Source organism: Lacerta agilis, chromosome 7 (assembly GCF_009819535.1).
Source record: "Lacerta agilis isolate rLacAgi1 chromosome 7, rLacAgi1.pri, whole genome shotgun sequence".
In the NCBI taxonomy this organism is placed as follows: Eukaryota; Metazoa; Chordata; class Lepidosauria; order Squamata; family Lacertidae; genus Lacerta; species Lacerta agilis.
Window position 1 is genome coordinate 26,041,231 of NC_046318.1, and position 144,179 is coordinate 26,185,409.

General features: G+C 42.5%; 2 protein-coding genes across 10 annotated transcripts; both read left to right on the plus strand.

Annotated features, from left to right (window-relative positions):
• Positions 1-30,689: 30,689 nt before the first annotated feature.
• HIVEP1 (HIVEP zinc finger 1) lies at positions 30,690-120,835 on the plus strand. Of its 9 annotated transcripts, XM_033154568.1 has the most exons (11): positions 30,690-30,877; positions 33,598-33,787; positions 38,165-38,257; positions 39,118-39,247; positions 91,881-91,934; positions 95,280-101,182; positions 106,536-106,666; positions 108,264-108,439; positions 109,748-109,849; positions 116,827-117,335; positions 119,052-120,245. In XM_033154568.1, exons 4-11 carry the CDS (start codon positions 39,202-39,204, stop codon positions 120,243-120,245), a joined length of 8,115 nt encoding a protein of 2,704 aa, XP_033010459.1. In that variant the 5' UTR covers positions 30,690-30,877; positions 33,598-33,787; positions 38,165-38,257; positions 39,118-39,201. The 9 variants fall into 9 exon arrangements, with proteins under 9 accessions (XP_033010459.1, XP_033010462.1, XP_033010467.1 ...); XM_033154571.1 differs by lacking the exon at positions 33,598-33,787 and having other exon boundaries at positions 30,691-30,877; positions 119,052-120,835; XM_033154567.1 differs by lacking the exon at positions 30,690-30,877 and having other exon boundaries at positions 33,449-33,787.
• A 14,706-nt stretch (positions 120,836-135,541) lies between these two features.
• Positions 135,542-142,886, plus strand: EDN1 (endothelin 1). The gene is made up of 5 exons (XM_033154577.1): positions 135,542-136,030; positions 137,859-138,021; positions 139,704-139,850; positions 140,505-140,618; positions 141,786-142,886. The coding sequence occupies exons 1-5, from the start codon at positions 135,979-135,981 to the stop codon at positions 141,925-141,927; spliced, it is 618 nt and encodes a 205-aa protein (XP_033010468.1). The 5' UTR covers positions 135,542-135,978; the 3' UTR covers positions 141,928-142,886.
• Positions 142,887-144,179: the final 1,293 nt, after the last annotated feature.

Here is a 144,179-nt window from a genome sequence, read left to right on the forward strand (position 1 = left end):
GTGCAGAGTGACACTCTCAATATTCCATGTGGGCACCTGGTGCCTTGTTTGCTTAGCTTTCTCCTTGAACTCCATCCATGCTGGCATGTTATATTAACACATTTTCAGAATGTGCCAAGCAGGTGTAAACCTTAAAGAGCAGGCTGAAGGAACAAAGGTCATGGGTAATGGAGCTTAGGTGTTCCTCTTAACGGAGCTGCTGCTTATACGCTTGTTTGTCTAATCACATTAAATTCCAGACACTGCAGCCAGAGAAGAATATAGTTGTAGTGGGGGAGGTGGAGAGAAGTAGCCCACGGCTAACAGGAGTGCTCCAGATAATATCAGTTGCACATTGTACTGATACAAAGATTTTCTAAAGCAGGCCATCTCTACTATGCCCATTCTATGCTAGGAGCATTTATTCACTGCTTTGTGACTTTTTCAGAGGACTAACAGAGCATGCAGCCTATCAGAGCTACCTCCCCCCCCCCAATGTTAGCCTTTGCGTTCAGTGTTCAAAACTAGAAGGTGCCAGTCACATTTTGCACTTGTGACCAAGTGAAGATGGCCAGGATCCTGGATGGCACCTGAGATCTCCACCATGTGGAGGTGCATGCCTGGGGATCATTGGATCTTGACACACTAATACCCCATCCTGTAGAATTCTATCAGATATATTTTATCTGCATGGTCAGAATGAATTTCAGGAACCAAAATGCTTTTCTGTGCAGCCTGAGCAGGAGCAGTGAACAACACTTTAGTTAATTGTTGTATCTTGTCTTCACTCACGCCACTCCATTGCCCCACTCACATTTATGAAGAATATTCTTATGTTATGAATGGTCTGTATCGCTATTAAGAAAAAGGGGTAGGAATAGGCCAATATATATGTGGACTGTCCTTGGATCAAGTGACTTTTCTTTAAGTTCTCAAAGTTCTTAACCTAGCCCAAGGTTGTCATCTGAACTAGCCAGATGTTTAACTGAGAATCAATCACAGTCAGTACGTCGTTTGAAAAATAAGACTTTACAACTAGACATTCTGTTTTGGCGACTGTAACCGTGGCTTAAGGAGGCATTTGCGCCTAGCTTATATATCTGAATTTCTAACACTGTTTGCATTGTATACCCCGTAAGTCCTTACACACCTAATAATGGAGACTGTGGTTTTGATGGTGTATTACAGCAGGGGTCAGCAACCTTTTTCAGCCATTGGCCAGTCCACCGTCCCTCAGACCATGTGTTGGGCTGGACTATATTTTGAAGGGAAAAAATGAATGAATTCCTATGCCCCACAAATAACCCAGAGATGCATTTTAAATAAAAGCACACATTCTACTCATGTAAAAACACCAGACAGGCCCCACAAATAACCCAGAGATGCATTTTAAATAAATGGGCACATTCTACTCATGTAAAAACACGCTGATTCCCGGACTGTCCGTGGGCCGGATTGAGAAGGCGATTGGGCCACATCCGGCCCCCGGGCCTTAGGTTGCCTACCCTTGATCTACAGCGTGAGATTTGAGTTTTAGTTATACAACTGCCCAGCTTCAGGGATTTTCTAGTGCTGAGCTATGAACGTAACAAGTGTCAGTTTTTCATCTCATGTGGAAGTGCTGTGAGAAGCATGATAATTTCCTGGATGAATCAATGAGGGTCAAGCATCCTTTTTATCCATAACTTGTAGATATAGCTCCCACGTCCTTAACATAAGCTAAGGCTGTGTATGTTCATACTGTAGATATCACTGTGGAAGTATTGGATTGGTTGCTTAAATATGGCAAAGGAAGCCTCCTACACACCATTGTGTTTATTTATTATTTTTATTTCGTAGATTTATATACCACCCTTTTGCGGGGATTCTTCGCTGGAGCTTCCCGTGTGCAGGACAAGGTCAACTGCACACGGGATACCAGTTGCTAGGGGATCTGCGGCCAGCGTCTCACGTGCGTCCTTGCACGGGCGCCGGCCAAGCCTGCGGACGGGATGGCCGGTAATTCCGGAGCTTAACTCACACCGCGCCGTGAAGAACGTTGTCCGCCAGGCTGAATCTGAAGGGTGCGTGAGTAGTTCGGATGAAAAGGTGCCTCGTAGATGTACCTGCAAGCACTTGCGACCTCCTAAGTTGTTCCCTTAAGCAAAGTGCCCAAATAAAAGGTGGCCAAAAAACTGCAAAAAATTAAACTAAGATGAAATGAAGACAGACAACCATGGTTTCTTTTGATGGCTTTGGCTAACCCGCGTGGGCTATTACTTCTCTCTATACCTTGTCCGTTCTAAGACTATCTAAGCTAGCTAACCCTATACCGCCAAGTCTTCCGCGATCTATCCCTCTCTTAAGCTAACTAAGCCTTTACCGCCAATTCTTCCGCAATCTAACCTCTCTACCTCCTGCGCGTTCTTCCAACCCAACCAACCCGTTCCCAAACCCCGACTACCTGAACGACTGACTGAACCTGACTATCTGCATACCCAGCACGGGGAGCCGCAGCCTTTTATTGACAACGAACAGGCAACGTCATGATTAATACTTTTACCAATCAGAACACTGTTGCTGCCCTTGAAAAGGGCGGGAAGCAGATTAACTGACCATTAACAAGTTTAAACCTTTGGAGCCAAAAAGTCTAAGCGGAGGGATCTCAGTGGCAAGACGCCTACTGAGTTCTGCTTTCACTTTCGCTTTTACTCGGAAGTATACGTTAAATAGTGCACATAATTGACATTTAAACAGGTACAAATGATCGCAGGTGCAAGGGCACCCACGGAGTGTATTCCCACACCCTTTATCATAAGATCTCAGGGTGGTTCACAGTATAAGTGTTGCATGTGGAGCTTGTGCATTTTCTTTTAATTTCCCAGCAAAGGATTCCAAGTTCTGTGCAGCATTCAAAGATTCCTAGATTTCTTTGTCACATGCTTCAGATTTCTTCCTACCAGCAAATTCTGGCTGTTCTTATCGATTTTTAGTCACTGAATTAATCATCAAAGGAGAAAGCTTGTTCAGGGCTAGCAAATCAATATTTTGCTCAGCCATTCTGAATTCTCCCATGTTCTTTCTGATTAAAACAGCCTGACTCTTCATTTGTTCAAGCGCTCCACTTAAGCATCCTGTTCTATCAGCTGACCTCAGTAAGCAGCAAGCCTGAGCTTAGCAAACTTCTCCAACTCCTCAACAGATTCCATCAATAGTATCTCCAAAAAATTTTACACATCACATGGGAAGACAGGCAAACTAATGTCAGTGTACTGGAAGAAGCAAAGATCGCCAGTCTTGAAACAATGATTCTTCAACAGCAACTTCGTTGGACTGGTCATGTTCAGATGCCTGATTATTGTCTTCCAAAGCGACTACTCTATTCCCAACTTAAGAATAGAAAGTGAAATACGGTGGACAACAAAAGAGGTTTAAAGATGTTCTCAAGGCAAATCTTTAAAAATGTAGTATAAGCACTGATAACTGGAAAACACTTGGAGAACAGCCTTTACCAAAGATGTTGTGGACTTTGAAGAAGCATGAACTCAGGGCAAAAAGGAGAAATGAGGTGGAGGAAGGCATGTTTGTCAAACCCTCACCATGATCAGCTCCCACCCGGAAACCTATGTCCCCACTGTGGAAGGATGTGTGGATCCAGAATTGGCCTCCACGGTCACTTTCGGACTCAGTGTGACAACCATTTTCATGGAAGACAATCTTACTCCGCAACGAGTGATCACCGAAGAAGAAAAGAAGATTGGATTCCAGCTTCAGATAACTAGACCAAAAAGGGGCAGTGCATGTGTGTCTAGACTAGGATGTGTTCTGAGGAGATGTTCATTTTATCAATTTCCACAAGTGCTGCAATGTGGCAGGAGAAAGGCATATACCGGTACCTTTTATTTATTAAGATACATATTTCTGACCAATCTTATGCTTGTGCCTTTCTCCTGCCACATTGCAGCACTGGTTTTCATTTAGTAGTAATTCTGAGTTAACACTACGTATATTGCTCAGTGAATTGCTATTTTAGGATTAATAACATGCATTACTACCAGTATTAGGTATAAATCCAATGTGAAGGGGGGTCCCGTGATGCAGCTCGGGAGTCAAAGGTAGATCTTGGGTCAGGACCAGTTGAAGCTCTAGCTCAGTTATAGACATCTTCAGTTGAGGATCTCACTACCAAGTCTAGAAAAGGGTTAGGAAAAACAATATTTATGTTATGTGGTGCAGCATCTTTTTTGTTATTGGCCTACAAGTCTCATTGCTGTTTTATTATGGTTCTCCTGCAGTCTCCTTTTCTCAGAAGCATATGCTAAAGCGAGATTGGTGTCCAGCGGCAACTGTGCCGACAAATCGGTGCCCCTTGTGTCCACCGCAGTCCCATCTCTGACCAGTTCTTCTTTTAAAGCTCCATATTTACAATACTATGCAAGATTATGCAGCACCAGTAATTAGTTTTCCCGTGTACTTAGCACCTTTTGCTTAACATTGTGTCTTCCTTTAAAATGGCATCAAAAGCCCTTTAACTTTTATAACAACAAAGTCTTGTGTGACACCTTAAAAACTAATAAGTCCACTTCATCAAATGCATGGTTATCCAGCATTACAGGTACATAGAATCATAGAGTTGGAAGGGACCCAAGGGTCATCTAGTCCAACCCCCTGCAATGCAGGAATCTCAGCTAAAGCATCCATGACAGATGGCCATTAGAACCTGCAGTAGAATCATAGAACATACATTCACTTCACTCCCACAAGTGTGTGTGTGTGTGTGTGTTTGTGTGTTAGTGTTTTGTGATCAGTACCCAAGACCTTGGAAGGAAGGTAGAGACATCTTGCACAAACTAACTGTTGTTCTATCCAAAATTCAAAAGTGGATTAAACATGGCAAAAATATTTCCTTTGGAAATTCCAAATATATGCATCTTTGTGTTGGCCCTGGGACATTTTCTGATTGCCTCAACCACTCTGGGCAGCTTTCAACAGATATAAAAGTGTAATAAAACATCAAACTTTTTAAAACTTCCCTATACAGGGGCTGCCTTCAGGTTTCTTCTAAAATTGTATAGTTATTTATCGCTTTGACATCTGATGGGAGGCGTTCCACAGGGTGGGTGTCACTACCGAGAAGGTAGAGGCTGTTGGCACAATTCTATGCCTGTTACCTCGAAAGTAAGACAAATTTAAGTGGGTTTAGGATTGTACCCTTTGCTCCTTTCCAGAGCTGGACTCATGTATTTCTGGCTTTAAAAAAATGCATCAGGCACCATATCCCCTGTAGCAAGGTACTCTTATCCAGAGCTAGAAGAGGGTGTTACTAGTGCTAGATTAGACTTGTGTGCATTGGTGCCATCAGTGCAGTACTTCGGGATAGAGGTTCTGGGTCCACCTTAGGTGAATGAACAGGAGAGCCTCTGAACACACCAGGGCTTACTACAGTTTAAAGTAAAGGATGTAATACACGTTGCCAACTAAAATTAAGAAGGGCGGATAAGGCCATTAAGTCCAAAGGCTGTAATTACCTAACTGCATTGTACTTGGGGGCGGAGATACATGACCTAGGAAGGCCTGTAAAAAAAAGATTTTTATCCACAGCATTCCTTGCAGCAAGAAAGAACTTCACTGCCACCTAATGAATTAGCAGCGTTAGTTCTTTGCAATAAGCATGCCAAGGGAATCAAAGTACTCCAACTAGATAGGGAAAGGTTTATGAGTGGCACTTGTTATATCTGCTGTTGTATCAATGCAAAGCTACGCAGGGGATCATGGGCTTAGCCTGGATTTTTGTTGTGGGGGGGGCAGGCCTTTTGTTGTGGGGAGCAGAACCTCAGTTTGCTATGTGTTTTTTTTATTGGTGGGCAGTTGCCCCTCCCTGCCCCCCCCTGGCTACGGCCATGCAGGGGCTAATATATTTAAATCTTTGACTGAAGCTCATTAGGAATTCAAAAGGCCAGAACAAAATGGGTCTCCTTAAACTTTGATGTACGTAAGTCTGATTGTACTTTCATGTTCAATTCGCGTACCACAAAAAGTGTAGAAGTTGTGAGTTAATCTGACCGTCTTAAAATCAAACCACTTTACACTGGTTTGTTACCAAATTGGCAAAAGGGTTTGCTGCAATACCAATTTTTAATATATATAATGTAAACCAGTAAAGGTAAAAAAGTAAAAGTATGGTTTGGGTAGGCAGAAACACAATCTTTACTTTATTTAAAATATGCATGTATTTATGTAAATATTAATTTAATAATTATGTTAAACTTATTGGAATATTTCTGATCTGCCCTTCAGCAGAAGATTCCTGGGTAGTGTACAAAAGTGTGAATAAAAAGTACATTCCACACAACATATATATATATACAGTTTAAAACTAACAAACAAGATGACAAAAATAAATTTAAACCTGGCACTGGAAAGATTGCAGAGTGGGAGCCGGGTGAGCGTCCCTTGGAAAAGCATTCCACAGATGAGGAGCCCCAGCTGAAAAGGCTCTCTCTCTTGCTGACACCCTCTGACTTTCAGTAGGAGGGGGAATTTTGAGGAGGATTCCTTGATGGCCTTGATAGCTTTACATGGGAAGGGGCAGCTCTTCACATGAGCTGGGGCTCCAAGACTTGTAAGGCTTTATAGGTTTACACCAGAAATTGGGTGAAGGAATGCACTGGCAGCCAGTGCAAGGAGTGAGGGGCAGCATAATATGCTCCTGGTCCTCATTAACAGTCTCATTGCCAACTTCTGCACCAGCTGAACCATCTTCAAAAGCAGCCCCAAACACAACGCCTTTTAGCAATCCCCACAGGAGGCCACTGATGTAAGGTTATCTATATCCAGTTAGGGGCAGAGCTGGGCTAGTAGGCAGCCCAAGCAGGTAAAAAGTACAGCACATCATGGAGGTTACTTGTGCCCTCCAATGACAGCAAGAGTACTCTCAAGCTACGAACCTGATCCTTTGCGAAGAATGCATTTTCTTTATTTTTTGATTAATAATAATAATAATAATAATAATAATAATAATAATAATAATAAATTACTTATTCTCCACCCATCTGACTGGGTTGCCGAAGCCACTCAGGGTGGCTTCCAACGTAATAAAAACACAGCAAAACATCAAACATTAAAAACTTCCCAGTACAGGGCTGCTTTCAGATGCGCAAGTGGCGACCCTAAAGGAGACCCTCTTGCCAATATTTCTGGCTGTTGTATGGGAGAGGGTCTAACATAGCTCCTGGATATGATAGAACATACCTTTCCCCACTCTGTCAGACATCAACACAGGCAGCAAGGTGTTTATGTAGAGTGAATTTCAAGTCAGTCCTGATTCTAAGGTCTACTCCAGAATTTCATTGGAGTGGAATGATCTCATTCCGCTCCCCTCCCACCAGAACTTTGCAAAACAGAACCAGATGGTTCCACCCATTCCTTGTTAAATTGAGTAATGGGGTGCAGATGCATTTTGATTCCAGTGGCCATGCATTTACATGCATTCATGTAGCTCAATAGCAGAGCATATGCTTTGCATGCAGAAGGTCCCATGTTCAGTTCATGGCTTCAGTTCCATGGAGGACTAGGGAAATAGTCCTGAAACCCTAGAGCACTACTGTTAGTCACAGTGTAGACACAGCATATGGCTAGATGGGACTTAATATAAGGCTGTTTGATGTGTTTGCTGCACTATTTTTCTCCTGTGCTCCCATAACTGCCATCAATAATGCAGAGTCTCAGCTATTCTGTAATAAGTACAGCAAGATCCTTTGTGAGCTGAAACATTTTAAGTATTTTATTTAAGGGCAAACTGTTATGGTCAGTTTACAGACAGACTTTCCAGTGAAGGACAGGCCATTGCAGAAGAAATGATTGCAACAGGGTTATTGCAAATGCACAAACTATGGATGCACTAACTCAAATGGTCATCTGAATCCATTCCACGTCAGGTGCCAGGCAAGGGAGGGATAAATCAAGCAACCAAAGGAAACATTGTCGTGATTTGGTATTCATCAACTCAAGGCAGGACATTCCAGGAGTGTCCTCTCAATAACATGATTTTCACAAAACGCAGCAAAGTGAGCTTCCCGCCTCAGGCCAGTTACTCAAACCCAACTTTTCAAAGGTGCTCCCATAGGAATGTGAGTTTGTAATGCTGCAGTAAAGAAGTGAGAGCCATATCCACTTAGGAGGCTTTGGACATAGCCAAAGTTATAAAGCTTTTTGGCCCTCCAAGAAACCCCCTTTTACTGCAGTTGTTTCCTCAGAGACTATTAAAGCGATTTCATAGCTATGTTGCAATCTGCTCCCACCTTCCCTTCCCCCTGCCTCCTTTTTCTCCAAGGAGAAAATGAACCACGGGGTGTTTGGCAATACTTTGTTTTCATCCCTCCCACCCCCTTAAAAAAATGTAATTTGAGTTCACTTGGCTGTTTATTTGCAGCTTCTAAAGAGCTGGACTCCTAAAAGTAGATGCCTCAAGGAGGATGCATGACCACCATTGATTTCCCAAGAACCAGAACCACAGTTGCACAACACTTCCTTGGCTGTTGAGCTGCTTTTCCTTTCCATCTTGAAGTGTCTGTGTCCACTGTTTTGTGAAATCTGGGAAAGCGAGGTGCTTTAGAAGTTAATGCCCAGAGAAAATATAGCCAGTGATAACTGCAGTCAAATTAGAAGTGATTATAATTACAGTTGGGAAGGGGCATTTTGCTCTTAATTCCCATTTTATTAATTATAAATTAATTAGAGACCTAGAGTGCCTACTGGACTGAATGCTTCAGTCAAAACTCATCTTGGCTATGGATTCACTGGGTGGCAGTTGAAAAGCTGCATGTTTCTCAGCAAGTCTGTATTAAGCATTACTTTACATATCACTACAGAATGGGCCCTCACTTTGCGTTTTATTTTTGCAGCTGAAATGATCTGCCCCTGAAGTAGAATTTACCTGACAATTAATTTCATTAATATTTCAGTCTTCCTCCAAAATATATTGAAAACCATTTCAGCCTCAAAACCACCTTGTGGGCTGGGTCGGACTGAGAGATAGCAACTTGCACAAGGTCACCTCGTAAGCTTCACAGCTGAGCAGAGATGTTAACATGGGTTTTCTATATGCAAACTGAGCATGGGGACACTATACCATGCATTTTATACACTGTGCACTATATACTCTGCCCTCAGAAAAGGCAGACTGTATCAAGGGAATTGCAGTGAATGGTTTCTGAAGTGTTAACTTCCATGCAAATGCCGAAAATAGAATGCAGACGAGGAGAGTAGGATGTGGGGTTCAGCATGACTCGAAAGACTTGTTGCACTATTCATTTTTGTGTAAATCAGGCAGGCATCAAGTGGGACAGACCTTTTGGTGGGCATATATGTATATGTCTGCTACAGACTTACATTGGCTTTCTATAAATTTAGCTGGAATGGTTTCCCTATAGAATCCTGAACTGTTGTTCAGTGAAAGTGCTGAGTTCTCTAATAGAGGTCCCTAGCAATCCAAATGGAGCTACAGTTTCCAAAGTTTATTAATAAGACAGTATGGCGGTTAACTCAGTTTAAGTTTGTAGTGCCGATCTTCCACTTGTTCTTATTTTCCAGGGACAATCCCAGAATTACAGAAATATTGGAGGGTATGGAGTTATGTGACCCCGAAACCAAGGAGATAAGCAACTATACAACCTTTAGAAGACATCTGATGGCAGACCTATATAGGATTTTAAAAAAAAACGTTTCGTGTTTTATTATGTTTTTATATATTGGAAGCCGCCTAGAGTGGCTGAGGCAACCCATTCAGATGGGAGGGGTATAAATAATAAATTTATTATTATTATTGAATAGGACACCCCTATTTTCATCAGAGAAATGTGGGAGGGTGTGGTAGTGTACCCATGTGTTTCAAGTTCCCAGTGGTTTATAGCCTAGGTACTACCCTCACTCCTGCAAATATGAAATGCCTATACGTGGGCTCCCCCTACATTTTATTTTCTTAGGCAAACAGAAGCCTGTATAGTGTGCCAACTTAGTGAGTTAAGCGTGCGGAGCTGTTTGATTATTTTCCCGCATAAAGGTGCTCTACAACTGTAGGAACGTTATTATTTCATGGCACAAACTCCCATTTAAAGTCAGCAGGAGCCATGTGATTTAAAGCTGCAAGAAGCTATTTGATCGTTTACTCCTAATTTGCAAATTTATGAAGCAAATCTGCCGTACCTGATGATTAGTCCCCTTCAGCGGCAATTCCCATGCCATGAAAATAAGAGGCAGTAGCATACGCATGCTGTAGCTTTCTCTGTGTGAGTGGCTGGGCTCTCTGAATCACACAGGCCAGAAATAATGTGCTGCATTTAAACAATGCTAGCTCTGTGATGCAAACCGACAAAGGCAGTAAGAACTTAAAGTGGCCCTGCCAGAGACAGCCGAAAAATTAAACCTGCCAGCCAGCTTGTGTTTGGACCGACAAGTGTAGTCACTTAATACAGCAATGTCTTCGCTCTTGTGTGGTTCTCTGGAAACTGGCAAGCTGTCAGAAGAGTCAAATATGATCCTGTCTGGTCAAATGGAACACGAAGTCGGGATTGCAATAGCCTAACAGCCTCTTTGCTACAAGAACGAAGCCAAAAGGGAAGAGCATTTGTAGCACTCGGACATCACAGCAAATTTGTATCACACCTGTGTGACCAGATCCACCAGGCAACATCTGTGAATCAATGGGAACGGAAGCTCGTTGCCAGGTACTGCTCCTTCTCCCCTGTAGACCAAAGGCAGGACTGTATGTATCCTGTAATACTGTACAACTGCAGAAAAAGCACAATAATTGACACCGATCCTGGCATCTAGCAAATCTCTGCTTCCATTAGAAGAAGCATTCTTACATACTGTATTTGTGCTTGGTTTTCCAGCTGCACAGCCAGGGAGAGGAAGGTACTACAGAAGGTCATAACCACAGCCCGAAAAATTATTGGTCATTCTCTACCATCTTTGGAAGAACTATACAGTTCTCGTTGCCTTAAAAAAGTAAATATTTTACAGGATCCATCTCATCCGGGATATACAGTAGTCTTTTTGCACCACTGCCTTTGGGCAAGAGATATAGAACAATTAGATCAAGAACAAATAGATTGAAGAATAGTTTCTACCCAAGAGCTATAACCATCTTAAATGCTGTAACCAGATAATATGACATTGGAGAGTTGTGATGGGTGTGTACGTATGTGCATGTGTGGCTGACAATGTGTTTTTCTGGTTTTTGTGATGTTTTTTGTTTTGTTTTTATGGAATGGCATCCAATTTCGTTGCACTTGTACAACGTTGTACTTGTACTTGTAAAATGACAATAAAGAAATCTTATCTTATCTTATCTTATCTTATCTTATCTTATCAAAACAAGTGTCTAGACCTGCAAATATTGTAGTTATGTGGGCAATGCCTAGTGAAACCTTCAGAGCCAAAAGGGAACTCAGAAACGTTTTGGGGCATGGGTCTGCCAGGTCACTGATTTTGATAGCCCCTTGGGAAGGAGCACATTTGGACCAAATGCTGAAAAGTATTCATCATTTCAAGGCTGTTCTGCTCATTTTGTTGCTACTGTTGGTGCCATTATGCCTTGGCTTCACTTTCCCTAGCCTTACTTGCTCATACTGCTGTTAAATGCAGTTGGATGTGATTTTCTTTCTGAGTGTCCTGGACAATTTTTAAAATAATTTTTTAAAAAAACATTTCTTCCTAGGAGTTCAAGGTGGCATATATAGTACTCCTCCTCCCCATTTTATTCTCACAGCATTTTATGCTACCCAGTGAGGTAGATTGAGCTGAGAGTGAGTGGCTGGTCTGAGGTAACCCAGTGAGTTTCATGACTGAGTGGAGATTTGAAGCCTGGTCTCTCAGGTCTTAGTCCAACACTCCGACCACTGCACCAACACCGGCTCTCACATTGGGTGTAGTGGTGTGGTGACCTTGACAAAATTTCATGTCTTGTTGTCACACAGCCAATCAGAATGATCAGCAAATGTGGCTGAGGATTGTGGTGGTGAAAAAGAAGGGAACTGGGTCTGAGAAGAGCAGAACTGAAACAACAACAGCAGCAGCAGCAACAACAACAACAACAACAACAACAACAACAACAACATGTTTGCAGCATTTGAGCAGTCTCCTACTTATGGAAGGGAAAGTGGAATGGCAATGCATTGCCAGCAACCTCCTGAATATGTTCCTCATGAAGAAAAGAAAAAGGGAATCTTCTTAATTTGATTGTTCACTCCTCCTTTGCAATTTTTTATGCATATTCCCCATACTTGGTGATTAAGTCTCTTCACCTGCAATTCTCATGCCAAGAAAATACAGTTAATAACATACACATGCTATTGCATTACATCCCCCCCATGCTTTTAGGAGTGTGTGAGTCACAGCTAAAAATCATGCAAAAGATGCTCAAAGTGGTTAGAGGATGTGACCAAAGTGCTTCCTCCCAGCCCCCCAGGAAATGATCACAGCAACGCAAGTGAATGTGTGGGAGTCAGGGATACAGAACAACATCCTGCTATTTAGTTTATTTCTAATGAAAGATGTTCAGCGGTTCAGGTGCAATGAGAGCTCTAATCCAGGATACTAAACCACAGTGGCAATGCCAAATTTTGAGTACCAAAAAGAACCTAAGAATAACTTGCTGGATCAGACCAAAGGTCCATTTAGTCCAGCATCCTCTTCTCACAGTGGCCAACCCATAGGAAGTCCACAAGCAGGTTTTTTTTTAGTGTGCAGTTGCAGTGGTGTACTTTGGGCTATAAAATTGCAGCGGCGCCCTGTGTGACACCCACATTTTATGCCCCATTGCCTCTCACCTCCCATTCTAAGTTATTGTTGCAGAGCCCCCTGTGGCACCCTCTCAGCTCAGCACTGGTTATGCTCCCCTAAATCCACCTTTGGCCATTGAGGAAAAATATGTGGAATTGGAAAGTTGATAACATGCTGTTGGGAAAATGGGAGGGGGAGAAACTAGACTGGTTAGGTGTGGGTGTTAAGTACCGTATTTACTCGAATCTAATGCTCACCTTTTTTTGGCCAAATTACGTTGTGAAAGGTGTGCATTCGATTCAATGGCACATTTACATTCACCACCAAATACTTTTTTTGGTTTCAAGGTTCTGAAAATTGAGGTGCGCATTAGATTCGATGGCGCATTAGACTTGAGTAAATATGGTCCTTAAATGACAGGCATCCAGGGACAGTATTTACACAAAAGTCCTCCATTTCGAAACTTTAGCTGTCGAAACCATATTAAAATACAGTACCTTCTTCTTTTTTGCCAGAACCTCTACTTCATCTTCCCTTAAAAATAATAATATTAATAGTTTTACAGTCATTTAACAGTGTTAGGCAAAGTTTTGCCAAACCATTGCAGCTATAATTGCACCTAGAAAAGAGATGAGGTTATTTATTAAATTTTATTTTGCTTTCAGATACGAACCCTTAGCATTTAGTTTTGTTTGTAACAGTTCTGCTTCAGCAGTGTCTCTTAAGATTGTGTCAGCAAATTGTCAGGCATGCTCTTAGTAAAGGCGAAAGATTTATACGATCTGAAGAGAAACCAGAGTATGTGCTCTTATTTCACAAAATCCCCCTCATAGAAGTTGGTGACTTCTGCTGAAATGCAACCATGTGTTTGTCTCCCAAGCTGCCTCTCTGAAGTTGGCCAAGCTGCTTGAAATGGGATTTCATACACAGAGGTCCTTAGCTTCGCAAAGCTGAGGTTGAAATTCTCACTGCACACCGCGGGGTGGAGCTGATCCTCTCGGCTAGGTTGGGACATTCTTCTTTCTGACGCAGCACTGTGGTTAAACACTTAAAGAGCCTTCATTCCTTTTAGTGAGAGGGGATTTCCATTGGTGTTGTGTTTCCCCCTAGTTACTGCACCTTGAGGAAAGTTCACTGGGACAACTTACTGCTGGGCTGAATTCAGTTTCCTCTCATGTTGAAACAAATCTGGGTTTCACCTGTTTGTAATAAGAGCTTTCCGCTGGCTTTCTGCCCTTACTCCTCGTGAGCGTCTGTATCTGGCGCTCAGCTTGAGCAGCCTTATGGCCACAATGCATGAATCCCATGAATATGATTACCTCTGTGAGACTAGGCACTGATAGCCCCGTTTTATGTTTGAGGTGTAGGATTACTTAATCATTCAAATGCTGCACACCAAAAATATATGCTGGAGCAGGAACCCAGGAGTCTGAACTTTTCCATTGCCAATTATTGCTGCACAACATATTTACCTTATTGTGCAGCCTACGCAGTGTGCCCATGTCACTTGCCCTGCGGTCTGCGTGGGACTGACATCAGCATGTCATGTGATGTGTGCACATGGTGTGAGCACTGTGCACAACGTGCGCACATGACATCAGCATGTTGCGCAGCATGCTGGTGTCATTCACGCACATCACCTCCCTTGTTCTCTTAGAATGGCAGTGGTGCCCACTTGAGAGGTGCCGCAACTGAGTTCCAGCGAGTTCTTGTTGGAAAAAAAGCCCTGCCTGTGTGGAGAAGCACTGCATACTTCTAGAGAAGAATTTGGCACCTGTTGAAGACCTTTCTCACAAGGATAATCCTGGGCTTCTGTCACTGTTACTTTTGGAACAGTAAAATATAGTTTAAATAGGTTTTCATCAAATTGGTTTCTGTTTTGTACCGGTATATTGCTTTGAGATTTTGTTTGGTATTTTTTACGATAAAATGCTAGCTATTTTTTTCTTAAATAAAAAAGAAAAACAGGTCCCAGTGTTGTTGTTTTTATCTTATCCATAGCCTCCTTTCTCTTTAGTACATAGGAAGAAGGAATGGTTGAAGATGATTTCTACCTGCTACCATTAAAGGAAAATATAAGGAGGCCTGTACCCCACAAGTGCCTTACTTACTTTGACCATCAAGGAATGCTCCTTTACTTCAGCCAATGTAAGGACCAGCAACATCATCTCCACTGCCTCAGAGATAAAATGCGGTAAGCCCTCTCCTTCCTTCTAAAATGTTCATGGGAGGCAGGAGAACCTAACTCAGGCAGTACACCCTTTGGCCCAAATCCCTCTCCTCATGTGGTATTCCTTCCTCTCCAAAGTGAAGGCAGGGGAGATTGGTAAATTTAGACACATTGCACCAAATGTGGACTGTGTCTGAGCTCAAATTCCTCTTCCACAATGGTCACCTTTGTAGTGAAGGGAGGAGAAGCCTTCCCCTCTTAAGTGATTGGGGGTAGGAGGAAGAACACAAAGAGAAGAATTTATCACAAGGTCACACTCTAGCCACTACAATAGTATAAGAGTAATACCAGCTGTAGCAGCAATGGTCTTTCAAATGCTGATAAATATTGTTTTTACATGCTGTTTTGCACTGCTGTCTAACCCACTGGACAGCTGCATTGTTTTGTCTAGGCCCACAGATGTGTTTAGTGCATTATAGGATATATTTCTGGCTATCCCAGCTCCCTCTCTTCAGATAATATGGTCATTTATTATTATTTTTTATTGGAAAATGTCTACTCTGTCTACACCTCCTGAAAGTAGATGACAGTACCAGGAAGCTGCCACTGGTCCTTCCCCTCTTGTGTCACTGTTCTGTTTTCACCTCCACCCACTCCTGTTCCTCTCTGCCATTTGCAGGGAAGTCCCAGCTTTCTGCCCAGACAGCAAAATGGGTTTTAATTGGACAGAGGGATAGAACAGAATTTGACAGAGTGTTCCACTGGCGAATTGGAGTGTTCTGTTGGATACCTTTTGTGCCAGAAGCATACCTTGCATTCCAGCAGCATAGTGGGGCTTCCGGTAAGGCCTATGGGGAGTGTGCAACTCCCTCATCCCATTAGCGCAAGGATACCTGCTTGTGCAACAGGCGTTTCCCTCCATCTCTTCCCTCTGCAACCTTCCCAAATGTGCTTTAGAGCAGGCATAGGCAAACTCCGGCACTCCAGATGTTTGGGACTACAATTCCCATCATCCCTAGCTAACGGGATCAGTGGGCAGGGATGATGGGATGATGCCTGCTTTAGAGGGTTGGGGGAACCCCAGAATGGATTTAGGGGTGACGCTGGGGAAGGAGAGAGGAGGAAAGTCCTGTTGTGCAAGCGGATATTCTTGTGCTGACAGGAGGCTTACATAGTGCTACATTGGAGGCAAGACTTATGCCTCCTCAGCCACAGTAACTCAAGAATAGGTTTGCTCTGCTTAAATCCAAGTACTTTGCCACAACTGAGATATGTATCAGGCTACCTGCCTTGCCAAATAAATAGTGTATACATGCATGTTCTGTTGTTTAATATACTGAAAGGAAAAATCAAAGAATGCTGAATAAACATGTTGGATGGGAAAGCCTGCTGAGTCATCATGACAAAACTATTTCTCTTCAGTTGTTGCGCAGGAAAGCATGTGATTTGATTGTCGCCATTGCTTTTTTCTTCAGAACCAGGCACAGCTGTGGTGATCTGAACAATGGTCAAGGCGATACCAAAGTATGCAGTGCTGAAATTAACAAACCATTCAAATTGCATGTGCCTTGTGCCAGAATATTATGGACTTTGGTTTGACTATATACAGCATTTATTATCTCTACAGTTCATTACATATTTGGTGTGAGTGGGGCCTGTTTCATTGGCATTTCCACCAAATGTGCCAACTTTAAGGAAGGCAAAAAATCATGCATGCATGAATGAATGTAGGTTAGAACATTCTTTGTCAGATACACACCACGTTCTTGATGTGTTACATTGATTGGAGGAGTCTGATACTATCCTTTCGGTTGTGTCCCACCAGACTGCCTACACATAAATATTCATATTTGTATTCATATAGGCAAAGGTGGAGTCCACTTAAGAGTTTGCCTTTACTTAGCAACCAAGGAATCTCTTTCTTTTCAAAAATGTAAATGGTAACAGGATAATAGCATGTATTTATAAACTAAGTATATTGCAAAGAGTTGTTGTCTTTTTTAAAAAAAAATCCGCTTTGAACTGATATTTTGTAATTTGTAGTTTTTATATTCTGCATTATACTCTGCCCTGAAATCTACTCTGATGAAGGATTGGCTATAAATATGCCTAATAATTAGATTTAGATTTAGACACAATCTAAATCAAATCCCTTAAGAATACACAGTGGAAGTGAGGAACAGGTTTAAGGATTTAGATTTGGTGGACAGAGTGCCTGAAGAACTATGGATGGAGGCTCGTAACATTATACAGGAGGCAGCAACGAAAACCATCCCAATGAAAAGGAAATGCAAGAAAGCAAAGTGGCTGTCCAATGAGGCCTTACAAATAGCAGGAGAGAGAAGGCAAGCAAAATGCGAGGGAGATAGTGAAAGATACAGGAAATTGAATGCAGATTTCCAAAAAATAGCAAGGAGAGACAAGAGGGCCTTCTTAAACAAGAAATGCAAAGAAATAGAGGAAAACAACAGAATGGGAAACACCAGAGATCTGTTCAAGAAAACTGGAGATATGAAAGGAACAAAGATTACCATAATAAAGGACAAAAGTGGAAAGGAGCTAACAGAAGCAGAAGACATCAAGAAGAGGTGGCAAGAATACACAGAGGAATTATACCAGAAAGATATGGAAGTCCCGTACACCCCAGGAAGTGTGGTTGCTGACCTTGAGCCAGACATCCTGGAGAGTGATTGGTTCAAAATTGGGAAAGGAGTACGACAAGGCTGTATATTATCTCCCTGCTTATTTAACTTATATGCAGAATTCATCATGCGAAAGGCTGGACTGGATGAATCCCAAACTGAAATTAAGATTGCCAGAAGAAATATCAATAACCTCAGATATGCTAATTACACAACCTTGATGGCAGAAGGTGAGGAGGAATTAAATAACCTTTTAATGAGGGTGAAAGAGGAAAGCGCAAAATATCGTCTGAAGCTCAACATAAAAAAAAACTAAGAACATGTCCACTGGTCCCATCACCTCCTGGCAAATAGAAGGGGAAGAAATGGAGGAAGTGAGAGATTTTACTTTCTTGGGTTCCATGATCAATGCAGATGGTGACAGCAGTCACGAAATTCAAAGACTCATGCTTCTTGGGAAAAAAGCAATGACAAACCTAGACAGCATCTTAAAAAGCAGAGACATCACCTTGCCGACAAAGGTCCTTACAGTTAAAGCTATGGTATTCCCAGTACTGATGTATGGAAGTGAGAGTTGGACCATAAAGAAGGCTGATTGCCGAAGAATTGATGCTTTTGAATTATGGTGCTGGAGGAGACTCTTGAGAGTCCCATGGACTGCAAGAAGATCAAACCTATCCATTCTGAAGGAAATCAACCCTGAGTGCTCACTGGAAGGGCAGATCCTGAAGTTGAGGCTCCAATACTTTGGCCACCTCATGAGAAGAGAAGACTCCCTGGAAAAGACCCTGGTGTTGGGAAAGATGAGGGCACAAGGAGAAGGGGACGACAGAGGATGAGATGGTTGGACAGTGTTCTCGAAGCTACCAACATGAGTCTGACCAAACTGCGGGAGGCAGTGGAAGACAGGAGTGCCTGGTGTGCTCTGGTCCATGGCGTCACAAAGAGTTGGACATGACTAAACGACTAAACAACAATATGCCTAATTTTTTTTAAAAAAAATTAACAATTAGAGCATCAAAATGATATTGCTTTCAAAAACAAAAATTATCCAGTCTTTAACAGGTTCTTCTTTACACACTGACCTCTTGCACACCTTACATTTTTGCTTAATGTGTGCTTTTTGTCAAAGTCAGCTAATCCATTTCTTACATGCAGCCATTTTGGAATTCCTCCAATTTTTTTTGTATCTAAATTTATTAATTTATTTCATGCTGCAGGGCCTCAATTAACCGAAAGCAGGTGTGGGGAACCTTTGGCCCTCCAGATGTTGCCAAACTACAACTTCCATCATCCCAGATCATTGGCCATGTTTGCCGAGCTGATGGGAGCTGTAGTTCAGCAGCATCAGGGTAAGGCACCTGTCTATCCAGATGTCAGATTACAGCTCCATCATCCCTGGCCATTGCATGCTGGCTGGGGATAATGGGAAGACCAACAGCACCTGTAGGGTCATAGGTTTCCCCTACCCCTGACCCTTTGGATGAAAAATGAAGGGTCTCCTTACTTCTTAAGATCTTCATTTTTAGGGAATGCCAGGATTTCAAGTAACCAGAGCTGTGAACAATGCTATTTTTCTGAGGGAAAGGGTGCTAGAACTGACCATGGAACACTTCCCTTGTTCTCTTAGAATGGCAATGGCACCCACCTGAGAGGTGCCAGAACTGAGTTCCAGTGAGTTTTGGATGGAAAAAAGCCCTGATTGTGAACATTTGCATTGACAAAACTGAATAAAAACTTCAGATCTCCAAAGATGTGTGTGTGTTTACATATATGCATATCTATCTATCTATCTATCTATCTATCTATCTATCTATCTATCTATCTTTGGAGTTCTGAAGCTTTAATTCAGATTGGTAAAACCAAATGTTCACAACTCAGGCTTAAAATCCTGACAATGCTAGTATATATATTATCCTGCCTGGTTTTAAAAAAGCACTACTTTTGATCTATTTCCTGGATTTATTTTGTTAATGCACAGATTAATGCATTTTTGTACTTGTGATACAGTATCATTTATTTTGAATTATTAGTGGGAAATGTGAGAGTATGAGATAGTTATACATTTTGGCAAAATCAACTTCTTGTCCCCAACTGTACCTTGAATAGACCTGCCCAGCCATGCAGAAAGGTTCATTTGCATATTTAGCCTTCTCTTCTAGGTGTTGAGTTTGCTTTGTGCAAAATGCTTGATATTTTACTCATTAAAGATTACAAACTGAAAGGCCATAATTTCCTCAGAGGTATATGAAAGCACAGTGTTTGGCACAGAGCCAATATTTCAGATTATGCAAGGATTACTGATCTGCAGTATTAACTATTTTGTGGAAATTGTTGCACAATCCTCTTCCCCAATATGGCTGTCATGCAATGGCTTCAGCAGGAGGCTGGTTTAGGAAAGTTGCCACTTCTTTTTATGGGAAGGCTCAAGTTTCATTTAATGGCAGGAAAATAAGATGATGGATATATTTTGCTGCTTAATTTCCACCTGCTTTTCTTTGCAGGCCTCTTCTTGCCAGAAATAAGTTGGTAGTTGTAAACTTCACTATGGAAGATGGACTAGTTCTTTTGGACAACAGAGTTAAATAGCTGCACACTCAGGTCCAGTAATCCTTTACCAAACTGGCAAATGGAGTGGGAGGACGGCTTTTTTTTCTCAGCCAGAGCTCACCTTTCAGGTGGGTGCCATTGCCATTATAAGAGAACAAGAGAGTTGTTCATGGTGAGTTCTGGCACCCTTTTTTTCTAGAAAAATAGCACTGAGCAGGAGGAATGCAAAATGTCAATCTAGACGGAAGGTGTGAGAGGTTTGGGGCAGGCAGGGACTGTGGGCAGCTGTGCCTGAAGTCAGACCATGAATGGAAGTTTACCTACCCATCATCACTGCTTAGTAGAGCTGTCATCAGGGCAGGACCTTGCGATTGGGCTCTTCTTAGCAGAATGAGCAAAAGGGTCCCCAAATACAGCACGGCTGACTTACTGATGTCTTTCATTTTACATGAAGCTAGAAAGGTATTATTTGTTACTTTTGTCTGTTTGCATTAGGAATATAGCTGTGGGTATACCTGCCAAGGAGTCTTCACATCCTCATTACAGGGACTTCTGTAAGAGCAATGTTTGCTAGATCATGCCTTCAGAGTTTTCCCGACATTAATAATCCATAAGAAAACTTGGTCATCCATGTCAGATAAAACAATCCCTTTATCTCCTGCATCTGGTGAACTTTTTTATTTATTCCACAAGTGAAAAAGTTCCTAGTGTTGCATAAGAGCTGCAGGCATGAATATTTGATAGCCAGACCTCCCATAAGTGTAACAAATCTGATGTGCTGCTGGAAGCCATTAGGCATTCTGTTTACTCCGTAAGTGTACATTTTTAGAAATCTATTGAGAGTCACAGTCTAAAGAGATTTGAATTGGGGGATTTATTATGCGGCTGAGGTTGTGGATGTAAATTATCTACTTCCCCAGGAGTTTAGTGAACACTTGCATCCACTCTATGTATTTCTAAACTTAATTAATGCTTTTCACACTGGCATCATTTTTGTACTTGTGTGTTTTAATGAATTGCTACTGTACACCCTTCACTGGAGTGCATTTATAAGTTGCATGAGTACAGCCATTCTGAGGGTGAAACTAGGAAGTATCAACCCCACATCTTCTCATCTCCCCTTCCACCACCCACAACAATATGCAGTAAAACACCCAACATCAACACACTCCCAGTTTCCCTTTCTCACAAACAGCAGCCCATGAAGCAACACAGGGGCAGGAAAACTCTCAGTACATCACAAGTTACGAGGGAGAGAGACAGAGAACATTATCTTCTGTTGCTTTTGGGCACCATCTCTCATTAACATCTCTGTTCCAGCTTGGGCTGCCACCATTCAATTAGGATGACACTGTTTGCAATGGTATAGAATTTTATAGGAAAGCACATATGTAGCTAACCTGCTTTGATAAATGTTGAACGTCCTTGATGATCTGTGGAAAACAGCATGCACTTTTAAATTTTAATTTTCAGCCAGATTTCCAAACCAATCCAAATTACGCTTGAGATCTACATTGTTTCATACTCCAGAAATGATGGCTTTTTGGAAACCAGAGGCAAACCAGTATGATAAAACCGACTAAATGTAATAGCTCCAACCAAATATACCATATAGTCAACGTAAATTGAGTAAATTGGAAATGAATATTCTGCAGATGACGTAATGGAAATCTAGACTTTACTTGTCGGTGATATCGTTAAATCACTTAACCATTTACACACCATGCTTGTTAATGGGGAAATATTTGTATATAATGAGTGATATCTGACAAAGTCTTACTCAAAGGAGGCACACTGAAATCAACAGACTTCAGTTTGTCATGACTGGGGGTGGAGAAGAAAGTCAGTTCAATTCCCAAATCTATCAAATCTGCACTTTCCAAAATATGAGAACTGAAATCCAGCCATACCCTCTGGATTCACACTTATCTGAATTTTGCCATGTAGTTCTCCAGCCAAGCAACGTTTCACAAAAGTATATTAGGGGAAGTGTGCCTAAAAATGAATATATTAGTAAACATAACATTAAAAATCTATTCTATTAGGAGAAACTACGAGCAAGCAAAGGGCATGGTGTACAAGATTTTCTGTCCGCCATAAGCTTCCCTTTCAACCTGAAAAATGTCTTAGGCAAAAATTTGCTGCAGTCCTAGAAACATAGCTGTCAAAGGTTACATATTTTCATGAGTTCATGTAAGTTGTACCCTGCAGTTCCCTCTGCTGCTTTTAATTAACAGTTTATTAACATAAAACACTTTTACGTGGTTATGAGCATAATTGCACAGTTAAAGCAATTGCATGTGGTCCAACATCATTAATACAGTTATGGTATGAAACTGGCAGTTGTGGATGTACAATAAGGAAAATTGTGGTTGCATAATATTCAACCTCTGGCCGAACCTCTGTTCATGAGCTTACTCTGCTGTGTGACTTACTGCTTTTCCATACACTTGTGGAAATTTCCAACCATGGTAGAAGTTATTGTTACCCAATAGCACTTAGCTGTATCAGGAAAAGATGAGTTTGAATCACGCATAAGTGCCTATCTCTCAGCATTCATGATTTTGATTTTCTAAAACCATTGGTTCATTTTGGAGGGTGGGGAGGGGACATGCATTGCAAGGCCAGTTCTATACATGTGACATAATAAGGTCACAGAATGGTTGGTTAAGGTCTCTCCTCTCTGTCTAAAAAAACAAACAAAATATAACTCCACAAAATATTACAATCACGTGGAAAGTTGTATTAATGACTGTGGAACAGCTACTTCTGCCGCAACAGGTTAACCTGTCACACAGGATCCCGTTGATCGGAAATGTAAGGAGGGCTGGGTAACAGCTGCTCTTGTCCTGAGCACACCTAGAAGGGGCATCAGTTTGACATATTGACAACTATTAAGCCAGCATGCAGTCATGTCATCTTTTCAATATATTTTCAGTGTTTTCCAAGTGGCAGTAGATGAGCATCCAGAGAGGAGCAATCCCATGGCAAGATCCACTGGGATGAGTAGCTTACGATACAGCAGATTTCCATCTGAGTTGGCTCAGCTGGGCTCAGCCATTCCCAAACGGCTCAAATGAAGATATGGCAGTGTAACTTGTTCCTCCTGCTCAGCATTAGGTGCCAACAGGAGTTGTTGCAGGAAAATTGTTTAGCCTGGCTTTATTCTATAAAAAGACTTCTGGCTGATTCTAAATAGTCATTACCAGCAGAGTTGAAAATGACAGAAATTTTATTGGTCTGCTCATGAGACAATTTAAACACCATGGGCACCAGGAATTTCTCCAAAAGCCAAACCAGTCCCCTACAAATAAAATGAACTTTCTAAGCATGCATACATATATAAGACAAGGCCAAACAAGGAAACGGTTTCCTTCTTTGCAGAGGCTATATTGAGTGAACACTCACTCACAACCACAAGTGTGCAACAGCAAGGGTGATGTAACATAAACACTTGTAGAAAATAGAGTTTTGTCTACTTGATCCATTTGTTTCTCATACAAAGCTAATCTCAGAATGCTGCTTTCTTCCTGCCCACAGATTCCTCTTCCTTGACATTTCTGATACTGATTGGATGGGTTGATTCAGCTTACACATTAAAATGAGCTTCTTAATGCACATTACTGTGATTAGTTCAGATATACATAAAGGTAAAGCTGAGGGTAGAATTTAGCTCATTTTTTGGTTTTACTTAAGTTTTGACTTCCTAAATTTTCTACCTGCTGTATTTCCACTAGGAATTTCCAGGTTATTTTACTGCCTTGTCTGGTATGCTTGTTGCTGTTATGCAATCTGTTCTGTCCTTTGATTTTATTTTATTTTAAATTAAGGGATGGGTGGCAAATGTAGTTTCTTTTCCACTTCCCACTCACAGCTTCTAAATGAAACATAGGACTTAAGTTATGAACACTTTTCCTCTAAATTGATCTTATATGCTGAGTTCAATTTCTCATCATGCTTTAACCCACAGTGTTCCATTGCTCCAGAAGCTGTTTAGTCATGCTGGCTAAACATCCTAGAAAGCTGTCTGTGGACAAACACATCATGCCCTTTATTGTTTCTATCAGGGTGAGCTGTATCATTTGGCAGAGGGAGGCAACTGCCTCATGCAGCAGGTAATGTGGGGCAGGGGCAGCAGCCACCTGCCTGTTTCTCCCACGTCCCCCAGCCATTCCTCCTCTTGTAGGATAGAATTGTATGAGCCACACAACCTGTCTTGCACCCCCTAACATGGGTGCAGCCAGTATTAATGTCGGCCCCGCAGTAAATGAAGCCCCCTGGGTGAGTGACGCCCAGTGTGCCCTCCCACCCCCCTAGCTACGTCTCTAACCATGTCCCCTAAGTAACATGCTTCACACAGGTGTGCTGGATGATGCTACCCATAGAATGTATATGTGGGCAGGGTACCGGCAAGGAATCACCATCTAGTCCTTTGCTTCAGGCAGCAAAATGTCATGGGCCAGCCCTGGCTTCTATGGGAAGCTGCCTTGTATTCGGGTAGCCAAACTAGTTCAGGAATTTCTAGCCAGTCTACAGGGAGTGTTTAGATAGAAAGTGGGGCATTGCTTCCTGCTTCTTTGACTGCCCACTTTGCTGTGGCTGCACAGTTTTCTGCAACTCGGTAGCTAAGGTGGGGAGGTGGGTTTGGCATTGGTGAAAGTTTATTAAACATTTCCCCTATTGACTTAAGTGGGGCACTGCCTGTCTGTTGACAGAACTGAACTTGAGAGACAATCTAACTTAGAAAAAAATAAAAAGGGGTGTGTGTGTGTGTGTAGGAAATTACTTACATACTATATTTGTATGGCTGCCCAGTGACATGTTTTCTAGGCAGTTCACCCAAACTAAAAGTATAAAATAGAATGAGAGATAACCAACATGATGTGAGTGGAAGTCCACTCATGAAATGGGGCTTCTGCTCCTGCTCCAGAAGGTACCCAAACCCTCCCAGAATAGGTTTTGGGAGATCACATGGGAGGCTAAAGGCAGGGAAGAAAGAAAAGGGAAGTCTCAATCTGTTTGCAGTCTGTTCTGCTTGCAGGTGAATATCAGCCATTATTAAAATATTCAATGTAAAACAATAAAAGCAGAGCATAGCGGAGCACTGAATCAGATTCAGAAGCCTAAAGGGCAAGGATGGTGGGGTTCATCTGTGTCCGTTACAATGCTTAGTGTATTACTGGTGTAGTAATAAATGTTAGGTGTAGTAAAACTGTCAGGGTACTAAATCATTGCAATAAATTAACAGTTATGGAGAAAGGGGTGCAAAGAAGTTCTGAAATGAAATCATACACTTGTACAGTGATTTAATACTCCCCCCCTCTATTTAATTGAAGACCAGCTAACAGCTTTATAACACAAACTGTGGGAAATGGCACAAACATGCAGGCTCAATCCTTCAAAACGGCTTATTACCACTTTCTGACAGACCACAGCAAGACACCCATTTAGGGCCTGCATTTCACTTTGAGAGAGATAGGCTACAAACCTTTTCATTTCTAACGTTTAATTTTGTAACAAGAAACATGCATTTTCTCTGCATGTCTGGCATTTCACAAGGAGCATTTACTAAAAATTGCCTTATGTTTTCCATTATCACAACTATGTTAAGTGCCCGACTAATGAAAATTACAAATATGGTAGAAGAGTCTAGCCGTATTTCCCCCTGCCCCTGCTACAGCTTTAAAAATCATTGTCCTTGTTCATATGCAGAAGAAAAATCAATGCTGTAACAAACAGATTTTGATCTTGATGGGTTACTGAAGTCACAAGATTTCTATGGAATTGATTGGGGCTTTTCTGTGAGTTGCTCAATGATTTTATCTTCCGACACTTGATCAGTTTGTCTGGTCAAGAGATGAAAGCAAATTATAGCATTAAATCACTGTTTTAAGCTAATGCCACAGAATGATTTAAATTGCTCCTGTCATAGCAATCCTTGGGCATCCCAGCTCTCCTCTATCTGACACATTATCATCTCAATACTATAGCTTACTAATGTTTTGGTACGGACTGTGGATTATTGGACTGGATACATTCTGAGTGCACTGAAATGCTACAAAACCTGCTGAGGAACCTGTCGATTGAGTAAGTTGAACAAACAAAAGCCAGACAAATACCATGGCTAAAAAGTAGAGTAAGTTGTGTTAGATGCTATATGGGCATGAATACAGGCATAAATGTGAGCTTTTGAAAGGAAAAGCTAAAGTTCAGAGGAATTATAGTTTATAGACCTTGAGAAATCAGTGGAGGTCTGGGAGATAAAATATAAAACACTGGAAAACAAGAAATGTGAATTCCACACACATGGCTGAATTTTGCCAGGGGAAAATGATGCTGTGTAATATACAAATGTATATTTTAATGTAATGCTTGGGTCTACTTCATTCTTAGGGCATCTGATGTTCCATAAACCGTGGGACTGCAGTCAAGAGTAGGTTGGTCTGTGTTAAAAGATAGTTTTTGTTGAGATGCCTTCAAGCTCGGGCACACGCAAATGTAATCTCTGAGATAGTTCACATGTGCACTTCTCTTACTAACTGCAACATCAAGAGGTGACTTCCACATACACGTGTCACTGTGGAGTTAACACTGCAGACAGAAGTTGAGTATCAGCTGATGCCACCTTCCCTGTGACACAGGCAATCAAGTGATGATACATTTGTGTGTGAATCAGCCCTGAGATTCAATGAGCCTGACCTAATTTCATAATTAATTCAAAATCCTACATTGATTTTCTGGATGTCCAGCAGACATCAAGAAGATTAATCTGAGATGCCAAATTAATTATAAATCAACCTGCCTGTTGCACTCATCTCTAAATTTGTTGCTGGGGGGGGGGGGGGAACAATCCTTCAGAGATCCATTGAGGCTGTGAATGCTGTGTGGCTGGTGGTTATGTTTCATAGGAATGTCTTCAATATTGCTTCTTATGTTATAGTAAAGTGCAACACAGCTACCCCCATTCCAATGCTTGTGTACTTTTTAATGTTGCGTTTCCATTTTAAAAGATCCTTAGGTCAAGAGTGGCTGGGGGAACCCAGCCAGATGATTGGGGTGTAAATAATAAAATTATTATTATTACTATTTATTATTATTATTAGTGGTGAGTGTTTTCATACAGTACAGCTTAAGAACACTCATGCAGCACCCAATAGCAGCTCCTTGCACTGACTCTAAACCTCTGCTGCCCTGCAGGATATCTTCAGGAGAAGAAAAGACTAAGGAGTAAACCCTACACAAATCTGAAGTGGAGTCCCTCATTCCAGCAACTCCTGCATCCAAGCAGGTGCCAGATGTTTTGCTCTGCTTTCCTTTGGACCACCTCAACGAGGCAAAGAGGGGGGCCTTGTTGTCTGGGCAGCCCAGGACCTCTATACACACTGCCCAGGCTTGCGCCCTGGGGAGGTCATTTTGGTGCTGCTAACAGCAATTTGACTTCACCCCCAGAGGCAGACTCCATTGTCTCTCAAGACCGACAAATGCCAGCAACAACCATCTCCGCTTTCTCAACATCATGTGTAATATTATGCACCTCTATCCTGTCCCCTTGTCTTTCCCCTTAAACAATAACCTCCAAATGCTGTAACCTCATGTTTCCACCGCCTCCGGTCTCAAAGCTGCCTAACACGATGAAGCTTACCCTCCGTGCTATAATACTTCAAAAAATGTGAATGGAAGTATTTTTCAAATCGTATGTCTAGAGCAATCCTAATCTACTTTATTCATGTGAAGGCCTTGAGAAATCTCTTGAGCCTCTTGAATAAACGGAATTATGTTGTAGAACTCATTCTTTACTTTTGAGATTTACAATTATCAGTGTATAAAATGTTCCCCAACAAAACAGCATGACTAGATTGAGGCCTATTCTCCCCTGCCCAACCCACCTCCTGCCTGATTACCGCCATGAGAATAGAAGCATACTCCCTGGCTGCTCCACCATCCTGTCACTGGGGCTGCTCTCCCTGGTTTCTATGCATTGGGGCTGAACCTCTGCATTAGGAAGCCTGTTCTATTTGTGGGGGCTCCCTGTATAATTCAGAACCCTGGAAGACAGGTTCTGAATTGCAAGGGAGGCCTGCGTAAGTAGAAAGGGCTTGCTCCTGCAGAAGTTAGGATTGAGCACGCGGAGGGCTGCAGGCATGCCAACTATGATGTGACGACAGGTTATCACAGGAGGTGGAGCACCTGAAAAGGGCTTAGCTCAAGAGGGAAAGAATACAGCAGCCCTTGTATGATTAATGCAAACGCTGAGCTGGGTCTTGCACAAAGGCAAGAGCTTGGCTCTCTATGCAGGGACAAAAACATACCTTTACGGATGTGATTGGGCCCATTTATTGATGGGAACAGGTTGCTTAATTGTACAGTATCAGGAAAATTCAGTCAGTCCAAAATAACAGAGAATGAGAGTTGAGGTGTTATGGGATGACAGAAACTGACAGATTTTATTCTACCCATCTAGGTAAACCTATATTCCTATATATAGAGGGAAGGTACAATTAAGATGGGTTTTTTCAGGATTGGAGCAGACATAAAAGCATAACCAGGAACAATTCAGTAAGTTAGCATAAAACCATTTTAAACAGAAGCACTTTCAAAAATCAACACCTAAAGTCTTTTAAGTAAAAGCAGTCTGGAAGAGATGAGTTTTTGTGGTCCATTTAAAGGCTTATATAGAAAAGGCTGGCACAATTCCGCAGGGAGGGAATTCTAAAGTTGGGGTGGAGTGGGAGATCATCACTAAAAGTCTAAAAAGGACCTTGCCTCTTGTGCCTACCAGCCAACCTAACCAATCATATTGGTGGGTCCACAAGCAGGGACTTCAAAGTTGTTCTTGTTACAGGTAGGTAGCTGTGTTGGTCTGCCATAGTTAAAACAAAATAAAAAATAAAATAAAAAATTCCTTCCAGTAGCACCTTAGAGACCAACTAAGTTTGTTCTTGGTATGAGCTTTCGTGTGCATGCACACTTCAAGCAGACTCATATGAAGGAATCCTTCAGATTACTGACCGTAAATTGTAGAGGGTTTTAAAGGTAACACCAGCATGCATGCATTAACCAGAGATAATCTGGTACATATCCACTTTTATTTTATTTATAATAGCTATATAGATAATTTACAGTGCAATCCTAACCATTTCTACTCAGAATCTAGTCAGGAATGGCCATGGAAGCTCAGTAGTAGAACATTACTCTGCATGCAAAAAATCCCAGTTCTCTAGAGAAGGGTGGGAGAGAACCTTCTGAAATCCTGGGCATCACTGCAAGTTAGTGTAGGAAGTTGCCTTAGACTGAGTCAGACCATTTGTCTATCTAGCTCAGTATTGTCCACAACAAACTGGTCTTTAACTGGTGGCTTGATCCAAGGTGGGTTGCAACAGAATTGCTACCATCATGCAAATAAATGGGGAAAGATTCAGAAATGCATGTTAGGTTCAAGAGTGGATCCTTGGAAAAGGTCAAAGATACTTGGTCTACAGTGACTGGCAGTGATTCACCAAGATTTCATTTGGCCCAAAACAGTATAGTGTTATGAGTTTGTGGGGTGCCTGGATCCCACTTCTAATTCCTGGGTGCAAGGCACTGGATTTAGCATGTTAAAATACAAGCCAGGAGCCAGGTAATGGTCTCTGTGCCAGAGAGCAAATGGGGAGAGGGCCTCCCTTAACTCATAATAACTTAGAAAGACAAAGGCCTTTGAAGTGGAGTTTTAGAGTTGCCAAGAGAGACCCTAGGACCGCAGTCGGGGATGATGGGGGCTGGAGGAAAAATAGTGGCAGTCTGTTAAACACAGCAAGCTGGAGAGGGGAACCAGAGCACAATGTGAGCTGCCTGCTTGAATCGGAGGTTGCAGCAATGGGAGACAGAGGGCCCCCTTGGAGCGTAATGCTTTGAACCGCTCAATCGTAGGCTCAGGCTGTATACACGTGTAAATAAACCATGTATCCTAAAGACAACACAGTCTCCACTGTGTCTCACCCCCCCCCCAATGGACCCTGGGTAAGCAGCTGGAACCCCTGGAATCTAGGTCCACTCAGAGATTGGGGCGGCATAAATAAATCACATTATGCTGTGCAAAATCTGTTTGTGGGGAGGTGGGGCAGAATGAAAGTTTGAAATAAATTATCCTTTATTGGCTTTGGGTGCTGTTAGCTGCCTTGGCCATTTTACAGAAATATAGGATAAAATAATATTTTAAGCAAGTTAAAAGGGGGTAAATGTAAACCCTTGTATGGGAGTAATTTTTGAGATTTGTTTGGAAATGTAGCAGTATTAATTTACTCTCTCTCTACACATACACACATATAATCTGATAACTCTTAAAACAGTGCTAGTACCGTTAGCATCATGCAACCGAGTCGGGTGCAAACCCGGGGCAACGCGTCGCAGGAATCCTCTCTTGGAAAAACAACAATGCTTTCTGCTTAGCAAGGACTTTTCGTCACTGCTGCTCCCCTCGTCTCCTGCCCTGGAAGGAAGCCGCAGAAACCGCCCCAGACGCCCCCCGACTCGCTCCAACCCTAGAAACAGCCGAGGGTGCAAACCAATCAAAGGAGCGCAGCCAAGAAACCCCGGCCAGGGCCAAAGAAGGGGAGCAAGCGCGGGTAGGAGCGAGCCAGAAAGAAAAGCGAGCCTTAGGCGCCTCCCCTTCGTATTTCCTCTCACGCCCACTTCCAAGCGCGGAGGGGACTGCCTTCGGCTTTGCTCGTTTTCTGTGAAAACTTCCCCGGCGAGACCTAGCGCGGACTTTCCCTTTCTCTTTTTTGTTCCCGGGGTGAGTTTATTTCTCCGTTTCGCGGCCCGGGCTGGGCGAGGCTGGAGGGGAGCGAGAGGGGGGGGTTGGGTGGTAGTGGGGGGGGGGGCCGGGCTTTGCGCGCCCTCACCCACGAGGCGCCCTCTTGCATTGTGGGGTGTGTATTTCTGGCCGCCGCCTGCTCGGTCTGTTGCCACGGGAAGGAGGAGGGGATTCAGCGTGGCTGGGAGCGAACGGGAAAACCCAGCGAGGGCAAGAGGAAGCAGGAGGGGGAGGAGGTGCGGCGGCGAGGAGGAGGAGGGACGCAGCCTGCATGACCCGCCAGCAGCAACAAGGAGGAACCTCCGGGATCTCCGCGTCAGCAGCAACAGCCCCAGCTATGTGCATACATGGGAGGGTGCGCGTGTGGCTGCGTTGGAGGGACGGGCCTCGGCAGGGGGGCGTGCGACGGGCATCTGCGCAGGAGGCTCCGCTTACTTGGTAAGAACTTTGCCCGTCGAGTTTTGTCTTGGTGATTTTGTTTCCGCCTCCCCCCACCCTCTTTTGCGATCTATAGGCAAAGGTGCGGGACGGAAAGCGCAGATAGGTTTTGCCTTGACTGCTTCAAGCCTTTATTTCCCTGACTGAAGTGGGTGCACCTTAGGAACACTTGTCAGGATCTCCGAAGCGCGATCCTGTGCCCGCTTAGCTGGGGCTGGGAAGGGAGCTCAGCTGGACTTTGGTCGGAGAGGAAACGTGCCATGCCACATGGGCACAGCCAGAGGGGTGTAGAGGGGGCAGCAACTGACCCCCTAAATCAAGTAAATAAAAATCCTTAACTAAGTGACCAGTCGAGTCACAGATAGCTGGGTTCTCCCCCCCCCCCCCAAAAAAACAAAAGACCTGCGACCCCAGACATAAATTCTGGCTATGCCAATGCCATGGCATGTGCTCTGTGTGAAGGGGATTGGTTGTGGTGGTTGCAATGGGAAGCTGTGGCAATTGCAGAAATTATGCCTTATCTGACTTCGCTCTGTTGTGGTATTTGAAGCTAGCACCATCTGCAACAGAATATGGTCCACTCTACTGTCTCTAAGATACAGCTGACACAGAATAAATATTGGAAGGCTCTAATAGCAGGATATTAAGTCGTCTGTGGAAGTGCCCTCCCCTTTTGACAATAGCAACATAAACTGGAAGGGAAGTATTTTCTTTTGCAGAATATTTTTTCATATTCCGCAGTGCTATGGTTGAACACACAAATGGCGAACCGGTGGCCATCTGGACATGGGTGGACTAAAGTACCCATCAGATGTCACCATTGGCCTTGCTGGCTAGCGTTGATGGGAGTTGGAGTCCAGCTACATCTGGAGGACCACAGATTTGCCTGCCCTTGATCCAACACAGGGTTTCCCAAACTAGGGTCTCCAGCTGTTTTTGGACTGCAACTCCCATCATCCCTAGCTAGCAGACTGGTGGTCAGGGATGATGGAAATTGTAGTCCCAAAACATCTGGAAAACCAAGTTTGGGAAACACCGATCTAACAGAAAAGTCTAGGTGCCTCTCACTTCGGAACCTGACAATCTTGCAGTGTAGACACTGCAGTTTGGCACAGGTGTCAAAATAGTCATTGGGCAGGACTGCTCCATGTTATAAGATAAAGGGGTCACTTGCATAATTATTTAGGTACTGCATGACACAGTTTCTCACTTTCAGGGCTAGCCAACATGGTGCCCTCCAACTCCTATTGGCCAATAATCAGGAGTCATGGGAGTTAGTCTTGTGGTCTGACACAATTCACCTTGATTCTGAATTTCTGTCCACCAAGGCCTTACAGGTAACAAACTTGGCATCTATCTTTGCTGGCCTAATCAGATCTCAGCTTCACAAATGGTTCAGCAGTCTGATGGGAGTATTAACTCAAATATAAGTGCCTCACAGGGTTGTGTGATTAGCCTGCTGTCTGCCCCTATATCCTAACATTCTCCTCATAATGCATCAAATCATACTTGCTTATTACTTATTTTGATTTGTATCCCACTCATTTCTTGAACGTTCAAGATGAGTTACAATATTTTTAGTGTACTAGATATTACTGGTGTTAACAGCAGAAGCTACCCAACGCTGGTGCTTCCCACTGGTGTTTCAGTGTCTCCACAATTTCCGATCTTTTGCTCTTCCCCATGTTGTGCCATTGAAAAATCTAGCCCACAATCCTATTTTATGCATGTAAAACAATCACCCCTCCCCACTGTTGTAGTTCACACTTGTGGACTGGTAGCTTTCTTGTTAAAGAGAATGGTGGGCTTTAATTTGATTCAGCAAAACACTCTATGTTCTTTTAACTAGTTTGCAGGTTACGTTGTTTTTTTTTATGCCTTAATCGTTTAGAAATCTCCAGTACAAACACTTGCTTCGTTTAAAACAATACTGGCAGACTATGGGGATACCTGTTGAAAAGAAGTGGGGGCGGCCAGAACCAATTAATAAAAACTTTCGGGGGGGGAATTGGGATACTAACCCAAATAGACGCCAATGATCAATCTGAAGGTGCCGCAATACACCTGATCAGAGGGCATTGCAAGCCGAGGAAGGTGTTCAGCAACCCTCCTAACCAGACCTTCCCTCAGCGTCGGAGCGTGCGGCTGTGAAAACGCTAGAAGCTTCTGAAACCTTTCTGCGTTGCGGAAGTGGACGGGCTAGGAAGGAATTCCCCCCTCCCCCCTCCTTCCTGTTATAAACTTTTCTTCGTCCTTTTTAGTTTCGGTTCTACCCTTTCTCGACGCGCCCGAGTGAGGAAACAAGGAAACCCCCTCGGCGACCCCTCCCCCTCCCTCCGCCAAGCCCCTCCCCTTTCGCTCCTCGGCGAGGCAGACAGGGCGAAGGGGGCGGGGCCCGGGAGACCCGCTGACGTCACCCGGCCCGCTTCCTGCAATAGAAAGTGAGGGAAGGTAAAGCAACCCCCTTTTCCAATTATCTCCTCGCCCTCCCTTCACCCCTCCCCCCTCCCCGGGGGGGGGGGGCGGAGGTGCAGCCGCCGGTCACGCGCGTGTCTCCCTCCCCTCCTTGTAAAGCGGGTGGCGGGGGGCGCGGAGAGACGGGGCGGGGGGGAAGAAGAAAGAAAAAAGGGGGAAGCAGCAGTAGAGAGACCTGCCCAGCCCCCCTCGCCTTCCGGCGCGTCCCCGCCCATTGACCCCTTCCTTCAACGCCCCACATCTCACCCCCAACTACTCCAGCTTGGTCGTCTCTACAACCGCCTTTCTCCCCCTCCCCCTTTATCTCTTAAACTCGGGTGCCCAGACCCTAATCTCGCTCCCACCCCGCATCACGGTGCCTGTCCCACATATACCCCCCCCATTCTTCCCCTTCTCTCCTTCCCCCGACCCCTGTAATCAGGGACTTCTCACCTGGTGCCTAAGTGTGACACCCCCCCCCCCACAACATTAGCTCACTCCCTCTCACACACCCCCTTCACACCTCAGGGTTTCGCTGAGGGGGGAGGGGAAGAGGTTTATAGGGGGGCTAGGAAGGTGGGTTTCAGTAATTTGGGGTTAGGGGAGACGAAGGATGGAAGCGGGGGGCGGCGACGGTGTGGTGGTTTTTCGTTGTCAGAGGGGAGGTGGGGGGCAGCCCCCTCTGGGGGGGAGGTCAGCTCTGTGGGGCTGGGCGAAGGGCGCCCCACAGAGGAATTACAAATTCCTTGAGGAAGGTTGGGAACGAGGGAGGGGGGGGGGCTTCCTACCGAAGCGTGGCCGCGTAGAGTATTTGCGAAATGGCGGGATATTCGGAGTCTCTCTGAGGAGAGGAAAACACTAGTGGGTACACTCGCACTTGACGCTGTGTGGAGTGAAAGGAAAAGTATTCGGGTTTGGAGAGACTTATTTCTGAAATGTTCCTCAGGGGGAGCGAGGTGCAGGGATTGTTATCTGTGTAGATAGCGGGAGCCGATTTGACACGCGCGTTACACTACTGAACGTGTGTATGTGGTGAGGGAAACGGAGGCACGCGGCGACTGTGAGGTTCGAAAGCGGAGGGAGAAGGTGGGGGGGGGTGTTGTGGAAAACGTGCGAGGAGAGCCGGTGGCACTTGGCACCCATGAGTTGGGGGGGAAAGGTGTGGGACTTGGCGTGGGGAGGGGGGGGGAGAGTGAATGCCCTCCTTGACGGCCTCTCTGGGTGAGGCTTTTGGCGAGGGCCCCGGGGCTGCCGAGGACAGAGAGTGCAGGCACCGCGGTGCAGCCACCTGACCCCGGATCAGAAACGGGTGTGGAGGGTGAACTATGGGCTCGAGGCTGGCTGGAGATTTCGGGCACCTCCTCTCTCGCTGGCCCATCTTGACATGCTCAGGAGCTGGCTGGGGCGAGAGTTGCATGGAGAGAGATGGGTTCTCGGTGCTCCTCCTGCGCGTGTGGGGGCGGGGGCGCTGCCGTGTTTGTGTCTGTGAGGAATAAGGTTGTGGTGAAGACTGTGTGTGTGTGTGTCTGAGGGAGAGGGGGAGGAAGAAGAGGATGCTGGGGAGGGGGGTTTAGCGCCGGGTCATGTTTGTGTTGGAGGTTGTCAAGTGGAGGAGGATCCCAGACGCCGCCGCCGCCGCCGCCGCGCAGGGGTCGCCGAGCTTCCCAGCTGCTGCTGTTGCTGCCGCCGCGGCCGCTGCTCCTTCGCGCCAGCGCCGCCGCCGCCATCAGCAAGAGCAGCAGCAGCAGCAGCAGCTCCGGCTGCCTTCTGAGCAGGTTTGCTGGGGGATCCAGGAAGGGTGGTGGAAGGCGGGGTAGGGGGAGAGAAAGAGAAGGGACCCGGGCGCGCACGCACGCTGTGCAAACACCCCCGCTATAAGACGGGAGAGCCGCCTCCTGAGCCCTTTCTGCTTGCAACGGCGGGGGCAGACGCAGCCCACCACAAAGTCTCCCTTAATAAGGAGCGCTGCGGGGCAGGGGAGAGTCGGGGGATGGGTGGCGAAAGCGATGGGCCCGGGAAGAAGCCTGCCTGCCTTGGCGGCTCCGGCTGGCGAGGTTTGTGTTTGCTTGCATTTGCGTGCACGCTCCTGTTTGCTCCTGTCCTTTTCCCGGCTGCGTGCGTTTGTATTCGCTGGCGCTTGCAAATCCTGCAAGGTAGGCTTTCGCGCCTGGGCTTTGCTGTGTTGTGGTGAGAAGGCATTCTTGATGATCCCTCCCCTCCCTTGGGTCGGTCCCGGTTTGCACTCGTTCTCCTCCACCTCCTGGCATGTGTGCTGTGCTTTGTTCAGTGCAGCGTTGCAGAGGGGTTTTCCCAAGCTCCACCCTCTTTCTTTATTCATTCATGTTTTTCCCTTTGCAACAGTACTGCTCACAGGGCTGCCCGCCGTCATTGCGTCTCTCTCGTTCTCATTTCCATTTTTTCCGTAACACTGTCTTGTTAAACAAAGCAGGGTTTCCTCTCCCGTCCTTCCCTTTCACCCCCCCAATGAATACGGAAAAAGAGATCCCTGATCTCTTCGTATTTAAAAGGATTGTTTGTCTTGCGCCTGCTATGCTTTCCCAGAGTCTGAAAAGAGAAGGTGGGAGGAGGATCCTGCTGGTGGCCGACGGAAGTACTACTTTTAAAGTGTAAATATTATGTAATGTGCTTTTTGTATGTTGTATTCAAACACCCCTGAATTATTACTGTTAAGCAAACGTATACCAGTTATTATTATTATTATTATTATTATTATTATTATTTGCTGGTGATCCAGTAGTTGGGCTTCATTAACCAGTGGTACTGAGTGTTAAGTAGGAAGCTGAAATTTGTAGGCATTGCTATTTGTTCTAGGTTGTTGACATCACATAGTACCCCTGTGGAACAGATCTACCCATACACAAGATGGGAGTCTCCATGGTTGGGGCCTTGCTCAGTCGACAGAGTAATGGGACAGAGAGAGGGTGAGAGAGTCCCATCAAGGGAGTTTTGGGAACTTAGTGCAGCCTAGCCCCGGGAAAATAGCATTGAATAACTGGCCCACCTTTTAACTATTCCAATCGATTAAAATATTGAAAGGGTGAACAGTTGACATGTCCAGGGCTTTTTTCTTCACCCCTTCAACAAGAGGAGGAAAAAGGAGTAATCCCTACTATACTGCTCAGACTGGGAATTGTGCAGTCAGCTGCAAAACAACACTCTCTGCCCTGCACTACTATGATTGGGGAGCTGCCCCTCCCAACAGTTGTTTCAGGGAACAAGGGACACTGAGTTCCCCCTTGAGGTTTTGCTGGTCCTCAGTTTGTTCATTATGTAGATTTGAAGGCCAAAACCCAGTTTTCTAAACATTTTGCAAAGATTTTACTATTCTAAGCATTACAGATTAATAAAAATGGTTCATCCAGCTTAAAAGAATAGCACCCAAGAGAAAGGAGTCTGATACGTGTTATATTTGCAATCCTTTCCATGAATAAATGTTGCATGATGTTAGTGACAGTGTGCCTGTTAGGTGCAGACATTGGCCATCCTGCTTGATTATTTTCAGGTTGACTGCTTATAGCCCTCATTCATTTAAAACAAAAACAAAAAATGACATTCTGTCTTCCTCTGAGATCTTCCTGTTTCAACTTATTACCCATAAATAGAGCCCTCTTACTTTTTGTAACATGCTGTCCAAAGACCAGTAAGGGTGAGCCTAGCAATTCACAAAGCAGAGATCCTGTGACTTTTTTTTTAACACACAACATATGTTGCTGTTGTATTTTTTTACCTGTATTATAATTACAGGTGAGCAAAGTGCTGTTGCGCTCATGTCCAGCTTGCATGCTTTCCACAGGTATCATCAGTCACTGTGAGAGCAGGATGCTTGACTAGAAGGGACCATCTGATCCAGCAGGCTCTTGTGTTTCTGTGACAGGGTGTGTGGGTTAGAGTGGTATTCCTTCTTTAAAACAATGAGTATTTGTATTAAGCGAGAAATGAATGTGCTTCTAAGCAAATATTTGCTTAGCTCTAAGTTATAAAAGAGTGCCTTTTCAGGGTTTGCACCCTCAGAGAGGTCTGCCTAGTGCTTACATGATTACTTTTTTAGGTGCCAAATGTAAAAAAGCAGAAAAAGAATATTCATGACATTTGTTGTACTTATGTCATTCTCTGTTGCTAGTTTTGTTCTGTGATAGATTTTTGTTTCCTATTGTATTTTATGTTTTAAAATTTTGTGAACTGCTCTGAACTTTGTCATTAGGTGGTATATAAATATTGAAAATTATTTGTTTTCAAAATATATATAGTGAATTCATCCTACATTGTTTCATTTGTCAGCTTGTTATCTCTAGGATGTTCTGTTCTTCAGATCTACCTTTCTCCAGCACACCTTTTTCTTGCTTCTTGTTGCAGCTCGTAAAGGCACAGGGACCCTGCCAGAGAAAAAAGACTCAAGTTGTCACCTATCTCATGTGCACTTTAAAGGAAAAGCTGTAGCTCAATAGGGTATGCAATTTATGAATATCTGGGTTTGGTTGTCAGCACTTCTTGTCTTGGGATAGTGTGTGAGACCCTGGAAAACAGTAGCCAGACAAAATTCTATGATTGAGTGGGATAGCTCATTATGTCTATACTGTATAGTAAATATTTGGACCACAACATTTTAAATGCTGTAAGAAATACTTTTCCTTCATGCCCTGTTGGAGCTTCCAAAAACTCTCAAACAGATGCCTGTTGGAAGGAGTATTCTAGATTTGTTGACCCTTTGGTCCAAATGAGCAGGGAGTTACTACATTTTTAGCATGATTATAGTTGCATTTGTTAAGTTTTAAAGGCATGGGCATAGCTCATGACACTAGCCTATCCAGATACTACATTATTTATGAATTGCAACAAGTAGAACTGTTTCAGTTCTTACCAAAAGAGTTGACTCAGTTTGGGATTGTTCTAAATAATTGATTTTAGTACGTCAGGATGAATGTATTTGCTAAGTTGCAAGTGTGGTTTTAAACCATGGTACTGACTTGAGCAGGTCACTTAGTATTGTATAAATAAAGCATGTTAAGTGGTAAAGCTAGAATAATGCCATAGTTCTATTTTTAGTCCTTTTGTGGTTTTTCTAAATGTTTGTATGATACTTGGGGGGGATAGTTGATTGGGATATATATTTCTAAATGATTTTGCATACCACTAATATTCTGTCTGAACTTGTGAGTATGAAATAGTGACTTTTGTGTGTGTAAAAAGTTTAACGCAGTCTAATGTGATTGATTAATAGCAGCCCATGGTATATTCATTAAATCAACATGATAGTTCTAGATCTGCTGCTTATGACCTTACCTAATCTTATCATCTTTCCCCACCAGTATGTGGATTGACTGACCCCATTGGCATGTTTATGGAGCTGCTTTCGGTCTATTCTCCACTTCTGGAAAACTGCCTATGACTGGATGAGAATGCCTCGAACAAAACAAATAAATCCTAGAAATCTGAGAGGTAAGAAAAGAGTTCTGTTTTGGTAAGATAAAAATACACAAAACTGAAACCATTGTAAAATAATAATAATAAATAATTAAAATCATCATAGACCTTAACAAATTAGATTGCTTTTCTTGTGTTGATGTGAATTGCCTGGTGAACGCTGGCTAAAGTGCAGTGTAGAAATGCTTGCATATACTGTATTGATCATTGTACTTAAAATAATTTAGAAGAAATGTTAATTGAATGATATCTAAGTCATGTTCATAGTTTACCCATTGAAATGAGTGGGCTTAAATAACTTAAATTACATTTTAGCAGTGTAATCCGAATTCCATTTCTTTCAAACACACACTCAAAACTTTCAAAATGGGCTCTTTCCTAGATCCAGCTTCAGTTTCATAGCATTTTACACAGATGGATGATAGGTAGTTGAAATACCAATTCTCTCTTTCCCTTATCTGTTTGGTTCTTCTGTGTTTCTATTGGCTGGTTCATAGTAAGTAGCCTGAAATTTGTGAAGACTGGTAGAAACTTTCCATGCATGTTAATGAAGTAGCTTCTGTTTAACAGCACTGCACTGATGATAATGGGATAGTTTATCACTTCTCTGGTCTTGGTGATAAGATGTAACTTCTTTTTTTAAAAAAGCGTAATTATTAGATTGCCAAATTGTCACAGGTTTCTGCTAAAGTCAAAATAGGTACAGTATGTGGCCTGACATTTACTGAGTATAAGCTTTCTTAAGGTTTTTCTTGAAGCATCTGTGGCATTTGAAATAGATTTTGCTGTTTTCAGAAGCCATCCAGTTTTCAGTTAAACTGTGCTGAAGGAACAGTCAAAGATGATATGACACATGCCACCAAAGTCACCTGGATTTTTATAAGATTTCTTGGCCCTGCATTCAGCAGTGATTGGCCACATGTGCAGTTCCCATTGCTGGATATAGGAGCCATGCACGCACGTGCAGATGTTCAGTACTGTCAGCTTTGACAGTGCACACAGCTCCTTGTTTGGATGGGTGGGAACTAAATTAGATCCTTCTTCCAAGCTCTTGGTCTGGTTGATTAGCCTTGAACATGTGCTAAGTGTTTAGGTACATCACACACACAGCTCTCCAAATTAGGGCCAGTGATCTTAAATTAATTTTGGATAGTTGATTTAAGTAACTGCAATGAAAAATAGAGTTGGAGGATGGAAGAAAATCATATACAAAGCTTGGTTTTGTACCGGTTGCATTTCCTGTACCTTCTCAGTCACTTCCTTTAATGTTCAAAAGCTATTCCTGCCATGCTGCTCTACAGCTGTCATTCATTAAATTAAGCAAATCTTCTTGGTATAAACTTGAGCCCAAATTTGTTCACTGAGATTAGCACTCTGATTCTAAACATTTGCACCTGTGAATCTTTGCGCCTCTAATGCCATTGTAATGTTTATGCACTGTATAATCTCTTATTTTTGACATTGTGCTTAGATAAAGATGGGACATGCCATCTGCTCCATGTAACTGTAACTCAGATATTAGGATTTTTCACTGCACTGTACACTGTCAACACCTGGGCAACATTTCCAGCAAGGTGTCCATACTGAAATCTGTAACCATTTGGGACAGCCAGGCATGTGTTTTAAGTGAAGATGTGGTTCACTGAATTCCCACAGGATCCAGCAGCTTACATAAAACTCTCAAGGGTTTCCAACCCCAATTTACAAGCACTCTGCTTTTAAATGTAACTGGGCATTTACTAGAGTTTGAATCCAAGCATCTTCTAAAAGTGATGTAACTTCTGATTTGGCTTGGTATGTGATGATTGGAGCCTAACCGACATTGGAGTAGTTTTAACCTGATTTTATGTAGCAACTAATTATCTTACTTCACACTGCTTATTGCATTGTTAATATGCTGTAAGTTGCCTCAAGTCCCTAGGGTGGAACCATTCAGAAATCTATTTATATATTGTGAGTTAAATATTATGGGCATATGGGATATTAATAGGGACTGAAGTGGTTCTTTGGATTTTGAACCTACTTGTATCCACATGGCATGAATATTGCACCATCTTTTTTAAAAAAAGGAAAGGAAAGGGTTTTTGTGGCCAGTTTTTCCTAGCTTTTGCATTAAAAGCACTGTCAGCCAGAGAACAGGGGTGTGGGGCACTGTCTGCTCTGTCAGTGGAACATTGCAAAACATACGTTGTGTTTGGAGCTGCAAAAATATTTCCGTTTCATAGGCAGCAAGTGTACCATTTTTAGCTACAAGCCTTGCATACAGTCAAATGAATATTTCCAAATTACCAGTTGACCTAGGCATCTAGGATTTTTACCTAGGCATCTAGGATTTTTCAAATCCTGATTATATTGGCCACTCTGAGAACAGTGTATTGTGACAGATCAACTGAGATAACTGGATCTGATAAGCAGATTTGCACAAGTTTTTAGGATCTCTGTTAACAGCCTTTGCTTTCATTAATATTTATGTGTCACATTTAGGTTCCTCATACTGTATTTATGTATCAAATGCTTCATGATGCCAGTTGAAGAATTAAGACATTATTCCATAAATTCAGTGCAATGCTATCTATATTTACTTGGAATTAAGTCCCGCTGTGTTGTTCTGGTGCTTACTCTGTAGTAAGTGTGATTAGGATTTTAGCCTTAGGCACTTAGCAGGTTGACACTTAATGCTACCTCAGTGGAGTTTTGCACTTGCATTGCATTGCTTTTTAAAGTGGCAAACGTGTAAACTTGACACTTTAAAAAAGGTCTTAAGTTCATATTTTGCTGAACTAAAGTTGTTAAGGGAGTCTGGCGGGGAGAGGGCTTGGGGAGGCTACAGAGACCTTGCGCTCACCTCACCCAGCTGGTCAGGAGGGAGGCATGCCATTTCCGTCACCCCAGTTGTGCAGAGGGGTGAAACGCAAAGAGGGTAGGAGGAGACTTGGGGTGCCGAAATTCTTATGCTGGGGAAGGAGCCGTAAGGGGCCACTCCCGGATTCTGCCAGTGACTGAGACAGACATGTACCTTGTAGCTCTGCACTGTAAATAGTTTGCACAATAAACCTGTAAACAGACAGGTTGGGCTCCTGCCTCGTTACTCGTGAGACACCACCACACAGAACTTACAAGTAGGATACTTCCCCCCCTTAATTTTTCCTTTTAAACATTTTGTTTTTTAGCTTGCATTTGTTCTAATAATATCAAAAAATAGGAAGACTGCTAAGAAGTACTTCTAAAATATTCACTGTACTAGAGAAAACTTGTTTACAAGTTTCCCTGATGCTAAAAATCCTTTCTGAATGCAAGTATTTTATAATATTTTTGGGATCTTTCTGCTTATCCTATAGGAATATCTTACGCTCACCAATAAGGTCTTCATCAGAAGTCGGCCAGTTTAGATTGTAACTTTACATTTGCTAAATGTCAAACCCATTACACCCCAAAGGCTTGCTTCCATGTACACCAGCATTTATTGAAGCAATCTTGTTTGCCAGGTAAAATTTGGAGGTGCCCATTGTTTCTGGCTTTTGGTGCTTGTCTGCAAAGCCAGAGGCAAATCACTATTTGCCTCCATTCCAATTTACAGAATTAAAACAATAATATTCTATCTCTTGCTAATGTTAAGGTTAAGAAAGGGTAAATTCTGCTACATATTAGAAGGTTCTTGCACATTCTTCAGGATTCTATGCAGTATATAATCCTGATTATAGCCTAAGACTTTTGTCTTAAAATCATGAAAACATTATAGCATTTATAGTATGCAATCATTCAGACCAATTTATATAAATACCCAGTTATTCAAAATAATAAATTGCTTTGGAGTGTTCTGTAAATATATACTTGAGTGTTAATAATAAATTTTTGTATAATGATTCTTATTTGTAATAGAAGTGAAGATTTTCTGCTGTCATTTCCCCCCATCAATTCATTTTCCACTTCATTTGCAGTTTTACTTTTTTTAATATGAAAATACTGGCCGAGCTGAAGGAAAGCAAATTTCTCAGATTTTCCATTTATACGTCATAGGATATTGTGCAAAATATTCTTGCTAAAGCCTAAACCCAGTATTTGTTAGCCTTCTTATTGATTATTGCAGATCTTGCAGTATTTTTTGCTGTTTCTTGGGTCTAAAGATAACTGCTGAGTTAATGAAATCTAACTGTCCAAAAAGGTTCTGACTGAAGTACAGCACTTGTACCTGCTAATCCTGAGACTGAACAAATGACTAAGTGTATTGGTCTGTAACATCAAATATAAAACGACAGAGTAGTGCAGTACCTTAAAGACTACCAAATTCATTATGTGGACTAGAGTCCATGACATCAGGTGCATAAAGTGTAGTCATAATGCTGGCAGATATATATACATGTGGGTGTAAACGGAAACATGGAGTGAAATAGCAATGGAATATGAAAAGTGCAGACTGATTAAACACATTAGAAACTGAGTGTAGTAGACTGCCTCTTTTACTGCATGCTATTTGCATCTGACAGAATGCAAATATTTTATTAATTGATTGATTAAATTTGTCAGTTGCTTTATTTTGCCAAGGGCAACCCAAAGCGTCTTACAGCCAACCAACCAAATAGAGCAAAAGTGAGAATTCCTGCTGCTTTGGTCATTCAGGAATCAGGAAGTTATCCTATCTTCATATAGTCCTCACTTTAGCATGCGATGTTACTATATCTGCATTTTTTTAAAAAAACCAGTCATGTCCTTTTGTATGTATGCATTTTCATACATATGTACTGATTTGCATTTATTTATTTAATGGTAACTATTTGGGCTGCTGAGAAAGAAGCTAAGAGAAACTCTTAAAATGCTACCTACCGTACTTTGGTGGTATCTTTGCTCAACACCTACTCTGACTACTCAACCGAAAGGAAAGTAAATGGCCAACCTGCTGATAACAGAATAAAGGAGGCAAGGAGGGAGCTGCAGCCAAAGATAGGAGAAGAGAGGTGGTAAGGGAACACCTAGCTACTTTCAGTAAATTCAGACCTCCAGGGCAGCTGCACCCAACTGTACTAAAGGACCTTTCAGAAGTAATCTCAGAGCCTCTGTCTATAATCTTTGAGAATTTTTAGAGAACGAGTAAGATCCGTGCAGACTGGCGGCAGGCAATTGTTTTCCCCATCTTCAAAAAGGGAGAAAAAGAAGACCTAGGTAACTACCAACTGGTGAGCTTGACATCAATACCAGGAAAGGTCTTAGAACAGATAATTTATCAGTCGGTCTGTGAGCACTTAGAGAAGGATGCATGGGTGTAGTCAGGGTGGTGTTGGCAGGTGCCCCCCTAAATCAAGTAAATTAATAAAAAAGCCCTTTTTATTTTAATTACCCTTTTTTCTTTATTTTCTTTGTTTTATTCCTTTCATTTCCTTTCTTCTCTTTTTTTCTTTTCCCCTTGGTGTCCTCTGCTCTGGGCTGTTATTGGGGTCCAAGGATTATACGCACCAGAAGGTGATAGATGGTTGGTGAAAGGACCCTGTGTGAGAGGCAGGGAAGTGAAGATCTCTCAGGGTGGAGAAGAAAGGAGAAGGGTTAAGAACTATCTTTGAGAGAGGACTGTGGTTTTTTTTTTTCCTTTTCCGTTTCTGTTTTTATTTAGATTAGGTTTTTTATCCTATTGTATTCTGAAAAAGCTTTAATAAAATCTTATTTTAAAAGAGAGAGAATTGGGCCCAAAGTAATGAAATGAATGTAAGGTTCTACACTTTGGAAGAACCTGCTGCACAAATATAAGATGGGAGACAACTGGCTTGCCTCAAGTACATGTGAAAAGGATCTAGGTGTCTTAGTAGACCACAAGCTTAACTTTATTCAGCAGTGTGATGCTTCAGTGAAACAGTGAATGCAGTTCTAGGCTGCATCAACAGAAGTATAGCGTCCCAATAAAGGGAAGTCATAGTCCTGCTCTATTCTGCCTTGGTCAAACCACAGCTGGAATACTGTGTCCAGTTCTGGACACCACAATTTAAGAAGGATATTGACAAGCTGGAATGTGTGCAGAAGAGCGTAACAAAGATTTATCAAGGGTATGGAAACCAAGCCTTACCAGGAATGGTTGAGGGAGTTGGGTATGTTTAACCTGGGAAAGAGAAAACTGAGATGAGATATGATAGCCATCTCAAGCCCTGCCACATGGGCGATGGAGCAAGCTTGTTTTCTCCTGCTCTGAAGGACCTAAACCAAGGGCTTCAAGTTACAAGAAAGGAGGTTCTGACTAAACATCAGGAAGAACTTTAAGAAATTAAGAGCTGTTGGAACATACTCTCTCGGGAGCTGGTGGACTCTCTTCCATTTGAGGTTTACGATTCCTGCATTGCAAGGGGTTGGACTAGATGACCCTCAGTGTCCCTTCCAGATCCTACAATTCTATGTTTCCACGAGAACATTGTTAATATGCATTTATTGGTGAATATTCCCATTATTGGTGAAAAATTCATTGCAGTCGTTCATAATTTAATTTCACTGTAGCACAAACCTCTCCTGTATAGTTATTATAAGTTTAATACACCTACATCCTGGGAGGCTGGATGCACAAAAGCCAATCTGTTCAGGATGCCTGGTGGTGGTGCTGGTGTTCTCCTCAGCTAGGACAGCTCCTTTTGGCAGAGAACAGGGTAGCAGTGTTGTCATTTTCATGGTACTGTACTCCCATCTTTTGAGAAGCAGTGTGCTGCCTGCTTTGGGGTTGAGTGGAAGCATTTGCAGTGGCTCAGAAGCATCTGTGGCATTGGGATTAGTGTCGGGCAGGCTAGAAATGATGTGCAAGTCTCTACAGTGCATATTTTGTTTCCTTTGGTAGAAGCACTGTCCATACTAAAAGCAGCAGGAGGGATTGCTGCGCCACTTGTAATCTGGGTAGTGCTATTCCCTGAAGAAAATAAAAGGCTGTCCCTTTTTGTGGGCATGGTGCTGCCTAGACTAAAAATACTGATCTTGGACTGGCTGAACTCTTCACTGTGTACCAAAGGAAGGACTGTGGAGTGGGTTGCAAAAACATCCGAAGGATTAGGCATGCCAGTGGGTTGTTACTTGATCAGTATACCAAACAAAGTTTTTTTGGTCACATTACTTGGCCAGTGTCTCCCCTAGAAATTAACGTTTATTTCGCATCATTAATGCTCAGCTAAAAGAGAACATGTATATTGCAAAAGCTGAAAAAAGTCATGACATGGGAATACACACACACACACACACACACACACACTGGCAGCCTATATAGACAAGGGCTTTAAAAATATTGTTGTTTAATATTAAAGCTAGGGAGGCTCTTTTTGGCAGTCTGATTCCAGTATAAACATATTTCAGTTTTGGAGTGAACATACTGTAGAACATCTTGATGCAACCCCATCTGTGCTTGCAATGGATCAGGTCTAGGCTCTATTGCAAAATCTGTGCTTCAGTCTGGAGGGAAATATTTAGTCCTGTCAGGATCAATATTTTTATTTCAGATATTGACATGTGTGTACTGTTTTCATAGGGCCTTTTCAGGCCAGATCTCAGGACCCAGAAGAATGTGTATGAAGAGGCAACGTAAGGGCTGGGAAGAACCTGATGTTTCTTTCACTACTATGAATGAATAATAGCACCCCAATGGGAAGGATAGAGCTGAGATGCAGGGCTGGAACACGAGCAGGTTGTGTGTGTGTGTGTGTTTTTAAAAATATAGGTTGTATAATTCATTTTACCAAGAGCTCCAAGCACTTCATGGGCATCACTGGAGTGTTAAATAAGTTGCTGACGTACATAACAGTGTTGTCATCCTGGAGAGCTGCAGCTGAGAGGCGTAGTGGCTTCCCTGAGATCAGTGGTGCATGTCTGAGCAGAGACACAAGATGAGTATTTCTAGTCATCATTCATGCTCCTAGCCACTACCTCACACCAATTCTTATGCAAGTTGTCCTGGACTGGATACTTTAATGTTAATGCTTCATGTGATTTGAAGATCTTCATTCTTTTAAATTTCTATATGTCGAGGGCTCTTTTCCTCCAAAAGACAATGCCAAGGCCAACTGGGACTGTGAAACATTTAAATGTACCAGTGGTCTAGCTTTTAGGAGGGGCTGCTAGTCTCATAGGTAGTTAGTGGGTAGAGAATATTTATTAGCGGAATTCCCAATGCTAAATACCTTTAACTTGTAAAATGAGTTTTAGAGGAGTTTCTGTATTAGTCTTTTGCAGCAAAAACAACTTAGTATTTTGACATCCTAAATACTGATTTATTTATTTTTTGCATAAGCTTTTGTAAACTAGTGAGATGCTGTAGTCTATGAAATTTTACGCCACAATAAATATGCGAGGCTTTTAGGTTCTGTAACAAAATTTTATATAAATGAGAGGATCTTTTTTCCCCTACAGGTGTTGTGTCAAAGCAGTTGTGCCTGTAATGCTGTTGATCTCCCAAAATCTCTGCATGTGTCTTGTATGATGTATAGAGTCAGTTTTGCAAAGTGTGATGGTCACTGTAGGACTTGTGCCTCCGATAATAGATTGGTAGCTTGAAGTCATGCAGGCTAGCCCTATGACTCTTTTTGGATTTGTTGCATAAGCTGTATATCTCTCAAAGCTGCGTACAATTTGTCTCAAAGACCTTCTGTTTTCCACTGAAATTTTGTTATGAAACGAGGTATAATATTAAACAGTCAGTGGTTTTATTAATCAAGAACACTGGGGAAAGAGTTAAAAAGCATTTGCAAAATTTTAACAAGGTGGTTTCTTTTTGCAGTTCATGCCTCATGAGAATCGTAAAGGCTTTGTTGGTAGTGAAGCTGGAGAAATAATGAGTAACACTTTCCCTGAGAATTGGAAAAAGTACATTCTGAGAATAAATTTAAATTTCCCAAGTAACTTCCTGACCAATAATAGTTTATGGGTTTTTTTTAAATGAAAACTTGGAAAATCAAGAGTCCAAAAGCTTCACTGAGGCTCGAAGAAAGCACCTCAAGTTCCTTTCTAACAGTCATTTTATTGGAGAGAGTCAACAAGTATGTATATTTTGAGATCACCCTGAACATTCAAGGAAAACTTTGTACTAGTAGAAACTCTCTGTGTTGGGTGGCTTGGAGAATTACAGCACAGTGGTCCTGTTTTGAACTGGGAATATAGGATAGAAAAGCAGGGAGCAAAGGAAAGCCCTCATTCCAAAATGGGAAAGCCAAAATAATCAGTGTTTCAGTTCCAGCGTTAATGTGGTACAGCAAAAGAAATCTGTGCTATCTAAAACCCTACAAACTCTTGCTTCTTGTTTTGTACCTTCTCGGAAATGAGAGGAATGAAGAGGGAAGCCCTTCAAAAGAACACCAGGGAGAGGTGCCACTTAAAGGCCTGTCCACAGTTGAGGAAAGAATATGCTTTTGCATTAGGATGTTTGTTCCAGGCTGTAGATCTGGAATATCCTAATGTATGTCATTCCAGGAAAGGTTAACTATCTGTAAACAACTCTGGGCAACAGTCTGCTGCTATGCTTTTCAGCAGCAGTAGAACAAACATATGTTTGCTGCGCTGCTGCTTAAGCAGCTTCTAAGGGAGGGATGGGTTTTCAGTGGCCTGAATGCAGCCTGTCGAGCTTGCCAGTCTGGTCCCACAGCCTCCCCTCCTTGCTGCTTCTCCATGCCCCCCCCCCCAGCAATAAAGCTTTCATTCCTAAATGCTATGTGGGAAAGGTGTTGCACCCCAGATAGTTGCTATTCTCTGCGACTGGGGAGGGAAGGGTTAACCCTTTCCAGCTGCAGTCTTAGTCAGAATCATCCCACCTCCAACAACCAGATATGGAGCGTCTCTCTATTTTGTCCTTTTAAAAAAAATAATGCAATATTCCTAGGTACAATATAGCTTAAGGGCAGCACTGGGCCTAAAGATTATGGAGAATTCTATAATCTCCATAGGAAGGGGTTAGATTCCATATTAGATTGTCTGTGTCTGCCAATTCATTTTTTAATTGGGTCATTGTGTCTGTTATAAGAAAAAAAATCTGCCCTTATTCCCTTATGAGGTACACAAGAGCCCTTGTAAAGTCCTTTGCAGGTTCTCCATCAGTAGGAATAAAAAACAGAGGCCAACCAGAGAATAATTAGAAGCAAAGCAGCTAGTAAGCTTGATCTTTGTAGTTCTGTTGCAACAGGGTACCTTCCTTACACACAGGTGAGCAGGGAAGAACCTCAAACCAACTTGTCTGAGACAAACGAAGTTCTAGAGTGCAAACAGGCTTGTGTAAAGTGCTTTGTATAGGTCCCTGTGCTGATGTTCTCCCACACCCTGGCATACACACGTAGGGAAAATGTCAGGTGTTGCTATTAAAATCTTTGTTTGCAGATTTGACCCCCTAACTTCTGGAAAAGCTGTGATTGGCCATGGGATTCCATAGGGCCATCTCTCAATTCTTGTGAAAACAGAATGTGTGTGTGTGTTTGTGTGTGTGTGTGTATTAATCAATCAATCAATCAATCAATCATACTGCCATTCATCAAAAGATCTTAGGGTGGTTCACAGAATAAAATACAAGATACAACACAAGTAAAGAGTTAAACCCAAACAGCAAAACGATACTAAACAAATTCTTGACTTTTAATTCATTGAGATGAAGGATGCTTTTGTTTTCTTGTCTTTTGCCTTGTTTGCTTAAGCCTTTTTTGTATACATATCTGGAACTGGCATTTTCATGGTGCTAAATGTGGGCATCAGTACAAAAAATAGAAATCAAGTCAGGGACACGGGTGGCACTGTGGGTTAAACCACAGAGCCTAGGGCTTGCTGATCAGAAGGTTGGCGGTTTGAATCCCTGCAACGGGGTGAGCTCCCGTTGCTCGGTCCCAGTTCCTGCCCACCTAGCAGTTCGAAAGCACGTCAAAGTGCAAGTAGATAAATAAGTACTGCTCCAGCAGGAAGGTAAACAGCGTTTCCGTGTGCTCTCTGGTTCGCCAGAAGCGGCTTAGTCATGCTGGCCACATGACCCAGAAGCTGTACGCCAGCTCCCTCGGCCAGTAAAGCAAGATGAGCGCTGCAACCCCAGAGTTGTCTGCGACTGGACCTAACAGTCAGGGGTCCCTTTACCTTTAGTAATTTAAATAGTGCTAACAACTCTGATGTGTATTCCATTTAAAGGTCAGAATCAGGACCATGGAACCATAGAATCGTAGAATTGGAAGGGACCACAGTGGTCATCTAGTCCAACACCCTGCAGTGCAGGAATCCTTTGCTAAGGGTTTTAAGATTAGCTGTGGGGACAAGAGGCTACTCCAGCAAATGCACAGAGACTCAGATAGGCAGGAGACATCATTCAGGAAGACATGACCGCTCAATCAAGGGGACCCTGAAAAAAGGAATCCCCATGGAAAGAAATGTTTTACTCATCTCAGCAGGTCTTAACATGGGCTGAACCTCTTAACTAGCTTGCCCTGCAAGGATCCTAGTCCCCATTCAGGGTTAGAAACTAGCAGGGTGCCTGGCGTATTTTGTGCCTAAAGATTCTCCATTTGTGAGCACCTCAAAAAGTTTGGGTGCCATTTTTTTGCACCTGGCTGACACTCAAGGATTACCAAAATGTGTATGTTTGAAGCCTTGAAGTATATGTTAAGGATAAACAATATGTTAAGGAGTTTAACAATAAAGAGTGTTTTGAATACTGAAGTATGGTAGCAATATTTTTATTGTAAACACCAAATTAAACATGTATTAACATTTTCTGTTAAAATGTGATATTAACAATGTGTCACTTATGTGAATTGTGTATTAGTTCATGCTTATCAAAATAATAAAAGTGTTGCCAACCTTCCCGCCCCCAAATGGCAACTAGACATTCTGTTTTGGCTCCCACAACCCAGGTCCCAGGAGCCATTTGGCTCCTAGCTTTTCTATCCCAGTTTCTAACACTGCCCCCTTCACATATAATTCCTGCCAGGTCAGTTGCAGAGGACATGGAGCATGCTGAGGGCCCCATAATTCAGTTCCCATAATTTGCCATTGAAAAGAATCAGGCAGTAGTTGATGGGAGAGCTGGAGATCATGAACAGTTGCATACTCTAATGGGGAAGAAAGACAACTGCGCAATGCAGGTCCTTATACCCCAATTATGTTCTTTTAGGAGAGATTCTATTTCTGTTATTCTCTACCCCCCCACCCCTATATATTTTCTGGAATCTGCTTCTTGCATTCTCTTCCTTTTTCTACCTCATTCTCTGTCTTTGCTTAGCAACTACTCATACGTCCTTAGGGAGGCTCACCTCACAGTTTAAGAAACAGGCAGCTAGATACAGTCATGGACTTGTACCTGCATGTTAATTTGAATCCTGCGTTTCTAGTAAACACTGCTGCAAATGTGTCTCTTGAGCCAGTACTATAACTAATCAGTGTTCTCTCCCTCAGGCTTTAGAAACTCAGCATTGGCAATAGTAATGAAGACAGTTTAGGATGGCAAGGTGGGGGGGGGGGGTCTTTTCTAAATGAAAGGCTCTTGGCATTTTTGAGAAATTATCCAAATTTTGTCTCTAAACATCTAGTTCCTCTTGAATCAAATAGTGAATTCCTTTCCATTATAAATGAAGTGTGGGTTCCCAGAACACTTTTAAAACTATGCTGATAAACACTGTATATTCTGGCGTATAAGACTACTTTTTAATTCAGGAAAATCTTCTCAAAAGTTGGGGGTCGTCTTATACGCCAGGTGGAGAATCTGCGGTCGAGTATATCTCAAACTCTATATTTTAACTGGAAAAGTTGGGGGTCGTCTTATACACCCAGTCGTCTTATACGCCGGAAAATACGGTACTAAAAAAATCAAAGGGATAGAAGGAATATGCAGAAATTCAGGGCAGGAGTAGCCAGTGTGGTGCCAGATGTTGTGGGCCAGAATCTCAAGAGTTAGTTCAGTCAGTAGAGCATGAGACCCTTAATCTCAGGGTCATGGGTTTGAGCCCTGTGTTGCGCAAAAGATTCCTGCATTGCAGCTGGTTGGACTAGTAGACCCTCATAGTCCCTGCGAGAGCACTCTTCCCCTCGTGCCCCTTCACTTAAATATAGTGCACCCACCTCACAGAACATCAATTCCACGAATTCCTACAAACTACCCCGGATTATCTTGTGGGGGACTTGTGTGAGGGAAAATTTAATAATTTGGAGTCTCAGGCAGGATTTGATCAAATAAACAAGAATGGTTTTATTAAATAAAGGAAGTTTATGACACAAAGTGGGTAAAACATAAGATACTTCAGATTATAATGTTATTGCACTTCAGTTCTTTCTCAGTTGTTGCACAGCTGTTGCCCCTTAATACTTTGGTTCTTAAACAAGGTGGTATTTTCTGTCAGTTACACTGACAACCCTACTCCTGAGGTACTCCAAGTAACAGACCCAATGGATCACCACACCCCTCTTAACTGGTTTGGGAGTCTTTTTGTAGAAGAATCTCTCCTCTCCTGACTGGAATGGCACCTAAGTAGACTATCTTTTCAGATTCTACTTCTGGCTCAGTCTCAGCCTCCCAGTTAATTCCTGGCCTATTACTCTTACAGGACACCACACACTGTCCTTCACACTAAGCTCAGAGACTCCTTTTTCTAGCTTGTGATATATTCCTCAAAGTGGATTTTTCTACCCAGAACCAAATCTCTCCTCTCACTCCCTATCTCCCAACCTGCTGTCCCAACCTATATCCCAATCTACAAAACTGTCTCTCCAAATCCTCTTCTTTTCAACCCCCTTTCCTGGAACCCTGGCCAATCATAAGCTGCTGTTCATTAACCATTTGCTGGCAGGGAAAAAGAAAAAGAAAACACTTGGGGACCCAACCTGCCCAGCAAAACAAACTTTTCCGTCAAAGTCCCTTCCAGTTGATTCTATGAAGTCCCATCCTTCCTGACATTGGCTATGCTGCCTGGGACTAATGGGAACTGTTGTCCACAACTTCTAGAGGGCTTGTGGACATTTCCTCTCAGCTGTTAAGGTAAAACCGATGCAGAGTCAAAACACCACACCTGGGGGCTGAAAGAGAGTGAGTGTGTGCTTGCTTATAGCTGAGCTGAGTTGCATGCACAGACATTTGTATGACTGTCCTCTCCATTCCTTGGATAATGTGTGTGTGTGTGTGTGTGTGTGTGTGTGTGTAATAGAGAGAGCATTCTCCCACATTATACATTTGAGTTAGACTCGAGTTGCTCCTCTGTACTTGCAAAGGGTGATGGTGGTTCTGACAACTTCACCTCCACCTGCAGGTCCCCACATTAAATCCTTCACCATTCTCAAGAGTCCCCTAGGAGCAGATGGGGCAGGGTGCCGTAGAGAGAGGGGGGAGCAGGGAAAGCATGTTGCATGAATGTGAATTCTGTTTTGTTCGTGGAAGGAAGCAAAGTTGAGGTGCAAGCCATTGTCTTTGGCTTAAAACAAAAACATCCTCAGTGTTAATATTTTTAGATGTGCAAGACCAATTTGGTTTTCTCCTTAACACGTTAGTCGTTTGACGTGTTTTGAGATGCTAGTTGGGTTTTCTCTCTCTCAAGACTCATTTAAGTACTGCTTTCTAAATGGTGAACTTCGCTTGCCATATAAGCACAGTCATTACAGTTTTCTTTCTTTTAAAATATGATTCGTAGCTGAAGTAGTGGAACTTCCCTGACCTTTTCTTCAGAAGCTTATGCAACAGCAACTTTGTAGCAAAGCAAACACAGAGGAATGAGGGGAAGTGAGGAGAAAATCTCATTTAATTTTGCTCTTTGCATTTTTCCCGAAGTTGTGACCCCTTACATACCAGCTGATGGGTTTCCCAAGATTTCTGTTTTTTCTTTGCCTTAAGACCTCCTAGCCTGACTTTTTGGGTCCATGTGTGTCTTTTTGTGCCTTATTTAGGGAGATAAAAATCTGCCAACCACTTTGACACTATGCTGGTTTAGCAAAGCAATGCTGCAGCAGTTCTTCCTTCTTCCTTCCTTCCATCAGCAGGTTTCCAGATCCCACAAGACTAGGAAGATAAAATCTGGAGATACCTGGAGAATTTAAATATTTATACTCCAGCCATGATCTATGGCTTGGGTGACTAACCTTTGGTTCTGCTAATGTTGTTGGACTACAACTCCCATCATTCCTGTCCATTAGTGATGTTGACTGGAGCTGATGGAAGTTGGAGTCCAATAACACCTGGAGGGACACGGGTTAGCTATCCCTGATCTAGGGGAATTATATGGTAGATGTATTAAGGATTTATTGGAGAGTACTTTCTGCGATTTTATGGAGAGTACTCTCTGGGGTTTTTATATTGTTGTAGGTATGGACATTTTATTAGAAGGTACATTCATGAACTGCTACATACACTAGCAACGTAGAGATGTGAAGGCCCGGAAAAACCCTGGAAAAATTCGGGGGGGACGACGTTTCCCCCCTGGTTTTTTTCCTGAAGCTTTTTTTGTTTTTTTCCGAAAAATTGAAAAAATTGTTTCAATCCAAGCAAACATTCAGTTTTTAGAAGTCCATAATAACTGTGATAATGACAGACACAACAGAGTAGATGCAGAAGCAGAGACTGAAACTGATACTGATCATTACAGCTCAGAAAACGATTCTGATTAAATTTCATGCCCATTCATTGAAATTTAGTCCCATTCCCTTCTTCAGTTCTTTTTATGAGAATGTTTTTTTTAAATACTGTGGAGAGGAAATATGAATAATTGTTACTTCTGGATTTTTAAAAATTGTTTTGTGGAGGTTTTTTGTTGTTGTTGTTCCACATAAACTAGTAAACAGTTCAGGAGATTGTTCCTCCATTGTTACAAATACAAATAAATATTTTAAAAGTAAATTCTGTTTGTAATAATTGTTTGGATACACTATATTTTTAATATGCTAGTTGTGATAATTTTATGCCTATTAAAATTGTCCATAGTTATATTTTATGTTTTTAAAGTAAAATAATGACTTTCAATCTGGAAAAGAAAAAAGAAGTGCTATTGTACCATTTTTTTCAATTTTTCCAAAAATTTCCATTTTTTTCTGGGGGGAAAACCAGAAAAAAACCGGGGGTTTTTCTAAGCTTCAAAATTTCTGGAAATTTTACATCTCTATAGCAACGTAGGAGTTTTGTGTAGAAATGCAACTGAAGGATGTGGGGGTCCCATAATAATATTATATTCTCTTCATTGGCTGTTAGATGAGGCTGTTAGATCCCCATAGATAAGGATCCTGTGGCAGTCTTCCACATGTTGTTGGATTCCCATCAGCCCCAGTGAGCATAGTTAGTGGTCCGAGATGAATGGAGTTGTTGTCCAAAAACATCTGACAGGCCACCATTCCTTCACCACCTTAACTGCTGTGCGAATAGCATACCCATAATATACACTGATCCTTTCCTATTTATTTCATTGTTCCACAGCAGCTCTCCATAATCTATTCATGTTTGCATACATGTCTGTATGTATGGCTCTACTTAGTCTCCTGGTTCAAAAGTTTATGTATTGGACTTCTGTACCATTATTATTTTAAAAACGTCCAGGGTAGTTTACAAAGTAATAATAGAAATACAATAAAACAAAACAAAACAAAACAAAACTGTAGTGTAAAAGGACCAAGTGATAACCTCCTTGGGTGATAAAGCCCAGGGGAAATAAATAAATAAATAAAATCCTGTACCTGGCCCTGAAAAGACATCAAAGTAGGTGTTGAGTGATGTTCCCCAGGGAGAGTTCCACAAATGGGATGACACAACAGAAGAGGCTTTCTGATCACAAGGGCACCCAGAGAAGGACCTCTCCAGCTTGACGTAGAAGCAGTCAGTCCTTTAGGTACTTGGATTCCAAGCTGCTTAGGGCTTTTAAGGGTAAACAGCAATGCTTTGAAACGAGCTTGTGGAGCTATTTAACTATTTAAGCATAAGTTAAATATATGTTCCCAATAGCCAATCCAATCTCAGGTAGTACAAAATGCAACTGCTAAAATACTTATCCGGCTCTTCAGAGACATTTGTATTTGCTATGTATTTCATCCCCTCCGGTTGCACATATATACATGATTGAATGCTTTCACGGTTTGCGTTATTTCTATACATCCTGCTATATTACCGTGTTGTCTGTTGTTGTTGAAAATACTGTCTGTAGCTTCTAGGCCAGGCATGCCCGAAGTCCATTTTGGGGGCCTAATCTGGCCCGTCGGTCAATTTAATCTGGCCCCCGTGGCAGTATATGTCCTGGGGTAAAATCCTAAAAAAAGCTCAGCAACTTCAATCCTAAACAAGCTCAACAACTTAAGTTGGCCCTCATCAAATCTGGCCCTCTTTGAAAAAAGTTTGGGCACCCCTGTCTAGGCAATCTTCAACAGCAGTCCCATGGTAATCAAGTGTGGAGGTTAATTACGGTACCAGAATATAGGAAAGCATGACCAATGATACCAGCCTTTGCCATGCTGGGTAAAGGGCAGAAAATAAGGGAAAGCATGTTAGTGGGTGTTTTTTTAGATTACTTTATAGGGGAAATTCCTTTTTGGAAGTGCAGTCTCTAGGGTTTTATTAGATAAATCTATTTTGTGTCCATTTTTAAAAAATGTATTTGTTGTGAATTGGTCTCTCTCTTTTGATAGCATAGCTGAAAATGTTCTCATGTGGGCAGTTTTTCATAACTAGGTGACTTTAGACAGATCAGCACCTCATGGGATTCTGAATAGAACTGCAAAGAAAGCACATAAGGATGAGTATTTGTGGTTTTATAGAGCTGTTGTTTGTCTCTATAGTTTTCTTTAATTGCTTAAAGGCTGAGCAGTTTGAAAGTGTTTTAAAAGATTCTGACTTCATTTGCATGCTTTGTTCATAGCTGCCTTGGGAGAATTACAGAAATGCTATCTTTAATGCCTAACCTACCGTAGTTCTTCTGATTTTTCATCACTGCCTTGGGCATCTGAAAGGTCCAGCCTGCATCCTGTGTAGTAGAGCTAAGATTTGGTTTTTGGTTTTTAATTTTAGGTTTTGTTGTTGAAAAGCATCCCCCATGACATCTGTCCAGTTTCTGAGCATGTGAGCAAAAGCCCCCCAAAGATTGATTTTCTAAAGACACCTGGGAACTCTGTAGTCCTTGAACAGTCCCATAAGAACCAAGAAAAACTGTGATTTTTGAACTGCTCAGACCAAGCCTGGACAAGTGACTTAACTATGATTTAGGCAGAGTACTTTATAGACTCTTTGTGTGTCTGGCTACAAGTCCATGCAATTGTAGGAAGGTTGGGTGATCTGGGAGAGGGAGTTCCGGAAAGGGACTCTGCCTAAGCTTTAGCTCTGTTAGATCAGGAAACTTGTCTGAGCTTGGTTAGGCAAGCTCATGGATTGCACAGATCCTTTATTTGGGACTGTTTAGTTTCCTGGAACCTTAAAATCTGTCCTTGGAATCTCTTGCAAAGCTCTCTCTCTCTCTCTCTCTCTCTCTCTCTCACACACACACACACACACACACACACACACAATTTATTGTTTTTTGTAAGTCACCCAAATAAATTAACATTATGGGGCAGCATGCAGATGTCCGAGATGGGTAAAGAAATATACTAGGTTGCTTCTGCATACTTCCAAAGTGGTACAAATTTTCCCTTTCTGTTATATACTGAATTTACTCTGTATGTGGAGCTATAATACTGAGTTTGTACCTAATTTTATTTGGAAAGTGCAAAGTCTTTCTTGAGAGCCTGAGCAGACTTCCCCTCCCTCATACGTTGTAGTAGCTTGATCTGAAAACTGAAGCATTTTACAAGTTGACAAAGTAGGTCACTTCTTTTCAGGCTTTACTTCCTTCCAAATCCTTCCCCAAGTTCAGTCAGTAGGAGTATGAGCTAGGACAGGGGTCTGCAACCTTTAAGACCAAAAGAGCCACTTGGACCCGTTTCCGAAGGGGGAAAAAAAACTGGGAGCCGCAAAACCATTGCGACATTTAAAACAAATATAACACTGCATTTTATTTTTAAAAATCCGATTTAAATTTTAAAAAAATCCGATTTAAATAAAAAAAATCCGATTTAAATTTAAAAAATCCATTAAAAAAAAAAATCATTAATTTTTATCCACCCTGGGGACCACTACCAGGTCACAGCCTGATCCAAGGTGGGTTGCAACAGCATACAAATATTTGATTTGTTGTTGTTTTTTTTAAAAAAAATGAGTCCTCAACTGCACACTTGTGTTAAATGTTTGTCCCATGTCTTATTTAAGACTGCTGGCTTTTACAATAATCTTAGTGTCTTTTACCCTTAATATTCCAGACCAGAGGCTATGTTCACCTCTTCCAACTTCCTCTCTTGCTAAATAAAGCACAGAATTGCACCAGAGAAGCCTGTGATGTTTGTGCTGACTTGCATACAGGTGGCTGTAGTAGTTCGTAGTGTTCAAACCTTTTTAGGGGAGTTCCCTGCCCCCTTAATGACAATGGCGATAGATTTTGCACATGAACACAGATCCAAGTTAGGACTCCTCTCTTCCATGCCAGCAGGTGCTTTGTCAAGGCTCCCCTAACACACACTCAGGACAGAGGAAAAACTGCAAAACGTCCTGGCCTTGCTCCGGGGCGGAGAGAGACGCGCGCCCGCGAGAGCGCGGTCTGAGGCTGTGAGCGGAACCAGGAGCGAAGGAGGCAGCGGCAGGGAAACAGGCGCCGCTTCCTCGACCATTTTTAAAAAGAGGGCTTCTCCCCTCGCCTGCCACCCGCCACCCCTGGCCCAGCCCGCAGCTGCCTACCTCGTCGTCGCCTCGACGCAGCAGCCAGCAGCCTTCCGAGAGGAACCGCGGCCAGCCCTCCCCCGCGGTCCCACGACCCAGCCGAGGAGTCCTGGCCTCCAGTGCCCGTGCGGGGACGCGTCTGAAGGCCCCCTTCCTGCCTCCATCCCGTCCCGCCTCCCAGCTGCCTCTGGATGCCGCGGGGTCCCACATACCCGCCGACCCCGGAGCTCCCCTGTCCACCCCAAGGCTGCCTCCCACGCTAGGAAGACTCCCGGAGCTGGGCAGGGTTGGTCCCGCCAGGCAGGCTCGGGGGGCGGCCTCTCCCATGGGCACCTGCTTCGGAGGCGGAGGTGGGGTCTTCAAAGTTCCCCCTCCCGCTCGCCCAGCTTCATCTCTTCCCGAAGGAGCGTGCGCGCCTCAGGCGCGCTCCCTGCCAGAGCCCTCGGCTGAGCTGCGCCACCTCTACTGCGTCCCCACCGCCTCCGAGCCCCGCTGCCCCGCTGTTCAAGGCCAGGTGATCCTGGGTACGCCCCTGAGCAGCGCCCTCAGCCTCCGGAGGGCGGGCCGCCGGCCAGCTGGAGGGCGGTCGCTGCCAGCTGGAGAAGTGGGCGGGCGTATCCGCCCCAGGGCCCCGGAGCCATGGCAGCCGTGTAAAAGAGCCGCATGCGGCTCCGGAGCCGCAGGTTGCTGACCCCCGAGCTAGGATATGCTACTGTTCTTCTTGACTCCATCTTGGGCACTCATGAAACCTGTACTTAGAATGGCTTTGTTTGCCGTGGGTACTGAATCTTACAGTTTTTTTTAATCTTTTCAATCAGCAGTCTTAGCAGACTATTTATTTCTTCACACCGCTGCTGCATTTTTACCAAATACAACGCTAGGAATATGAACAAAGCTGATTCCTGAGGCAACCAAGCACCAACATTCTGGGAAGCTGTAGGCTAGGGCCAGGATTACTGGTGTTCAAGAAATGAGAGACAGGCAGTAGTGATAGTGAAGCCACCATAGGTTTTTTTCTGGTGACCATTCATCTGAATCCATTGTCACATTGTAGGTGTCTGGCAAGACTCCAGCTTGTCATCTCCTGGTTTATCCCAGCCAGATGGGCGGGGTATAAATAAAATTATTGTTGTTGTTGTTGTTGTTGTTGTTGTTGTTGTTGTTGTTGTTATTGATATGGACTGTGATTTCATCACATTACTGTGTACAGTCAGACTTGGAACATTCCATGCAAATGGCTGCTTTCATATTGCATCTTTGCCACATATCATCAAATTTAGTTCTGCATATTCACCCCAAAGGTTTGTGTCATTATGACTTGTATCTAAATGTAGGTACCGTATATCGCGGCGTATAAGACGACTTTTTAAGCCCGAAAAATCTTCTCTGAAGTCGGGGGTCGTCTTGTACGCCGGCAACATCATGACCCGGAGTTCCGCCCCGCCACTGGCTGCATGGAGCCTCTCCCCGGCGCTTCAGCCGCCATGGAGCCCGGGCTGGGCGTGGGCGGCAAGCGCGGAGGCTTCCTGTGCGGCGACGGGGAGCTTCTCCCCGCTGCCCCAGGCGTCGCTGCCGACGCCTCAGCAGCCGTGGAGGCCGTCCTGCGCTTCAGCAGGAAGCGCGGAGGCCTCCTTTGGGGCGACGGGGAGCTTCTCCCCGCTGCCCCAGGCGTCGGTAGCGACGCCTCAGCAGCCGTGGAGGCCGTCCTGCGCTTCAGCAGGAAGCGCGGAGGCCTCCTTTGGGGCGACGGGGAGCTTCTCCCCGCTGCCCCAGGCGTCGCTACCGACGCCTCAGCAGCCGCGGAGGCCGTCCTGCGCTTCAGCAGGAAGCGCGGAGGCCTCCTTTGGGGCGACGGGGAGCTTCTCCCCGCTGCCCCAGGCGTCGCTACCGACGCCTCAGCAGCCGCGGAGGCCGTCCTGCGCTTCAGCAGGAAGCGCGGAGGCCTCCTTTGGGGCGACGGGGAGCTTCTCCCCGCTGCCCCAGGCGTCGCTACCGACGCCTCAGCAGCCGTGGAGGCCGTCCTGCGCTTCAGCAGGAAGCGCGGAGGCCTCCTTTGGGGCGACGGGGAGCTTCTCCCCGCTGCCCCAGGCGTCGCTACCGACGCCTCAGCAGCCGCGGAGGCCGTCCTGCGCTTCAGCAGGAAGCGCGGAGGCCTCCTTTGGGGCGACGGGGAGCTTCTCCCCGCTGCCCCAGGCGTCGCTACCGACGCCTCAGCAGCCGTGGAGGCCGTCCTGCGCTTCAGCAGGAAGCGCGGAGGCCTCCTTTGCAGCGACGGGGAGCTTCTCCCCGCTGCCCCAGGCGTCGCTGCCGCCGCCTCAGCAGCCATGGGGGCCGCTGTGCGCTTGGGCGGCAAGCGCGGAAATCTCCTGTGTGGCGCGGGGGACGCTCTCCCCGCCGCTGCCGCCGCCTCAGCAGCCATGGATCCCGGGCTGGGTGAGTATACCCCAAACTCTGTTTTTTCACATTAAAAGTTGGGGGGTCGTCTTATACGCCGAGTCGCCTTATACGCCGCGATATACGGTAACACTTGTAACACCTTGAGTTGTTGGCAAAACAATGCAAGTCAGGCCCTAGCAAAATTCCTCACAAAGTAAATCAAGTAGGGAAGAGGAAAAATCTGCATCACTGAGATGTTTTGAAACAAACAAACAAAAAAGAATGCAATTACCAATGTGATTATGATGCATGCAATTAGAGAATGTAAACCTTTTCAACTTAGTGTATGCTTGTGGGGTTGCTTTCTGGAAGACAGCTCTTAATAGCATTAAAGTCACTGACCAACCTTTGCGATCTACCCTTATAGGTTGTAACTTGCAAACTGTCAAACCAGTCATCTGCAAAACTGTTGGAATATGCTTCATAGGAACATAGAAGCTGCCTTAGAGCAAATCCGACCAATGGTCCTTCTAGCTCACTGTTGCTTACTAGCAGCAGTTCTCCAAGGTTTCATAGAGGTCTTCCCCAGCCCTACCTGGAAATGCCAGGAATCAAGCCTGACATCTTTTGAAAATAATGTACAGTATATGCTCTATCTCTGAGTATCTGCTTTTAAGGATCAGCCTGCATTTTACATCTTTGTAGGAGCTTGGCATAGCACTTTGCAGAGTCTTTATTTGCATTATCTGTTGCTTCTGTGAAACACCAGATAACTCTTTCTCCTGGGTATTTATGAAAAGCACTTGCTTAGATATTTATCACCTTGGTGCAATTTGAGAGTGTCTTACATTTGTATTTCTTGTTTTATAAAGCAAGGCTTGTTTCACTGAATTCTCCTGTTCTTTTAGCCTGAGGGTATTTGGTAGAAGCTACTCATACTAATTTCTGTAGTTAGTGGGAGGAGTACCTTGAGCTTTACTGGAGTCATAATTTAATAGACCTCTTCCCATCACTGCTTTCGTTTTCAAGAAATTTGGACGAAAGGACAAAAGCACACAATTAGACTAGTGTTTACTAGTCACCCAGATGAAGTAGTGGAGCAATACTTATGGCAGCATTTCTTCCAGCCAGTTAAAATATAATGTCACACAGACATATACATCTGATGGTGAAAATCGAAAGCTGTTTTTAGTAGCATGACTGTGTTCTCTTGTAGCACCTGAAACTCTGGCAGCCCAGATGCCGAAGAGTAATGGGAAATTTGTTCAACTATGTGGACTACACTGGAAATATAAACTAACTTAAAGACTGAGGGAACACTAGAAGCAGTAACTTGCCTCTTCTCAAAGGCAAAATTGTAGACAATCACACCTACAATGTATTTCTTAGTACTGTGGGCACTGCAAAGCAATAACTTGTTTTGTCACCAAATTTTGCAAAACAGTCTCCAGCCCTATGCCTTGAGAAGCAAGTATTTGCATAGCTTGTGGAAAATGTTGAGCTCAGTGCTGTTGTGTTCAGTTCTGTGTCAATTTTAAGATTTATTGCATGGAACAGTTCTTTTTTCAAGTAGAAAGTTAGAAGAAAATATGCTGCTAGCAAATCAAAAGTTCCAAGAATTGGCTAGGCTTGGTGCGATTAAAATATTTGGGAAGTTCTGTATATTGATTGAAGGAAAGATGGTCAATGCAGAATGAAATATTTAAAATATGTAATATATTCTTTAAAGAGACTTGCTTAGTGTGTTAAGCATGCAGCTTCTGATTATTGTTCTTGGAACCATACTATGGAAAATAAATGTAAGAATCCAAATTCTTTCTTTCTGTATACTGTATTTCTGTTTGGGGATGTTTTATAGCCGGTGGATTAGAATTTTCAAACATTTAAGTATTTTGTTTCTGAATAATTTAAATGCCTTATAGCTGCGCCTGAAATTCCATTTGACTCTGGGCTGGACATGGTTGGTTGTTCACTAGTCTGCCCTTTTTATATGTAAGGCAGAGAAGTGGGTAGAGGGTGGGATCTGATTTTTAAAGAGGGTGAGTGATAAACCAGTGGAAGCTAGGATGGGGGGGGGATAAGGTTACCCCCCTCAAAAAACCCCTCATGCACCCCACTGCTACGTACTGTTGGTGTAGTAGAGATTTTAACTGACTAGACAGGTTTTTATTTACTTTTGACCTTTAGAAAAGCCTATCATTATGTCGGAGGGAAAGAATTGCCTTGGACACAGACTGCAGTGCTATCTTGCCACTGTATAAAGTGGTTTTATGTTTTTAGTTTTTTAAACTGCCTTGACAGATTTACCTTTAGAAATGTCATTAAAATATTGCAAATAAATAAATACTAGTAGGAGCACCATCTTTTTTATTTTCATAAAGAGTAGGAGGGGAAAGAGAAAACAGTGCTCAGTAATTATATATATATATATATATATATATATATATATATATATGCGCACTGAAGTTGAGCTCCTTGTTGCAAATGCGGTTAAAGCCATTGATTTCTGGAATGCCTGATGATGACAGCAACTAATTCAGAGGAGAGTCTGGGGGAGCCCTAATGTTAATGTCATTGTGAATCATAGACTATTAGGTACTGCAGGCATAAAATCTTTCATAGCAGTGAACAGTATCTTAAAGCTTCAACTGCTGCTGGTAGTGCTAAGTGTATCTATATTAGATTGAAAGGATGTTGCTGGGTATGCCTTTGTCTTTTGTACCAGGTTGTGGTTAGTTTTTTAAAAAAATAAAAACTGAATATTCTTTATTAACAAGTTTTTGTTTTTAAGGGCTTCTGTTTCAAGGCAAATACCTAAAATGCAGTATCTCCTAGCTTGGATAGCTCAGTTGGTTAGAATATGGTGCTGTTAATGCCAAGGTTGCAGGTTTGATCCCTGTATGGGACATTAGCATATTCTTGCATTACAAGGGATTAGACTAGATTATCCTTCCAATTCTACACTTCTATGATTCTATGACTATTATTTTTAGAAATCAACAGCAGCCTCACTGTCAAGCGATTGCCATAGAAGTGACTTGACTCCTTAAATGTTGTACAGCTGTTCTGGAGTAAAAGTTTAGTTATAAAAGCAAGGTCTAAAAGATACGGGGTTTTTTGGGGATGGGGAGACTGTTTTAGAAAGGATTTGCATAACAGGCGGAAACAGTATTTACACGGGACTATCAAAAATTGGGCCCAACTGCATATGTGATAATTCCATGCACCAAGATTGAATGCGGCACAGGCTTCCAGCCTAGGCTCATCTTTCATAAACCTTGCTTCTTTCCCTCAAATTCTTAAGAATCTTCTTTAGCTTCAAACTTTGGAGCCAAATAATATTTCTAATGTCCCTTGACTATCTTATATTCAGCAACTGTTGGGACATCTGCAGAAAACTGAGGGTTATTTTAGGACACAACTGTGTAGCTATGGTGAAGAAGTTCAAGAACCCCAAAGTGAAAGTCTGCTGGACTATCTCATTCATCTCTATAGTAACAGCTTCCTCTTCTTTATCATTGGTTTGTGACAAATTGATGTTTCCACATACTAGCTCTCCATTGGCAGAAAATTTAACACCATCTTTTGTGCAAGAGATTACAACAGCACCTCCAGTATGGCTAAGATATTCGCAGATAACACAAAAATTCACCAGAAGGCATTTTCACCAAACAGCTGTTTTGACAAACTAATCTTGTAATGAATCATCATATGATATAGGGAGGAAAGATAAATTTGTTTTCCTTCTCAGAAGTTATGTAAAGAGCAAAAGTATATGGATTCAAGGCTGCTGGAAACAATTGAGAAGGAAATTTAGCAAAAATTATACAGTTCCTCTTGGTATGGAGTGACTTGGCCAAGTAGGTGGATATGCCCAAGGCAAAACTTTCTTTAAAATGTAGAGTTGTGAGGATGCTAAAATTCATAGTCATACCTATATTTTATAGTGCTATCCTATGCATGTCTACTCAAAGTAAATTCCACTGATTGCAGTAGTGTTTAGTCTCAATTAAAGGTATAGGGACCCCTGACCGTTAGGTGCAGTTGTGGAAGACTCTGGGGTTGCAGCGTTCATCTCGCTTTATTGGCTGAGGGAGCCGGCGTAAATCTCACTGAACTTTATAATTAAAACTGGGATTCAGCATCATTGAACTCCTGTGGGATTTACGTTCAATTAAGCAATGCATAGAATTGTGATCCAAAAACGCAATACACTGACTAGAACCTATTATGTATTCATGAAAGCATCACCTCCTACAACTGCTATGAATCTTGGACTTGCATTGGCAACATATGTAATTAATTTAATAAATATGCTTCTATTGAATGTGCAGTCCTTCTGCTCTGTTTTTTTGCTTTGAATGATAGTGCTTTAGGCCAACCAATTATTTAAAGATCTTTGGGTAGAACTCTTCATCAGGCAGAATGAACATTCTTCCTAGCACAAAAAAGTTGCAAGACCGAATGTGTCTCTTTTCATACTTTAAAATTGTTCATTTTATTCTGTGTATCTTTACTGATTTTTTTCAAACAAATAAATAAATGTTGGTCCAGTAAAAGGTATCTTCTTTGCTGATTCTGCATCACAAAACTTTTTTAGTTCTTTGTGTGGAGTAAACGTTTCATGGCCTCAAAATAAATTTATAAAAGCTTTATATATTAAATATTTTAAAGCCAGCAAGTAGAACATTATTACAAATAAATGCAAGAATGCTCAACAGAAGCAGAATAAAACAAAACAGGTTTTATCAGTAAAACATTAATATTTGTAATAAAGGGAGTAGAATAAAAACAACATTGATTTCTTTTTATTTTTTAGCAGGCTACCCACCCATATAGTTAAGGGCATGCAGACTCTATCAGCATGAGTAAACTTTGCTCTGAATATGAAGCAACAGAAGTCTGGATTTATTTATTTTTTGCCTTCCTGTTCTGAGGGCTGGCTAACCTGAGGGCACCATCTGTTCCTGGCAGGATTAGGCCCTGTTGAATGACCTTCCTTTCTGTTTGGGGTAAATGATAATGTAAATAGTGTGTTAATGGATTTGACCATTCGTCTGAATAGAAGCGTATACCATGTCAGACCTGACAGATACTATGGTAAACTGTACCTGCTGCCTTTTTGCTTATGTGTTGTTCAAAGTACTATGGGGGTTGTATTCTTTCACTTCAGCCTTTTTGACTTTTTAATCCCTCCAAGTTCAGATTTTAAGGAAAGACCCATTACCAAAGCTTTCATAGTAGTGGCTTGCAATTCCTTGTTTGGGTAAATGTAGAAGTGCTGCACAGTTGAAGCAGGAGAGCCAGATAGGGAGGGAGAATCTGGTATCCAGCATAGCACAGTTGCAATTCCTGGTCAGGAACCACACTGCAATACTCGTCTGCTTTCTCTATATTTTCCCACTAACTGGGGGAAATGCAGCACTCTGTTATTACAAAAGCTGGCAGAGTTAAAAGGAACCAAGTGTTTAGGTGGGTAAATGGAGCACAGGTTAGAAGATTTTTCCTTTAACTTCCTTTGCAATATTAAAATGGTGTTAACCTTATCTCTGTGAGGGGCGTATATAAAGATGGGTGTTTGTTTAAAGCCTCTGTTTAGTGTTTAAACTGAGGGCAGTGATCAAAGAGCTTAATTGTCCCAGAACTGACACTTAAGCATTTACTGCAGAATATGAAAGAGGTGAATTCAGAAGAAATATCAGATTGAAGTGAAATAATGTGAACTTGAAGAGTAATAGCAGTCATAACTATTTTTCTTATCTGAAGAAGAAAACCCTAATGCTTAGGTTAGACATACAAGCTCAGTTGGTTAAAGCATGGTGCTGGTAATGCCAAGGTTGCAGATTTAATCCTCATTTGGTACAGCTACATATTCCGGCATTGCAGGGGGTAGGACTAGATGATCCTCAGGGTCCCTTCCAACGCTACAGTTCTAGGATTCTAGGAGACAAATCTATGTGTGTTGACATATGTGTGTGTGTTGAGGATTGTCTTGAAAGTGTCAAAACTGTGCTTTCACTTATGGAGGAAAACATAACTTGCTGTGATGTTCAGGCCCGTCTTAGAGGGATCAGCCGCCCTGGCGCAGCGATCCCTCGGCGCCCCCAGCCTGCCGCCTCTCCGCCCGCCTCCCTCCCGCGCTGGCCGCCCCTCGGGAGGGGGGGTGGGCGAGCGGGGGATGAGGGGCGTGGTGTTGGAGCGGGCGCTCGCGCGCCGGCAGGCGGAAGATGGGCGGGCGGGCGGGCGCTCGCGCACCGGCGGGCGGGCGGGCTACAAGCCGGCGGGCGGGCGGGCGGGCTGCAAGCCGGCGGCCGGGCCGGCCGCCCTCGCCTCCCAGAGCCCCAGCTGGAGTGCTGGAAGGTCGCGCAAAGCCCCGCACCGCTTCAGCGCTCTAGCTGGGGCTCCGGGAGGCGAGGGCGGGCGGCTTACAGCCCGCCCGCGCACGAGTGCCCGCCTGCCCGTGGGGGCGGGGGCGGGTTGGGGAGGGGGAGCCCGGTATGCTCGCGGGGGCGCCCCCGGGGTGCCCAGCGCCCTGGTGCGCCGCGCCACCAGCCTCTATGGATGAGACGGCTCTGGTGATGTTCTAGGTTTCTGTTAAAATTTGGCATGCTTGTATATCCATGTAGTTTGGGAGATGGATGCAGATTGAAAGCCAAGCGTTTTTCTTTTATATACTGTATATTTATGTACTTACTTATGGTAGAATGCAGCTTGTCATAGTTGACCTGCTTAATTCATGTTGTGTCTGCCTGTGGTTTGGTGTATGCAAACTTTTCTTCCACGACATCCTAATATCTTACCAGCTGCTGGAAACTGCATTTAGCAGCTAAATACTTATGAACAAAGAGCTGACTTTTGAGTCTGACCTCACCTGAACCTACGATGTACATGCTTCCAATTATTGTACATTCTTCTCCAAATCAGTTGTTTAGCCAGGCCATGTCTTCTCAAGTATACTGCCACCTCATGACTATGCAAGTTTACTTAGAAGTATTCAGTGGGTTTTACTCCAAGAAAGTGCATACGATTGCAGTAAACTATAATATAGATCAGCCCTTGGAAATGTGAATAGAATCTTAGATTAAGCTTCATGTAATTTGTTAATCAGATGACACTAAGAGAGATTGCTGAGTGTCATCAGTATATTGACAGTACAGTGGTACCTCGGGTTAAGAACTTAATTCGTTCTGGAGGTCTGCTCTTAACCTGAAACTGTTCTTAACCTGAGGTACCACTTTAGCTAATGGGGCCTCCTGCTGCTGCTGCACGATTTCTGTTCTCATCCTGAAGCAAAGTTCTTAACCCAAGGTACTATTTCTGGGTTAGTGGAGTCTAACCTGAAGTGTCTGTAACCTGAAGCATCTGTAACCCCAGGTACCACTGTACTGGCACCGATACCATTAAAATATTTCTTTTTTAAGGCTCCTTGCATCATATGGCCACATGAATTTAAATCACATTCAAGCAATTCCACATGCATAATACCTTCATGGGTTTTCTTCAAATTTTAATTTCTATTTGTGCACATGTGGCCTGTCTTGTGAACTGAATTGTGAGACATGGCGGGCCCAGTTAGTGCTGATGAGCCAGCACTTCCCCACTTCTGTCATATAGAGCCTTTCTTATAGGGTCCATTATTGTGGGTCAATACAATGGCAGTTTGTTGGGTTAGCACGACAGCCCTATTGACGTCCATTCAGAAGTAAGTCAATAGGGCTTCCAGAATTTCAACTTAAGTATGGGAATATAGGATCTTGTACACTGGACAACTTTGTCTTCTCTTTTTCCAGTTTTGTCCCTTTCTGCTTCACTCTCTTGCTTCAACTCCACCCTCACAAAAATGAAAGTGGTAAATAAATGAAATGCTCATGACTAATAGGGAAAAGTATGGTCAGATAATGAGTGGCCAGATGAGAGCAGTTTATTTTCATCAGGTGAGAATGAACGGGCTATCTTTTGTAGGTAGATTACAATGTGAATTGGGACTTCCCTCTCACTCCACATTCTATTTTAGGCAAATTACTGTGAGAACATCTGATGTCTGCAAGTTCAAACTTTCCAAATCTGTTGCTCTCCAGATGTTCTCTACCACTCCCTGACCAGTGGACTCACTGATTGGGGCTGATGGGAGCTGGAGACCAACAACATCTGGAGGGCAGTGAAATAACAATTTAGTAGGTGTTGTTCTGTCAAGTTAAAATATAAATGCAGTTTCTGGTTTTGTGCTTTGAAATCTTTTAACACACTATAGTAGATTGTATTAATATTATAATCACACATAAAGAGTACAATACTTTATTTGAAGCATCTGGTACCAAGTGTTTCTTTCAGGAAGGGAAGTGTATTTCTGGAAGCATTTTGGGAGGAGAGTTCTTTCCCTTTACATGGTTTATTTACTTTGAAAGTGCTTGCAGACCTAATTTGCAAGTATATTTTGGTATGCTTTCTTCCATCTGCTCAGATGCAGATTTGTGTGTGCGTTTCCAACACCAAGAAAACGAAAAGAAATAGACTGCTGTTTCTTTAAGGCAACAATTAAATAGGGAGGGGTGAGGGTAATGTTTTGACTGCTGGCATTTGTGGCCTCTTGGCAGTGTTTCATATTCCTTTCGCTTGCGTAAGAGGTGGACCGTCTCTACTGTAGCTACTGTTGCCATGGAGAGATAGCGGGGGAGGATTCCTAGGATCCCTAAGCCTGTGAGAGATTACGTCTTAGAATTGCTCTCCGAATATAGCATGAGATGTGGCAGGGCAATTCAGGTGTATTATGGCACTGATAATGGGGAATGACCTGTCAGCTGTTGGGTAATGTGACTGTTCAAATGCTCTATTGTAATAGAATATGGGGAAATGAATAAAGCCGTGCATATGAGTTAGTTTCAAAAGGGAGAGGATTATGAATTGTTGTGTTGGTGGGTGTCTCTGAAACAATGTTGCATTCCTTGGGTAAAATGGAGAAGTTTGCAATATTGTGGTGGGTATAAGGAAAAGGAGAACACACCTATGTCGCCTCTATCTTGTACTTGTTATAGATTTGGCTGTCACATGGTCAAACTTTAAAATCTGCAGATTTTATGATGATAGTTTAATTGTTTTCAATCTCGTAAGAGGCTACATTTGGTAATTGCCTATAGTGAAAGTTTTATGCTGTAATATAAGTGCATGTAACCCGAAATAAATCTCTATTTATGTGGAGGCTGTTAGTAAACACTATCTCAGTGCAGCAAATGTTGTGCCAGCCCAAGAGCTAGTCATTGAGGGATTTGTAGCATGAATGGAAGAAGGAACAGAGGAAGGCTTTGTCTGCTTTGGTAAGTTTTTCTGGTCATTTTTTGAATTCTTCAGTCATATACTTGGGCTCTGGCTGGGCATTAGAACAAGAATAGCTGTTGCTAATCAGATATTTTTTTTAAAGCTCTGAGTTCTCCAGTCGTGAGTAAATTCTTGCCTTCAAAATTATTATGAGTCTGGAGGAATTATTTCCCTGTAACCTTTTTCTCCAGTAGCTATCTCTTGAAATAGTAACAGTAGAAACAACAACAGAACACTGGCCTTGTGTATCTAAAATTAGTTAGGAATGTTTTGATGTTAATCAAAATCAGTTCTTCATATCTTGTGGCTTGGGCATTCCTGGGTATAACCTGTGAAGCATATGGCAAATTCATACCACTTTCATTTGCTATATAAGTGAATGCAAAACACTAAATTAATCCTATGGCAATCAGATGAAAAATAGTATGGAATGGTGGCAATTGGATGAAAAAAGGTATGAAATGGTGGGCAATAAACTTGAGAGCACATAGCATTTTACTGTACATTAGTTATAACCTTGTTGTTCCTGTTGGTGACAATTAATTGCCCAATCTTTTCCCAGTGTGATTGAAACTGCAGGTTAAGTATATTAGCTTTGAAAGACAGTTTATCCTGGATATAGAAAGCTTTTGCTTTCCTTACTACAAATATTGAGAAATATTATAGACAGTGCAGGTGTGATTTTGTGAAATGCATGGTGGAGATTAATCCACTGTCACTAGTAGGACTTCGCTGTACTAAAATTGTTGTGTGAAATAGTGTCGTGCTGCTTGTTGACGAAACCTTCCAGTGCTTCATGTGAAAAGTGATATTTGAATTTGTGCAGTGTGTATATGTAATATATAGAGAGGGAGAGTAACAAGTGTAGACTTCTGAAAATGTTCTCAGTAAAATAGGTGGTATTTATAGCTAGAAGGAAGATGAATAAAAATCTAACAATAAATAACAATAATAAATAAATAAATGTCTCAAAGTTGCTTTAGAGAAGAGAAGAGAAGGAACAGTTTGGGTATGGTGGAATGATACAGTAAAGAGACTGAGATTATTAATAGATAATTGTATTAAAAGCAGAATGTATGTTTTTACTTGTCATTCAACAAGTTACTTAAGTAACAATCAGATGTATCGCTTCTGTATATACTTCTTCAAGTATAAAACTAGTATTAGGAATATTACCATTTGAAATACTGTGGGGGTTGGTGCTTGGTGGTGTAATTCTTTCCAGCTATTTAAAGGTTAATATCCAACTGTTCTGCTTCAGTGATGTGATGGGGGTTATGGTGCTGTGGTTCTATGAAACATAGCACCGCTTAATTTTTATCGACTAGCTCCTTTTTTACAACTCCAGTTTGTCTGTTTTATATTGTTATCTCTGGAAGATTCAGTTTTAAATACAACATTTTCCAAAGCCAGGATACTCTACTACAATACTTGTTAAGGACACACGGTTCTATGATATTAGCTTTTCTTGGAATACATCTCCTGTTAAGTATTTTTGACTGAATATTAGCTAGGGTTATGGGAGTTATTTGGCAAATGGATCAAAATCAAGATTGTGTTACTTGACCTTAAAATTATTTTTGGCTGCAGTAGGCCTATGCAGCTGAAAGCAAAGAATGAATTGTTAGTTTGACAGTGACCTTTGACAGTGTAGGATTTCAGTAAATACTTCCTGTGGAAAGGAAGCAATGCATGACACATCTCCTGATTTAGTTCCAAAGTTCCTCTGAGGCTTAATGGATTTGTAGAAGGCCCTTGTCCATGTTATATATTATATTTGAAGGGGTAGTTCTGCAGATCTAATTGAGATTGAATAGCAAATACTGTAGTAAATTGTGAATTCTGGCATTCTAGCAGAACGTATTAGAACTTCATCTTAATTAAAAAAAACACACAAATTGTACCTAGACTACATGATGACCTAATGAAAAACAAATAATTGCAGGGAATTTATTTGCTGTAGTTTAGAAACAAAAATTGCCTGGTTAGTGTACCATACAAATATTGTCATCTGGGTCAATGCACTAGCCCATTTTAAGAAGCTAGAAATCCAATTCTTACACCCCCCTGAACATACTTCCCCAAAGTTTCAAATTCTGAAGTGCCTCTTGATAGAATTTGTGAATTAAAAGCATAAACGTGAGCAAAAATATTCTTATTCTGTGGAACATGAAGAAAGTGTACATATTTTTAGTAGTTAAAAATCTGAGTCTTTTGCTAGAGTTGGAATTCATACAGGGGCATGTGAAACTACAAGTTTGTTGGAGATCTTAATACTGATTTGCAAGGTACTTGTGGGGCACAGGGATTTGGTGTCCTTTTTATTTAGCCTTTCACATAGCAGGGAAATTTGCAAATTTCTCATGATTAGCATCCCTAAATTAAAATAGCATTGCCACAACTGACTGCTGCCCAAATTATCTCTCATAAAGAATTTCTATCCAAGCCAACTGTTTATTCATGACCCAGAATTATGTTGGTCAAAAGAAAAAGGGTGGGGAAGAGTCAATACAGACATATAGCAAACTCTGACCAATAGGGGAAGCAAAAAGTACATGGAAAATGTACTACTCCTGTTTCCTGGAACAGGAACAACACTCATTATAATGATGAGTGAGTAGTACTGATTGGACAATTAAGAAAATGCTTCATGTCCTAGTCTAATTACAGCACAGCCAGGTCAGAGTTGATAAGGACTGCATACTTTCCCTGCCATCTGTTCATCTCCTCCCACGTAAGGGTAATTGGTCAAGGTGTTTCTCTAGATTACATCATAATTTGGGGAGACCAATGACCTAATTTTTAAAAAGTCAAATAGATAATGAGCGATCAGCTTAATAAATGGGGTCTTCTGGGAATTTCATGTCTCATCTGTTACGATTTCGAGAATGTTATATAACCAGATGAACATTGTGACCAGTGTATCTTATCCTTTTGTGAAGCCTGGTTCATTTTAATGACATTTATTAACATTTCAGATTATCAATACTCCTGTGTCTCTCTGTGTTAGTTATTCTTCATCTTGCAGGCATCTTTGTATGCAGTATAACCCACTACAGTGGTGCCCCGCTAGACGAATGCCTCGCTAGATGAAAAACTCGCTAGACGAAGGCATTCGTCTAGCGGAAGGCTGCCCCGCAAGACGAAATTGTCTATGGGGCTGCCTTGCAAGACAAAAATGTTTTCGTTTTTTCCCCCCGTCTAGTGAAAACCGCGGTTTACATTGCCGCTTCACTAGACGAAAAAACTGCTAGACGAAAAGATTCGCAGAACGAATTATTTTCGTCTAGCGGGGCACCACTGTAAATTTGTTGGGGATTATTTCCATGCACACATGTAAAATTATGTTGCTAGTTGTAGCACCATCCTTATTCCTGAAACAGAACAATTTATAAAGTATATTAATCCTTAAGACCTTATAAAATAAACCCTCTTCTCCTTGTCCCTATTTTACCTAATATCAAGCCCCTATTGTCACAACTTGTTACCCCTTTCCTGTTTTTCATTTAGTTGCATACTGTATGAATGATCTCACAAATACAAATTTATTGAACTAATCAGTTTAGAAGTTTCCTGGAATGTGGTCAATGGACTGGAGAAAGGTAGGTTGGCTTAATGTGTGTGCATTCAAATAATTGTGAGTTAGAGAACATAAGAGTAGACTTCAGAGGATGAAGCCAAAAACCAGTGGAACCTGCTAGTTAGCCCCCCGCAAATTACTTGCTGCACACTTTTTACTTGCTTGCTTTTTAATCAAAATGTGGGTCCTTCTTATGAGTAAAAAGCAGGCGCTGGCTGGACTAGAAATGCAACAGGATGGTGGAGGAATCACTGCCTGCTTTCTCAGTAGCCCAATTGATTTACCATATTTTTCGGTCCATAAGGCGCTCCGGACCACAAGATGCACCTGTTTTTTAAAGGGGAAAAACCAGGAAAAAATATTTTCATTGTTTTCCTCCTCTAAAAGGTGGGGGGCGCTGGAGGGGGAGCCCCTTCTCCCTTCACAGCGGCTCATACTCTCTTGCTTTAAAGGGACATAGGGACCAGGGGAGAACTGCTCTGTTTCTCCCCTCCTCCCCATGTCCCTTTAAAACAAGCGGGGATGAACCTGCTTTAGGCATCGGCATGCGGGGCGCAGGGTGGTGGAGAAAGCAGCAGCATTCCCGTTGTTTTCTCCACCACCCCGCGCCTTGCACAGATCCCAAAAGCCTGCTTTTGGGATCGGCGGGCAGCACGTGGGGTGGTGGAGGAAATCCTCCACCAACCTCCCTGCCACCCACCAATCCCAAAAGCAGGCATCGCAGCTGCCTCCTCCCGCCGAACGCGGCGGGGGATGGCGGAGGCAGCGGGAAGCGAAGGGGATGTTGCTGGATCATGCTATCACCTCCGTTCACCGAAAGAAGCTTCTTTTGGCGAACAGAGGTACTTGTACGATCCAGCAACATCGCTGCTGCCTCCCCCCACCTCCCGCCGAATGCGGCGGGGGATGGGGGGAGGCTGCGGGAGCGAAGCCTTCGCTCCATAAGGCGCACAGGGATTTTCACTTCCTTTTTAGGAGGGAAAAAGTGCATCTTATGGAGCGTAAAATATGGTATATGCATAAAAGCTCAGTGAGTTGACAACTGAGTTGCAGATCAATCCAATGCTCTTTGGCCAATCCAATGATGTTCTATTTCCCTTCCTCCAAGGCAAGGTCAGAAGCCACGGGCTGCTAAAGGTGGGAGAGATTGTTCTCGCCATCCTTTGCCAGCCTGCAAACTTGTCTGAAGGGAACTCCGTGCACATTCTCTATGGAATTCTGCCTTAAAAGCTGTTAAGACGCCTTGATGCTTAGGGTGCCTCAATCAATTAACATGATTGGAATATTTTAAAACTAGGATCTGATGAAACATGTTGAAAATAATATTTCATCATATATTTATTGCTTATATAGTCTGTTTTAGTTCATGTTGGGTGTGCCTGGTGAATGAATTGGAGAAGGGTGAGAAATTTTGTATGATGTAAAAGTAATGAAAAGGCTTAGATATCTGTTGTAATAAACTGGCTTTTTAAAGCCAAATATGTACTGTTACAAATAAAGTTGGCGTCTTCCCTGGCCATGATTTGGCTTTAGCTGTGAACATATACAAAAAGCCTAATATGAAATATATATTGCTTATGCAAATTAACATTGCTGATTATATAGATACACTGCTAATGAAGTGACAGTAAAAACAATAACAACCCACTCAGCATAAACTGTTAAATAAAGGCCGGCATCCTGTTCTGTTCAACTTAGCAATCAGTTTGGGCTTTGTTGCCCTTCATATTTTTATTGTTGCCATTTGTTTTGTTCAGCTAAAGCTTAAATTTCAGTGGTAACACTTAGAAGTTGCATTAGACAGATTACTACTTGGTAATCTGGAAATCAAATAGAAAATTGCATTTCCTTGAGGTCTTCCATTCAGGTTTTCATCAGACCATAAAAATGCCCATCAAGAGTTGGAAGTTATTAGCACCTTCAATCTACTCTTATAGCCAGCTGTTTTCCACTCTATTGTGACATTTCATATACTGGACTACCAATTACTTTTAACTCCTTTTGTAACCATGAATGTTAAATTTGGTCATTCTGTACCTACATTTTCATCAGTTACAGGGGGAAAGAACCTTTTTAGAAGATTAGAATGCAACCCCCACATTTTGCATGTGTCTTCCTGAAGAAGAACTCCTAGTCAATTATATTATCAAAGTCCATAGGACAACTGCTGGCTAATTGTGCAGGCACAATGGTGACAGAGAAGGAGGATTACTTTGCCTCCATTGCAACCACAGGGGAAGCCCTAAGGTGACCTCTAACCTATATTATCCAGTAATTTCTGTTTCATTTGTTAGGAATGTTTTTAGTTTTAGTTCTATGTTTGATAGGTGCCTTGAATTTAATTTTTTAAAAGAAAGGTAGGATATAAACATCAGAATGCAGGTTTTCTCAGGAAAGCCTTTCCACTAGTAGATTAATGATATTCCTGTCACTAACATCTTGCCTAAAAGATCACCTCATCCTTTACACACACAACTGATTGCTGCCTTGTGCAAGAAAGGGCATTCTGCAGATACCATCCTATTCAGGAGGTCTATCCCACATCGGAATCAGGTCCTTAGTGTGGCAGCAGCTATCCTTTGGAACCGGCCCCCCGGTGTAACACATATTACACATGCATTTTTATTGCCTTTTCAGCACCTGCTAAAGATATCCTTCATTCAACAAGCCTCTTAAAATCCTTATCCCAACTGGGATTTGAACTGATTTTAAGTATGTGCTGTTGTTGTTTTAAAGTCTATTTATAAATGCAATTGTTTTAACTGTTTTTATATTTGCAACTGTTTTATTTACATTACTATATTTTCAGTCACTTTGACACACTGTTCGAAATTTGCCAGGTACCAGGCACATTTTGCACCTGGCTATTGGCTGCTTGTGACCAAGTGAAGATGCTCAGGTGCCAGGATAGCACCTGATATTTCCACCATCTGGAGGTGCATGCCTGGGGATCCTTGACTCTTGCCTGTTTTCACACACTAACAACACATCATTTAGAATCCTATCTGTGATATGTTATCTGCACAATCAGAACAATTTTCAGTTCTGCACAATCAGAACAATTTTCAAAAATACAACTTTTGAGCCAACTGGCCCCCAAATGGCAACTAGACATTCCATTTTGGCGATTGTTACCCTGGTTTAAGGAGCCATTTGGAGCCTAGCTTATATATCTTGAGTTTCTGGCACTGCCTTGGGATGCCTTGTGGGGAGCGATTCATAAATAAAATAAACAATAAACTTCAAAAAGGACAAGTACCTTGTCCATCTGCCTTCATTCCAATATTTTGCCTGTGTCTAAAGAATGGCTTAAAGACTGCCTTTGTGCAGGCTGTAAAGCACCAACTTATGATGTTTTATTTACGATTTATTTGTTTATTAAATTTATATGCTGCCCTTCATCCGTAGATCTCAGGACAGTTCACAACATATAAAAACAAAATACATAATAAAACACACACACACAAATAACCCCCTATCCCTTCCCACAAACACATTTAAAAGGGCATAGGAACCTAATCAGCCAAAGGGAGTTCCTAGGGAATGACTGCCTGTACATCTTGGTCTTCTAGAAGCACAGGTAATTCAGTGGCAACTGCAACATAATGTTACCTTTTCCACCCCTAGAATTACACGATTCCTTCTCTTTCCCATTTCTGCCAATGGTAAAAGGCAATCTGTACTTTTGAGGGGGCAAATTGCATGGTACACCATTGGTACAGCCCTTTGGAGAATCACTACCACTTTGGAATGCTTGAGCAATTTCCCATTTGAAAAGGCTCCCCACACACACTGGGCTTTGTAGGGAGAAGATTTCTAGCATGGCATTCTCCATGACATATTAAACAACAAAGGCTTGTGGCGCGTTGAACACGAATAGATTGTGGCAAAAGCTTTTGTGCACTAGAATCCCCTTCTTCATACACTTTGTGCACTCCCATCAGATGCATGGAAGTGTTATCCCATTTTGTGGGACCAATTCGGATGGTCCGCCCCCGCCACTTAATGGATCCAAATGGTTTCCAGAGAGTGGTAGGGGATACTTTATCCCATGTTGATGGCCTTTCAGCCGATTCCCTGGTGGCCCGCTGGAATGTGGAGCTAACCAGGGCTATTGACTGTTTGGCTCCGAAGCGCCCTCTCCGGTTGCATGGAGCCCGGACAGCCCCGTGGTTTTCCCCGGAGCTGAGGGCGATGAAACAATCGTTGAGACGGCTAGAGCGCCGGTGGCAGAAAACCCATTCTGAATCCGACCGAACACAGGTTAGAGCTCAACGTCGAGCCTACCAAGTGGCGATAGCGACGGCGAAGAAGACTTTCTTCACCGCCTCTATTGCATCTGCGGAAAATAGCAGCAGGAGACTCTTTCAGGTGGTTCGGAATCTATCGGAGCCACCTTCGTCATCGGGGCCTGGTAGGGACCCCAAGATCTCCTGCAATGCGTTTGCAAAGTTTTTTGCAGATAAAATCGCTCAGATTCGGAAAGAGATAGACTCCACCGTGGGAGCAGGGCCAGGGCGGGAGAGTGCCAGAGTCCTGTCTAGTCCAGTTGCGTGGGATCAATTTCAGTCTGTTACCTCCGAGGATGTGGACAGGCTGCTTGGACGAGTGAAACCAACCACCTGTCTCCTTGATCCTTGCCCATCCTGGCTTATAAAAGCTAGCCGGGAGGGGCTGGGCGATGGGCTGCGCGGGGTGGTGAATGCTTCCCTCTGTGAGGGAGCCTTCCCAGCCCCGCTGAAAGAGGCGGTCATTAAACCGCTTCTTAAAAAAACATCTTTAGACCCGGCCAATATGGCCAACTATCGCCCAGTCTCAAATCTACCATTCTTGGGCAAGGTGATTGAGAGGGTGGTTGCTGAACAACTCCAGGCACGCCTGGAAGAAGCGGACCATTTGGATCCCTTCCAATCGGGATTCAGGCCTCACCATGGGACTGAAACCGCCTTGGTCGCGCTGGTCGATGATCTCCGGCGGGCTAGGGACAAAGGTGAGAGCTGTTTCCTAGTTCTGCTGGATCTCTCAGCGGCCTTTGACACCATCGACCATAACATCCTTCTAGACCGGCTAGAGGGGTTGGGAGCTGGAGGCACTGTTATACAGTGGTTCCGCTCCTTCCTCCTGGGCCGTGTTCAGAAAGTGGTGGTGGGGGATGAGTGTTCAGACCCCTGGGCTCTCACTTGTGGGGTGCCTCAGGGTTCTGTCCTCTCCCCCATGCTTTTTAATATCTATATGAAGCCGCTGGGAGAGATCATCAGGGGGTTTGGGCTGGGTGTTCATCAGTATGCGGATGATACCCAGCTCTACCTCTCTTTCAAATCAGAACCAGTGAAGGCCGTGAAGGTCCTGTGTGAGTGCCTGGAGGCGGTTGGAGGATGGATGGCGGCTAACAGATTGAGGTTGAATCCTGACAAGACAGAAGTACTGTTCTTGGGGGACAGGAGGAGGGCAGGTGTGGAGGATTCCCTGGTTCTGAATGGGGTAACTGTGCCCCTGAAGGACCAGGTGCGCAGCCTGGGAGTCATTTTGGACTCACAGCTGTCCATGGAAGTGCAGGTTAATTCTGTATCCAGGGCAGCTGTCTACCAGCTCCACCTGGTACGCAGGCTGAGACCCTACCTGCCCGCGGACTGTCTCACCAAAGTGGTGCATGCTCTGGTTATCTCCCGCTTGGACTACTGCAATGCGCTCTATGTGGGGCTGCCTTTGAAGGTGACCCGGAAACTGCAATTAATCCAAAATGCGGCAGCTAGACTGGTGACTGGGAGTGGCCGCCGAGACCACATAACACCGGTCCTGAGAGATCTGCATTGGCTCCCAGTACGTTTCCGAGCACAATTCAAAGTGTTGGTGCTGACCTTTAAAGCCCTAAACGGCCTCGGTCCTGTATACCTGAAGGAGCGTCTCCACCCCCATCATTCAGCCCGGACACTGAGATCCAGCGCCGAGGGCCTTCTGTCTGTTCCCTCACTGCGAGAAGCAAAACTACAGGGAACCAGGCAGAGGGCCTTCTCGGTAGTGGCGCCCGCCCTGTGGAACGCCCTCCCATCACAGGTCAGGGAAATAAACAACTACCTGACATTCAGAAAAAACCTGAAGGCAGCCCTTTTTAGGGAAGTTTTTAATGTTTGATATTGTTGTATTTGGTTTCTGTTGGAAGCCGCCCAGAGTGGCTGGGGAAATCCAGCCAGATGGGCGGGGTACAAATAATAAATATTATTATTATTATTATTGTATGTACATATAGAAAAGAATATGGGTATTGAGAGAGAAATGGCAAAATAGCAACAAGAACAAAAAAAGCAGAAGTAAAAAAGCAAAAAAGAGCCTGTGACAATTTTCAGTTTATCTTGCGTTGTCATGAATTATACTTTTTGCCCTTCATGCTTTTGAGCCCCACTTTTGCCTGTACATGTGTACATAAAATCACCCGTTCTAAGAAACAACTCTAGCAGCCTTGACATTTTTTAATTAGGATTTTTTAAAGCATGTCAGACAACATCAGTGATGATGTCACATGCATTATCCCAAAGTGTTCATAAAACTTAATAGACAATATTCCACATTTTTATTTTTGGGTGTAAAGAAGGCTCGCTGTGATCAGGGTTAGAGCAGCTTCAGAAACTTGGTGGCTCAGCCACCTTTGTCAAAGTTTTTTTTTCATAATTATTGTTCCATTATAAATATATGCTTGTGTATGTGTGCACGTTTGGAGTTCTAATAACTGTTCATGATGCCAGAGCTCATCGGCCCCTGGATAGGAGAAACCTTGAAGCCATGGAGAGTGGAGCTGTGGAGGCTGTGGCAATGCCTATGGTAGCAGTTAGGGCTAGAGATGCATTCAGTAGAGGGATAATGTACTTGCATCCATAATCTGCTAGATCTAGTACACATACATTCATGGTGTGCTCATGTAACAGCTGCTGCTAAGTAACTTACTGCTTTAGTGAGACTCGTATGGAAAAGGGTTTTGGAACAAGAGTGTTCTTCCTAGGAATAACCTTTCCTTTGTAGAGTATTGGGGTTGCAGTATAGGTCCAATGTTTTGTTCAGCTTGCTGGCCATCATGTCAAATGTAACCATCAAGAACTTGGCTCCCAGTATGTTTCCGAGCACAATTCAAAGTGTTGATGCTGACCTTTAAAGCCCTAAACAGCCTGAAGGAGCGTTTCCACCCCCCATCTTTGAGTCCGGACACTGAGGTCCAGCTCAGAGGGCCTTCTGGTGGTTCCCTCACTGCGAGAAGTGAGGTTACAGGAAACCAGGCAGAGGGCCTTTTTGGTAGTGGCGCCTGCCCTGTGGAATGCCCTCCCATCAGATTTCAAGGAAATGAAGAACTATCTGACTTTTAGAAGACACCTGGACATGTAATCATTAGTTGGAAAGTCTTTTCTCGTTGCAGAGAAAGGTTGGGATTTTTTTTATCCCTGCCACATTTTTTTCTCCCAAATGCTGCCCCCCGCCCCCCGGTCCGGCAAGTTCTGTACCTATGTTTGTGAGGTCAGCACCAATCTGTAATACTAATGCCAGGAATAAGTAGAAACTGGAGAAAATTTCAGGAGGAAAATGCCTGACTGGGGGAGAGTTAAGCACCCCCATTCTTCCCTGCAAAGAGAGTTTTCTGCAGCTGAAATGACCAGTTTTTGTCCCAGGACTGTTCCTGTACCAGACTGGGCAAGTTACTTAGTCTCAAAGCAAACTTTGTGCATTCTGTCTCAAGCAGATTTAAGCGAAGTTGTGGACATGACCTGCTTCTGAATTGGCATATGAATTCTCCCAGATGAGGACTTCAAGAGTTTTCTTAGCAAAGAGAGCTCAGTCGGGTGTCCTAGGAAGACAACAGAATTGTGTGAAAAAAGTTTCTAATTAAATGCACAGTACTATTAGCTTATTCACTATTTTTCATATATTAGGTACATTAGAGCCTGGTGCTCATTCTGACCTGTGCAAAGCTGACTCCTAGTGGTAAATCTAAGGTGGTACAGGTTTCTTTGTTTCCGCAGTCAGGTCTGTTTTGGATACCATCTTTAATTCCTGTATTGTACACAAATATAGCCTTTAAATCCTAGCTTTTAAGTAAAACATGCACATTATACATGTACTTTACAACTTTTTCAAATACTTCAATAGGCATGGGAGAAGTCTTAATTTATAATAACTACATTGCACTTGGATTTAGATCTAAGTTACGTGAACCATCTCCTGTTCAGGTTTCAGAGAGCATATTTTGTCAGTGTGTTATGTGTGATGGGGGGAAAGCTAATCTTTTAAATATAAATACTAGCACAATGGTGTAGGAAATCCTGTTTGGAGAAACAGAATTAAAACAAGCATGAAGAATCCCTACGACTGGGGTAGACAACGTGTTGCCCTCCAGATATTATTGGACTCCCAACTCTCCTCTGGCCCAGCTAGCATGGTCAGTTGCGTATCTAGAGGACACTATGTTGGCTTCGTGTGCTCTAGATATTCAAATACAAAACACAAGAAGCAAAAGGCATAAATCTAATGCACCAAATGCATTAGTCTTAACAAATAGATGATTGCCATAGGGTTCTCCCCACCCCCCCAAAAAAATCTTACAATTTGTGCTTAACAATTTCTGTTCTTTCTGCAGACATTTAGACCTTTTAAAAATATGTTTGAATTCGTATTTGCCGGTTAGAATGAATGGGGAGAAAAGGAAAGACTAATTGTGCAAGGTTTTAAGTAATTATGAAGAATAGAGGGATAAGGACTCTTTCTGTGGACTCTAGCACAGACAGGTTTTGAGTGTTACCTAGTCAGCAGGCTCGTTACTATGGTTATGTAGTCCCGTGAATGGGGGAGCACTTGCTGAAAATAGAGAACCTATGCGTCTTGACGGTCTGAGAGTTTCAAGATATTCTTGAAGCACCATCTGTTTGATCCCATCTGTTTCCCCTCAACCTGTAACAAATCACTAAAAGTGCAATTCTAAATACTCCGTTTAGATTGCAATTACCAAGCATCTGAATATATAGGTAGTGGCCAGTGATGTGGAACCCCTGCATATTTGACTAAAGTAAATATCATCATCATTGTGGCCAAGGGGTAGCCACATGACTGTAATGCTAAGCCAGAAAGCCCCTCCCTATGGTCTGTTAGTAATGAGGGTTGGGTGACTAGCAGATACAGGCCTGGTTCACACAAAACAACACCATGGTAAACGTTAACCGTAGTTAATATTAACCAGAGTTAAACCTCAGGTTGTACATCACATAATAATTAAAAACAGCAGCAAGAGCAATCAAGGCTTGAGAGTGGTTTGAATTTGTTCTGTGAACCGCCCTGAGACCTCCAGGTTTAGGATGGTATATAAATTCAGTAAATAATAATAATAATAATAATAATAATAATAATAATAATAATAATAATAATTTTTCACTCTTCCATCACAGCTTTTGTCGCTTTTGAGTGGTGACAGCTCCTTAGCCATAGGTAAGGAGGACGTCCAGGTTCTCAAAATGCTAAGCTACGGTTAACTGTAACTAAAGTTTATCAACAAGCAAACCTTGATTAACAAGCAAGCCTTAACCATAGCTAATAAATCATAGTTAATTTGCTGGGCAAAGTTCATACATAATATTAACCAATGGTTTATGTGAAAACCAGACCACTGACACCTTCATGGATTACCAAGAATAGCATCAAATTTTTGTTGGCATCTGTCTGTCTTGAGAGACAACCATACCTCTGAGGGTAAAGTCAAACCACTGAAGAATTATATCAGCTACTGTGGCTGCAGAGACTGGTAACTCATAACTGCTGCCTCCCGTGTGGCTTTTGCTGCATTTGCAACACTAAAGTGACCTATCTGGGGTGGACTAAATGCAGTAATAACATTTTAATGTATGTTTATAGTAAAGGTAAAGGGACCCCTGACCATTAGGTCCAGTCACGGACAATTCTGGGGTTGCATCGCTCATCTCGCTTTACTGGCCGAGGGAGCCAGCGTACAGCTTCCGGGTCATGTGGCAAGCATGACTAAGCCGCTTTTGGCGAACCAGAACAGCACAAGGAAACGCCGTTTACCTTCCCGCCGGAGCGGTACCTATTTATCTACTTGCACTTTGACGTGCTTTCAAAGTGCTAGGTTGGCAGGAGCAGGGACCGAGCAACGGGAGCTCACCCCGTCACAGGGATGCGAACAGCCGACCTTATGATTGGCAAGCCCTAGGCTCTGTGGTTTAGACCACAGTGCCATCCGTGTCCCTATGTTTATAGTAGGACAGGGAAATGTACTCAGTGTAATTCTCCTCCTTCATAACTTAGTTACAATTTATACTCTGCCTTTCTACAGAAACTGTACTTAAGGTGGTTAATAACTTAACAACAGCAATAAAATTACAGATGTTGACCTGATGCACCATTTTCTTTCACTCTGTCCTGTCTATATCCATTTGGAACATTTTGAGATGGAAGATATAGATGTACTGTAAATGTCATTAATGGAAACCTTTGCTTCCTTTATGTGCACACAACTGCTTATTTAGACTAATTGATAGGGCTATTCTGAAGGGCCCTGGGAAGCTTACACAAATATTTACAGTTTTACCCTGAAGTAGTAAAACATTCCTCTGAAAAGGCTCCAAAATACCAGTAGTCAGTGCCCTTTGTATTTCATGTACAGAATAACTGGCAGATTCTTGATTTGGATTCTTAGCTTTGCCAGGTAGCCACTTTGATCATAGTGAATCTGATACTTTCCTCTTAGAAATATGCTTTCCCCCTAAGAAATTCCATAAGTGAGATTCGTAGAATTAGGCCTTCTCTTTCCCCTTGCTCTAGGTGGACTCTTTGTGATGCACCTTCAACATGGTTCTCACTCTTCTCACCTGGAGATGCGATAGCAAGCCAAGTGCCTGTTGATTTTTAAATCATTTTTGTTTTTTTGTACTAATAAACACACACGGTAGCTAAAGCCCAGGAAGCAGGCATCACAAAGGAACTGACTATGCCTACCATGCTACTCTGTAAAGCATTTGTGAGATAATGTATATTTATAATTCTGATGGTGCCCAAACATATGTTTCCACTGAGACAAATGAAATCCAAATTACATGGGTTGCAACTTTTGTTAATAAAATGAACCACCTGCTTCTCTGTGCTTTTATTTCCCACTTTATGATTTTGGCATGTTTAAGCCTGGATTTTCTTTGGCCTGCTGTTGTTTCCAGCCTACTATTGGCCTAAACTGGGCTGATAGACTCTAGCCCCATTCATTTGAATACAGGAATTCCCCTGTTTTCATATGTGAAAGGTTGGAGACTGCTTGATGTATGTTCTTGAATGCTAATAAAATTGAACTGAGGGCCAGTCTTCAAGGTAACCTTAATGTGTGTTAGTAGGATTGTAAGATACGTCTGTGAAGTGCACTTGAATGTTATCAAGTAGGTTGCATAATATATATTGATTAGAAAGCAAAGTAGTCTTCTCTACAGGGAAAAGGGAAGCTGCATGGATGAATATCACATTTATGTGGCATGTTAGTATTTGAAAATGAACTCCACCTGAAAGGCCACCCAGTAGCAATGGAGACTATTTTTTTTAATGTAAAATTACGTATGAAATATTTCAAATCTAGTTTAGTGTGGTGGTTAGAGTCCAGAATTCAAACCCCCCACTCAGCTGTGATTTGGGACCATTCACAGTCTGTCTCTCAGCTTAATCTGTCTCACAGGGTTGTTGTGAGGATAAAATGGGGAGGGGGAGAATCATGTAAGCCACCTTGAGCTCCTGGAGGAAAGGTGATCAAAAAATGTAATAATATTGTGATCGTGGCCAACTGTAACACAGTTTCCCATGAAACTATACAGGTATTAATTAATTTTCTCCACCATCAAAAATGTAATTAAGCCTTCAGATAGGCTATTGATGCAGTTCTTAAAAACAACATCCTTTTCTCCCTTAGGACATCTTCAAGAATTAAGGTACCAAAAGTTGATACTTAAGACCTAGGTGGTAGACAGGTTTTTGCTATTCCTCTTCTCAGAAGAACCTTTGACATAAAGCAGAACTTAGAACCCTAAAAAATTAGAAGATAATGAGTTTAAGAATCCATGTGGGGCCTGATAAACCTGCTATCAATAGGACAGAGCAGGCTTTTGAATCCAGAAATCATGACAGCCTTTTTGCTAATTGAATACAAGCTCAACCAGACTCTTGAGTCTCATACCACAGAGACATGAGACCATCTTAGTAACAGAGGTTGTGTACTTAACAAAATCATTAATATGCCAGTACACGTGTAGGAATTTTTCCATCGTAAATTGTGCAGATGCCTGCCTGACCTTTGTAGGTGCATTTTGATACCTTCCGCTCTTTATAAAAAGTCACATTGCTTGTTTTTACTTTGCTGGTTTACACATTTTGCAGGTAGCTTACCTGGCTTTGGAGAGACTATAATGTCACCAGGAAATTCATTCCTGTGGTTTCACAAATAGGATTTATTATATACCGGTAATTAAAAATAAGTTAGCAAATATAAGCACAGGAAGGAACCCGCACAGATGTACATCCTGGTTGCGCATTCTTAAACACCAAAGAATCACTCCTATTGCTGCAGTAATCAATGTTAGAACTCAAGTGGAATCATGATTATAGCCTGGGAATCATCCAGATATTATTATTCTGGGAAACAAATAAGAGTTGCTCACAGTGATGAGAAGTAAAGCCGTTATGTAATGCTACTTGTGTGCTGTAAATGGATGTCTTAATCTAATGATTCAACTAGTGACCTTTCACCTCCTTTGCTACCATGTCGTTTGACCAATGGCTGCTTGTCGTCAGATTTTTTTTAAAAAACAATTAACACAGACACAGTGTCTTTCAGGGAGATGCTGCAGTTTCCATTTCTAAACCAATGAGAATGAGCAGTGATTTATCTTCTTTTTCTTTTTTGTTAACCTTTTCATTATATTATAACAGCAGACAAAAATTAAAAGATGAGGAACAAAACTAAGAAATAGGCACGTAGAGTGAGGACTTGCATATGAAGTGCATGTAAAGATTATCAGTTTTATCAGATCATCAAGTCTAGTTCCAGATTTGCCAGGCTTGTGACGATGATTCTGCTGTGTATGTCATAAAGAAATGCCAAATCACATAAAACGTGTCTGGAGCTTCTAGTCCTTTTCAAAATCTCAGATTATGCATGGTTTTCTCCACTATGGATTTAGTCCAGAGTAAGTGGTACCAAGCGTCCAGTGTAGATATTTAGCTGTTTTCCCTTGAGTTGCAATTACTGTACTTGTTGCCAAGATCACATATAAGACCAGTTCTTTTGACAACATAGTTACATTGGTATCATCGTCACTGACCCATGTCCAATGGTCTACTTAGTGGTTGTTTTTTGTTGCTTTAAATAACTTATACATATGAGACTAGTTACGGAGTTCTTAACCTGAAGCGTATGTAACCTGAAGCATATGTAACCCGAGGTACCACTGTACTTGTTAACTGTTGCTGTTTAGCTTTCCCAGAAATTGTAGTTTCATCTGTCATTGTTTCAACAACAAAAATGTTACCAAAACATTTCACATTTCTGATTCAGAGTTCAGTCAAGTTTTCGAGTCCACTTTTCTCAAATTCTCTCTGAATGATTATGCTTGCTTATCAGCTGCAAATTAGCTGTATGTGGGCAGTCCACATGTTTTCTTGTATAGAGTTCATTCAAGGTCACAAGCAGAGATACGGAACATAGGAGGGACACATTTTCCCTTGACTTCTGCTCTTAACTATAACAAATGTTTGTCTAGCAGTACAAATTAGCATTTAAAGACTAATTAATTTGCTCATTAGTCTGCTAGTTTGAAAGTGCAGTTCCCAATACATCTTTTACCTTGTGTTTCTAATTGTCATCCTTACAATTCGGCATAGGCGATATGGGCACTGGAAGTTGGAAAGTACTATGTGTTTTGCTCATTTACTGTTCCTATTTACTGCTAGTGTAATATGTTCTATCTGCTGGAAACACAAGGACAGCCTTACCAACTCATGCTGGCTAGGGCTGTTGGAGATGGTAGTCCATAAGATGTGGAAGGTGCCAGGTTGTCAAAGGTCGTTCTCAAAAAGCTTAGAAACTCAAATTTTGAGCGCTAGCATCATGGTGTGTGTTAGGTCTAGAGCTTACATGGTTAAAAAGGAAGTTGCAGTCCTCTAAATGACTACTCAGAAGTAATTTCAACAGTGCTGACATTTTAGAGGTTCAACCAGAAACTGATGTCGGCAGACTGGAAAGCTGTGCTGATGTGCCCCTGTTGATTTTAAATGCTTTCAGCTGAGACAAATAAATTGAACTCACAAGCATAATATGGCAACTCATGGACTAGGCAGCAGACTGTCTGCGAGAAATACAGATGACATACAACGTAAAAACCTCAGTACAATTTGACAAAATGGTGCTGAGATAAAATGACATTTACAAAGTCTATACCAGCACAGCAGCATCATTATTAAGACTTGTGAAGTGAAATTATTGCTCTACTGTTGATATACTTTTTCCTAGAACACATATAGGTAAAGAGTACCAAAGTGTTGGACATTATTCAAAAGAACAGTAAAAGAGCTCTCCCCAGGCCACACCCCGCATTGGCCTTCCTTCACAACCCAAGTGAAGTAACCTACAACCTGGCTAGAATGAACTCTGATAATGCTTATTGATTATTTGAATGGAGGAGAGAGAGAGAAGAAACTAGCTTGTTGTACATATATAAAAATTACATTTGTTCTGCTTGCTGTTCATGCCGCATGTGGCCCCCAAAAAGTTTCACAGAAGGGACAGTGACCCTCAGACTGGAAAAGCTCCCCTACCCCAGATCAATCAATCAATCTTTATTGCTGTCAAAGACCACACAGCAAAGTTAACAACAACAACAACTTATGTCACATCTGCATGAAGAAGCGGATGTAATGAAAATTTCCCTATAAACTTATTTACATTAAAAATAACACTCCTTCAGCTAAAATCTGTATCCCAGAGATTAAAATCAGTACTCATTCGCTGGCCATCACTGTCACCACAGCCTGTCTTGTCCTTGGTGCTATAAAACAGAATTTTGCAACAGACCTGATGATATCCTGATCTTTATTGGCAAGAAGGTATTTAGCATAAGTTTCTTCTGAGCGGCCAGATAATTTCCTTAATAACGGTAAAATTAGCTCTCTTCGAGTATCACAATACAACGGCTCCCCCGTACCCCAATTGAGTGACAACACTTTGGAATGGGTTGTGCTCTCAACTGCCATCAGAAATCATTGGTGATGTATAAGGAGTTTTGAACAGATATGTAATGCTGTTACATTGCATCTGCCCTACACACCTGCAGTAATATTGAAACACAGTGGACATCAGTATTTGAGGTATGGTTTCCTTTTGCTGGATTTGATTATCCCAAATTATAATCATCTCTACAGGTAGTGTGTTTTCACTGTTCATAAAACTTTTTAATTGTTAAATCCAAATCTTCAACAGTCTTTCCCCCACTACCACAATCTAAAATTATAAATGTCAACATACTCTGGAAATGAGATTATAACAGTCACATAACCAGCAAAAGTGGAAAGAACATTGGTCCCTGGTCTTGAATCAAATCCCAGCTCAGACAGGGATTTCATGGATGACCTTGAACAAGTCTTCTTTGGTTTCTGTAAGGTGATATGAAAAGGATAGCAACCTGTCTCTGTGGTTGTCATGGGGATGAGTTAGAACAGGGACTGTAAGGCAACTAGAAAATCAAATAATATGGAATAATAAAGTTTCTTCAGAAGTGTTCACTGAACTATTTAGATACCCCATGGCTTGGATCAAAACAAAGCTTCTGTCACTTTATTGTAATAGGAAAGAGGGCACTATAAAGCTAAACATTTTCGCAAGGTGTGCTGAAAAGTCACTAAGAAAGGGAGCCCTTTGGGGGCAGAAGCACTTGGAAAACATATACAACAAATAATGGTAGCCATTATATATATATATATATATATATATATATATATATATATATATATATATATATATATAATTATTTACAGTGGAATGGACGCCCTCAGGAAGTTGTGGACTCTCCTTTATTGGAGGTTTTTAAGCAGTGGTTGGGAGGCCATCACTCATGGATGCTTTGGTTGAGATTCCTGCATTGCAGGGGGTTGGACTAAATGACCCTTTGAGTCCCTTCCAACTCTACAGTTCTATGATACTATTATTTATTACCCACTTTTCATCATATCTGTTCTGTGCCATAATCAGAACCAGGAAAGAGACCATTAATATTCAGTGAACACAGATGGGTCAGAATGTTACTTTCTCATTAAATGAGGTTCTCGATCAAGCCAGAAAGTGCTTACAATGAGGACATGCTTACAACGATGCTGATACCTTAACCTGAAGTGGGATGCTGTGCCAGCGTAAAGGTTTAGATCAGTATGTGAATATATTGAGGTCACTCCGGGTAATACTAGAACAAATGTGATTGAGACGTCATAAGTATACTAGCGTTTACTGATCTTTTCCAAGTAAATCTACAGGGACTCCTTTGAGGAGTTTCCCGCTGTTTTGTTCAGAAAAAGAGGCATTGATTGAAACCTTATGTTCATTTAGATTTTCAAAGATGTGCAGAAGAGAACTTTTAAAGTTTTTTTCCCCCTTTTCCCCACTGTTTATATCTTACTTGCAATTTTGACATCTGGTAAGATTTTCCTGTAGAATCCAGATGTAAGGACCCTTAACTTCTGACACCTCTTATTTTCAGGACTAAGACTTTGAAGATTTTACTCCAGTAGTTTAAGTATCACTGATTGAAATCCCAAACTGCTTGAACCCTACATATATTTGTAACCACCTATTTTCCTTTGTCACATTCTGATCTTTTACATCCTCTGAAAGCACCGCATAATCCCACCCACATTATATATTTGAATAGCATCAGTCTTTGTGATTATTCCTTAACCTGAAACTCCTGCCTCCTGGATTTTTATTGCAGCCTGAGTATTTTCATGGATACATTATTAAGCCCTATTTCTTCAGACATACACTTGTAGCCAGAAGCAAAGCCACTAATGGGCTGCGCTAATTGACATTAATATTAATGTAGTTTTAAATGGGCTGCATGGCCTAAGCTTTTGGAGTAGGATGGTTTTCCCTAAGAACCTAAGAGCACTGCTAGATAAGATCAAAGGCCTATCTAGTCCAGGATTCTATTCTCACAGGAAGCCCATAGGCAGGTTGTTTGCACAATAACCCTCTCATGTTTCACAGCAACTGGAATTCAGATGCATACTGCTTCTGACACTGGGTGTAACATATAGTCATCATGACTAGTAACCACTAATAGCTTTATCCACCATGAGCTCGTCTTAATTCCCTTTTAAAGCCATCCAAGTTGATACACATCACAACATCTTGTGGGAGGAAATCCCATAGTTTGACTATGTGTTGTGTGGGGTGGATCAATGGCAAACCGTTTTTTTCTGGTTTGTTTATCAGTCATCTTGGTTGCCTTCCTTACACCTCCAACGAACAGTGTACGCATTGTATATGAGGATGGGTAAACTGTTCAGTAATGTTAAAAAGAGGGTGGTGGGTTTTTTGTTTTTTTTTTACAAGTGTTTATTCAACAAAGTGAGGGGAAGAAATTAAAACCATTTGTGATCAAAGTATGTTTCCCCCCTCCTTTTTCTGATTTACTTTTTGTTTTCATCAGACAAAATTGAAGAAGCACAAAAAGAACTTAATGAAACAGAAGACTCACAGAAAGGTAAAACACACCATTGTTTCTCTTCTTGCAGCCTTTCTCCAGCAATCCCATAATAATAATGATGATCAGAAATAATGATATGCAAATAATACTAATAATGAAAGACCACCATTAGCTCACATTGCAGATACAGTGGCCAGCCATTCCTGACCACTGGACATGTTGGCTGCAGCTGACGGGAATGTGAGTCCAACAGCACCTGGAGGGCACCATGTTGACTTGCCCAGTCCAACCTCCTGTTCCCCACAGTAGCCAATCAGATGCCTCCCTTGTTCTTTTCCACCAGAAATTGTTCAGGAGCAGAATGTCTAAGAAGATGGGGATTTCACTTGGCTATAATGACTAATAACTAACTGTGATAGTTTTATCTTCCCTAAATTTTAAGCAGCTGTTGATGGTGCAATCTTATTACCTTATCCTCAAAGTATTCTTGCTAAATGGACTGAAAGAACTTAGTTTCTTAATTATTAAAGTTCTCTCCATATGTGCATCATTTTGAATGTGCTTGGAATACTTTTAGCTGCTTGGAATATGTTGATGTTGTTACTACCATGTTCCTTATTCATTATTTTGTATTTCCATCATCAGCACCCACCAGTCTTGAAAACTTGGGGGTTGATTTGGAATTTAAATTTTGACCATTTTCATTCAAGATTCCTAAAAACCTGTTACCGGTAAATGATCATCACAGGGAATTTTTTGCAGAGCTCTGAAAGGGAAGGAAGCTAAGGCCTCCATCCTGAGGTCTCTGTGTAAGGTTATTAGTGTTGAATTGTGAATATGTCTCTTTAAAAACACACATACACCCAAATAAACCCTTTTGAGGCAGCTGCCAGAAAGGGCTCAATCTACAGCTTTGGGGCTTTTAAATTTAAGACATACATTCTCCCCTGATTCCAAACATCTTGTAAAGGCCAGCATATATTGAATACTTGGTTATATGTCCCAGAGCACAAAAAGTGAAATCAGCCCTTAGTTTTTGGTCTTTTACGTTGCAAATTATTACCAGGTTTAAACACAAAACCTGCCCTGTGTATCTGACACTGGATTGCCGGGCTCTCATTGACGGGTTGCATAAGGAAGTTCAATGTGATTTGCCAGCAATATGCAAACCTTGCCTCCAAATACATATAACTTACAGCATTTTGTTAGTACTGAATAAAAATCCATCGCCTAGAATAACATATTATTTTGCACTTTTAGTAGGGCACAACTTACATAAGCCTTAGCTGCCTCTACATACAGCAATACCTTTATTTAGTGCCACATTGACAGTGATGGCCCAGTAAAGATAACTAATACTTTAAAGGGTATCTGGGTAATCAAAGCCTTTATTTTATACATCACTGGGTTTCTCCAAGCATGAATATGTACTGCTGTCCATTTCTGCTAACCCAGATCATAGCTTAATTTTAAAAGCAAAATAAATTCTTGACAGGTATCAGTTTCCCCATTGTAACTAGGCTACAGCAAGCTGGTTGTTCCTTGTGTCTCAGTCAGGCTTCATTCATCCCATTCAGTTTCTTGTTGGGTGCTGCCCCACTTCAGTCTGTCCTCATTCCTTTGATTGCTCAACTTTACATGTTTTCTAGGCTGAAACATATTGTGCCTGAGGAAGAATAGGGCTCAGATCTTTCCAGAAGCATTGGGTTGTCCACAGTTGTATTCACTGTGGCCATGTTTTCCTGCAACTTGTTTGATATCCAGCCCCAGCTGCATTTCCCCCATCTAAATTCAGTGTCTTAGTCGTTTCCATACCATTGACATAGGATTCTAATTCAAGATCATTGCTCTTAACTTCTTGTCTGAATGGAGAAGTTAATTTCTGCTCATGATTCTTGAAGAAAACATAACATTTGTAAGTGCATATGCTTTAAATCTCTCACTGCTGAAATCTACTCAGTAAATCAGTAACGGGTGCCAGACCCAGCAGAGCTGGGATTGTTTTGACAATAGAGAAGAAAACACACTGAGTGTGCTTAATTTAGCACTTAATCTTTCAAAGCTATTCTGCCAATTCTGTCTTAAATATGAAGAAAGAATACATGAATGCATTGATTTTTGCTGAGTACAACAACGTCTCAACAAAAGAAACTCTTCCATTCAAATGTTTTCAAGTGAATATTTTAAAGGTCTAGATATTTGCCTTCCCCACCTGACTCAAATGATGACTTGGTTGCAGAATTATGTTTTGTATTCTCTTAGGAATGGGGAACGTGTGGCCTTCCAAATATACTGGTAGTTGAACACCAGCTCCCAGCAGTCCCAGCCATCAAGGAGTCCAGCAACATTTAGAGAACCACTGGTTTTCCATCTCTGCCGTAGTATTTCTTGTTGATGAAGTATTCCATTTGAATAGAGCAGCTTAGAAACAGTCCCATGTGCTGAAGGTTGGCCCATCAAGGCTGGGCGATAGCTGGTTTTCTACATCACAATATTTCACCAGTTAAACATTGTGATATATCAATTTATCACAATGCCTGAAATAAGGATGGAACTGTGTAGAGGTTTTCAACATTACGATATATCACCAGCTGAACTTTGTGATTTATTACAGTGTCCAAAATAAGGATGGAGCTATGTAAAGGCATTAGCTGGTTTCACAGTTTTTCACACCTACACCCACACACTCCATGATTCGTGATATATTGACAGGTCAAAAATTATGAAATCAATATCACAATATGGACTTCAAACTGTTTTTGGACAATCTGTCAATCTTATCACCAGCCCTAGGGCCTGTATAATAGATTTTGGAAGGTACCAAGGACCTGAGTGTCCAAACTTTGAACTAGTATCTATGTTATCCACTGAAGATAGACCCACTGAAATCAATTAAGTTAATCATGAGCTAAAAGCATTGGTTTTAATGGAGTTACTCTTGAGTACACCCAGAGACAAGATGAGGAGGGAACATTGTTGAACCAAGATTCATCCTAATGAATTTCATTCATATTTAATTCAGTTAACTGAGCAAATGGTTTGTATAGTGGTAATGAAAACATGATGAAAATGGAATATAATTAATATGTACAAGAAATGAAATAAGTTTGGGAGGTGTCTCTGAAGCAAATTCTGTAAATTAAGAATGTACTTAAAACTAGTGTGGTTCAGTGAAATGCTGTATTAAATTCAAACTCTGCTCAAACTCACGAACTTTAGGTGCTCTCAAGCAAATTACTATCTTCTGCCTCAGTTCCTAAATTGCTAAATGGCATGGCATTCAATAGGTAACAAGGTGTGGGTAAAGACTGAGTAAGATTTAATATGTTGAAAGTGCTATGTAAATGATGCTGATATATTTGCAGAATCACCATTTGACTTTTATTTCCTTGTGTTTGACAGAAATCTCCAAGGCTGTTACAAGAGGGAGCACGGACACGGTTAAAGGTGTGAAACGTAAAAAGATTGTAACTGAGAATCACCTGACGAAAATACCAAAATCGCCTTTGAGAACTCCAGCTCGGGCAAAGCCTAAAGAAAAAGTAGAAGAGCCTTCTTCATTGTCTAACATCCTTCCTGATACTTCAGAGCTCCTAAAAGAAGTGCACAGTTTGGCAACGCAGAATGGGAAACAAAACAAACAAAATGAGGGGGCACTTAGCAGTGAGGTAGCTATTAAAACATCCAAATCTGAGACTTCGGTGCACCCCAAATTGTCTCTGTTACCTCAAACCTTGGACTTGAATAAATGGCCAGTAGAAGACCACAGTTCATCCCAGTTAAACTTACCAGTGAAGAAGGGTTCCATTAGCTCAAGTGCAGCCAAGGCTGACAATAATGAATGTATTACTTTTGTTGATTGTAGTCATTCATCCTCATGTACAAATACTGCATTCGATGTCTTACTGAAAGCTATGGAGCCTGAGCTGAACACCTTAGCACAAGAGTGCCCTTTCAGTGGGATGCAAATAGAAAAACTGAGACCAAATAAAACTGCAAGCGCCTCTTCTTGTCTCACATCCAATACACTGAATGTCCAAAGTCATGCTGCTTTGGTGCAGCCAGAATTTGTAGCTGGATCTCAATTTCTTCCTTGCACTTCACAGACTGTGCATGTAGCAACATCAGGGAAGAGTGAACAAGCACAGGTGCCCTCAGTTGATCACTCACAAGAGCAAGTTCTTGCTAAAGCTGGGCAACAAAACCAACAAATTGCTCCATGTCAGAGCTTCACTAATTCTCTGGTGCAACAGCCGAACCTGGAAAATCTCAAACTCCAGAATATATACAGCATAGCAGTAACCTCTTCAATAATGAGCCCCCAATCCTCTGTTACTCAGGCTTTTTCTCAAAACCAGCTAGTAGCAAAATCTCCGTTGTCAGTTCATCCCTCTAGCTCTACCACCCAGTTATCTATAGCTCCCTTGTACAACTCAGCCCAGATAGCTTCAGTTGTCAGCCATGGTGTAGAACAAATATGTAACCTTCTAAAAGTCCAGAAGCCTAAAAAACTAGGGAAATATGTCTGTGAGTATTGTAATAGGGCTTGTGCCAAGCCCAGCGTTCTCCTAAAGCACATCCGCTCCCACACAGGAGAACGACCATATCCTTGTGAGACTTGTGGATTTTCATTTAAGACCAAAAGCAATCTGTATAAGCACAAGAAGTCTCATGCTCATGCTATCAAACTTGGACTTGTCCTCCAGCCAGATTCTAGTGGGTTTCTCTCCCATGAATCTGACAAAGCACTTAGCATCCATTCAGATGTGGAAGAAAGTGGTGACAGTGATGATGAAGGCACAGCTGATGAAAGACAAGAAGACCAAGGATCATTAGAAATTGAACCTGTGCATGTAGTGAAAATACCTTCCAATTCTGACTCATTGCACAAAGGTAGTCCCATTTCTTTAAGAAATCCGGAATATATGCTGGGTGACTCCTCATTTCAGGACTCATCTATGCAACCAAGGACAGCTTTACCCAAGGTGATCGTTTGCCCTGTTAATGTATCTCCTTTGAGATCAGATAGCCCCAAAGTAGCAGATCCCACCTCTACACTTTCTAAAACACAACAACAAGGGGACTTGAAAGTAACAAATGTGAAACCAAATTTAACACATGTGCTGGTAAATGAATCTGATGCTAAGCAACATCAGAAAACTGAAACAAGTGTTTCCGAGGAACAGCTTGGGACCCCTGTAGGGACAGCAATACATGCGCAACTACAAAGACAGCAGGCGACAGATTGTTCTCAAGATCAGCAAGTAAAATGTCTCTTGAGCCCCAGAAGTTTAGGTAGCACTGATTCAGGCTACTTTTCACGTTCAGAAAGTGCAGATCAGACCATGAGTCCACCAGCTCCATTTATGAAAGGATTGCCTTCTTCCGAAAAAGACTCAAGTAAAAGTTGTGTGCCACGAATGAGCACCACTGTGGCATCTGTTGTGCAAACCATTTGTGCTGACAAGACCTTGCTTTCATCTGGCCAGATGAGACCACCTCTGGCCACAAAAACACTTGAAGAACGCATTTCAAAGTTAATATCTGATAATGAGGCTGTAGTGGATGACAAACAGTTGGATAGTGTGAAGCCACGGAGAACATCCCTTTCAAGAAGAGGCAGTATTGATTCTCCAAAGTCTTACATTTTTAAAGACTCATTTCAGTTTGACCTAAAGCCTATGAGTAGAAGGACTAGCTCAAGCTCCGATATACCAAAGTCTCCTTTTACACCTACTGAGAAGTCAAAGCAGGTTTTTCTGCTGTCTGTACCAACTCTTGACTGTTTACCTATAACCAGAAGTAATTCTATGCCAACTACCAGTTATTCAGCTGTACCTACAAATGTAATACCTCCCCCTCACCCCCTACGTGGAAGTCAGTCTTTTGATGATAAAATTGGCTCCTTGTATGATGACGTCTTTGTGCCAGGACCTGCTACTCCACAGCTCCAAGGCGGGCACCCTCGCACCCTTGTTCGGCAAGCAGCAATAGAAGATTCTTCAGTCAGTGAAGGGCACGCTTTTGGACAAACACGATCTGTAGATGAAAGTTATGGATGCAGTACATCAAGTGAATTTTTAATGTCAAGAAGCAAATCATTTGTACAAGGGTCAACTATGGATAAAAAAAAGTCACAGCAAGGCCGAGGGACAATGTTTGAGTGTGAGACTTGCAGGAACAGATACAGAAAACTGGAAAACTTCGAAAACCACAAAAAGTTCTATTGTTCAGAGTTACATGGACCAAAAACCAAGGCAGCTATACGAGATTCTGAGCACAAGATGGTCTTGAACAGTACACAACCCCAAATTCTTCACTATCGAGTTGCCACTTCAACCGGTGTCTGGGAGCAGACATCTCAGATAAGAAAAAGGAGGAAGATGAAAAGTGTGGGAGATGATGATGATGAACTGCAGACAAATGATACAAGTAGTAGTTTGTCAAAGAGTATAGCTGGGTCAGAGTGTCAAAACAAACTCGGAAATACAATCAGTGTCTCCAAACACACTGCCGCTGTTCTAGGTTCACGTAGTATTTCCCTACAGAAACTGTCACAAGATGAGCTGGAGACTCATGGTGCAGAGCAGACTGTGGGGCCAAATATGATGTTGCATGGGGAGAAGCAGGCTGTTCCAGTGGCACCAGAAAAAAAAGAACTGAAAAGACAAGGGGCTGGGATTTCAGTAATTCAGCACACAAACTCCTTAAGCAGACCTAGTTCATTTGAAAAATCAGATTCATTTGAAAGGGTATCACCAGTTTCCCTTCAGGATGCTAACAAAGCTGTGAAGCTCCATTCCTTGAGTACCATTATAGCTCAAGAGGAGAAGCATTCTTTCCTGAGTGCCTCCCACCGTCCTCAAGTAGCAGAAGCCTCAAGAGTTCAGCTGCATGAACGTCAAGTCACTTCTAATGAAAAGAGTGCACCCATGCAACCACTAAGACTTGTTCGCCAGCATAACATCCAGGTTCCTGAAATACTGGTGACAGAAGAGCCTGATAGAGATCAGGAAAACCAATGCAGTGATCAGGACAAGACAGAAAAATTTAACTGGCCACAGCGTAGTGAAACCTTATCAAAGCTACCCACAGAAAAACTTCCACCAAAAAAGAAAAGAATTCGCTTGGCTGAAATGGAGCATTCTTCTGCTGAGTCAAGCTTTGAATCTACGCTTTCTAGAAGTCTCAGTCGGGAGAGTAGCTTGTCACGTGCATCTAGCTTCTCAACTTCTTTTGATAAAGATGATGTATCTAAGAATGAGAGTGCTTCCAAAGCAGAGCCTACAAATAAATCCTTGGAATTTCTTACAATTCCTACAAGTTCAAATATGCTTAGTGTGCCTGGTCCTCATTTCAGAGAAATGCGACGTGCTGCTTCTGAACAAATTAACTGCACCCAGCCGTCCATGGAAGTTGCCGATTACAGAAGCAAGTCATTTGACTGTGGAAGTGCAGTTCCATCCAAGCCTGCCTCACTTCTAGAGATATCTACTTCTAAACTGACTTCTGGCAGTGGACATGTACCTTTGTTAGAAAGAAGAAGGGGCCCCCTTGTAAGACAAATATCTTTAAATATTGCTCTAGAAAAGAATCAGCCTGATGTCATGTCAAGTACTTCTTTTCAAATAAGTCCTGCAACAGATATTACTTCAGTGTCCTTGCAGAGGTTGCAGGGGTCTGGGAAACCCGAGGAATTGTCTTCAAGTTCTCAGCACCCCAAGACTTACATCAAGCCTTTGCGTGAGTCGCAGTCAGTGAAAAGCAACAACTCTCTTAACCCGTCTTCTAGTGAATGGTCTTTAGGCTCTAGTTTACATCATCCTGGTCAGCAAGCTTCACTCAATCAGTATTCCCAATCAGCTTTCAAGGGATCAGCACTTGGAACTCAGAAAAGCACGAGCATGGTTGCTGGTCAGCATAGTATGCAAGAAGATTGTTTTGCTCCCAAATATCAGCTTCAAGTTAAAGCATTGCACATAGGAAAGCAATATCCTTTAGGTCTTCCAGGTGCAGCTAGCACAGAGCAGACTGGGTCTTCATCAGAAATACATACTAAACTGAATGACAAAGTGCCCAAGCCATATGTGACACCACCCTTGCAACGAACTGCTGCCGATAATTGCAGTGGTGGAATGTATCATGTTGCGCCCTTCATCCCCGTGCGCATTCACAGTAATATTCCATCATATGGTTTGGCTGCTGTTGCACCCCTTCCTCAAATTTTGGTAACACGGGATCAGGTAAACCAGTCTCTCTGTAAAATAAACACTGCATCAGTGCCAACAGTCAAAGATCAAACTCAGCTGCCAAAATCCCACAAAGATCATCTGAGGTGTTTGCCAAGTTCACAGCCAGCATCTGTGTTTGAAAATTTGATTTGTGAGATGGAAAGCAAAAATTCAGCTTCCCTGGGGTCCTCAAATATGATTCAGAAAGTGCCAGTTGGTGGACTTTTCCCTCAGCAGGAAGCCACAGCCTCAAGTAAGCGCATGCTCTCGCCAGCCAATAGTTTAGACATTGCCATGGAAAAACACCAGAAGCGTGTTAAAGATGAAAGTGGAGCTGCTTGCACTACAGGTGCTATGTCACTGCATCCTTTGACCATAAAGGCTAGCGAACCTAACAAGCAAAAAAAGCCACTCTTAGTGCGGCAGATCTGCACAGTTGAGCCCCTAGAAGGTTTCTCATTAGATCAAGATGATAAAAGCACTGGAGCTGGTAATTCATCAGATCTTCTGCTGACTGGTTCAGCTGAATCTGCTCGGTGTGGGGCTTCTTCACTCATAAAGGAGCCTTTAGAATATGATAACCCATCGATCTCTGAAACTGGAAGGTTTGCAGTCAGAAAGTCAGCTGAATCTACTTCTCTGAATATTCAGGCTTCCTTTCTAAATGTTCCAGATAACAGTCAAGAGAGGATTTCCCCAGAAGTGAATGATGATAAGCAGTCGAGTGTTTTGAGCCAAGCAAAATCTGGAGCCACTTTGTCCGCCGTGAATACGGATGATATACAGCGATTATCTTTTCCAAGCCTAAAAACTACAACAAACTTTACATGGTGTTACTTGTTAAAAAGGAAGCCTGTGCATCTGTTGCAAAATGACCAAAAGACTTCAGTTTATTCTTCTTGGTCTGTCAGTCCTGACAATCCCAATCCACTTGGTTTGCCGACAAAACTTGCTCTTTCCCTTCTGAATTCAAAACAGAAAGCTGGAAAACCATCTTATACTCTAGCAATAAGTACCAACTTCAGATCTGACATACTGGTCTACTCAAGCAAGTGGAAGAACAACTTACTTAAGGTACTAAGCATAAAACATATTTATTTTAAGGGGGGAATTCAAGTGTTTATACTAAAGTATTTATATAAGCTCTTAAAAATGAGGATAACTTACCGGTATTTGCATTTGGGAGGAAAACTCGTTGAACTCTGATGGTGCATTGTTAATACTGCTTTATTGCATCACTATATAAATGTTGAGCTATCTTTACCTAGCTAAAATTTTAGAGGTTTATCACATCTCATGAAAGCCATATTCTAATTTAAAAAATTGTGCAGAAAGCCAGGTGCTTCTGTAAAAAGCTTTTGGATATTGTTTGGATACAGTACTTGAAATTCCCAAAAGAGCTAATATTATTCTTTAAAATTCCTCTATTGAATTTGAATTGGAAACTCTATTTTCATGGAATGTTAAGGTGTCTCATACTTCTTCACAGCTCATTTTCCCACAGGGCAAGGCCTACACACAGTGACACATAACTGAGATCATTTAGGAATAGCAGTGTTCTGTCATGTCAGAACTGCAGAGGGGTTTTCTATATGAACACTTCATTGGGGTCAAGAGGTTAAGCCACATGAACCTCAGAAAAGAGGAATGTTTTAATTGCACCAAAATACAATAGGCATTTTGTGCATATAGCTAAAACAAAATTGACTTTCTGCTTTGCCATGAGTCTGTGCCACAAAAAGCATGCATGGACTGCTTTTTTAAAAAAAATATTTTATTATTGGGGCTTAATGAAGGTTACATTTTTATTATACTACTGTACTGTGTTGGCTTGAACAAAAAATTTATAAAGGAAAAGAGAAGATTTTTTTGGAGTTGTATTATTGAATAGAATTTATTTTACAGAGAAATGTAGGCATTAATTTTGAAGCTGGTAGAATAGATGAATGGAAATCCCTGCCAGATCCTAAAAAAACCCAAAGTTGGATTTTTAGGTTTTGCAAACGAGTGGGACAGTGAAATCCCTTTTTGCATTCATCCACTTGCACTCACAGAAGGAATTCCTGCATACAATGATCCCCATCCATCCTTTTATATTTACTTCATCCCAGTATCTAATATTCCAATAACTGTATTTACATCATGTAATCTGTCACTTGTGGCACTTTCATTGAATAAACCTCTCTCTGCGCTCATGTTTCTTATTTTCTGACCCAGTCTAATACTTCACCTATCGATCTTACAACATGAGGAGTAGCATCTAAAACTATGTATTTCCTTGTAGTAGGATGTGCCATTTGGGGATTTTGAAGGAATGACCAGACCTCACACAAGGTCCAGATGCCCAGAAATGCTCTACAAATGCAATAGGAAATTCACATTGTACACTTTGAGCATTTCTTGACTTGGAAAAGAATAGGGCAGGTCCTGCATATACAAAGCTCTAGATGTTCACCAGAGTACAAGAGCCGGCGAATCTTAGCAGTAAAACACAGTTATTGATAATCAGTGTCATTAATTCATTTTCTAGTGCAAGTCTCAAAATGGAAAAAGAGAATTTAAGCTCTCCTTCAAATAAATCTATAAAAGATGCTGTTTTGCAGCTTCTCTAAATGGAGAAAAACCTCCTTTCAGAAACTACCTGCAGTTTTTCTACCAGAGCCATATGCTGTATCTTTGAATGTCGGCCTTTGTTGTATTTCACTATTAGATAAACATATTTTTTACAGGTTTGGGTGGAACATGCCAAATTTCTCACTAGCTATGTTTTCCAGATAGCTGGGATGACGAAGTTTCACTGGTACTGCTAATATCAAGCAGCTGAAACTAGAAGCTATCAGTTAATATTAAAATGTGAGCTTCGAAATAAAGAGATGCAAAAAAATAATTGTAAGATTCTTTTGTCTGCCATTTTGTCTAACTAAAAGCAGATGTCTTTGAGATTCTAAAGAGATTTTCAAGTACACATCCAACATAAATTTCCCCTACCTCAGAAAAAAGTGTGGTAGTCTGATGCGTATGAACAGCAGCAAAGCTTTCCAGATCTTACATCTGACTATGCACATTTAAAGACTGTGCATCTGTTGTCATTGTCTAGCTGCAACTATTTAAGGGTTTTTCAGAATGCAAACGGAATTTTTTAGCATTGTAACCAGTTATAAAAGTATAGCTATGGACCATGAATGCAGAAGAGAATTTGGGGGTGGGCAAAATCTTAATTGTGTATACAGAGCTTGTTCAGACATAATCTTTGAGTAAGAGATCAGGAGTGGCTCACACACATCATCTCCTGAATGAAGTTACCTCTTCTCATGCTTTAAGTACAGTTTTGGATATGTTGGAGCTAATGTTAGCTGAAGCGAAGATTAATTAAGTTCCTCACTTAACCAAGGTCCTTAACCTGCTTCAATCCTTGTTAAGCAAACAAAACAAAACAAAACCTGGCTTCATTTGTTCGGTTAATTTTTGTCCCGTTCACAGTATTTAAGAGATGAGGAAGGAATATAACCACCCCTGTATTGGCCTGAAAAGTTAACAACTATTGATGCTCAAGACAAATTTCTTTGAGATGTGGAATAGTTGACAAAAAAAGTCAGCATAACACACTTACAGCCTGGTCATGTAACCCCTAAAAATATTTGCCCTGATTACTTGAATCTTAACAATGTAGTGTAAAAATGAACATTACTGGTGCTTTACATGAACAGTTCATTTTTTGTGATGTTTCATTTTCTGAAACCATGTGTACCGGTAAGTCTCGGTAGTGTTGTTAAAGTTTTATGTATTGTTGCATGAAATTTCCTGTATTGGTTGGTATAGTCCAACAGTGGAGAACCTCAGGCCCATGGGGATACTAATTTAGTCCACAAGACCATTTCCCCCAAACCTGATGTCATATGTGACATCCGCTATGCAGCAGCAAAAAGAGCATGTTCCTAGTTGATGTTCACAGCTAGCCCCATCAGTGACCAGTAGTAAATGCTATAAGTCATACCACTGAAATATACAACATGTGCAGTATGGTTAGCACTTCATGTTTAATTCACTGCAAGGCATCAGAAGTTTGTTTTCTACATTGACTTGAGGTTTATGCTTCCTGTGATCTTTCTGCTATCTGTTCAGAAGATGGAAATCCATGATGACGTATTCTGCTGAATCCAACCAACCAGGATTTATTGTCTACATTGTCACTAGATGTCTCATAAACACGTTTTATGTAGTTTTGTTATGCTGGATGCAGAGCAAGTCCATGGGGAGATAGCCAGTGTTACTGATATTCAGACTAGACCCATTGAAATAAATGGATTTAAGTTACCTGTCTATTAATTTCAACAGTTTTGTTGAATTACAAATAATTGGACATTTTACAGTCATGGAAAGATTATAAGGATTAGTTTTCAGTTGATAAATGCTTGTCAGTGTAGAGTTTGTCCAGTTACAAAGAGAAATGATGCGGGGGGGGGGGGGGGAGGCGTCAATCAAGGAGAATGCTATGTGGTTGCCACCTAGTGGCCACAAGGCAAAAATGGAACCTATTTAAGTCATCCAAGATCCTTATCCATTATAATAACCATAAAGAACTTCATATGGCAAAGCATCACAAGACAAAGGAGGTCCTTTATGGGCATTATAAGTATTAAGGAGCATGGATGACTTAAACAGGTTCCCATTCTTCTCAAGAAACACTTTTAGCCCACCAAATGCCTACTGGATCAGAACACTCCATTTGTTTGCATCAAGGTCACTGGCCTTAGCAGGGGGAGAAAACTATTCACAACTAGAATGTAAAGAGTTAGCAGTGTTTTCTGCTGAAAAGAAATCCCATTCGTATCTAGATGGCGGGTGTTTTGTCATACAGTCTGATCATAAACCTCTTCAGGGTCTGCAGGGAGAGAACAAGCCAGTGATGTCTGCTAGAATCCCGAGATGGGCTTGACGTCTGCATAGGACTACAAATTTGAATATAAGCCAGGTCAAGCCCTGGGTAATGCTGATCCCCTTAGCAGATTTCCACTGCCAGATAGATCAAAGACAGTACCTCAGCCTACTGAAACTGTTTTTCTTATTGAACTGCTATCCACATGCCTGATCAATCCAGCAAAGATTAAACGGGTGACTGGTCAAGATTCTCTGTTATTTAGAGGGTGAAGATTATTAATGGATGGATTGCCGGGGGGGGGGGGGGGCGGCGGCACTATCAGCGTAGGGAGTCATTGGCTATCCAGGATGGATGAATATTATTGGACTCTCAGATAGTTGTACTATCAGGGAATTGTACTACACAATTTCTGCTGTGCTGAATTTGTTGCATGAAGTCCATCCTGGCATTGTATGAAGAAATTAGCATGTAGTTTATGTGTGGTGGCCAGGAATAGACCAGCAGATTGAGACAGGAGTGCAGTGGTGTGGTGCTTGTCAATCTGTCTGTCATGCTCCTTCAAAAGCACCCTTACACCCAAGGGAATGATAATAATGACCTTGGGCAAGACTTCACATCGATTATGCCAGTCCACAGCCCCTGCATCAGATCGTACAACTTTTGCAGGTATGTCTCTGAGACACACTCTGAGATAGAACACCTGGATGAGCCAGAAACACTCAGTTACACTATGCCATTCAGACAGAATCCCCAAGCCCAGGGAGAGGTTGCATTTATAAAAACAAGGGAATTTGTGGGTTTAGACCAATGTTTCGTATTTAGGAAATTATTGTTGTTGTTGTTCTGTTTTTCCCACTGCCTTCTGTATTCTTACTGCCAATGTATAGATTACAGTATATGTTGACAGTATAAACAAAAGGGGAGGGAGTGTAAGATACCTTTATGTGGTTGCTACCTAGTAGCCCCAAATCAAAAGTGTTTCTTGAGGAGGGTTGGAACTGAGCATGTTCAGGGTGTGTGTTCTTGGGAGTGGTTCCAAGATAGATGCTAGACTGAAAATTCTAGAACTGTAAAACAGAATAAAAACTGTAGAACAAACTTTTTTTGTTTTTTTTTATTTGTGTAGCCTAAATGCAGTATATTAAACATATTTTACTTCCTTATACAACTGATATGCTAATTTTCTCTGGCCATAGATATAAGCTTGAAAAGCTGCATTGGGGAATCTCCCCCCCCCCCAACTCCTAAATCATATACAGACGGCTACTTCTGGGCAAAAACATAAACACATGTTCTTTTAAGTATATAACCATATAAACATTTTTGTGATTACTTTCTTTTCCTGTTCTCCCTCTAATGAGCATATTGAATTGGGTGTAGCAATTGTCACAAAAATAAAAGTTAGTTGTATTGTCAACACATAAACAACTGTGTCTGAAAATGGTAATCTTCAACTCCTATTTTGCCAGATACTCACTAGCAATACTAGTTCGGTAAATACATTAATCTGCTTACAATAAGAAACGTAACAATTTACATTTTTTTCAGCGGGCATTAGTTAAACAAAAGGCAGCAAGGGAATTCAGCAATAAAGAAAACTCTGAAATAAGCACTGATCAAGATAATGATAATTCCTTAGCCAAAAGTGAGCCAAGAAGAGTGAAAATATTTGATGGAGGGTAAGTATTCCCCCCTAAAAGTAATGCAATATTTTATTAATATTTTTTATGGAAGTCATGGTAGCTCAGTAGAAAAAGGTGTTATTGTGAACCTGATTAGATCCAGATCCAGATTCTAGTCATACAAGCAACCCAAATGGCTTGGTATGTTCAAAATTACTTGCTCCACAGTATCCCCTGCCTCTCACCCCTAGCCTTGGTTCAGCACTTGTGATGTCAAATCTCCCACCCACATGGCTATTTTTTTCTCCTGGAGTTTTAACATTTAATTCTTCAAACTGAATTTTTAGTGAACGTGGAGTCAAATATCCCAGTTGCAAACCAAAATAACAAGAACCTTAGTTCTGAACAACTAATTTCCTACAAATATGATCAGATGAAACCAGATCATGACTACTTGCATGGTAGGCCATAGTTGGTCCTGTTGGTTCTCCTTGACCTCTCAGTGGCTTTTGATGGTATTGACAATGGTGTTCTTCTGTACTGACTTGGAGGTGGTGGTTGGAGGAACATGCAGCTCCCACCATCAGAACACTCAGTATCTGCACATTCCATTATCTGAACATAAAGAATTGTGCCCAAACATCGCTACATGCATGCCTGATTCAAATATCCAAACAACCAGAGTTTCCCCCCTTCCTTACTTGTTTGTGCTTCACTGGTCAGTGGCAACTATTTTGAAGCAGAAACCATGGAGAGAGGGATGTGGGAGAGAGAACAGACACATCAGGGAGTAGGAGAGATTGGACAAACAAGTTTCCCCCTCTTTTTTGCTGGTTGGCTGCAGCCATTTTAGGACAAACCATGGTGGGGGAGGGGAAAGAGGTCATGGATTAGAAATGTTCCCATTGGAAATAATGGAAATTGTCAGCTTGTTTTGTGAATGCTCACCTAATGAACGATTTCCTGGGAACGCCTGGTGATTAGAAAACAGGACCTGCAAACTGTAACTGTGGTTTCTGCTCTTACCAGGATCTCTACCAGAACTAGTACTAGAATATTGTTGCTCGGCTTTTAGAAAGTGTGATTTCATGTGGGTCCGTTCAGCTATCTATGCTAGTTAACATCTATATAAAACCTCTGGGAGCTGCCATCCAGGGATTTGGAGGATGGCGCCATCAAAACATTGATGATATGTGGCTATTTCCATTCTATTGGAATCAGAAGATGTTGGACTGTCTGTAGCATGGGTAGGCAAACTAAGGCCCAGGGGCTGGATCCAGCCCAATCGCCTTCTAAATCCAGCCCACGGACGGATCAGGAATCAGCGTGTTTTTACCTGAGTAGAATGTGTGCTTTTATTTAAAATGCATCTCTGGGTTATTTGTGGTGCATAGGAATTCATTCCCCTCCAGATAGATAGATAGATAGATAGATAGATAGATAGATAGATAGATAGATAGTCCGGCCTCCCCACAAGGTCTGAGGGACAGTGGACCGGCCCCCTGCTGAAAAAGTTTGCTGACCCCTGGTCTGTAGGCTGTGAAGGACTGAATCCTGTTAAGAAAGAAGTGCTGTGGGTGGGTAGTTCCTGTGTGCGGCCTGTAATGCTCTGTCGTTTGCAATAGAGTCTATTGGTATGTTTTGATTGAAATAGATACAAGTCAAATGAAGAATATGTATATGTTCGTGGGAGAGGAAGAGGAAAATATATATGTGAAGAATGTGGAATACGCTGTAAAAAGCCCAGTATGTTGAAGAAACATATTCGTACGCACACAGACGTCCGTCCCTATCACTGCAACTATTGCAATTTTTCCTTCAAAACTAAAGGTAAGTGAGCTTGTCATGACTTATAGATTTTATTTTTCAACCTGCTGGCAGTTGCTTTTCCAATAAGCATGTTGGAAGTATGAAATAAAGCTGTGGGAACTTAAACAAATTGCAAAAATAAAAGGAGAGCCGTGTTGGCTTATAAGAAATAGTCCGAAACCTAGAGTAAGGGCAATATCCTTTTTAGACTAGATAAAATATAACACTTTCAAATGCAAGCTTTCAAGTTCTCCAGAACTCTTCATTAGATCAGATTGGGCAAGGTGGGAGGTAGGATGTGGGGAGGAAATGAGCAGTCAAAAGACCTTTTGCAGGGAAGGTAGTAGACACATACAGTACAGTATATCCTGCAGGAAGGCATTTTAACTTTTGCCGTCTTTGAGTTCCATACTGGTGTGAATTTGACTGACTTTCCTTTTCCTTCCTGACTGATGATGCCTTGCCCAAGTACCCAGATAGTTATGAGGCCACATCCATCTTCTGCCATTTTAGTATGTGCTCATTCAACAGCAGCATGTCAAAAGAGAATGTGCCTAGCAAGTATTTGTCTCTTAGGTCCTTGTGGATTCTTACAATGTTGTCTTTTGTTGGAAATAGCAGGACATCTGTTGAAGCTATTTATTAATGCAAATTGGAACTTGTTTTCCTAAATTATATTACATCTTGAAAATCCTCATTTAAAGAAGAATTAATGCATCATTCTTAGGAATGAATACAACATTCTCTGATATAGCCTTCAGTGTCAAGACATGTTGTCTACCACTGCACTTGGTTCCATCTTCAAAGCTGAGCTGAATCTAAATTAACTTTATTTAAAAGCCAAAGGGTTGAACCCAACGAAGTCATTGCACAAGCAAGTCTTCCATTCACACAATGGAACTTCCTCTCCCTCTCTTCCCCTCCTCGCACTCCCCCCCACCTGCTCCAGAGAGTTGGGGAGGGGACCCAAAACAGATTTGGGGGTTGCAGGGCCACCCAGGAGGAGAAGAGAGAAGGGAATTTCCACCACATGAGCGGAAATTGTTCTGCCTGTACAATAACTTAGTTGGATGCAACCCAAGGCCATTTTTTATTCTCCCAAGTTTTCAAATGCATTTTATGATTTTTAACATGCTATTATATATTTTGTGTGTATAAAAAATGTTTATACTGACTGCTCTGGAAGCTTTGTAAAAGCTTTGTGTTAACCTTTTAAATAAAATAATAGATAAATAATGGCCCAAGTGTCATTGGCTGCAGAGAGTGACATGCTGAATGTTACGGTCATGTGGTTTTGGTAAAAATGTGCATTGTTTGTCTTTTCTTAAGGAAACTTGACAAAACATATGAAGTCCAAGGCACATAGCAAAAAATGCATGGATCTGGGAGTCTCAGTGGGATTAATAGATGATCAGGATGTAGAAGAATACGGTAAAAAAATACATTTTTTTTAATATTTAGAACTTTTCATGTATTTGCTTTTCTTTTCTAAATATTTCCCTTCCTCTCTGTTCAAACCTTTTATTAGATTGCTTTCACAGAACAGGCCTTATCAGTTATAATTTTCACTCACCTACTAACTTTCCCTGTATGATAAGGTTCTAGAAGGTATTTGGGATCCCACTGTCCTCTCAGTCCCTATGCACATATACTGTAGTTTCGGTACCAGGAGATCCTACATATATATGTGTATGAGATTCCCCTCTGAAGCCAGATCTCATTTGAATCACAACAGAACCCATGTTCATTATCTCTCGATTCAGCTGGTATATTCTACACCTAATGATGTCGCCATGTACAGAGATTCAAAGGGAAGGGAGTAGAATTAATATCTGAACAGATCTTGTGCATTTCACTTACTGTTCAGTTATTGGAGCAGATACAAATGGATCGTGTCCCCACAACATATTAGAGGGACTATGCACTATAGAATATGTGTATCAATTGGCTCATTATACTGGGCCTCAGCCTTTTAGTGCCAGTTGTCTGATTACATTTATCTAAAAAGTCTAGAGGAATACATTAGCCAAATTTGCAGATAATTATCTTATTTATTCACAAGCCCCAAATGAGGTGGTGGAATTCTCAGTTAGCAGAACTGAATGGGCGTAGCAGTTTCTGGCTGCAGATTTGTTTGCTTTTAGGAGATGGAGAGGAGGGAGGGGATACTGATTTTGAATTATCCTTTGTGGGTTTGTTTTTTTTTTTTTAACTTCTCTGCTAGTAGAGAACTAGCATAGAAAGGATAAGTCTCAATCTCCAAGGTAGTAGATTTTCTTTCTTTCTTAGGGGAGCAATCAAAAATTGCATTTTTCCACCTCAAGTCTTGAGTTGTATTGTCTACACTTTATGTAGACCAGGCACTCTTCATCTGCAGTGATTTCTGTAGGATTTACTGTGCACTGAATTTTAATTGGTGAACTGGCACAGTCCCCAGAATGCTGGAGAAGAATAGAGTATGTAAGAGGATACATGTTGCATCACATTTTTGTTTGGGTGGTTATATAAACGGCGCAGTTCCTATATGTGAAAAATGCATTCTAATTCATTCAAATAAATTATATTGTCATAACAATGGGGTATGAACATCAAAATTATTACATGGTTGTAATAAAAGATGCTCAGGCCTGCATTATTTTGTTGACCTTTTTGAAATTTAATAAATAAAATAAGTACATTAGAATTAGGTTTGCATTCTAAACCAACTTTCAACCAAGGTATGGCTTAGCACAGTTTTTGTTTAGGCCTCCAGGGTGGAGACTTTGACCACTCTGTTCCTCCCTAGTTGTCTTGCTATTACATCGTGCTGAGATAAGCCATGCCTTGGTTTAGACTGTCATCTGAATCCAGGCTTGTGGTTTAGGTCTCCTGGACAATAAACAAACCATGGGTACAGTGTGTAGTCAGTTTGGTGTGTGCTTTTGTCAGTATGATATATGATACCTTTGCTTCTGTTCTGGGGGGATATCCCCCCCTTTTAAAGTATTTTCCTGATTTGTGCTAAATTGTTTATTGTGGAGTGGTGTATATTATTTGAAAGAGGCAGAAGGGGTAAAAGATTAATGTACTTGGTCTTTCTTAGCAGCCAATAGCAGAGTACTATGAATCGACATGAATTCGGTTCTTAAAGATGTAGGAGAGGTGTTCTCTCAAATGTCAAACGATACTTTACTCCACTTGACACACTTGTCACTACGATACCTGAAGTTTAAAACAAGTGTACAAACCATTCCTTTAGAGACTAATAGAAGCAGTGCATTCTGAAAAGTATCCCAATAGGTTCTTTGTTTGCAGCCAGCAATCCGATTCTGCTGCACATGCAATTCTCTGAATTGCTGCCAGTATTTTTATTGAACCAATTATAGTTTAAAGTATCCTGGAAGCTTTTAGACCTCCTGCAATACTTCATCATCATAGTGGATGAAAATGTTAATAATATTGCTTTATTAAAATACACTTATACATAAAACTCTTGAGTATCTCCTTTCTCAAGTTCTAACCCAGTAGCAAAATATTAGGTTGATAGGAACAGACTGCAGTGAAAACCATAATAGAAATTAAAACAACCGTATCAACATGTCTCTAACACATTCATATTTCTGTTGTTTGATTTTTCACTGCCAAAGGCAGTATAGTGTAATAGCTTTAATTCTAAACTTGTTAGGTTGCACAGAATTTGAATGTGAGTTTGCCAGAGACAGTTGGCAGAAGGGGCCAAATATAGCTTGTGGAGAGCATTTATGTGAAGCTCTTTTAACAACACTTCTACCGATTCCATTTATTTTCCATGAGGCTTCTCAGCACTATATGAATTGGGGATTTATGGCAACAGGGCTGGGTGGAGTGTGGTGGTGTTCTTTGTTTGTTTTTGGATTTGCCACCATTTGGGTATTGGTGAATACCACTTAGTTTCACCTTTTATGTTCCAAATCACTCTTGCATCTTTCATCTCCTAATCCAAAGAATGCCCTTTACGCCCAAAATACAGGGCTACTATGTTTGGAATGCTGGCTTCTGAACTATGCTGTCAGACCAGGTGAACCATTCAGTGTGACATACTTCAGCTTAGGGATATCAGTTTTCACAGTGCTGGCCCAAGTTTTCATTATGTGTTCCTCTAAATTAGGTGATTAACGCCTCAATCCTATGTACATTTTTGAGGGGGAATGTCCTGTTTGGTAGAACTTGACATTTTTCAATGTAAGTATGTTAAGGATCGCAGCTTAAAGGCGCTTATCAGGGAAACTTACTTCCTTATGTTTAGGGCAGAGCTGTCAAACATAAGGCCCAGGAGACTTAGCAGGCCCTTTTAGTGTCCCTATTGTGGTCCACAAGACCTTTATAGATTTATTGCAGGGTTAGGAGGCATGGGGAAATGGTCTGACCTTCAGAGAGCTGCTGCTACATCAGACCTCAACATTGCTGCCGCCCCCTAAAATTATCAGTGCAGGAGTGTGGAATCAGCCATTTTCTTGCATTTTGGCCAAGAAGGAAGGATGTGGCCAATGGAGGAGAACTGAATGATGGGAATATATAGCTGGCAGGATATGAAGGCAGCTGTATTTTGCATGTAAATGCATTTGGGAAGGCAATAAGTGACATTATGAGAAGGGGGTTCAAGTTATAAGAGTTGCCAGTTGGTGCACAGGCCTGGAGGAGGAGCTACTGGCATCTAGAGGTAGCAGTAAATTAACTAAAGGACTTTGGCAGTTAAAACCCTCTGACCAGTTTAAAAAAATAATGTATAAAGATGGACTCTAAATCAACAGAATATGATCCTTATTATTTGTTCTTTACAAGATAATCTTGTGCAGATACACTCTTGAGCAGCAGCAGAGAGCTGGCAGTAGATAATCCTATTTATTTGTAGCTTCAGCAATATGGATATGGAGTATGCTGCAGTTTCCCACCAAGACAGCTATGTGGGGAGATCTGTATCTGTCAGGTGCTCAGACAGCGGTGGAGGAGACTAAGGGCTTGGGTTGTTTAATGCAGGCCTGCATAGAGCAGTCAGTAGGGAGTCTTTCAAACAACTCTTTAAACACCTTTTTATAAAAACGTTTCTGCAGCTATCAAGCCCTTTATTTATTATCATTTCAAGGCAAACATCAAATCATCAGGGGCTTTTAGGTTTTTCCAGTCTGGGCTTCCCCAGAGTATGTGATGCAATAAAGATAATAAAGATAATAATATCAAAATAAATAATTTGGTCAGTAGGCTTTAAAAGTAAGTCTAATCTTAAGTGATTAGGTATATTCAATTATGTGTATGAAAGAATAGACTCTTGTATTACCAAAACTAGTCTCTAGAATAGATATGGCTGCCAAACTATCCATTCTGGGATTCCAAAAGGCCGGCTTTGAAAGCCTAAGACAATGCATGAGAAGATATTTTCATGACAGTAGATGTTGTTTATACTAGAGGATATGAAGACATACCAACTTATTTACAATCAGCTAAATTGGGCATTACACCATGTCCAGTTCTATCTCCTCAAAGGATAGTGTCCAAAAAATGGGTGCCATTGTTGCTGGTGCTAATGTGACTGTTGCCGCCTAATAAGTTTCTTTGACTTATTCTTCTGGAAGTTTGTCATCATTGCCCCTTATTTAAAAAATGTGTTGTTGTTGTTGTTGTTGTTGTTGTTGTTGTTTAGTCGTTCAGTCGTGTCCGACTCTTCATGACCCCATGGACCAGAGCATGCCAGACACTCCTGTCTTCCACTGCCTTCCGCAGTTTGGTCAGACTCATGTTGGTAGCTTCGAGAACACTTTCCAACCATCTCACCCTCTGTCATCCCCTTCTCCTTGTGCCCTCAATCTTTCCCAACATCAGGGTCTTTTCCAGGGAGTCTTCTCTTCTCATGAGGTGGCCCAAGTATTGGAGCCTCAGCTTCAGGATCTGTCCTTCCAGTGAGCACTTAGGCCTTATTTCCTTAAGAATGGATAAGTTTGATCTTCTTGCAGTCCATGGGACTCTCAAGAGTCTCTTTATAGTAAACATAAATAAAATATCCTGATCCTTATCAATAAGCTCATGATCTCTTGACCATGATGATTGGGCATTGGAGTCCAGCAACTTATGGAGGGCACTACGTTGGGTCTAAATAATATAGATACAACTAATGAAGGAGCAGGGTGGAAGAGAATACCCTTTGTGATGTTCCTTGACTAGCCAGTTGTATTTGGCTGGGTATATCAGGACTAAACATAGGGTTGCCACTTTTTACTTTTCCATTGCCTGATCCTTCTTTTGTCTTGTTCACAGCTCTTTTGCTGTTCAATCAAGTGTTTTGCAGTGGATGTGTTTTTTACTAGTACAGAATGGTAGCTACACACCCTTATTTTGATATTCTGTAGGTAATTTTATGTTTTAATGGCTATATAAAATGAGGGTAACAGTGTTTTGAAAGTTATGATTCCACTTCGGTGGGGTTTTTAAATTTAAAAAAAAGCATGCCACTATTTATTGAGGTTTGCAAAGAGCCTTAATACAGAATAAAGCTTCGCAAGCTCTATCCAAGTAGTTGAAAAATATAAGACATGAGTACTGTGCTACACCATTTGCTTTATCCATTTGTATACGTACCATATCTTGAACACAAGTGTGTTTGTCAATCTTTGCTAATGCTTAACAGAAGCCGTTAATGTTTTGCTGAACATTTTAAGCAGAATGCTTTTAGCTCTGCTGTAAAGGTTGCTTTGGCAGTGGGAAGGGAAGAAAAGGGTTCAGAGTCTTCAAACACCATCATTAGCAGCTTATTATAGACATCAGTGGGAACACCTGCAGCAAGAAGAGAGCTTCACAACTTACTGCTGCCCAACAGTGCTGCATTTAAAGGATTATTCTTATTTTCAGAATTGTCATGGCAGATACAAGTAGCAGTATACGTAAAGGTCATTTCATCATTTCAGATGATTTAGGATTAGGTTTGTGAGCAATAAATAGATGTTTCTCAATTGTGCAGGATCCATGTGTCTTCCCCCCCCCCAAGCCCGTTGTAATTTAATTTCCCTCCTAGCTAATTCAAATTGAAATATTTTATCATTCCTTCTTGTTTTCTCCAAGCAACCATGTAGACTGTTGCTGTACTTAATGTGTTGATTGTCAGTTGAATGCAGTCACATGTTGCACTGCGGAGGAAAGCCATTTAAATGAAACTTGTTGTTCTGGGTTGTAATTTGCAACACCTATAGAAAACCACCTTTAAGATAACGTACAACCCTTCCCTCATTTACATATCCATATTTTATGGTCTCTTAAAAGTCACTAGAATAGATTTGTGAGTGGTTCCTGTATAGAATGAGCTTGAGCACCTGGGAACTATAAAAACTTACAGCTTGAATTAAGGTGTTTGGGGTTTCTTTCTTTCTTGGTAATGTGAGGTTTTAATTTTAAAAGCTGTAGGGGAGAAAAGTAAACATTGAAACCTGCGCTTAATTTTCTTCCTACTTGAAATCTATAAGTTCCTGGCCTTCGGGTGTGAAAGCATTTCTGCTGTGTGATCAAAGTTCTCAGTCTGCTTTCCTTAGTAACTTTTCTGTTAACAGCAATAGATTGTAAGGAGTTCTTTACATTTCTAATAGTTCAGCAAAAAAAAAAAAAAAGATAGAAAGATAGAAAAACATGGGATATGAAGCTGGGTTATTTAACCAACCACACTTTGTTGTAAACCACGATCTCTCATTCATACATTATGATGGGTCATGGCTTGTGGAAAGTGAAGCTGACCACCATAGAAGCCTTTTTTCCAACCATCCAGGAGGAGGAAGACCAAGAAAGGGGGCTTTCCTTGGGCTTGTTCCAGCTCATGCATATAAAGGAGCTAAAACATGAAGTGCAGAAATTATATTCACAAATGCATGATTGCAAACCTGTTAGGGGTGTGCACAGACCACAGAGTTTGGACCCCAGCTCAGTACTTTGGGAAACAGCCCATCTCAGTCCAAGGCACTGTGGGGTTGTTCGGTCCAGCCTGGCCTCAGAATCTGTCCCTGGGAAAAAAAGGCTTTGCCCTCTCCTCTCTGCGCCCCTCCAATTTGTTACTAGGAAATAATAATTAGAAAAAGATGACTGTTTTCCTTTTGGCAGACATGAATAAAATTTGCAGTCAAAGTAGCTTCTCCAAGGTTGGCAAAGCCTGTCAGATTACAGACAATTAGGTTCAGGGGTTTTGTGCTGGGCACTTTTAATTATTTTTTAAGGGGTCTAATAGCAGATGAGCTTCTACTGAATGGGGTGACTATGGGTGTAAGAGCACTAATGTGCAGTTAAGTTGGGAAATGAAAAAGACTACATCCCTCTTGTTATAATTGTTAAACATAACTAGACTCTTAAGTTTTAGGCAACAAGATTACCAGTATATTGAATCATGCTCTAAATGTGTGCATTTAATTTTGCCCTCATAGGTGAAAAGCAGCGGCTGGGTTATGATCGGTCTGGATTTGATGCAGAGGATTCAGAAGGGCCAGACGATGATGACAATGATAACGAAGATGATGATGAAGACAGCCAAGCTGAATCAGTTTTATCTGCCACTCCCTCCGTTTCAGCCAGCCCACAACATCATCCATCTAGAAACGTTTCTCAGGAGATCTCAAGTGCTGATGAAGAAATCAGAATTGCAGATTGCTTTGCTGGGGTTCACACAGACTCTATGGATGGGCTGCCCAAAGCACTTCTCACAAAGATGACGGTACTTAGTACAGTGCAGTCGGACTGCAGGAGCTCAGGGCCACTGCTTACAGCTGTTCCCAGAGAAGCAAACGAAGGACAAGACAGAGCAACAGGCACAGATCCTGCTGTCTCCTCTGAGACTGTTCCCAAGTCTCCATGCCATCAGATGTATGTGGACTATCCAGAAGAAGCATTGGGAAGTTCTGCTATTGCTCCTACTGTTACGACAGTAACTTCCAAGGTGAACAGATAATTCATTTCACTTGTGTTAGGTGTAATCTGTACACCAATTGCACAAAGTATAGAATTAACTCGAACCCTGCAAAAGACCCAACCAGAAGCCCACGTGGGATGCTCACAAGCAGGACATGAGCACAACAGGGCTCTCCTTGCAGCTGATCCTCAGAAACTGCTATTCGGAGATATACCACCTCCAACAGTAGAGGCAGAACATAGCTATCATGGCTAGTAGCCATTGGTAGAGTAACACACATGTTTCATGAAGAGCAGATTAACACACACACTTCCAAGTTCATTGCTGGGAGGCAAATAATGCTACCCATACATATATGTATAAATACTTATAAACTACTATTCAGCCAGGCTTGACCCATGCTTGGAAACAGAGCTTCCCCATTACCAGCAATAGAAGGAGAAAGAGTCTGAATTTTGTCATAGCTAGCAATGCAAAGAACCACGAGCGTGCAAAACTATACCATATAGAAGTACTTTTAAAGCTGCTATATATCTGCATGACCTATGTGACTCTTTGGAAATCAAATGCACTGAAATAGCACATTCTGATTGACTTCTATTTTTTTTTTAACAATAGTAGAATATTAGCAAACATATCTCTTTTAGAAAATTGGTTTTTGAGCTGTGTTGGGATGGAGGAAGGGACAGAATGGTTTGGGCCTTCTTGTATTTACCGTATTTTTCGCTCCATAGGGTGCACCAACCCATAGAGCACACCTCGTTTTTAGAGGAGGAAAACAAGAAAAATATATTTTTCTTCCTCTAAAAGACTGGGAGGGGCAGCGGAGGGATGCTGCTGGTTGTTCCCCGCCAACTCCTTAGCAAATACAAGCCTGCTTTGGCGAACGGGTTGGCGGGGAGCAACCAGCAGCATCCCTCAGCCGCCTCTCGCTGAACGCGACGGAGGTGGGGGGCGGCGGAGGGATGCTGCTGGTAGCTCCCAGCCGCCTCCCTTCGCAAAAACAAGCCGGCGGGGGAGGCGGGGGGAGCCCAGAAGCAATGCTGTAGCGATAATACCAGGCTCCCCCCGCCTCCCCCGCCGGTGTCAGAAGGGGCAGGGGGAGCCAGGCAGCATCACTACAGCATCGCTACCGGGCTCCCCCTGTCTCTCCCGCCCCCTTCCTACACCAGCAAAGGGGGCGGAGGAGGCAGGGGGAGCCTGGTAGTGAGCATGCTGGCAGCGTGGGGGGGGGGAGAGATGTCCGCGGCGGCAGGGGAAGGCGGAGCAGCCTGATTTCGAGCTGCTCCTCCCTCCCACACCACTGGAAGCCATGGCTCCGGCAGCAGAGGCATCCCTCCACTCGAGGGATCCCGCTGCAGTAAGTGCATTCGCTCCATAGGACGCACAGACATTTCCCCTTCCTTTTCAGGAGGGAAAAGGGTGCGTCTTATGGAGCGAAAAATATGGTGACTAGAAACAAAGGTGGCTCTACTTTGGCCAATAGAGGAAGCAATCTGGGCTGCCAAGGGCAAAGAATGCTCCAAATGTTCAAAGCAGAATAGCCACAAATGGAACTAAAAAACAGGAGACTCAGCAGAATCTGTCAAAAATGATCAACATGCAGCACTTAGGGAGGAGTGTTTTTTTAGAGGATGCCCAACTCTCCTGTGGTTGGCTGCTCTCACATCTTAAGAAATAAACCTAGACAATGTTGTTTGCTTATTGATGGTTTTTAAATTATTATTCTTTCTGTTACACTAGAGCATAACTTCTACAAGACTTCCTTCTCCACCCGTTGACCGGAGTACACAAACCTCCACAGTTGTTCCTTCAATGGCCTCGCCTTTCTCAGAGATGCAACCGCAGAAGCCCGAGGAGCATCAGCAACAGATCATGAAATCAGCACCTCCTCAGACTCACCTGTTTAGCCACCTCCCTTTGCACTCGCAGCAACAAACCAAGACCCCTTACGGGATGATTCCAGTGGGCGGAATCCATGTGGTACCTGCTGGCTTGGCCACATACTCTACGTTCCTCCCCATTCAGGCTGGGCCGGTACAGCTCACTATTCCTGCCGTTAGCGTGATCCACAGAACTACAAGTGCACTTGGCGACCCAGCATGTGCAATGTCTGGCACTGCAAATCATCTCAGCGTTGCTGAAGTGAACAGCGTTGTTCCTTGCATCCCAATAGGCCAGATCAATGTACCAGGAATCCAGAGCCTGAGCGCACCAACCCTGCAGCCCCTTCAATCGTTGAGCATGGAGACGGTGAACATCTTAGGCCTGACGAACACCAACATCACTCCGCAAATACACCCTTCGGGATTAACGCTGAACGCCGTAGGCCTACAAGTGTTGGCTGCAAACCCTTCCCCTCAGAGCAATTCAAGCCCTCAGACACACATTCCAGGTCTGCAGATATTAAACATAGCACTGCCGACTTTAATCCCTTCGGTCAGCCCTGTGACTGCAGATGGGCAGGGCATTCCAGAAACACCAGCTTCTAGTAGCAAAGCTTCTGAAACTTGTCCACATCAGGGTCCTGCGAGTGTCGCTGGCGATGCTGCTGCTGCTGCTCCAGTCACCAGTGCTACATCTCCTCAGGTGGGACCCGCCAACCAGCAGTACAGCATTGGAAGTCGTTTGGAGGCTGATCCTTCAAGCGAGTACCAACGGCACGATAGCCCAGGTAAACTGGACACTGAAAAGCCTGACTCACAGAGTCATACGAAACCAAAGTGCAATATCAATTCTGTTCAGGTCGAACAGGCTTCTGCTTCAGAGCCTCCTATGAAGGTGAATTCTGACGTTTTACCCAATTGCCCCAGACATCGGACTGTCTCTCTAGATAGACAAGCGCATAGGCGGAAAGGGTTGCCCGAGAGGCAAAATACTGTGGAGTTTAGTGACGGCAGCAGCGACGATGAGGACAGACTTATAATAGAAACCTAGGGTTTTTTGGTTTTACGTTGGGTTGTGTGTGTGTGTTTTTTTTTCGTTGTTTTTTTTAAAGTAACAGGTTTTCTTGCAAACCTCCCTTTTACTTAAAGCACATTTTTTTCTGACACAAACTCATTACTAATCTTTGTGCAATCATGAATTTTTGACCAATAATTGTTGTTTCTTGTCAGCTCCGGCCATTTTTGTACATGTTGTATAGACAATTGTGCCTTTTTTTGGAGTTTTATGTTTAGAATACTGTACAGATTGTCAAAATTATATATATATTATATGTATATTAAAACCAAGTAGTTACTTGTGTTTCGTAAGTAAAACAAAATAAATAAAAAAATCTTACGTCTGATGAAATAAACGATTAAATTATATGTTGCACTGTTAAATGTAAATTTTTATGGCTGTGGGGCGAAGTTTGTGTGTACAGATTTGAGTATGTACAACTCCATATTTATTGTATTCATATTAGTCTTGGGGAAAGGGTCTGTCCATCTTTCTTGTGTATGACTTTAGCTTTACACTTAAAAACAAACTCCCGTATCTGTGTTATTGAATTATTTCAGTAAAATTTTTGTTTACTGACTTTATCACTGCTCAAGTTGTGCCTTCTTCATGCAAGTGAGCCAGCAAGAAATAATTAACTTTCCACTTAGCCCCCCCCCCCCAACACCACAATTAGGTTCTTTAAAAGCTTTAGAAAATGGATGAACTGTCTATTAGCAGTGGTTTAAAGAGAACTTCCAGTAGCGGCATTTTTCCTTCTTTCCACCATTTTTTTTAAAAGAAAAAACATTCACAAGGAACAAATGTCCCCTTTCTTGTAAGGGACATAAGTCTCCTAATTTTCATATTCGAGGTACCTGTTCTTTAAGTAAAATTAAAGCTATTTTTAATTGAAGCCTGCCTGTCACAAGAAGGCATATTTACATTTGTGACTATGAAAAAACTTTGTGTTATCTTTCTTATGTTTGCTGTCAAACAGAAGCATAAAGCCATGTTTTATTAAATTAAAATATGGTTAAGAAAGAAAAGAATAGCTTTTGTGTCTCACTTTTTTCATTCACAAGAGTAAATGAAAACCATGTTGCTGCAGCCTTTTTTTCCCAGTTGCTTATCTTCTCAAGCTCCCCCTGTGGTTTCCAAAGAGCCTTTCACAGGTGAATATTTTAGACAATAAGAATATATTTCCTTTTTGAAAGCACTTTTTATTTCATTCAGCAGTGCAAGTCAGTAGGAAGTATGTACTCCCACCGACTTTTTATCCCAGAAGGAGCAGACAGTGAATAGTCATCACATAGATTTGTAGACTGCAGGTGGGGGGGGGGGTGTCTTTCTGTATCATATATTACATAGCCAGTGTGGTGTAGTGGTTAAGAGCGGTAGACTCGTAATCTGGTGAACCGGGTTTGTGTCTCCACTCCTCCACATGCAGCCGCTGGGTGACCTTGGGCTAGTCACACTTCTTTGAAGTCTCTCAGCCCCACTCACCTCACAGAGTGTTTGTTGTGGGGGAGGAAGGGAGAGGAGAATGTTAGCCGCTTTGAGACTCCTTCAGGTAGTGATAAAGCGGGATAACAAATCCAAACAACAACTCCTCCTCCTCTTCTTCTTCTTCTTCTTCTTCTTCTTCTTCTTCTTCTTGAATTGCTAAAGATGGTAAGGGAAACCTGCCACTAATGCCTAATCTTTGATTATCCTAGAAAGTGCAGTTACAGCCTCTCACTTTTGTGAAATAAAGTTGGAAATTTCATGAAGAGCAACAGCAGCAACACTTTTCACCAAAAATGCATCACAGTTGAGGCCATAAGATGTAGGCAAATTACACACATGCAAGAAAGTGATGCCTGGTTGCAACTGAGGTCTGAAAATGCAGGTCTAAGATCAGTTGAAGGGTACCCCCAATGTGTGATCAATCATTTTTAGGAGGAGTGAACCCCTTCCAGCACTTGTTGAACATTCAGACAGAAGAATTTCTTTCTTGCCTGGATTTAGTTTCATGCATGCAGCCTTTTGTCCCTAGCTTAATTCTATTCCCATAGCTCCAGCAGTCATGCATTACTTGCAGTGCTTAAAATATGTAGGAAACCCCCATCTTCAAAGTAAGGGGGGAGGAAGAAAGATGGTACAGAAATGTGACTGTGCTTGCAATTCAATGAGAAGCCACCTAATTTACACTTCTCAAACCAATCCTTTGAAATCCACACGCCTTCCAATTTTGTGATGTAGTTCTCCAGCCAAACAATCTGCACAAAAATACAGAGACTAGGGGCAGTAAAATGCATATATTTGTGTAAATAACAAAATGCATTACAATCGTGAAAAATCGCTTTTTAATGGATATATTGCTATATTAGTCAAAACTGCATACAAAAACATGTTTACTGGGAGAAATCTGTACTAAATGCTGACTACTTTTCATGATGGTTTCTTTCAAAAATCACGAATTGCTTTGGAAATGTGGAGCAACAAATTTTAGGTTGGAGAAATAAGGAACTCAGAGTATCCAAATAGATTCATCCACCCCTACCTGTGTGCAGCATCTAACTTCAAAAATCCAGTGGAACTGCCTTTTATCTGGATGCTCTGGACTGTTACCATATGTTTAGATTTTAAAAAAGAACAACCACTAATTTCCCAGGATTACACTAATACTGTATGGGTCTGTCTGGGGGCAGACAGCAAAGTTTGGCCAACAAGTTGTGAATAACTGGTGCAGCTGAGTGTAGAAATATTCACACAGAGATTCCCTCTGAAGCAAAAAACAGGAAAAGATGCTGCATTCCTAAAGTTCACTCAGGGAAGGAAAAGCCTATCTTGAGATGAGTTCATTAGCCAGGCATGCTTAGCTTGATTTTGTAATACAAGGTTTGTTTTGGTCAAGAAGGTCAAATGTTAAGGCTTGTTTGATTCACCGCTGCTGCTGCTGCTGCTGCTGCTGCTGCTGCTGCAAAGAGGTAAGTAACCTTAGTTTGTATGAAGTCACTTGTATCACAGGAAGGTGCTGCTTTTGTCATAATGACTTAACGTTATTATTAATTTTACTTGCATGTTGCTTCTTTTTACAAAATGTAAACTCAAAGCGACTTACAATATAATACTAATATTAAAACTAGTATCAAGCTAAAACAAAGCTAAAGCTAAAAACATTTTTTAATAAATAAAAGCAATCTAGCATATCCCATCCACTAAAAGAGGCCACAATATCTAAACTCTCCAAGTTAAAGGCCTAAAGCCTGACCGAAAAGAGATGTTTTTGCTTAGCATCTAACAGCAGCTAATGACCCCCTAAAGAGAGCATTCTAGAACCAGGGAGCCACCACTGAAAAAGGCCCACTTTTGTGCTGCCACCCTCTGGACCTCCCTCAGGGCAGATGGAGAAACACCTCAAATAAAAAGGAAGATGGCAATTCTGGAGGGATTGTGTTGAGCAAACCACTTGACCTTTTAGCTGCTGTTCTCCTAGTTGTTACCTTGCTTCTGCTGTATTATTGCATATTGTGTTTGTTGTTATCTTGATTGGTAATTTTTTATTGTGCAATTTCATTTTCTTAGGCATTTTCTATGGAAAGGCAGGGCAGAAAGCGTGAGTGCATGGAGCCTAATCTGCAAGGGAGCATAATTTGGGAGACGGAACAGGACATATCCTAGTAGTGCCAAAGTGAAGGCCAAATCCTTAGCTTATGATTTCCTTAACTTTTGGGAGCACAAGTAAATCCAGACGATTCTTAACTTTGAATGTGATAGGAGTATTAAACGGTAGGGTGTTTGATCCTAGTTCTGTTAGAGCAACATGACCATCAACCCCTCCCACTGATTCACCCTGTGCCCCACCCACATACAGGTGAAACTCGAAAAATTAGAATATCGTGGAAAAGTCCATTTATGTAAGCAATTGTTTTCATTAGCTACTGGAGTTTAATATATAAGATAGACTCATGACATGCAAAGCGAGATATGTCAAGCCTTTGTTTGTTATAATAGTGATATTATGGCGCACAGCTGATAAGACCCAAAAGTTGAAATTGTTAATTTGGGGTTCTCATCAGCTGTACGCCATAATCATCACAATTATAACAAATAAAGGCTTGACATATCTCGCTTTGCATGTCATGAGTCTATCTCACCTTTTAAGTTGAATTACTGAAAGAAATGAACCTATCCACGATATTCTAATTTTTTTGAGTTTCACCTGTATGCTCCGGATCGGGGAAAACTGCACTGATAGAACCAGTGACTACAACCCACAGACAGCAAAACGTGGTGTATGATTCAGGCCTCGCGCATCTAACTCCCTGCTGGGAGCCCCTTGTTCCTCACTTCTTCGTGCCTATATGTTAGGAATTTGTTCTCCATTCATATTTTGTCAACTCTTTTTTTGTCAACTTAATTAACCCATAAGACATGACTGACTTGAGAAACATGAGACCCGATCAATTCAGATGGTGTGAGATCAAAAAATGAACGTTTCTTTGGTGTTTCTTATATCCCTGACCCCATCTGCTGATCTCCAATATCATTAAAGAGATTTGGATCCAGAGGCAGTCATTTTTAGAGCTGAGCCACTGAAATAATTGGTCATTCAAATAGCTCAGCACAAACCTCTTCCCCCGCAAACCTTTAAAAAAGCACCACAGTAGCAACTCTCATGTAAACGTACTCTTTTTAATAAGATCTCCTGCAGCAGCACTCAAGAAACTAGCAGCTGCTTGGGGAGCAGAGGTTCCTTCTAAATTCATTCATGGAGTTGCAGGCTTGAGTGTGAACATTTGGGAGAGAATTATTTTTAAAACTTTCAAAACACAAAGCTCCAGAAAGCATCCAAGCCAGAAAAAAATTAGTTTTATGTGCGTCTTTTCCCTCTCTCTCAAATTTGGAGGAACCAGTTAATAATGGTGGCATTGTTGCTTTACATATGTTTTTTGTGGCACAATTTAGTGGTAATAGTAGAAATCTTCTACTAGGTATGGGGGAGATAATTGCTTCAGGTCACCTTTAAAAGTGAAATTATTTAATTTGCTCTTTTCCAAAACAAGACATGAACTGAAACGCAGCCATCCTTCCATAATTCCACACTTCTCCAAATTTTTGCAGTGTAGTTCCCAAAATGTGGAATTCCCAAAATGTGGAATTCTGGTGCATCGAGCATCCTTGTTAAATACCGTAGTTTCTGCCATTTGCCAAGATGCAACTTTCTGCCCTGGTCCTTAACAGCTAAAGAGTTCTGTGGGGCAACCTCTGTTGTCTGATGCACAGTCTTTCATTTGTTTTAAATTATTTTGTTGGATTTTATGAGACGATAAGGTGGCAATCTGTCCTGGTATCTGGGAGTTACCTGGGAAGAGGAATGGATTATTCAACCGGCTCTGTGAGGGGAATAGATGTCTCCTAAGAACTCTCAGCACCCTTACCAAGGTACTACAGCTCCCAGGATTTTTTTGGGGGGGGGGAACCATGACTATTTGGAATGCTATGATACTGCCTTAAATGTATAGTGCAGATGGGGTCTGAAGTCATGTGCCTGAAGCTCAGCATGGAGGGTGCCTGTCTAATATCAGTTGGGAAGGAGCACCACAAGTTTGGGGCACAGTACTGAATGCACGATGAGCAGCCAGAGCCCTGTGATGGGTCAATTGCTTCATGAAGTGGTGGTGGTGTGGCATCAAAGAGACCAAAGCCCTGCTTTTTTTTATTTACATATTTATCTCTTTTAAAAAAAATCATAAAGTGGCTGACAGCTAGGATAATAAAATATAATCAGTACAAACCAGATGGTAACAGGCAGCATACACCCAAAATAAACAAGTCAGCATTAGCAGACAATCATAAAAAGCCTTCTGGACATTTTTTCCCCCAAGTTTCAAAGTGTGTTCTAAAGAAGAATAAAAAGGACAAAGACTATGCTTGAAGGTGTGGGGGCAGACTGGGATCAGGACAGCAGACCCCAGACTGCCCTATATATGTTCAGACTCTGCAAAACAGCAAACAAACAAACAAACAGGATCCTAATTGCATCCACCCAGTTTATACACCTGTAGGGTCTGCAATGTCTACGAACATCTTCAACAAGATTAGGGGTTTGGGAGGGCTGTTGCTGTAATCTGACACACGCACACTGCACATCTATGTTCAATGTTCCTAGACTACTTGCCGGAGCAGGACTAGCACTGGAAATTAATCCCTTTAAAACCACATATGTACAGAACTTCAACCACATGCTGGCTTTGCAAGAGACAGCCTCGAACAGCCTTCTCTGCTTCCTTCCACCAGGCTCCCTATGGATCCCTGCCCATTACCAGTTAGTGTGAGCAAAAGAGCCACAATGAGGGCTTATAAACACCTGGGCTACCCAAGAAGGAACTGCGAACTTCTTAAAAATGCACTGAAGTGAAAAAACAAACAAACAGACGGGGAAGGGTGAGGATTATTTCAGGGGGATTAGAAGGTCAAAGGCCTCCAGAAGAAAAGCAAACCAGAATCCATGCAAAGCCATTACCACAAGATCAACCAGACAGACAAATCGGAGAGCTCGTTCCTGGTCTGTTTTGGATGATGTTTAGCTCTGGGACAGAACGTTCCCTGCCTCATGGACAGACACTGGAGATCTCTATGATGTGTCCCATCAGTACACAGTGTCCCCTGGATCTTCTTGCAGGTCTGGGCAATTTGTGACCCACCTAGCTGCATGGTGGCCAGCAACCATGTGTTGTAGAGCATCTACTTTGCTCAGGTTCAACCTCTAGCATCTCTACGTGGGGCTGGAAAAAACCCGAGTTTGAAATCCTGGCGAGCAGCTGCAGGTCAGTGCGGACAATACCAAGCTAGATGACTCGTGGTAAGGCAGCTTCTATTTTAAAACATTCCCTTCTGTTTGGTATGGCATCAATAACTGGGTTGTACCTGGCATCCACTGGTCATCAGCTGGTTGGTTGGGATGCAATTTGACAGCAGCACTAGAACCACGCAATTTTATGGTAGAAGGTAATCCCCAGATGCATGTTTGGGTTAAAGAAGGCTCCCAGGGTCTGAAAACACAGAAAGCATCTGTGGCAAATGACTGATTAACCAGAAGACATATAACCGTTGTTAAAAGAGGAGGTGGAGGCTCAGTGAGCAGATTATTCTGCCAGCTTGTCTGATGATGTCGCTATCCCCTGTGACAAGCCTTTTATATGTACTTTGGCACTCTCCAAAGTGTCTTTCTCTAAAGTATTATGATTAATTGCATTTATACCACACCCTTTCTCCAAGGAATTCATGACAGTATACACTAGCTCTTCCTTTTTTTCATTTTTACATCAACCCTGCATGTTATGGTCTGGCAGAGGGATAGTGAATGGCCTGAAATCACTCTTGTGAGCTTCATGGCTGAGTGGGGATTTAAATCTGGGTCTCCGCAGTCCTAGTCCAACTCTCAAACCATACTACCTCTCAAAAGTTACTGGATTTCAGTGGGTCTACTCTGAATAAATAGGGACGCAGGTGGCGCTGTGGTCTAAACCACTGAGCCTAGGGCTTGCCGATTAGAAGGTCGGCGGTTCGAATCCCTGCGACAGGGTGAGCTCCCATTGCTCAGTCCCAGCTCCTGCTAACCTAGCAGTTCGAAAGCACGCCAAAGTGCAAGTAGATAAATAGGTACCAGCGGGAAGGTAAATGGCGTTCCTGTGCGCTGCTCTGGTTCGCCAGAAGCAGCTTAGTCATGCTGGCCACATGACCCAGAAGCTGTATGCCAGCTCCCTCGGCCAGTAAAGCAAGATGAGCGCTGCAACCCCAGAGTCGTTCGCAACTGGACCTAACGGTCAGGGGTCCCTTTACCTTTTACTCTGAATATATTTTACGTTGGGTATCAGACCTTGGCTATAAACACCCGGGAACCTATCAGATCCTCTCTCCCATCATCTGCTGACATATGGATAAGGCAAGAAGGCAGTGCCACACATCCCATCAATAAAAACGCTGTAAAGAAATCCCACTGCTGCTGATGCACTCCCAAATTCTAGCTTGCATTGACTCTGTTCCCTGTTTGCTAATACGGTGTGAAAGTTTAGAGCAAAGCGCCACCGTGTGGCCTGATGTATTCACTAAAGTAGAGTCCCTTGAATAGCATCTTTTGATTTTTCTAGGTGTAACGTATGTAATAGCAGGCACAGGCCAAAAAAAGAGAGAGCTCATAACGACAGGCAGCCTTACAATGCAAAAACAAAACAAAACCCACAACCAACAACCCCCCCCCACAAACACATTTAAAAGAGGTATATGTTAATCAGCCCAAGGCCTGGTTGAAAAGCAATGCTTTTGCCTGGCGCCTAAAGGTATATAGTGAATAATCATAGTCCAGCAACATCTGGAGGGCCAGCCTTGCTCTACAGCCATGAGAAAAGATGCAGGTGGCTCTTGCATGCTGGTCTACCAGTTCAGAACTTCAATTGCTGTTCTCTCCATCCTCCTTTCTTCCCTATCTTCCTGCTGTGTGGGGGCAGAACTAGCTCTTTGCTTCCTGCAGCAAGCATGAGGGGCAGCATGGCGTGGAGGGGAAATGCCGAGATAGGTTTCAGAGGCTTAAAACTGAAACTGCTTGTGTGTGGACAAATGCACACAAATGCGCACTGGAAACAATAGAGCCAACTAGGCATGAATGCCCTGGTGTGGACACAGCTGACAATCCTCCATCTGGTGGCAGGGCAGACACTAGAATTCATGCATGGGCATAGCCGGGGGTGGGGGAGATAAATAAAAATACTTAACTAAAGCTTGGTTCTGCCCCCCCACCCAATATAAGTCCTGCCCTCCCAACATAAATCCTGGCTACGCCCATGGACTCATGGGCATCCAATGAAGATGAATGTTGGAAGATTTAGGACAGTTAAAATGTTGCTGGAAACCACAGGAGGGGAGGGGACTCTTCTGCCCATGTTCAGCTTGTTGGGTTTCCCACAGGCATCTGATTGACCACTGTAAGAACAGGATGCTGGACTGGGTGGGCCAGGGGCCTGATCCTGCAGGCTATTGTCCTGTTCTTATACAAGAGGTATATCAACCTTTCGTCTGTGGCACTGGAGGAATGCAATGAGCATTAATGAGATATCACCCAGGAATGCATGCGTGGGAAGAAACATACTTGCTGGCAAGGAAACACAAGTATTACATCTGGGGTTTTCAAAGGCTGACCAGATAGCTTCAGAACAACATGGTTATCAGCACACTGGCACACGCACACTGGGATAAACATGGTATATGAGTAAATGAGTGAGTGAGTGTCAATTCCCCCCCACCCCACTCCCTGCCACCATCTTCCATCTTTCCATAAACACATTTATTTGGCTACGTTCTGGTGATGCCAACCTTTCTCTGGCAAGCCCCATCCTTTAAATATTTGTGACACAGAGTGTAGTGGGGGTGGGGGGAGTGCAGGTGGAGAGCGATAAATGCAAGTTACAGGTTACAGAATCACAGCAGTTGTACCCCATTTTTAAAGATACTAATATAGAGCCATCAATAGCTCTTGGCATACAATGACAGATAACGCCCTAAGAACTTGACTCTCTTGTAAACAGACGTTTCATTCAGACCAAAAAGACCTCTGAGGATCAGGAGGTCTGGGCTGCCTTGAATAAGCACCTTTCCAATAGTTTGCAATTTAGCAGCAACTTCACAGCAGAAAGCGGGCCAGTTGGAGCCCCCCCCCCTTATCTTTTTTCTTATCCCCATATAAGAGAGAGAGGGAAGGAGGATTACACACAATGTCACCTTCCAAAGATCAGGCATGTCAGGTCCCTGCCCCAACAGGTTTACAATCTAAAACAAGCACAGTGAAATGGAAGAGGGGAGGGAAGCATGTGATTTCGTTCAGGTTCCTGTACTTAGGCTTAGTTACAACAGTGACAAGAGGGGTAAGCCAAACCTGAACCATACATGCTATAATAAGCCCTTGTTTCCACACCTCTCCCGCCCCGTCGAAAAAGTGGCCATTTTGCTCGCTCTGTGCAATGCAGCAACGCAGCTAAGCCCCGCAGGGTCTTCGCTTTTGGTTTCCCTTTCTATCTCCGTGTTTCTTTTGAATTCTGGAGCTTCCCGCTCTCCTTTTGTTTGCTTGAAAAGGCTCGGAAATAATGCACACGGTGTTTTTGAAACCACTCTCATTCTTTCCCTCAAGTCAGGGGAACATTCATCCCCTCATAATTAGGGTGTCTGTCAGTCAGTCCTTTCCTCCCACCCCCACCCCCACCCCCGGCCAATTGTCCCCCAATTGAAGCTCCTCTCTCACCTATTGTCTCCTTGCAGCATCTCCGTGAGGAGACTCGCGGGATTAGCGGGGCTTTGAAGTCGCTTCCCGGGCTCCAGGCCCGCCCTCGCGAGCAAGGCCGTACGTGGGTATTCTTCCAACTTCAAACATCCTGCGGAGTTCGGTACCTAATTACAGCCGTTGCCTTTGCAGGGTCTGAGCTTTTAAATGGCAGCGGGCCATGGCAGCATACTTTTTTTTTGAAGGGGGGGGGTCTGCCCGGCTTTCAAACGGTGAGCATCCCCCTGAAAGTGATGCAAACTGACAAGACTATGGCACTTTGGAATGACCACATGGCCGAAGCTTTTGAGCAGCTGGGCTCTCCAGCTGGAAATGGGGGAAAGGGTGCAGTGGAGCACAATAGATTTGGGCTTTTGCCCACCATACAAGAGAGCTTTGGTTTCTTTGCCTCGTTTCCCCTACACATCACCCCCCCCCCATGCAATTTATCTTTTATTATTGCTGCTATTATTATTATTATTGCATTTCTATCCCACCCCCTGCCAGGGGACATAAGGTGGCTTTCATATTTTTCTTCCTCCCTGTTTTATCCTCGCAACGGCCCTATGAGGTGGGCTAGGCTGAGAGGCAGCGACCGGCCCAGGGTCACTCAGTGAGCTTCATGGCCAAAGGAGGGATTTGAACCCTGGTCTCCCAGGTCCTAGTCCAGCAGTCTTAACCACTACAATACACCAGCAATGTCAGGCTGCTGTTCAAAGCACAGGAGCAAGGCTAAGGGGCGGGGGGAAAGGTGGCCGAAGTAGCTTCATTAAAACCGGGGTGGGCGTGGGGGAAATAGCCATCTTTGGGCAACCAGATAACAATTTTAAAGTAAGAGATGCTTCGGGGTAATTAGGACTGCAGCCTTTCCATCAGTCTCTGCTGCTGTGTGTTTAACAGCAGCTATGATTCTGCAGGAATTAGCAGGCCAAACTACCGTATTCTCATTGCTCTATGTTCAAGTTGCTAAGATCAATAGAAGAGCCCCATTGAATCAGAGCAAAGGGCGCTTTAGGCCAGTATCCCCGTTTCCCCCAGTGGCCAAACATTGTGGGCAGTCCACAATCATGCCATTCAATTCATTTTATTACCCCCCAGTTATTTATATCCTGTACAGTGTATTTCAGAATACAAATCCTTCCGAGCTTGTTAAAACACGCACCATGCACACCTACACAGCCACAGCAACATGTAATAAATCAGAAGGATTCTTCCTGCAGGGCAGGTAGTTGTCAGTGGCCTTGTGGGAGAGGAGCTAGAAGTGAAGGAGGCTTCTGGTGGGGAACCTGTGAGCCTCCAGATACTGCAGGACTACATATCCCATCCTGCCCGCCCCCCAACCATTAACCATACTAGATGGAACTGATGGGAACTGGAGTTCCGACCACACCTGAAGCTGCCACAGGGTTTCCATCCCTGGGCGAAACTTTCTCAACCAGCCAGCGACAAAGATTAAAGTTGCTCCCCTTTCTTCCCAGTCAGGTGGTGGGAGCATTACTTGGGGGAGTGGGATGTGCAAGGCGCATGAAGAGGACTGGACTGGTTTTGCAGGTCAGAGCTTCCTCATCCCTGCCCTATTGCTATGGAGGCAAAACAGGGTCATTGGAAAAGAAGGTAGTGACCCATACAAACTATGAGGGTTCCTTAGGTAGGCTGAAGCAGGGAACTTTGCAAATCAAAACAATACTTTAAAAAACCTAGCTTCACAAGAACTCGTAACTTTACAGGATACACACACACACAGAGAGAGAGAGAGAGAGAGAGGTGGCAGGAGGGTAAGAAACTGGATTATACAGTTAAGTGCTAATTGTGACCCTCCCAAGCGTTTTGTGGGTCTTTTTATGTAATTAAAGGTAGGAGGGCACAACGAGTGAGGAGCAGCAGTTTAAGCCTTCTCTCCACCATAGTTTGTATAATATGTAACATGCAGAACACCCAGTGCTATTTTTCTAGAAAAAGAGGTGACTGAGGTCATTCCGAACTTCTCCCTCGTTCTCTCAGAATGGCAGTGCGCCCATCTGAGAGGCAATGGATCTGAGTTCCAGTGAGTTCCAGCTGAAAATGGCCCTGATTACATCACATAATAATATAAATGTGAAGCTGGGATGACAGTGGAGGAGGAATAATACCACAGTGATAAACCGGAGGTACCTTGCAGCCATTTAATTAGAGCCATACAGAGAGGAAGGTAGTGTAGTAACTGGTGCAAACGACTAATTGCCTCTTTCAAGGTTTGGTCTTAGGGCAGTGGGCTCTATTGCTTCTCTTGGAGCCCCTAGCAAATTGCCCCAACATCACCCATTGGTAGTTTCAAAACAAAATATTTATAATCATCTAAATGTAACCCTTTTCAAAATAATAAAAACCCCACAAATGCCTTTTTCTCCTTCCTTGTCTAATATTCATACACTGCTGCGCAATCAAAATACCTTTGCCAACGCACACTCTTTCCTCCAGCAAGCCCGATGCATTCCAAAAGAAAAGAAATGCATTGATGATTCACTTGGATTGTAGATGCACTTCCTGAAATAAGAAATCTTGGAAACAACCCCAAACACCCATAAAAAAAAATATGGCACATCATTAAGCAACAGACTTGGCAAGATCAAACATGCTTATGACACAGAAAACTGATTAAGGTTAAGAGGTACTCTTGTTTCATGCAGTAGTGTTGTCCATTTTTTATTTTTTTATTTTAAAAATCACGGAACAAAGGCTATCGGTGGCTAATAGCAATGTTGGCCATGCACTACTTCTGAATGCCTCTGGATGCCATTTGCTGTGGCTCACAAGTGGGGAGACTGCTTTTGCCCTCGGGTACTGTTTGCAGGCTTTGCACAGGCATCTGTGAGAAATGGGATGCTGAGCTAAATGGTCCTTTGCTTTGATTCCAGCAGGACTTTTCTGATATTCTTAAGTACAGTTGCATTTTTAGTAATGTTTTGCCAATTTGCCATTAATAAAAAACAACAACCCTCCAATTGCAATATACCAGAACTGGGGGAACCTCCCCCCCCCCCAACAACTCGCATGGTTGTTGAAACCACTGGCTGGGGCTGCCGGGAGCTGGAGTCCAGTAACACCTGAAGGGCCACAGGTGAACCACACCTGTTATAAAGGCCTTAAGATTTAATAAACTCTGGTCTTGAATACACATAGAAAATGGGGCACTTGCTACCTCTATCTCATTCCTTCTTTACAAATAAATTGCTTGTAGAATGAGCAAAATGAAGTACGCCACACACACCAGGCATAGTTAGTTTATGGATCTGGGATAGCTCCGTTGGTAGAGCATGAGGCTCTTGATCTCAGGGTTGTGGGTTCGAGCCCCACGTTGGCACAAGATTCCTCCATTGTCAGGGGTTGGACTAGATGACCCTCACGGTCCCTCCCAACTCTACAATTCTGCAATTCTACGAGTTCATGACCACAAACTGCAGTGGTGGTAGCTGGTGTAGTTGGTTGCTAAAAGCAGAGGCCTAGGAAGGTCAGGTGGTACCCGGTACGGAAAATTTCTTGTCACCCCTGCATTGATTCCCCCCCCTGCAAAAATGGTTTTACGTTATTTCATATTTTCTTACAAAGGAATAATAACAAGTAATAATAATAATAAACTTTTATTTATATCCCGCCCTCCCGGGCCGAAGTCGGGCTCAGGGTGGCTAACATCAGATACATAACATTGGTATAAAATCAAACAATAATTAAATTACCTCCTAAAAAAATCTCAGAATCAAATTAAAGTCTAATTAGATGGCTTTCCACAGGGTTAGGGTTGGGAACAGTAAGTGCTCCACTGAACTGAAATTTCAGCCTTCACGACATAGGAAAACAGCCAAGTAAACAGCTATTTTGGTGGAGGAGGGTCAAGATATTAACCGATATGCATGAAATTTCATATATAGCTATATAATCCCTAGTATAGTAAGATAAGACATTTGGAGCAGAAATTTTCAACAAAAAAAAGTTTCTTATAAACCGCCCTAGTAGGGCAGTTGTTCCTTGATAATTTGTCACCCCCTTCATTATGGAACATGGGGAGGTCCGCCCCCTACGCCCCCCTTGCTACGCCCCTGGCTAAAAGGCAATTAGACAAATCCACAGGTATTAGACCCCACCCCCACCCTTTGCCATGCTAGCTAAAAATGGAACTATTGCCGTCTGTACTCAGAGGCCGTGTCACTGGGATTGCTACATGCTGGAGCCAGGACAAGATAGTACTCTCTCTCTCTGTATCCTTCTTGCGAGTTTCCAAGGGTAGCTGATTGGCGACTGACGAAAACAGGGCGCCAGACTGGATGGAGCTTTTGTCTGATCTGGGAAGATTATTATTATTATTTTATCCATAAAAAGTTCTTACAGTATTTCACTATCCAACTGAATACTCCCAGGCACGTTTGCAATGCGTAGACCCGGAGCCTTGAAATGAACTAAAAACGTAGGGAATCTGAGGCTTGCCAGAGGTTGCATGAGCCCAACTCCCACAATCCCTGACCACTGGTCATGATAGCAGTGGGACTGGCCACAGGTCCCTTCCCCCCCCCCCCCATTTCAAGGCTGCCCTGCAAGCTGGGAATGTTAAAGGGGTGCCTAATGAATGCAGGGGGTAGGGGTGGGCATTCCAGGTGTTGCTGGCCCCCCATCAGCCTCAGCCAGCATGGCCAATGGTCAGGGATGATGGGAGTCCAGAAACATCTCGAGGGACCCCGCAGTGAACCCCCCCCCCAATCAATGAATGGCTTAGGATACTGATGATGGAGATGTATTTTCCTTTGGCTAACTCATGCATATAATGGAATGTAGCCTTTTGCATATATTGGGGGGCAATTTCCTGTGGCTTCCCAGCTCCCGCCTTTTAAAATCTGACCCGAAAGAAATCCTACTGCCATTTCTAAGCACGGGCAGCGGGCCAAAGCCCACCAGGCGCAGCAGAGGCCGCGGCGGTGCGCCCCCTGGTGGCCGCGCGCTGGAGGTGCCCTTGGCCCGCGGGATTTCGGTCTTTCCGAAAGGTCTGCTCCGGGTATTTATTTTCCTGTGCAAACCCTGCCCCTGCCTTGCCAGACGGCGTCTGCCTCAGAAGCTCGCAGCGATTTCCTCCCGAGCCTGCCCTTATCTCGCTCTGCACGTTGCCTCTCGGTGACTAATGACACAATAACATTGTCTCGGGATAAAATAAAGTAGGAGCGCTGTTTACTCCGCTCTGTAGGGGAGCGGTATAAAAGGAGCCGCCGAGAGCCAGGGCAGGCAGAAGCTCGCAGGGAGCCTCGCTGCAACACGGAGACACAGCCTCACTGCTGCCTAGCGGATTGCGGAGTCCTTTCGTCCTCCTTGGGATCCTTGGTGAGCAAGCACATTCGCTCTGCTACTACCTGCAACCTGCTGCGGGAGCAAACAGGGTTTAAAGAGGGAGTTCCATTCGCGTTCCTTGGGTTTACCAGAAGAGTCGTCGGAATGGATTACACGCGACTGATCTTTCCCTTGCTCTTTGTGATCAGCCACACAGGTAAGCTGAGGAATCCGCTGCGCTTTCTTTATTTCTTTTTTCACCTCCCTCCCCGGGGGGGGGGGGGAGATAATGCATGCTACTCCTACCCCCTCCACTCCCGTTTTCCCAAGTTCCCACTGCAAGCGTACCTACTAGGTCAAGAGTGTACATTTGCTGGTAGACTGCGTCCAGCCGAGGAAGAGTGATAAGGCTCCGAGGTCACTGGTCTGAAACTCTTTCCAGGTATCCGCCCACGGTCTTCTACCTGTGCGCTGGCTTCTTCGCTTCGCTTGCTGCCAAGGTGTTAAGGAGCGCCTCGGCTGCGATCCACAAGGCAGTTAACCCGGAGTGGCTGGTTTTAAACCAGAATCCTCCCTCTGAGAGTTAACGTGATCTTATGGCGGATAAATGTTTGATGGTATGTGCACCACACACCGCCAGAAAATTCGATTATTTAAAGGGTTTTTCTTTTATATGCCCCGTCTCATCCCTTCGAGTGGATTTTCTCGACCTCGTTTAATCTCTACGAATAATTCTGCATTGACATGTTGAGCCCGGGGAGGTAACCTGGATGGCATTTAGGACTAAGGGCATTCTGGTTTTACCGCACTCCTCTGCAGAGCTAAGTGGTCCATTTCTTTGAACAGACTTTGGCATGCTTAACCGTCCGTAGAAAAGACACCCACAAACTCCAAATCCGGTGATAATTACAAGCGGCCTGACCCTGCCCATGCCTACTCGGAAGTAAACCCTAATAATAATAAAAAGGTAGCCTACCGCTAGCCCGTCCATTGCCTAGAAATCGCAAATTGTCTTACCTGATCTGATTCTGGCTCCGTTTTAGCCTCCGTAGCATACCCATACCTACGCTGCACACACATTATTCGAAAGATGCTAAAGGATCTCATTTTCCCTCTTAGTGAGCATCTTCAGAATAAGCGCAGCAGGGACTCTGGATTCGCCTATTTAATGGAGCTCGTTGCGATTGTATGAATTCAAGGAGTCGACCGAGCTACCCTCCTTAGACATACTGGGGAAGAAGCCCCCACTGAATACAAGGGTTGCTTCCCAGTAGGCTAGGTTACGATTTTTCCAGAGGTGCCAACTTGAATAAAATATTTTTTGGGGGGGGGGGGGGGAGATAAGCCTTGTCCCGCAGGATCCTCCACAAGAAGCCACACGCACACAGCATTTGAATGGCAATGCCCATCAACTGGGGCGGGGGCGGGCACTGGCGGTGACCCCCTCAAATATTTTATTGGGGAGGCGAAGGGACCTCGGCCGCCTAGGAGTTGGTTCCTATGTCACGCAGGATCAGGAGTTGAGGGAAAGCGAGGTGGAGTGGAGTGGAGGGGCGGCGATGAACTGGGTCTAAAGGGCCGCCGAGACGCACTGCGCCCCCCCAGAGGGCATCACCAAGGCAGCCACCGCTCCGGCTCTGTGGTTCCTCCAACAATGCGTGAAATGGATTTAGGACTGATCAGTTGCTTGCATGGCGCCATAAAACAGAAGCACTCCGGTTTAAAACCCCTTGCGCTCCATCCCCCTTAGATTTCCCCTTCCTCTGGTGGTTCGGATCAATAACGCCAGCCAAAAAAAGCTGCGTCTTTATTATCGGCCACGTGGAGAAAGTTGCCCAGTAACGACGATCGCCGCCGCGTGTCCCTGATAAACCTTGCGCTGCCCTGAGCGTCTCCTGCGAGCTCGCCCTCCAGGCATGGCAGCTGCTCCCGTCTCCTTTCCGAATAGCGCGCCTTCCCTCCCAGCCAGCTCCGATAGGAGCGCCTGCCTGTCTCGTGGCTTCTTTTCCCCTTTGCTCAAGCGCTCCTCTTTCTCTCTCCTGCAGCTGCTGCAGACGCTGAGCTCGGCGCCTCCGAGAGCGCCCAAAGGCAGCCTTCGAGCGCCCCCTGGCCGCTGCGCAGGTCCAAGCGCTGCTCCTGCTCTTCCCTGATGGATAAGGAGTGTGTCTATTTCTGCCACCTGGACATCATCTGGATCAACACTCCCGAGTGAGTACTGCCTCCTCCTTGGAACTAAGCCATTTATGCAGTTTATTATTATTATTATTATCGCGGTGAGGTTGCTGCTTGCGGTTGTGGCATAATTAGCCGGCTAATTCCTCCTTTAAAATAACTGCCATCAGCTCATCTGTCTGGTGCTCTCTCTGGGCCATAATCGCAGCACCAGCCTGGTACCAAGCGGAAGGCTAAGTGTATCTTAGACTTTGCATAGCTCTAGTCGAAAAAAAATCATAACAACTCTTAAGTTGTTTTTTTTTTAAAGCAATTAAGCACCAAAGCATTTCATGTTGGTGCAATAAAAGTACAAATCAAGGCATTGCTTTCTGAAAGTATCACTTCACTAATAGTAGCTTTATTGGATTCAGATGTAACTCTCGCAAAGTCCAAAAGGGCTTACTCCCAAGTGTAGGATTGCAGCCTTAATGGTTGCGACTGTAATCCCTGAAACCAGTGGGATTTAAGTAGCTTTATTGGTGCATCCTAGGGTATTCTAGGACGCTTCTTAATGACAGCAGAAGAAGACTTGAAGTAACATGAATAATGCTGAGGGTTCAATTTTACTTCCAAGCGAGTAGTGGCTCATTATATGGAACAAGGTTTGCTTATGAATAGACATGCTTTTCGTGCTATTCTGGTCCTAAACAAATTTTAAATTCTTCTGAAAAGAATTTGTACTAGGCTGCTTAATGGCAAAAAAGTTAAAGCCAGTTAAATTGTTTTGTTTTGGGATTGTGTGTGCATTGGGGTAGGGTAAAAGAGTTGATTCGCCCAGAAACAAAATAATTGGCAGCGTTGGGCTGAAATTTGTTACTGGATTGCAGCCAAGAAGGGAGGGGGAGGAATATCTTTAGCACATTCCGCTAAGACAGAATCTAGTCAAAAATTCTTTCAGTGGCTCCTTGCTGGCTCAGCATAATGTGTGGAAGGACCATGGTTAATCAGCATTAGAGATTAGCAAAGAAAGGCCAGGAATGCTGTTGTCCAAAGAATTGTGTTGTATAATTAAAAGCACCATTGATAAGTGTGCTGAAATGTATCTTTAAAAACCACCATCTGGCACTAACATCACCAATAGCATTTTAATTAGTTGGCTTAATAGTGTAATAATTGGAAGGAGGTCTTCATTGCTAAATAGACATGAATGGTGCAACTTATTAGTGTATTGAATTGGGAGAGAGCTCATTGCATGCTGATGAAGATGCATAATGAATCTTGAATTTTAACACATCTCGCACAGCACACTGAATTCTGAATTTTAACACGTTTCGCACAGTGTGCAGAAGCAAACTTGGGGTTTGTCTTCAAGTAGGGACGTCTCATTGACAAGTGTAGGCCTACATATTTGATGCCAGCGTTTGCAAACATCAGTTTGTCTTGGTCACACGCTATTGTGCTCCTGAAAATGAAATTTGTAAAGTGGCTCTAGGAGTCAGCCTAAATATGGGTTTCCTCAAGTTTCAGTTGTGGCAACTAACATTTGCTAAAATGCAGACTGCTGTTGCTCTTTCCACCAGCCTATGCAAATGTGTGTTAGAAGTCATTAGCAAACGTGAGTTTCAACCTTCGGTCTGACTAGAGTCCTTTTAAATCAACTCTCCTAACTTTTATTTCTATGAGTGAAATTAAACAGTTCTCTCCCTCTTCTCTCTCTCCCCTCCCTCCAACGATAGGCGAATTGTGCCATATGGGCTTGGGAGTCCTTCCCGAACAAGGCGGTCACTGGGAGATTTACCTCTTGGAAGACTTGGAAGATGCCAGTGTGCTAACCTAAAAGACAAGAAGTGCACAAGCTTCTGCGAGACTGGAAAAGAACACTGGTACGTTTTGGTTTGTTCTGTCCTCTTTCATCTGTGCTATAATGAATGGAGTGCTAGGTTCCAGTTTATTAGATACAGTCGTACCGTGTTTTGTGACTGGGATCCGTTCCGGAGCCCCGGCCGCTAGCCGAAAAGGATGCAGGGCAAAGCGCCACATCTGTGGATGCGTGCGGGGCGGTTTCCGCTTCTGTGCATGTGCGAGTGGCAAACCCAGAAGTAACCTGTTTCGGTACTTCCGGGTTTGCCGTGGACGTTCGCCAGAAAGGACGCTAGACGAGGCGGACATTTGCGGAGGTATTACTGTACTAGGATAAGTATACTATACACGAGTAAACCTGTGTGTGTGTAAAAGGCCACATTTTTAAAAAAAGGGGGGGGGAGCTTAAGTGTAGCCAAAGAACCAGAGTGGTATATAGAGTGTTGGGACTTACATAAGATTCAAATCTCCATTCAGCCATGAAACTCACTGGTGATCTTTGGTCTGTTAGTCCAGCATACCTGTTAGGTTCTTGTCAAGATAAAATTGGAGTGTTGACAAGTATGGAGAAAAGCTAGGGTAAAAAAAAAGAAATGTAATTGTTCATGATATGTAAAGCATGCAAATGTCCTCATAGCTGCACCTCTTCTGCTCTTTCCTTTTAAAAATATAAACAGGACTCAGTCCACCACACAGAAAGGCTGGAGAAATCTTAATAAAGATAGAGGTTGCAAAGGGCTTGGATTGAAGTGTGCGTTCAGACAACTGGCTAACAGCAAGAAAATGAGAAGGTGAGTTTGTTATTTGATACCCTGTGGGGGAAAGGGTTGGGTGAAAGAAATGTATGTGCAAGAGGGTATAAGCTGTGTTTAGTTCTCTTTAAAAAATCTGGGGAAAGTGAAGCCTTTTGGTAGCTGGGGTAGAATCTTTGCACCACAACATTTCCCCAACTGTTACCTTACACAGGTCGCTCATTGTAAGGAACAGACCGCTTCATGGAAACCAGGAAGTGTCAGGAACAGGACCTTGGATCGGATAGATTGGCATTCAGTTGAATTGCCTTTAGGCTGACTTGGCAGATGTATTTTGCTCATATGCAAGCATCTAATTAAGCACCAAATATGGTGCCTGAAATAAGTTTTCTCACAGACGAGACTGGCAGTGACCCTAAGGGGTGTTTCCCCCCCCCCCCTTTTAACTTTACCTGAAGCATATTGATCTCTTACTTTTGTGATTAATGTTGAGCTTTATCTTGCAGAAAGTAATCCCATTTAATAAATTTATGTAAATATCCTGCTTCCAAAATGGGTTTGGCACTTCAAAGTGCTAAGTCTCTTCAGGGGAGAAATCATGCCTATGCAGTCCTCACAATAAATTAAATCCTGGCTGTGGATGACTGCAAAGAGAGTTCCATGTATGGACACCAAAATATACTGCATATACACCATTTAATGTACATGGAGGCAGATTCTCATAATAAAAATTGAGGTGCAATGTGGGTTAGCTGTAATTCTTCCTTTTTGAAACTGCTGCTGCTTTTAACAGCAGACTGACACAGGGATTTAGCAAGTGAGCCTTCTACCATCCCTTTGCTCCTTGCCATAAAATATGGCAGACCTTTAGGGTTATATAGAATCAACTCAAATTAGTATAGCACAGGTTTTTCCCAAATGGGTCTCCAGCTGCTTTTGGACTACAATTCCCATCAACCCTGACCACTAGTCTCACAAGCTAGGGATGATGGGAGTTGTAGTAAAAAAAAAAGCTGGAGATCCAAGTTTGGGAAACCCTGCTATAGGAGTATGTGGATGTGTGTTTCGTTTAACATCTAAAAAGGGGGGAAGGAAAAAGTAGCAGAATTGCTATGTACAAGCATCTATACAATCTGGGTTACATGTGAATAGGAAGATCAGAATGTATGATCTCTCAATTTATTTAATGGTTTCTTGTTTCTGCAGGTTAGATGCCATCGGTAATAGTATCAAAGCGTCTTTTAATATTGCCAAACTGAAGAGCAGGCTGCACAAACCAAAGCAGATGAAGCATAACCGAACATATCAAAAGCAAAATATTTGGGAAAGTCTGAAGACAACGTCTTAGTGGAAAGATCACCAACCCTAATCCTCGAGTCATCACGAATTACTGACAAAGCATTGCTGAAGCTCTGTTTTGACTTCTTAACATTCCACTCCAGGAAAAGATCAAGGAGTGTTGTTCTAAATATTAACTCTCTGAAAGTAGAGGAGGGCCCAAATAAATCTTCCCTTTGGACAGATGACAAAGCAGTTAAACACTGCCATCTTCTTGGAATTCCATTGAATGGGTTGGGTCAAAAAACATCCCTTCAACTGGTTTTCTTTTTCGGTGGGCTGTCAGATGAAGAAAGGGCAAACCTGGGCCCCATTTCTTAAGAGAGGGTAAAATTGAAGCAGTGATCTTATTTGGTTTGGCAGGCTTCTCGAGATATAATGCAAGCTCTTTTGGGATCAAGAAGATCAGAAATGAAGAGGTCAAGATCTGAAAGAGAAGACTTGCATCGTTTTGACTTAAATTAAAATGGAAAATGACTGTGCTACTTTGATCAGGACACACATCCTACATGACAACTCTACCTCAAATGCTCTTATGTTGCACTCTTGCCAAAGTATTGTTATAACTTTTTTGTGTGTGTGACCTTCAAGCATCTGTTACAACCTCTTATTTTTTAATCATTCATAAATGCCAGTAGCTCGCCATTTTGTTCCTTCTGAACTTTCAAGGCTGCGGATAAAAATGGCCTTCTACACTCTGTGCTGACAAAGGAAAGAAACTAACAGGCCTCATCCTAAAGACGGCACAAATTCCTGGGAAGTAGATCTCACTGGCTTTCTGCTTTTGCAGTGCAATCCTATGTCTTAACTTGGAAGCAACTCCTGTTGAGTTCAATGGGACTTGCTCCCTGGTAAGTGTGTACAAGACTTCAGCCTCAGATAAGCAACCTTGGGGTTGATGTACACGGGCTTGGCAGAAATGAAGTTTAGCTGAACACAATAAACTGCATGAGCACTTAATGCAAGAGGAGATCTGATAGCATTTAGTGTGATGTGGATAACTGATATCCTAATAAGAGGTAGTTACTGCATTGGCGCGATCTCTTGAAATGGAAAGTCTGTATGGCAGCAGGTGGCTTAAAAATGAGACGAGAAAGCAGTGAATGTTCATAGCAGTGGATTTATCTATAAGACAATTCGCTGAATAAGGTCTGGATTGTAATTTTGTATGATGTGGCATATTTTTTAATCTATATATTGTATTTATATTCATGAAACTGACATTATATTTACCATGTTGAATATTCATTGAAACAGGCCATATTGGTCTATGCATGTCTTACGTATTTCTGTATGAAATTGGGGGAAATGCCTTATGTCTGTTAAGGTAAACATGTAAGAAATAAATATTTTTAACTACTGTACTGGACTTTCTTCATGGTGGTGATTTAGCTTCATTATAGACGCTGAAAGATTCATTCCAGGAGTTGAGGGACGCAGTATTTTGTATATTGTATATCCCACTTCTCTTAATAACAAAACCTTTGCTCTGTGTCAATAATTGGGAGGCTTGCCAATGACTGGGGGTGGGGTGGGGATAGTGTGGGGTGCTCTTATGCCTTTAACAGCAGTTTGTGTAGAAAAACAGGCAAACTTTTCACAACACAGAAGTGTTGGGTTATTTTCAGGTTACTTCTCTTTTTTCTAAACCAGGGCTAGAACCTTTAGGTGTTGCTAGACTACAACTCCTATCAGTCCCAGGTAGTGTGGCCAATGGTCAGAGATGATGGGAGTTGTAGTCTAACAACATCTAGAGAGCTAATGGTTCCCTGTTCCTCTAAAGCAATAGAAATTATCAGTTGATACTACCTTTTGTCTGTACTTAACATCAGTCCGTAATACAAATTATCAGCAGAATCAATGTTATTGGGTTCTCTTGCTCAGTACTACATTCCAGGCTAGTGTTATTTCCAACTATACCTGAGCAATAATGCAAAGATGTTATTGAACTCCCAATGTCCCTGTCTGTCGAAGAGTTGCAGCCCAGCCTTTGATTAACCTGTGCCTTTAATTACGGCGCAGGTTTCAGTATTTTTAGTTTTAAAAATTAAAAGATCCCTTTTATTATTGTTACAAAAACATAATTTTAAAAGGTTTTCAGTTACAGTTCCTCTAGCTATCTCTGGGTATAGGATTTAGTGACCTCTTTTGGGAGTAGGAAAGCTCCTCCCTTGACCCACACTTCCTTTTCAGCAACCGACCTTACCTGTAAAATAACAAATACAAACAAATTGGCTTCAAAAATATATATATGCAAAGCTT

What these genes read in the sequence shown, in the direction of transcription:
- HIVEP1 (XM_033154568.1), top strand. Translation starts at nt 39,202, where the DNA reads ATGAGAATGCCTCGAACAAAACAAATAAATCCTAGAAATCTGAGAG. An exon ending in AACAGAAGACTCACAGAAAG is followed by an intron (nt 91,935 to 95,279) that starts GTAAAACACACC and finishes TGTGTTTGACAG; the next exon opens with AAATCTCCAAGGCTGTTACA. An exon ending in TCAGGATGTAGAAGAATACG is followed by an intron (nt 109,850 to 116,826) that starts GTAAAAAAATAC and finishes TTGCCCTCATAG; the next exon opens with GTGAAAAGCAGCGGCTGGGT.
- EDN1 (XM_033154577.1), top strand. Translation starts at nt 135,979, where the DNA reads ATGGATTACACGCGACTGATCTTTCCCTTGCTCTTTGTGATCAGCCAC. An exon ending in ATCTGGATCAACACTCCCGA is followed by an intron (nt 138,022 to 139,703) that starts GTGAGTACTGCC and finishes CTCCAACGATAG; the next exon opens with GCGAATTGTGCCATATGGGC. An exon ending in GAGACTGGAAAAGAACACTG is followed by an intron (nt 139,851 to 140,504) that starts GTACGTTTTGGT and finishes AAATATAAACAG; the next exon opens with GACTCAGTCCACCACACAGA.